Source organism: Drosophila takahashii, chromosome 2R, assembly GCF_030179915.1.
Source record: "Drosophila takahashii strain IR98-3 E-12201 chromosome 2R, DtakHiC1v2, whole genome shotgun sequence".
Lineage (NCBI taxonomy): Eukaryota > Metazoa > Arthropoda > Insecta > Diptera > Drosophilidae > Drosophila > Drosophila takahashii.
This window is the reverse complement of record NC_091679.1, coordinates 3,103,765-3,247,943: the sequence shown is the minus strand read 5'-3', so window position 1 is coordinate 3,247,943 and position 144,179 is coordinate 3,103,765. Positions and strand designations below refer to the sequence as shown.

Sequence of the window (144,179 nt, the reverse complement as noted above, 5' to 3'; positions counted from 1 at the left end):
ATCGTGTCCCATTGCATAACTTTGGGGGACTTAAATTTCGCAATAACATTACGGGTGCTCCAATCCTAAGAGACAGATTATGCTGAGGAATTCCTGGAGTATTCAAAGAATTTAAAAATTCAACAGGGTAATGAACAGCATTATCAGCATCAGGAACAGAGTCGACCGATTTATAGGAGACTTCTAAACCATCAAATGAGTTTAGCAATAAATTATTAATAGTGGTTGCTCTTTCATTTTTCGTTGTCAAAATGACGCGCTCAGATATCCAATCTAAGCTTTTACATGATATGTTGGAAATGTCAGGAAATATTTTGGATGTAAGGTCTTGAACGTTTTTGACTACATTTCCTAAGCGTGATGTTATAACTATTTTTCCATCAACTGTTGGATGGACGCCATTCCCAATTTTTAAAAGAGTTTCGGCAAAAATTCCTGCAGAACTGTCTCCTTTTAAGTGCACTCGCATATTTTTCGTGAGCGCTAGTTTTTTTATCTGTGGCCATAAGAATGAAGATTTTAAACAGGCCTTTATTTCGTCAGCTCTTGTACCTTTTGGCACAACAGAAAGGGTTTGGCGAAAGTCTCCAGCTAGTAGGACTGTAATACCACCCATCAACATAGTATTCTCATTAATATCTTGCAGGGTTCTATTTATGGCTTCAAGCCCACCTTTATGTGACATGGTGCACTCATCCCAAACAATTAACTTACAATCTTTAAACACCGCAGCCATATTACATTGCTTTGAAATAGAGCAATGAGGTGTTTCTAAATTAACTAAATTCAAAGGAAGTTTAAATTTAGAATGAACAGTTTGACCTTTATTGAGCAGGGTAGCAGCTATACCGGAAGATACTACAGCTAGGGCTAATTTTTTTTTACTTCGAACTTTGGCCAACAATAAGTTTGTCAAGAAGGTTTTACCAGTCCCTCCAGGTGCATCCAAAAAAAATATTTCACCCATCTCAGCCCCAACGCTTTGTAAAATTATATTGTATACGACTTTTTGCTCGTCTGTAAGCAAATTTTCGTTGTTGGTAAGGAGAGTGTTGTTACTTTCATAACTTATTTCTCTTAGATAATCGGTATTATTTTCTTCCAATTCAGCTTCAGGAATAATTGGTGGAGGAAGACCATATTCTTTAAGACATGTTCCACCAATAGACAATACAAAATGTTCAATGCTTATTAGACATTTGTTATAGACTCTTTCCATAATTTCGTCATTAATGTCAGAGTTTACGGGCATTTGTAATGAATAAAGTATATCTTCCGATAAGAAAGTCTTGTACTTATTCCAAAGAACTAAAGGATCCGAGAGTTGACAAAAAACTAACATAATTCCAAAGAGATCACAGAAGTTTTTTGGAACTTGACAAACGCTAGCTTCTGCCAAAGTTTTGTCCCAATGACTATCATCCTCAAGTAAGTCCAATGCTTTGCAAGCTAATTGAAACGTACTGTACATTACGCCATTTACAGTTTTTAAATACGAAAATGAAGTTGGACCTCGTACCTCATGGAGTAGAAGTCTAAGAAAATAACATTCACTGTTATGTGGGTGAACGGTATAAACTCTGCCCAAAGCAGAATCCTTTTTAACTCCAGAAAAATGAGGTACGTCACTGCCTCGTTTTTTTCTAAGAAACTTTGTATTGTTCCATGTGTAATAGGATGGAACTTCAACATATAAAAGAGTTTTGGCGAAATCATCAATTTTACAAAGTTCAAAGAAAGCGAGAAGTGTAGTATTCGAAGGTGTGTTTATCTTCTTCGCTAGTTGATTCGGATCATTGGGATTAAAGTACACACGCTGCCCATTTTCTAAATGTACAGACAATTGCATAACTGCTGGAAATCGTTCGTGTATAGGGAAAGCCAGGACTCTCCACACGGCTTCCGAGCTGCTTATATATCTTCCATTTTCATACGTTTTAACTTCATTTCGTCGGTCTTCAAGGGAAAATGAAGCCTGATCGCTGCCTGTATTTTATAGACTTAACTGAACTGCAGGCTTCAACATTTATGTGTGCTTCCATTGCACGTAATAGTACTGAAATATATGGCACAACCCAACGGTTGTCTAAAATATTACCATTCTTTTCTACAGTAAAGCCACCATCATCTGAAGCCCTTCTTCGATACAGAGGATAACTATCAATTCCTGTTACTGTGTCCTTTGAAAGCTGACGGGGAATTTTTTTTAACATTTGCCATCTTTCATGCACGGTGAACTACGGTTAAACATTCCGCAAGGTCCATGATTCATATTGGACTTTACGATATTATGTAGCACGGGATCTTTCTGTGGATCTGGAATTTCTGCACATATTGTATCGTCTATTTGATCAGCATAAATTCGATTTTTAAGCCAAAGTAGTATATGTACATGTGGGAGGCCACGTTTTTGCCATTCTACAGTGTACATAAAACATTGAACTTCTCCAAACAATTCGTTCTTAACTAAAAGAGCCTTTAGTGATTTAACTTTTAAATGAAATACTCGCGCTATTATATCATGGTGGTCATAGGCCATCTGACCGGGTAATAATGACTCTGTAATGTCTTTCCACTTAGGATTGCAAGTAAATGTTATAAATAAATCAGGACGGCCATAGTGCCGGACATATGTCATAGCATCCTGAGTTTTCTCATGCAAATAACGTGCAGAACTCGTGATTGAAGATGGTAAAATAACCATTTGGCCCAGCTGAGCTGGATTTACATCTTGTCTACATATAGCGTCTTTAAGGTGTATATAGCTTTCAGCCCTAAGTTTTTCTTGATTGTTTCGAATAAAATTAAGCCGTTCTGCTTCCATTTTGGCACACATATCGACTAAAAACTTAAAAGAGCTTTGAAATAAATTAAATGATTAATTTCACCCTCACGAATCATTATTCTGTAACTATAAACATTTAGTGCCGATACGGTTTTTTTTAAATGTTTTTTTGATAGAGGATCAACTTGCGGTATATTAATTGAATATCCATCCTCTCCATGTGGAAAGAGAAGGAGATACTGCAAAGCGTCATAGGAACGATGTAGTTATTTAATTTTTTGTAAATTTGAATTATGACTTTCAAGAATAATATCTCTCTGTTTGAACTGCTGACCAACAATAAGTAAAGCTACTTCACTTGCTCTTGGTGCATTATAGCAACCCCTGTGAGATCCAGATGGTGTGCGATCAGCATGAATTATCATTTTGTAGTCAGTAGTATTTGCAGGAACTTTGTCAATAGTTGATTTTAAATCTTTAACAAACGGATTAATTTTATGCAACATAGATTGTAAAGCTTTTACCAAATCACGATTCACATCAGACGCATTTTTACATCTCAGTTCTGTTTCCTTTTCATCCTCACCAACAAAATATATTTGAAGGAACTGTGCTTCTTTTTCCTTTGTAGGCCATAGACTGCCAATTAGGTGATATACCTTACCCTGAACCTTAAAAGTTGGCATGAAACCTTTTTCATAAACTTTATTACAGCCGAATGAAGTCATTTGAAAAAATGAATTGTATTTTCGTAAACGGTCTAAGAAGTGGTCATGCTTGGAATGACCGCCTAGGGTTAGGCTCTTAAGAGGCTCAGGTAATGTTTGAAGTTGGGGAAGTTTAACTTTTCCGGAACTACAGCAAATTCCGTCAGATTCGTTCTTCCATTTCAAAGCATTGCAATAGTTGCATTTCTTATTCATGGGCCCAATTTCAATAATTTTGTCAGCACTATATGCTATTTGGCAATCATATGTAAATCCAGACATTTTTTTTACTTTCCATAAAAGATGTCCTTCTGACGACTTATTAGCGTAATGTTCCTTTTTTTTTTATCTTTTATTTGTTCTGTATGATCAATCCTGAATTTTTTTTTAGCTTCCTTTATTTGGTTGGACTTAGTTCTATCAGAAAATCGAGCTCTCCTTTTGAAAGCTTTTTTTTGTGCTAGCCTCAACTAATCTTTGTGACGGTGAATCTGTTAACGGTGATGATTCATACAAAAGAAGTACATCGAAATGTCCATTTTCAAGATCACCAGAAAATTTCAATAATTTAACAGGGTTATCTTCTGAACCATAACCGCTATGAAAATTTCCATTTCGAAAAACATGTAAGCAAACTGAATATACATTAGCAGCTGCTTGAAGCTCACACTCTGTTCCGTAAGTACGGGACTTCATCATTTCCTCTTCATATTGTGCAGAATTTATGAAATTTAGTCCATTAGAGTTTAGTGCGTGCACTTGAAAAAAATCCCAATTGTTAACGAGATGAGCTACAATTTCCTGGCGAATCCCTCCAGAGAAATGCTGTGAGCCTTTTAAATGATATGAAATGGCTCTAAACAGGCAAGCACGATCGCCAATTATTTTAACCACCATATGGGGCACCAACTCACCATTAATACTTAGGTTCTCAATTGACATATTAAAGCTTTGACATTTGTATTAAAGGTAGGGATGTCGAAATATTTAAAAATATCGTATCAATGATATTCTTTATTTAAAAAAAAATCAAAATGATATTTGATATATCAGAAAAAAAATATCTTCATATCAGATATTTTTGATATTTTTGTTTTATTATTTTTTTTTTAATTTTAAGCTGCATAAGCAATAACCACTAAACATTAACCCACATACGATCTTAAATTATATTTCTATAATTTTTAGTTTATATTTATTAATAAATAAAAGAAAACAATATTTATTTTTGTTTCTTTCGTTTTTATTTATTATATTAAAATCAAGTATTTCCCGCGCATTTTTTTTACCGCGTTTTCTTGAATTCTGAATGCTATGCTATGCATTTTCACTTGCCGAAAAATAAATTTTAGCGGCGCTCATCTTTCACATATGTATTTTTTCTTGTCCCGATAAAAAGTAAGACCACATAAAATTATCAAAAAAATTTAAAAAAAAAAATCGATGATATATGATAATTATTCAAAAAAAATATCACGATAAAACTATTTATTTTTTCGTAAAAAATATCGATATATTGATATTTTGATTTATTTTCGACATCCCTAATTAAAGGTAAAAGATCAAATTAAACTTTTACCAAAGTTTTTATATCCAACTTCAATTAAAGAAGTTAAAAAAAATCGATTTAGTTATGTCAACTTAAAAAAGCCAACAGTAACTCGCTAATCAATGTTAAAAAGCAACGTAAAAAGCGTTCAAGCACAGCTTATATTTAAAGTCAAAATTGACTTCACTGATCAACGTTAAATATTAACGTGAAAAGTGTCCATACATTGTAAGGAAATGGATAACTAATTAATGAAAGTCAACTATGACTTCGCTTCTCAAGAATTTGATTAGCGTCTATACAAAACTTGTATAGTGGAAATAGAAACAAGAAAGGAAGCTAGCTTCAAGCAGCCGAAGCTTATATACCCTTGCAGATCATTCCTATTAATTAACAAATCGCAAAAATGTTCAATTTTATAATATTTCTCATTAATTTTCCGATCGTTCCTATGGCAGCTATATGATATAGTCGTCCGATTTTGATCAAATTAAAAGCTAGAATTTATTTCCTATTACTTTTCCATTAATTTTCCGATCGTTCCTATGGCAGCTATATGATATAGTCGTCCGATTTTGATTAAATTAAAATTGAAATTCGGAAATATTTAAAAAGAGTCATATCCTAGAGTAGAAGATAATACAATAAAAACCAAAGAAGCTAGAATTTATTTCCTATTACTTTTCCATTATTTTCTGATCGTTCCTATGGCAGCTATATGATATAGTAGTCCGATTTTTTAAATAATTAATCCGAAATTCAGAAATATTTAAAAAATAACATCCCCAAAAGTAGAAGGTAATATTTCAAAAAACACCGAAGCTAGAATTTTTTAAAGTTTTTTTTTTTCCGATTGTTCCTATGGGAGCTATAAGATATAGTTGTCCGATCCGGTCGGCTCCGACATATATACTACCTGCAATAGAAAGAAGACTTTTGCGAAAGTTTTGTCCCGATAGCTCAAAAACTGAGAGACTAGTTTACGTAGAAACAGACAGACGGACAGACGGACAGATGGACAGACGGACGGACAGACGGACAGACGGACATGGCTAGATCGACTCGTCTTGTGATGCTGATCAAGAATATATATACTTTATGGGGTCGGAAACGTCTCCTTCACTGCGTTGCAAACTTCTGACTGAAATCATAATACCCTCTGCAAGGGTATAAAAATAACTTATGTGTAAGAATTAAAATTAACTTAACGCACAGAAAAATTTTAAAATGTTTGCGCTTCACAATAGCTTTCACTTGCTGCTTAGGCATCCAAAATAAAACTAAACTTCTCCCGCCTGTTTAGCTGTTATTAGTTTCCTATTTGCGTAGCGGCGACGCAAGCACAAATACAAACATCGTAAGATGTGGATGTATTGGTTTGTAACCGTGCCTATTACATGAGTTGCTTTTAACTTTTTGTTTTCATATTCCAATTTCGTGTAAGAGATGGAACGCATCTAAGAAGACAGAAAATTAAAACCCCAGAAAAAGGAAATGCAAGATATGTTAACAATAAAGATCCACCCAAAAAAGGCATTTTTATGGATTTTTTTTTGGTTTGTTTTATTTAAAAAGAAATTGTAATGAAATTAAACATAAAACTAAGAAAGGGAAAAATTAAATTAAACTAAGGACTAAATAAGTAATTAAAACAAATAAAAGAAAATTAATTAATTGGAAATGTCTTGCTGCTGGAGCTGTTGCTGCAAGCGCTGAATTTGCTGCGCCATCATTGAGCCAGGTTGACTCGGCTGATCTCGCCGCTCTTCCTCGGGGGCTCGCGCCTGCGCCTGTTGCTTTTGGAGCTGCTGTTGCAATATGGCGATTTGCTGCATCAGCTCATCCGCAGAAGAGCCAGACTGCAAACTCTGCGACGCACAGTGGCGCCTTGGGCCAAAAAACGTGCAATAAATCACTTTTTCGACTTTGTCCTAGAAAGTTGTGACCCATACCAATCGACAGGTAATTGATCCACTATTACAAATATGTAACCCTTTTTCAAATCAAAAAATTTTTGTAAAAGATATGAATTTTCAAAGTTGAACAATTTTTCACTTAAAAAAAACACACCGTTTTTAGGTAATTTTTCGCACTTCCGGGGGGTTTTTCTTAAAAACTAGGTATCGAATCGCTTTGCTTCTTTTTTCCACGGATTGGTGTGTTAGTTAAGAGTAAAAAAAGTAAAACATATTGCAGTTTGCCATGCGCATCTCTTAGTTATGAGTTATTTGCGAAACGTCCATTTTTTCCATATTTTTCAACTTTGATGGAAAATAAAAAAAAACTATTTAATACTATTTTTTTTATACTTCCGTAAAACGTTATTTGGACTTTCTTCTTGATATTACGAAAGTTGTAGCTGCGTCCGCCTGCGTCCGCGGTTTTAAGAGCCAAAAAAGGGAAAAAAGTCATGGTCCAAGAAATTGCATATGGCGCATCCTTGTGAAAGATTTGTCCAAAACATGGTTTTAAAGTCATGAAAATTTAATATGATGTTCAACAGCTCGATATAAGAAACTTTAGTTCTACCACTTTTGGAAAAACCCGCTAGTTTAGCGGGAAAACAGCTATAAATAGCTAAAATACGGAAGGCCTTAACTTCTAAACTAGTGAAGCTACAGACTTGTGCTTTTTCTTGTTTAAAAGGTATTTTAAAATGCTTTAAGCGCCTCCTATATGTAATTTGTGTAACTGTAATATTTAAAAAGATATGCACAAAACACATTTTTTTAAAACTTTTTTTTAGTTTCTGTTATTTTTCTCACAAACGGCTCTAACGATTTCCTTTAAAACTTCAAACTGTATAGCCCTTGAGATTCCTTAAATTTTGGTATGTATCATGTTACTGTAAAAAAAACACGTTTAAAAGTTATTCAGAAACGAAAATAGCAACTTTTGCCAGCTCAAAACAACTTACGCTGCCTAAGCATTGAATTTAGTATGTGCGAATCCAAACTGTATTCCAGGGTCATGGAATCACAACCTTGTCACAGAGTTAGAATCTAGTAATTATAGTCCAGAAATGTTAAGTCTATTGGATTTACCAAGTTTACCAAATTGTGACCATTATTTCAAAAAACATGAAATATTATTATTATTATTATTATTATTATTAAGTGTTCGACTATAATGTAAAATTTACAGGCGAACTTAAGTTTAGCTATAGCTACGGGGCCTTAAGCTAAAAAAATTCAATTTTTTTCTTTTTCATTCTTTACAAATTTACGAGCTAAAATAAACTATTAATTAGGTAACAATCAATTTTTTTACTTCAATAAATTCTTTCTATTATTAATTACAGGCTTAATCTAAATTTCGTTAATTATGTTTTTAAGATATTGTATTATTTTTTTTATATTAGTTGCTTTTAGGTCAAATATTGTTTGAATGGGGTTTGAGGAGGAAAAAAGTGACGATCGTAGGGTGTATAGGAAAGAACATTCTATAAGAATGTGTAGAGGTGATGTGATTTGGCTAGAGCATAGTGGGCAAGAGGGTATTGTGGGGGGGCGGGTAAAAATATAGCTATGGGTCAAGTTGGTGTGTCCTAATCGGAGACGTATAATTTTTGTGAATGTGTATCGAGGTATGGGTATTTCGGTTTGAAGACGTCCGTAGTCGTATATATTGTTTTTGTTAAAGTTATTTGTTTTATAATAATTGTTTGTTTTATTAAATAGTTCTGTTAATTGGGTTTTAAAGTGTTTTTTGATGTGTTGTTGAATGTCAGATATATTATTGTTATTGTAGAATTGATGTGGCAGGGAGAAGGCGGTTTTTGCGGCTTTGTCGGCAACTTCGTTGCCCTGTATGCCGCAGTGACCAGGGATCCATGCGATTGTTATTTTGTTGGTTTTCAGAAGGATTTGTCTGATTGTGGTTGGGTAGAAGGAGTTATTGGAGGGATTGGCTATGGCGTTTAAAGCAGAAAGTGAGTCGGAACAGATGACTGATGGGTTAGGAGAGTGTTTGGCTATTAGGATTGCATTGTAGATGGCGATAATTTCGGCAGAGAATATGGAGCTGTAGTACGGTAATAAGTGTTGTTGGCTTGTGTTGTTGGTCACTACGCTAAACGATGTGGCGTCGTGGGTTTTTGAACCGTCTGTGTAAATAAATGTGCTGTATGGGTATTTGTTTTTTAATTCAAGGAATTTTTGCTGGTATACTAGTTGTGGGGTGGTGGATTTGCTTAGATTGTGTAGTGTTGTGTCTATTGAGTCTGATATGTCCCACCAAGGTGGGTTAGTCTGTTTTTTAAAAATTAGTGGTTTGGTTGGTAAGCCAAGCTCTATGGCAGATTTGAGTGATCTGTTTAGAACGGATGGAATCTTTGGGTTTCGTTTCTTTGATTTTAGTATACTGGTGACTATAGATTTAAGTGGAGAGTTATTGGATAAAAGGATGGGTTTTATGATTTTGGATATGGAATAATTGGTTCGGATATCAATCGGCATCATGTTGGATTCGTAAAGCAAGTTATGGATGGGGGTGGTTCGAAAAGCACCTAGTGCTGATCTAATGGCAGAGTGATATATAGTTTTAATCGGTTTTATTATGGATTCTGGGGAATTACCGTAAGCCAAAATCGATCTTGGACATTATTAGTGTTTTGATAGTGTTAATGACAGTGAGGACGTTACAATAGTATTTATTACTCGATAGGCACTTTATTATGTTAAGGCGGTTTGAGAGGGAAGAGACAAGGGTAGCAATGTGATCTTTCCAATTATATTTCTTGTTGAATGTCATTCCTAAAATTTTTAATGTGTCAGTATTGTCTATTGGTGTGAGGGTAGTGGTTATTCGGAGTTGGCAGGAGTGTTTTTTGCAAAAATGAAGGTGTTTACATTTGTTCAGTGAAAGGACAGCACCGGAGTATTCGCACCAAGACAGGATATCTGTGATTAGGGGGTCAATATCTATTCGTGAGTTTTTGTTTATTTTTTTAAATATGTGATAGTCGTCGGCATAGGCGCAAAAGTTAAACTGTTTGTGATTGAGAATAACTGAGTTTAGTTTATTAAATGCGATAAGGAACAAAATTACTGAGAGCGGCGAACCCTGGGGAATGCCGTTGTGTTGTGGGCGGGTGAAGGAGGAGTGGTTGTTGGCATAGACTTTAATTTTTCTATTGGTCATGAAGTTAATGCAGTAGTTTACGATTACTGGGCCTATTTTCCAAGACCGCAGTTCGTCGACAATCGTATGGATTCCAATTTTATCAAAAGCTTTTGTAAAATCGAGCGAGATTACTGATAAGTGATTCTTTGTGGATAAGGAAGAAGATATCAGGTGATCTAAAACCAGTAGATTGTCTGATATTGACTTCCCTTTTCGGAATCCAGTTTGACGACTATCGATCGAGTTGTTGTAGGAAACAAACCACCATAGTCGATTTGCTATGATCTTGTCCAGGGTTTTTGCGAAGCATGAATTGAGAGATATGGGACGATAGGAGTTCAGGGAAGTTTTGTCTGTATTAGGTTTGTTAATAGGTATGATTTTGCTAAGTTTGTAATGTTGGGGAATGTAATTGTTTAGTATATTGTTAAAGTGATCACGTAGTCGGATTTTTACCGTTGGGTGAAGGTTTTGTAGCATTTGGTAGGATACCCGATCAAGGCCCGGGGACTTTCCTTTTTGTTTTGAAAGAGCTATATTGAGTTCGAAGGTGGTGATTTCAGATTCTATTTTAAGTGCGCTAGTGGAAGGTTGGTAGTTATGGGCAATGGGTAATAGGTTATTTTTGTGATGGGTGAAAGTTGTTGAGAAATTTTCATCATTTGATTCGGTGGACCAGAAGGAGCAAAGTTCGTTGGCTATGGCTAGACTATCTGTTATTTTCGTGGGTGAGTTGGGTTTTGCGATGCAATGAATACCAACTCTTGGTCGAAGTCCACAGAATCTGCGTAGGTTGGACCAGATTTGGGAAGTCGAGGAGTTTGGATTTATTTCCGAGGTGAAGATTTCGAGTGAGTTTCGTTTAGCAATTTTTATTTCGCGTTTAAGGAGGGCGTTGGCTTTCCTGTAGTTTATTATATTCGCGTTGGAGATGTTTCGTCGAAGGATATTAAAGTGAAAGTTTTTAGATTTCTTAAGTGTTTGTAGGTGGGGGTTCCACCAAGGGACCGTACGTTTTGAAAAACGGTTAGGTGAGGTTTGTGGGATAGAACAGTTAGCGCTTTGATGGACTATTTTAGTTAGGTTGGCTGCTTCTTTGTTCAGGTTTTGGCTTATAGGGCGTTGGAGGCTAAAGTAGTTACTAGCTTCTTTATATTTTGGCCAGTTTGCTCTGTCTAGTTTAAATTTTGGTACGATGGTTGGTGTAGATGTAGTGTCAAATAGTGTTGTTATAATAGGAAAGTGGTCGCTTCCAAACGTATTTGTTTCGATAGACCAATTGGATTCAAGTGCTAGGGCCGCTGATGCGAGAGTCAGGTCGACGTGTGTGAGGGTGTTGTGGGTGCTAAAGTGTGTGGGAGAGCCATCGTTTAGTATGGCTAGAGGGGATTGGTGGATAAATTGGGCAAGGGTAATTCCTTTACTGTTGTTGCTGGGTGAGCCCCATAGCGTGTGCCAGCCATTAAAGTCACCAGTAATAAGGGTGGGGGTTGATAAGTTGCAGTAGACATTATCAAGGTTGTTGTAAGTAAAATGTAGTCTGGGGGGTATGTATGAGCAGATAATATTAAATGTATATTTGGAGTGAATTCTTAAGCAGAGGGACTCAAAGTCATGTGGAAGATCAATTTCGCTGTGTTGAATTGAGTTGTGTACTAAAATAGCAACGCCTCCTGAGGCATTGCCAGCAGAATTATGAGTATAAATGTTGTAATTAATTGGGGTTGGGAAATTTCTATAGGGTATTAGGTGAGTTTCTTGTAGACATATGATTTGTGATGTGTATTTTTTTATCAAGAGTTGGAGTTGGTTATAATTATTTAAGTAGCCGTTTATATTCCATTGCAGTATTTTAATAGTCATAATATTTTCTTTTTTAAAAATGTAATATGGTTTAGAATATATCTTAGAATTATTTAGTTTGTTGTTTTTGTATTTGTATTGTTTACTATGGCTTTGATTTTGGACCTAGTTAGCATATAATCTTGTTTCAATAATCTTTTTTCTCTTTTTGATAATTTGGTAGGATAGATTTTAGTAGTAGAGTTAGACTTATCGTTAGTAGGTGGTTGCGAGGTGTCCGAAGCTGAAGCCATCTCTTCCTCGCTTTCGTATTGAATTGGTGGTCGAACGTTACTTCCAGAGGGTTGGTCTGTTTTGTTTTTTCATTGTCCATTGTAGCTGGTTTGGTTGTTGTCGGTGGTAGCGTGAAGGTTGTTGTTGTGTTTTTTGGGACTTGTTGCGGTTTGCCATGGTTACGACTGGCCACTGTAGAGTAGAGGGATCCGTCGTGTTGGTGTCTGGTCTTATAAATAGACCAAGCTTCGCGGTTGCTTACTTTTTGGATAGCTTTGATTGCTTGGATTTCTTTATAGGTGATGAGAACGGGGCAGACTTTGTCCCTGGCGTGGTGGTTGTTGTCGGGGATGTTTCTTTCCTTGCAGTTGATGCAGCTTAGACTGTTGGTGCATGATTCTCCCAGTTCTTGATTAATGTGGGCTGGTTGGCTGCATGACAGGCAAAGTTCGGTGAATTTGCAGATTTTCGATGGATGACCAATTCTTAGGCAGTTAAAGCAGCGCATTACCGGTGGAATGTAAATGCGTACCTTAACTCGTTGGTAACCGATGTAAATGAATTCTGGGTTTTCTTGTTGTGAAAATGTAATAATTATTAGACCAGTATCAGTTGTTTTACGTTGTAAGTACTTTGTGATTTTCTTAATTTCAACAACTTTTTGGGATTTTAAGTTTTCTAGGATTTCCTCAGTGTCGATTCCGTTTAAGTCTGGACAATAGATGACTCCTTTGCAGGTGTTTAGTGATCGGTGTTCAGAGACTGTAACGGGGATGTCTCCGGGAATCATTTTTAAGTTCAAAAGTTTTTCAGTTTGAGACTTATTTTTGGTTTTAACAAGAATATTTCCGTCTTGAAGTTTTTTGCATTCTTCTACTACTCCTCCAACAGTTACATCAATAATTTTTTTCAATGTAAACGGCGATACCTTTGCTAAGGAACCATCGTTGTTGTTGTCAGCTCGAGAGATAACGAGAAACTTCCCGTCGGGTGCGGGGGGTCGGTGCCAGGGGGGGTCAAGCATTATGTTGTCTTCAGTTGGCTACGCGACGGTTTTTTGTCGGTGCAGACAATTGCTGGTGATTTCAATTGCTGATAAGAAGTCAATATGTAGGCGAGGGGTTGGGGGGTTATTCGCTTCGGAAGATTGAAGGTTTATTACTTGAGAGAACACAAGAATTGCACAACCGTTCGTATCGACTGCCGAAATTGAACTGAAAACATGAAATATAAAAATTTTTATTTTAAAAAAAAAACTTTAATTTTTTTTTTTTGTTTTTTTAGTTTTTAAAAATTAAAACATAAAAAAATAAACTAAACAAAACGTAATTTAAAAAAAAAAAAAATTTTTTTTTTAAAATTCCAATTTTTTATTTATTTTTTTTTAATAAGTTTTAAAAATTACAACATGAAAAAAGAAACTAAAAAAAACAAAAACTTTTTTAAAAAAGTTTTTTTTTGTCGGAAAAAAATGGATTTGTTTTTAAATTCTGACTTTGCCGATTTGTAAGTACGCCTCTGCCACGCCCACTCCCTGTCTCAAGCAATAATTTGAAAGGTGGATCAATTATCTATCATTTGCCGTTTACAAAATTCAATTATCTTCACTGGTTCAAAAGTTATGATTTATTACCAAAAAAAAGTCAAAAGGCGCCACTGTGCGACGGCACTGCCAGCAACGGCACTGTCTGCAGCGGTACTGCCTGCGGCGGCACTGCCTGCGGCGGCACTGCCTGCGGCGGCACTGCCTGCGGCGGACTCCATGTTTGGGGCAGGCGCAACACGGAGCTCACATAAGCCTGGAATCTTTCCAAGGCAGCCACCTTGTCCTGAAGACCCTTTATTTGGCGCTGCTGCTTTTGAATTTTGTTGTGGGCCTCTCGCAGCGTTTGGAATGGCGGCCGATCCTTTCCAGGGTGCGCAGATTGCGATTGTTGGTGCATTAAAATTTGCTGCTGCATTTGCTGAAGCTGTTGTTGCTGCTGCTGCAATTGTTGATGCTGCGTTGGCTGTTGGCTGTTCAATTGTAGCTGGAACAACTCAAGCTGCTGCTTGTGTTGCTCCAGTTGCAATTGCAAATTCTGCTGCTGATGTTGTTGGGGCTGCCATGCAGCCTGGAATGTACCGCTCCTGTTGAAATTCATATTGCTACTAAATAGTCGAAATGTGTAGCCATTAGTTGCCACATTCCTTTTGTCCTATTTACGCTTGCATATGTATTTGTGTGACGTTCACATGATCTGTGGCGACACAAAATGGAAAAACAAATAACCGTGTTTTGGCTTGTGCCTGTCTCATAGACGTACTAAAAATTTGTGGAGGGGGTCATTCAATATTAATATTTGATCAAAGAATTATTAAAATGAAGTCCAAAAAGAATCAAATGTGTACTAAAAAAGGTTTGTTTTCAACAAAAATTTAAACTAAAATTGTGAGTTTTAGCCGTACCCCCTTGCCACACCACTGTCAATCTTATGCTCAGTCTTGTTTCTCTCTCTTTGGGCAAGCTCTCTCAGAGAGTTCGTTGTGCGCATGATCATCCCCTTTTTTTGCGTCTACCTATACACTTGCTTCTAATCTCTCATTATCATTGCATCCTTCGCACTCCTAAAATTTGAATTGTAGCAAAGAAGAGCAAGTGTTTTGTAGCAAAGGAGAGCAAGTGTTTTTTTTTGTATAGCCCTCTTCTAATTGCCTCCTTCTCACTCCCAAAAATCGAATTGTGGCAAAGGAGAGCAAGTGTATTTTTTGCGTACGCCTCTTATAATACTTGCGATATTAATTTGCTAAATCGATGAAAATATATATAATCTTTTTAGATTCCTTAAAAACATATATTAAATTCAGATTGTTTAAACAAATATAATAAATAGCTACACCCGAAGCGACTTCGTTCGCTTAATATTAGTTTTGAGTTAGGAAATTGGGTTGTCAGGACTTTCTTATTTCTTATTTGCGCGTTTTTTGAAAACCTTTGTGTAAACAACCTTTGTAGAAGATCCTTCAAGATCTTCTGGCAGAGCCATATAATAAATGAAAGTCATCCAAGGAAAAGTTGTGAACTTGTACACTTTTTATCAGTTACAATGTTATCAATGCAATTTTAGTTTGCGCACAAATATGTATACTTCTTTGTAAATTGGAATTTGTTGTTTCCAAATTTCTTGTTTTGAATGAAACGAAAACCTTTGTACACACAGTAAAAGATTGGCATCCAATACAAAAACAGTAAAGTAACGTATTATTTTCAGATTCCACATTTGATCGATTATTATTAATTTTAGGCTCGAAAAATGTTGCATTGGCTGAAAGGAAATAAATCATTTTTTTTTGTATTTAAGCACATTATCTAATTTCGAATAGAAACATACACACACATTGTGTGTATGTACATGAATTGTACATACATATAAGCAAATCAAAACATATCCAAATATACATATGTACATACGTATTTGGTCAAAAGTTCGAATCTTGGCTTTGCTTACAGAATTTGTAGTAATTTTCTATTTTCTTCCATGGTGGAAATTAAATTAGGTGCTTACTTCTGCTACAAAATGAAAAATAAAACCTAAGCATTTGATCCACAGGACTGACTATTGATCGAAATTCATTTTGATCGGAGTTTAAGTTTTTTAAATCCAAAACAAATTTAACTTAAATTTCCTCTTTCCTCTCCCCTTTCCCTGCAGCACTACCCACCCCATTTCTTGGCTGTTGCTCTCTCGGCCGTCGCTCTCTTGCCATCCGCTCTCTGGGTTTCGCTCTCTCGTCGGGCTCCCACAAAATGCAACGCAATAACTTAGGAAATCAAAATAAATTCGTTAAAAATACTTTAAAAAAATGTTAAGAACTTAAAAAGCTAAACTTAAGCATTTGGGCCATGGAATAACCATTTACTAAAAAATCATCTCGATCGGAGCAGTGGTTTAGATTTTTAAAATCGAAAAGTTAATTTTAAATGTAGCCCCCAAATTATGGGGGATATCGAAATTTCTTTTAGATTTCTAATTAGGCGCTTTCAAGACTTAAAATTCTGCAAAATCAAAATTTCGAAATTCCAACCACTTTAGAATCTAAGCTTAAGTAAATCTAATGATTTTTTGCGCTAAATATGGATATTGGAGCTGTTTGGGGCCACTGGGGGGACATGTCGGACCTTAGTGGGCGCCTACGCCCCCAATGGAATACTGTGAAAAAATTTGGCTGCTCTAGCTCTTATGGTTTAGGCTGTGGTTGTATCCCCCGTATCGGTCTTTCATTTTATAATCTTTAGAGATTACTTGGTTATTAATTTATTATTGTTTTGGTCGTAGGCATTTTGGCGTGTTTAGTTTTTGTTTTTAGGTGTTAGCTTGTATTTTTGTAAAACATGCCAAAAGGTAGCAACGTAGGGAATAAGCACGCGTATGGGCTTCGGTCGGCGGATCCTTTAGCCGGGGATGACGAGGCACTATGGTCCTTGGAGGACGAGGGCGCCGCCGGGGCTGGACCACCGCGTATCTCCATGGGGTTGCCGAGGACTCCGCAAGGCCGTCTGCGAGAGATGCTGGGACTTGAACTTCGGACTTCGGAGGGATTGGCTCGGCTGCGGATGAACTGCTGCAGAGGGAGGAAGACCGCGAGGACAGGTTCCGCGCGCAAGTCGTGGATTCGGCTGCCCAGTCGCCCGCTAACGTCGCTTTGGCCCAGGCAGCGGAGACTCACCGCAAGTCCCAGGAATCCGGCATCAGCCAGGCATTGCGCGAAGAGATCCGGGGGGGTTTCCTGGAAATGATGAGGCTGATGAACGAGGTGTTACTTCCACAGGGAGACTCTCCGGATCAGGGACAGCAGCGGACGGAGACGCCAGCTTCAAGGTTTCCTGGACAGGATCCGCGAGGAGCGTTTCCCAAGGACCATCGGTCGGCAACTGCCGGCCATCAGAGGCCACCGCCGCTAGCCGTTCCACCAAAGCCGCCTAGAAGGACGTGGGATTCCCCTAGCATCGACAGCAGCAGTCCAGGATTCGTTCCGTGGCGAAACACCGCCGGTTTACAGAGTCGGCATATCGAGGATCGCCGAACGGTCGATTTCCGAGAGGAACCGCGTCTGTACGCCAACGTGGGACAGGAGCATGGCAACCAGAAGGTCCGGATAGATCAGTGGGGCGTATCCTTCGACGGAGAGGATGACCGCAACTCAGTGGAGGACTTCGTGTTCCGAGTGGAGTTTCTGCAGAGGCAGTACCAATGCTCGTGGGCGGAGGTGCTCAGGCACTTTCACGTGCTACTCAAGGGACGAGCCCGAGAGTGGTACTGGGTCCACGTGCGTCACAGCGGATCGGTGGTCGCAGTTGCGTACTTCGCTCATGGACCGGTTCCGAGGACGCCAAACAGAGCATGAGAGGATGCACGATCTCCTGCAGCGGGAGCAGCAGCCTGGAGAGGGTGCCGAGGATTACTTCCACGTGATGCAGCAGCTGGCCTCTCGCCTGAAAAACCCACTGTCCGAGCGACAGTTGGTAAAAATCGTGAAAAAGGGTTTGAGAGAAGGCATCGCCAGGTTCGTCTATGCCATGGACCTACTCACGGTGGACGAGCTGCGGGACGAGTGCATCGAGGTCGAACGAAACTTCGGACGACGTGTACGCGCCACGTACGGGCAACAATCGCGTTTTGGTCCCGGCGATAAACCCAGGGTGAGCGAGGCCGTGCTTTCGGAGACTGAGGAGGATCCGAATAGCATAGAGGTGGATGAGCTGCGGGCGAGGACCAAGAATCCGTTCCGGGCTGGATGCTGGAACTGCGGAGCCCTGGATAATGGGTACCGGCATTGTCCGTCGACGCAGCGCAGCCTTTTCTGCTTTTTATGCGGAAAGCCGGGAGTGATCACTCCGAAATGCCCGGATTGCGCGGAAAATGGTAGGCTGGGCGATCCGAAGGCGGGAAGGATGCGTCCAGAGAAGAGTCCCGTGAGGAAGTAAACGTCCTAAGTGTAGATAAATGTTTAAATAATAAGGATAGCTTTAAGTCAATGTTAAAGTACTTACCTTACGAAGAAAGGATGCGTAAATACATGGAGGTCAGGAATAGGATCTTCTCCGAGCACCAATTGAGCGGGATGAGATTGGTGTCTCGGAAAGTCCAGAAGGCCATGAGTCGATTCCGGAAGAGACGAGCGAAAAGGCGGGAAGTGGTTGCCGCCGTGACGCGCAGTGGAACGGGAGACCCTCGACCATTTGCTGAAGTCCGGATCCTGACCCAACAGCTGACAGGATTGTTGGACACGGGAGCGAGTGTCAGCCTATCGGGAAAAGGTGGAAGAGAGCTGTTGGAAGTGTTGGAAGTGCCAGTCCAGAGATATCTATCCGTGGTCCGAACGGCTTCTGGAGAGGATCGGTCAATTATAGGACGCGTCGAACTACCTGTGGAGTATAGAGGACAGACAAAGCGGATATTGTTCTATGTATGCCCTTACCTAGAGCAGGAGGCCTGGAAACGCACACGATCGAGCTGATTGAGGGGCCAAGGTCTTCAAGGATCGACCGTATCCTATGTCGCCCGCGAAGCAGAAGGTAGTCGAAGATGAGGTGGACAAGATGCTAGCGCTCGGAGTCATCGAGGAGAGCAAGAGCCCGTGGAGTAACCGGACGACGGTAGTGTCGAAACCTGGAAAGGATCGGTTCTGCTTGGACGCACGCAATGATCTGACCATCAAAGACGCTTACCCGCTGCCTAGTATCGACGGCATCCTGTCCAGAATCGATCAGACTTTTTACATTTCCAGTGTGGATTTGAAGTTCGCATTCTGGCAGATCGAGTTGGACCCGAAAAGCAAGGAACTGACGGCCTTTACGGTTCCTGGTCGACCTCTCTACCAGTTCCGGGTGATGCTCTTCGGACTCTGCAACGCGGCGCAGCGGTTGGTGAGACTCATGGACCGAGTGATCCCAGCGGAGATCCGTTCGAACGTCTTTGTTTACCTAGATGATCTGTTGATACTGGCTCCAGATATCCAGACCCATTTCAAATACCTTCGTCGAGTCGCAGAATGCCTGAAAGCAGCGGGCTTAACCATTGGTATGAGCAAGTCCAAGTTTTGCTTCAAGTCATTGACATACCTGGGTTTTATCGTTGGTGGAGGTCGTCTACGGATGGATCCAAGACGAGTAGCCGCAATCAGGAGGATGCCGGAGCCTAAATCAATGAAGGAGGTGAGAGCGTTTCTTGGGACTGCTGGACGGTACCGCCGCTTCATAAAGAACTTCGCGACGTTCGCCGCCCCGCTCACCGAATCGTTGAAGAAAACTGGAATTTCGAAGTTTTTACTGAGTCCAGAGGCCCAGCTAGCCGTAGAGTCCTTGAAGATGGCGTTAACGACTGCACCAGTCCTGGTGCATGCTGACTTCAAGAGGCGGTTCTTCATTCAGTGCCATGCGTCACACGTCGGAGTAGGGGCGGTGCTTTTCCAGCGAGACGACGACGGACAAGAGCAGCCGATTGCTTTTTTCTCGGCCAAGATAAATAAGCATCAGGTTAACTACACCGTAACCGAGAAAGAGTGTCTTGCAGCACTCATGGCTATTCGCAAGTTTAGGCCGTATGTCGAAGGGATTCCATTCCAGCCATTCACCTGCATCACAGATCATGCCAGCTTAAAGTGGCTCATGTCCAATAAGGATCTGTCGGGACGGTTGGCGAGGTGGTCACTGCAGGATTCCACTTCAACATCGAGCACAGGAAAGGAAGCGAGAACGTCGTGGCAGACACCCTTTCACGGTGTGTAGAGGAGCTAGTAGTGGATCCGACGGAGGTGTTGGGTTTCGAAAACACCGAGTTCGCTGGAGAAGATTATCTTGAAATAGTGAAGGATGTAGAGAGTAATTTGGAACACCTACCGGACCTTAAAGATCGAGGATGGTCTCATCTTCAAGAGAGTTTCACCAGCGAATCTGGACGATGAGGTGGAAGGTTGCGAGTGGAAACTGTGGATCCCACAGAGTCTGACCCACAGCGTAATCGAGCGTGCGCATACGGACCCAAAAGCAGCTCATGGCGGAATGGGAAAGACACTGGAAATCCTCCGACGACAGTTCTACTGGCCAGGCATGGTGCTCCAAGTCCGCGAGTTTGTACGTGGATGTGAGGTCTGCAAGGAAACGAAGGCGCCAAATTTCCAGATGCAGGTCGGTATTGGGGAAAGAGTCCAGACGGAACAGGCATTCCAGAAGCTGTATATCGACTTCTTGGGGAAATATCCGAGGTCCAAGAAGGGTCATGCCTGGATTTTCATCGTGGTTGACCATTTCTCCAAATTCATGTTCCTGAAGGCCATGAAGGAAGCTACCGCCTCGAATGTCGTCGAGTTTCTCATCCACGAGGTATTTTACAAATTTGGCGTCCCAGAGACAGTATACTCGGACAATGGTCGGCAGTTCACGTCGAAGATATTACAAGAGGCGATGGAGAGTTTCGGGATATCACACCTCAAGACTCCGGTATACTCACCACAGAGCAACGCAGCAGAACGAGTCAATCGAAGCGTGTTGGCAGCAATCCGGAGCTTTTTAGATGGTGATCATCGAGACTGGAACGTGTACCTTCCGGAGATTGAAATAGCGCTCCGCAACGCGATTCACTCGGCGACAGGAGAAGTGCCATTTTTCACCGTATTCGGACATCACATGTTTCTGAACGGAGCCAACTATAGGTTAGCAAGGAAACTAAAGTCCTTGTGTGACCACGAGTTGGCAGGAATGAAGACAGCGGATAAACTCCGAGTGATCCAGGAAAGGGTCCGAAAGAATCTGGAGACAGCGTACGACCGACGCCGCCAGCGGTATGATCAACGGGCTCGAAACTTCTTGGCCAAGCCAGGTCAGGAAGTGTATCGCCACAACTTCGTCCTCAGTGACTTTGGCAAGTCGTTTAACGCCAAGTTCGAAAGGAAAATCCTTAAGGCTCGAGTGGTGAAAGCCGTCGGCAACAATGCCTACGAACTGGAAGACCTGCAAGGACGCCATCTCGGAGTTTACCACGCCAAAGATATCCGGGTATGATCTGGAAGAAGAAACAAAGTAAACAAGAGCAAAGAATGTTGATGTCAGCATACTTCCCGGCATGCGTGGGCCCCGCGTTGGGCACCGTATGGAACTGCAAAAGGCGTAATCGTCCAGGTTCCGCCAGGAAAGGATCCAAATGCTCCCAATGATTTCGTCGAAATCCGGTGGCGTCTCTGAAAATCCTTGGGTGGTGTTGCATTTCAAGTTGGAACCGGCTAGAAGAAAATAGAAAGCGAGGCAAGGGAGTTATCGATTGCGTAGGCAGGGTAACCCCAGAACGTAGTGGCGCCCCCTTTTGTTGGTCATTGGGCAATCTAGCTTTTTAAATGAATCCCGGTTCGCTCTTAGAATTCTCTTAACTGGGTTTGGTTCGTCCAATGACCCATATTCGAGAGCACCAACTTAGAAAATGGCGAGGCAAGAAAGGTAGGCCAAACTGCAAGTCAGTAGCTGCCATATTGCGGATCCGAATGATCCATTTTAAGCCGCGCTCGCGAAATTAATTTAGAAAGGTAGTTAGTGTTTAATCACTAATAGAAATTTGTTTATTTTACGAGTGAATGTGTTCTTAGGATTTTCGGGGACCCATCAAAAGGGACCCGGCAACGATTTTGTGGAGGACAGGAATTTTGGCAGAGAAGAAACCTTTTCTTGGCGAGGGAGCCATCCGCCATAACCTAAGTGGGAAAGCCTGGACCCAGGAACCTACCTCCAGAGCGGCGTAACCAGCGACTAGCCGGTAATCCCGGCACATCACCCCGGTGAGTCCGTTCCGGATCCGTTGGGAGACCATCCCACGCAGGCGTTAAATTCAGCTTCGCGCTTCCAAGCCGCCTTCAGCAGATCCGTCATCTGCAAGTTTTTGATAGTCCTGGCCGCAGATTAAGGTCCAGCGACGACCACCTGGCAGCCTTTCCTCGCCAGCAAAAGTCGCCATAGTCCGCCATTAGGAAGCTTTCATTCTGCGCCGACAGCAATTCCGCAGTGAAGCTTTAAACCAACAAATAGTTATTTAAGAAATTAAAATATGTATATATAACTTACCCTTTCCATTGTCCATTGATGTGGATTTAAATAAGTCCATCCTTTTTCGCACGTAAAGTAGCCCGATTTGGTCGTGGGAATCCCTGGAAGTGAGGAAACCACATTAGTCGATAGGCACTTACCTCATTAGATTTGTAAGCACGTCCTTTCTCGTCCCTCGGAGCTCCTCAGGACTAGGCGACCCAAAAAGGTGCACTTGTCCAAATACCGCCTGCGCGAAGTATTGCTTTCGCGGCGTCTATAGTCTTCTAATCTTCACTGGTGCTACCGCTGTGACCTCTTTTAAATATTCAGCTAGGAAGCCTAGTTAAAGAAACATCAATTTAAGTAACTGCAATGAAAGATATTGTTAATTATTAAATGTAATCAGAGAATGGAAATGATTGTGTGAGTCGCTTACCTGTTGGGGGAGATGGACCGGTCGTAGACCGCCTGGAGGTGAATCCGGCCGTTGACGATGGGTGGTGCCTCCCTCGTATCCCTTGGGGCACCACAGGAAGGGTGGGTGCGCTGTGGCAGCCACATCTAATGCCACTTTTCCGTCAAATTGTCCAAAAATTGTAAGTCTTAGCCTTGTTTACGTTTTGTTAGAGATGTGCTATTATATGTACAGTGAGACGTCGATAGTTATCGATTTTTAGTGTTGCGGAACTGTGGGACATTGGGGGTACTCCGCCCTGAGAATTCCGGAGCTAGCCGGTGCTGTCCCGGGAGAACCAATCTTGGCAGTTCCATAACACCCTTGCAGGTTTACTTACTTTAAAATTTGTTTTTACAATGTCAAAAATCAAAACGCCTACTTTCTACAATGTTTTTTCTTTTATTTTTTTCATTATTCCTATGGCAGCCATAAGATATGGTGGTCCGACCCGGCTCGTTTCGACATATGTACTACCTGCAAAAGAAAGAAGACTTTTGGAAAAGTTTCATCGCAATAGCTTTAAAATTGAGAGACTAGTTCGCATAGAAACGGACAGACGGACATGCTGATCAAGAATATATATACTTTATGTGGTCGGAAACGTCTCCTTCACTGCGTTGCAAACTTTTGACTGAAATTATAATACCCTCTGCAATGGTATAAAAACCAAGAAAAAATTGATTTTTCCAGTTCAGGGATTATTCCTAGTAAATTAAACACAGACAGTAGTGACGAAGAACTTTTAGAATGTTATAGGAACCTCAAAATTGAGAAATCAAAAAATAACAAAACCGCAGGGTATATTAAGAACAGTATCAGTATGTCAAATAGCGATATTTCCGATTTTCTACACCCCGCAATTCAGGCAGCGTTGACTGCACAGGCCCAGGCTCTTGAATAAACCTTTTAACCTTTTAATGGCAGTTCCAGGAACAAGGTAAGGGGCAATGCAGATGCCGTACTAGCCTCCTTTAACACAGTTTTGAATTGCGATGCCATTGTAGCATTGTAAATAAATAGAAAAATTATATTCAGCCCCTAACAGAGTTTAAATATATAATGCCGGTTGAGAAGTCCTTTACGGTAAACTCCATTAATGTTGGAACATACGTAAAGCAAAAATGCTTCATTCATCTTTTTAATAAAAAAAACGACCTTTTTTATCTTAAATTGCCTAAAGGTATTTAATGGTATTGTGGGTCTGGACTACCTAAATGAGGTAAACGCCAAAATTAAATTTAGTAACAAATCTTATAGAATGAATTTAAAGATGTAAATTTTGTAAAAGTTGATGACAAAGACGTTCCAGTGGTCATTAAAAATTCTTTTCAAAAAAAGATCAAATTTAGATCAAAAGCATTCGCGGACCCCAATGAGTCCCTGCCCTATAATATAAACACGGTTGCTACAATCCCAACGGATGAAGAACCCATTTACTCAAAAATGTACCCCTACCCTCAAGATGTATCCGATTTCGTCAACACGTAAGTTAAACAACTTCTTGCTGATGACATTATTCGAGTTGACAAGGATGGCCACAAGAAAAAGAGGCTGGTTATTGATTTTAGGAAACTAAATAAAAAAACCGAAGATGGTAGGTACCCGATTCCTAACATATCGATAATACTGTACAACGTTGGATTTAAAATCGGGATTCCACCAGACAGAGCTGGCGGAAAAGATAGAAAGAAAATGGCTTTTTCAGTAAAAAATGGAAAGTATGAGTTCTGAAAGCTCCCATTTGGCCTAAAAATTGCCCCTAGTATCTTTTAGATGGCTATTGATGACGTTTTAAGGGACGCCATTGGGAAAATTTGTTACCTGGATGACGCGATCATTTTTTCCGAATCAAAGTAGGATTACATCAAATATGTTGATGAGACCTAAGTCGTTTATGCACCGCACATGTTTGCGCTTGTCCCAGGAAAAAATCAGTATAGAAAAATTGAAATAAATTTAAATCAAGCCCAAAAAAGCTTTTGAACGACTGAAAAATATTTTGGCACCGGAGGAAGTACATGAGGGTATCCCGATTTTAGTAAACCCTTTGACCTTACTACAGATGCCTCACAGCATGACATAGGAGCCGTATTATCCCAAGGTAAACGGCCTATTACAATGATTTCGCGCGCAATTCGCAATGACGAGGAGCACCTGGCGGCAAATTTAAAGGAACTCTTAGCCATAGAATGGGCACTAAAGAGATGGAGAAACTATTTATATGGGATGGAGTGCCGAGTTGCAGTCTCTTTTTGAATTGCACTTTTAGTTTATAAACAGAGATCAAGCTGCCCAAACTGGTTATCAATAAATAAATAAATGTGGGATTGGTTTTCCTTTTTAAATTAGAAGTCCCACTATTTGTGTTTTATTATAATAAGATGATAGTTTTATTGAAATGAAATTAGTTATAAGTAATTCTGATATTAGTTTTAGGTATTTAAATGAACTTAAATCGGTTTAAACTGCGTTTTTGATAATTAGATCGCGTCGTCGTTAACTTTTTATTTCGCACGTCGTTCTACTTCGTCTTTCTCGGATTAACTTCGATTTTTAATAATTTGTTCGCGTCGTTTATTCTTCGTTAATTCGCACGTCTTGCTCAATCGCTTCTCTCGTTCTTAATGATCGTTGAATACTTCTTTTTTCCTTCGCCAAAACTCTTTTTATGTCAGCTGGTTAGTGATGGGTTGGTCTCAACGGAGCTGCCAGACCTATTCCCACAACTCGGCCATCCTTCTAAACATTCGTCCCGAATGTAGCGTCGTCGTCGTCAGAGGATACTTGCATCCATGGCTTCATATATTCGGCGCAAGAGGTAGTGCATCTTGGCCCGTCAGAAGATAAAGATTCTTTTATCACATCGACACTTACGACTTGACTACTAGGCTAGGCTTGACTTTGGTTACGCGGTAGGGACCCAAGTACTTAGGCTTCAACTTAAGCCTACCACCAAGCTGAGTGCGTTTGTTGCTGGTCTACGTCTGAGATTATACGAGTGCTTGTTCTCGTTTTGCATAACAAGGATCTGCTGCTTGGCAGCTTTGCGGATCTCGTCTCGATTGTCCTGGAACATTTGGATTAGTTCTTGCTCGATCATTTCTTTCAGCTTGATGACAGTTTTAGTGCGCATCTTGATGCCTACAAGTAGCTCGAATGGAGTTGTATGAGTACTCCTGCAGTACGTCGAATTGATTGTTTGCTGAACCTCGTTCACAAACTTATACCATTTGCTGGGATCATCTATAGACAGTTTGGAGAGCACGGATACAATTGTGGCGTTGAGGCGTTCAACTTGACCGTTCGCTCTTGGAACTCCTGTGGTAACTGCATGAAGTTCAATACCCTCGTTCTCACAATACTTTTTGAAGTCGTCCGAAGTGAACGCTGTGCCACGATCGGATATTATTTGTACAGGATTGCCAAATATTGCGCTCTGAGCTTCCAGTCTGGTGATAACGTCCTTGGAAGATGTTGATTTTGTGGGATACAGCCAACAAAATTTAGTAAACCCGTCGATGACAGCAAGAATGTGCTTGTATGCCTTGTGAGTCGATTCGAGAGGTCCCAAAAAATCGATGTGAAATGTTTGAAGCGGCTCCGCTTCCTTCGGCAATGGGTGCAACTCTCCTTCCCTTTTCCCAAGTTTGCGGTTTAGCACAATACATGGAATGCAACATTTGATTTGTCGCTGAATCTTGTCTTCAAGTTTTGGAATGTAATATTCCTTTCCGATGATTTCCTTCGTCTTTTTTACCGAAAAATGTCCTTTTTCATGAGCCTGTCGAATGATTTCGCGTTGAAGGATTGGTGGTACAACTATCAGTTCATCGTCGTTCACCAATTTGTACAGCAGACCAGATCTCATGAAGAAATTGTTGTGGCTAGCTTTCTCAGCAAGGATGTCAATTATAGCTTTTAGTTCCTCGTCCTGCGATTGAACACTCTTCAATTTGCTGTGCAAGCTTTCGTCGGAGATCATCATTACAGGGTAACGGCTTAAAGCATCTGCATGACGAATGCGTGTACCTGATCTGTGTTCAACTTCAAAGTCAAACTCCTGAAGTGCAAGGATCCAACGTGCGACTCGAGTACTGATTTCTCTCTTTTCCATCGTCTTTGTAAAAGCATTACAATCGCTGACCAACTTAAAATGCATGCCTAAAAGGTAAACTCGGAATTTTCGAAATGCTTCTACCACTGCCAGGATCTCTAACTCGTAACTGGAAAACTTTCTTTCTGCGTCTGTCGTTTTCTTACTCATGTAGTAAACTGGGTGTATCTGGTTGTCATTCGGCGACTTTTGAAGCAGAACTGCTCCGAAACCATCAATCGATGCATCTGTATGAAGCTCTGTTTCGTGCTGCGGATGAAAAATCTTGAGAACTGGCTTCTGGGTAATCAGAGTCTTCAGTATGTTAAAAGCATCTATCTCCCTGTCAGAGAAAACAAACTTGGCGTCGTGCTTCATCAGGTCGGTCAAAAGTTTGGCTATGATTGAAAAGTTCAGGATGAATTTCCGGAAATATCCAACCAGACCCAGGAAGCTTTGTAGTTGCTTCTGGTTTGTCGGCAAGGGAAACTTCGTCACAGCCTTCGTCTTTTCATCTGAGATACAAATCTTTTGGTTTTCAATGCTATGACCTAGGAACTCGATTTTCTTTTTGAGGAAACAGCATTTCTTTAGGTTGATCACCAAACCGAAGTCTTCACAGCGCTTGATGACTGTCTTGAGATTCGCGACTGCTTCGCCTTCGTCTGTAGCTGGGACAATGATATCGTCGACATAGGGAATCGCGATACCAGATCGGGTCAAGTCTCGGAAAATGGCGTTGACGTGCCTTTGAAATACGCCTGGAGAATTCGTAAGGCCAAAAGGGACGCGAGTGTACGGGGGTATCGTCTTTTAACACAATACGCATCGCAACGTTTGTTGTTTTTGTACTCGTCGGCTTATAGTTCTTGATCAGTTCGTAAACTTCGCGTTTTGCTTCAGTGGTTGCACTCTCGTCAATGTTTAAAATTTTCGGCACTTTCGACGTTAATTTTCATTAGCGAACTTAATTCACTTTCGGAGTCATGGTTTTCTCGGCTTTGTATTTTAATTCCGTCACGATTTATTAGAATTTCAGCGTTGTTGCAAAATTCTGCGCTTAACACAACTTGTACGTCCAAAAAGTCAGAAGAAACAACTAGAAAATTCTCTTCAAACTTTTGATCGTCAACTTCGAATTCCTCTTTAAACAAACCGAATGGTTTCACCCTGTTGTTGTTTCCGAAACCGACAAGAAAAATGTTTACAGCACTCAATTTTGGCTTATTCAAGCTTACGTACGTGGTTTCACTCATTATGTTGTATTTGCTGCCTGAGTCAATAAGGGCTGTGTACTTGTTGTTCCTTATACGAATTTCTTTACACATCGATAGTTTATCATCCGATATTTTTCGGAGTTTCAACCGTTTCAATTTTGCCTGTGGGGCAGTCTTTAGAAATGTGTCCATAATTATTGCAATTAAAGCACTTCCGACCGTTGCTTCGATTAGGGCACTGATTTGATGTATGGCCACTTGCACCACAGTTGTAGCAATTCACCTTTCTTTGCACAGACACGTCTTTTTGGCCTGCACTGTCTTTGCCAATCGCGTATTTCGACTTGTCTCCTTGATATTTAGACTTTCCGGATTTTTCACGAATTTTCTCATAGCACTTTAACTTTTCCTTGAACTCCTTCAAGTCTTTAGCATTGTACAAGATCGATTTATTGACGCTCAAATCATTGATGCCATCAATCACGTATTGCATAAGTGCACTGTTGTCTACACTTCCACGAGAAGCCATTTCTTTCATTTTAAGAAGATATTCTTGAACACTTTCATTGTTTTTGATCTTCCTTTCGGATAGCAACTTATGTAAATGAGCACCATTCACTTCGGCCTTGAACTCTTTGATCAATGCGACTTTCAACATTTGCCAACTTCTGATACCGCGCTCACTCATAATGTACATTTTAGCGAGGCCTTTAAGAGAACGTTTCGCGAAAATGAATTTTTGCAGGTCATCCCAATACATAATGGAAGCCATGTCCTCGAAATCGGAAACCCAAACCTCAACTGCAAGAGTATCATCTCCACTGAATGGTCGAATAGAATCTTCTACATCGCGGAAGTTTACGGAAAATCGCGGCGAATTCACGCCGAAACTTTGTACCGAATCGGAATCGTTATTCTTGGACGCCACTGTGCCAGCCTTTTCGTTTTTGTTGCTTCTCTTTGCCTGCTTTTCTGCGTTGCTGCGTACAGAACGAAACTCGTCGTCTTCATCGTTTGAACTTTTCTCGTCGTTGTCTTCCCTATTCTCCTCTTGTTCGTCTATTTCATCGTCATCGGAATCCTCTTCATCAGCATCTTCTAGTAGTTTTCCCACACGCAAATTTCGGAAAATGTGCAGCATCAGATCATTTTTGTCGTGTTGCAAGCCCAAAATGTTGCAAATTATGGCGAGGTCGTTGTTTGACAAATTTTGCGCGACGTAAGACACTTTCTGGTTGAAGAGCTCATCACTTTCCACAAAATCAAAGCCTTCGAACCCACGTAGTCGTTTTCGATTATGCCGATCACTGTCGTATTCTTACACAAATTTGTGCAAAAGGTCCACATTCTTCTTTTTTTCTGATCTCAACGCCTGCAAAACCGAATCAAAATCAGCAAGGGTCGTCATGGTTGCAGAAACAATTTTTGCACACTTTTCGCAAGTTCGTCTTTACTGTTCTTCCTTCTACTCGTATTCGTCGTTCACACTCACGGTCTGTACTCGTCGTTTAAATACACTTATGCGTCGTTATAAGCATATGAATAGTGCAGATTATCGTGGTATTTGTGGCGTCGTTTTCACACACTCGTACGTCGTTTTTCCAAGCTTTTCTTTTCTGTTTCCACAGTCTTCGTCGTTGTAAATCTTTGTTTCTAGTACACTTTTCGTCGTTTTACTTAACACTTTTCACGTAGGTTGAGCCCCCATATTTGTGATTTGGTTTTCCTTTTTAAATTAGAAGTCCCACTATTTGTGTTTTATTATAATAAGATGATAGTTTTATTGAAATGAAATTAGTGATAAGTAATTCTGATATTAGTTTTAGGTATTTAAATGAACTTAAATCGGTTTAAACTGCGTTTTTGATAATTAGATCGCGTCGTCGTTAACTTTTTATTTCGCACGTCGTCCTACTTCGTCTTTCTCGGATTAACTTCGATTTTTAATAATTTGTTCGCGTCGTTTATTCTTCGTTAATTCGCACGTCTTGCTCAATCGCTTCTCTCGTTCTTAATGATCGTTGAATACTTCTTTTTTCCTTCGCCAAAACTCTTTTTATGTCAGCTGGTTAGTGATGGGTTGGTCTCAACGGAGCTGCCAGACCTATTCCCACATAAATAATAATAATAATAATAATAAAATAAATTTTGTTATAATTTATGTGGGGTGAGTCTGCTTTGGGAGGCAGTCATTCCACAATAAGTTTACCCTAGACAACAACCTTTTTGAGCTAACCGGGATCAACCACGAAATGCAAGAACAGACGATATAAAGAAGTAAAGAAGAAAGACGAAAGACGAGAAGTAAGAGAGATTAAAGACGAACGACGAGAAGACGACGAGAAACGGAGAAGGAGTTGAGTTCGAGCCTTTGACGAGTACGGTCCTAAGACATTGACCAGAAGACGAATAAGACGCGAGAAATTCAAATTTACAAGTGTTCATTTCATTATATTATACTTAACCAAATACAAACTACAAACAAACTTGAATACTTAAACAATAAACTTAAAAATCCCACATTTGGGGAAAACGCAGGGAAAAGAAAAACCAAAGACGCGTACGAAGAAAACTAGTAAAAATCGAAGACGTACCAAATTTGCGAAAAAACGATGTGAGTAACAATTAAAACGTAATTCGACGATTTTAAATTAAATTTTTTAACACCATGAGCTGTTTAAATGACAACATAAGTGAAAATTTGCGCAAAAGCAAGAAGAACATTTTAGCCTTCCACAAATATATTTTTGAGAACGAGGGTTATAGAGGCAACCGCCAACGACTTTGAAATTTTTCCGGTTTTGATTTTGACGAAAGCTCGGAAAATTACTTTGCGAAGGAAAGGTATGTGCAGGAAAATCTAAACGAACGTGATCTGGCACCAATTTGCACTGTGTTGAATATTACCTACAACGTAGACGACGTCGGACTCCACATATTTCGCAATTTGCTGAAAAACAAGCTTCTCGCACACAATGAAATTGATTCCTGTGACGATCCAGATCCATACGAAACGACGAGTTTGTTGCAGAACAAAACGGAATGCAAAACTCGCCGAGTTTTGCAAAAAGTGCAGACAAAGAGAAGTCGACCAAACTTTGGAATGGGGTGGCATCACCAAGATTTTCTTTTAGTTTTCGCGATATGAAAGACTCGATTCGCACCTTTGACGGTACTAACTCAAAATTAATCGAGTCCTGGTTAACTGAGTTTGAAAAACAAACTTTAATAATGTACTGGAACAACGTTTAGAAGTTGATATTCGCAAAAAAAATCGCTGAGAGGCACGTCCAAATTGTTCATCATGAGTGGTAGAAGTCTGGAATGCGCTTAAAATTGCTCTCTTAAACGCGTTGAAAACTAGTGTAAACAGCAAACAAATTCATGAGCAGTTGAGCAAATGCAAACGCGCAAAGGACGAGTGCAGTTTCGCTTACTTGTATCGAATGACTGATCTGGCAATTCGCGGTGATAATTGTGATTCGGTTTGATACAATACGTAATTGATGGCGTAGAAGATTTTTTAATTGACAAAACTCTCCTATACGGTGCCAGAAATATCAGTGAGTTCAAAGAGAAGCTGAAATATTACGTCACAAAGGACGAGCGAGAGAAAGTGTACGACCGCGAGAAACCAAAACGTTTCAAGGGTAACCAGTACGGACATATTTCGCGCAATTTTAACGAAAACGAAAAAGCCGAGAGCAACAAACTTAACACCCATCGAGTGCGGTCTAAAAGTAATTTTACAAGCAAAGAAGTTGTTCTCGTTAACGAAAAGTGCGTAGCTCTGTTTGACACCGGAAGTAAATTCAACCTGGTTCGCGAAGATCTGTACAACCCCTGTAGTTCTCAAGTTTTCTTTCGGGGTAGAAAAGGGATCGACCACCCAGTGGTCCCTTAAGGGTCAATAGGCGACTTGTGTATTTTTTACAAAAGCAAAAGAGTTATTGGAGAGTGAACACTTCTATGTGAGTTATAAAAATTGTAAAATGAAATTTTTGACAAGTATATAATGATTTTAATAACGAATACAACTTTAGAAAAAACAAATTTAAAAAAAGCTAAAATAATAAAATAAAAACTTAATAATGAGATAAAATAAAATAATAAATGATAAAATTTTATTTCTTTTTATATTATTTATATTTAATAATGAGCAATTTAGCTGCAGCAATATTTTTAACAATAGCGGTGGTTCAGTAGCAAAACGTTTTCTTTCTTTCCATAACAAGCGGATTTTATTGGTGCTTAGATATGTAAAATAAATATATAAGTACCTAATTTTATATAAATAGAACTAAACAAAAATAATATTAGCGAATGTTTTTATTGCGATATCGGTAGTCGCAATATTAATCGTAACGGATTGCCATAACTACCCAACCCCGCTACCATCACTAACCCAACGCTTGGGCCAAATTTTGTAAAAATTGTATTTAATTTGTCTTATTGTACATTTAAAGTGTTATATTTTGTTGTGATCTGAAGTGTCGTCAACAGGTGAGTAACACCATGAGTTGTGCAAGTGAAATACCTAATAATGTCTGATATTCAGCCATGAACAGCAACAGGCACATTCGTCGATTTGTTAAAGAGGAGAAGGAGAAATAGTGGTGCAAAGGACTCCTACGGAAGTCTTTTTTCTTTGATATAAATATTTTAGAGAAATTTTCTTCCTTTTTAGATTAAAGCCATGAGATCGTTGTTGCTGCCAGAAGGTGTTTTAAAAAACTTGCGGAGGGTTCTCACACATGAGTTTGTTGTGGGATTTAATGTTAAAGGCCTTTCTGGAAAAAAAGCCTTAAACTCCTTTAAACATTTCTATGGTGCACTTCAAGGTAGGTTATTTTTATAACTGTATTTTTTATAATACACTTGGTTTCTTGATTCAATTTCAATCTATTTACTTAGAATGTCATCTGTCTTTAATCCTATTTCTTTCTGTCTTTTTCTGCCTTTCACTTTTAAGACATGGTTTCATGTGAACAGGCTTGTATAACAAAAACTAAAAATATATATTTAAACCCATGCAGAGGGAATTATAATTTAGTCCAGAAGTTTGTTACGCAGTAAAGGAGACCTTTTCAAACCTATAAAGTAAATCCATTTAACCATGTCCGTCTGTCTGTCGGTTCAAGTTTCAAAAGCGTGAAACTTAGTTTACATTTATTTGTTGGTTAAAACACTAAAATCTTTTTTTTTTTAGATATTGTTTCAGAATCTGGTAATGCAGAAATATTTATTTCCAAGGCAATTCAATTGCAAAAGAAACGATTTTTTAAAAATAAATCCAAATTAAATAACAACAACAAACAACTTTTAAAAACATAGGGCGGCAACACTACTACTGTTTGTAGAATTACTTTTTATTGTTTTATAATTTTAGGTTGCCCCTAGAACATAATCTAGTGACAGTAACAACCAACACTTAAATTGTGTTAACTCGGAGATGTTGAATACACAAGTATTGCTTGAGTACTGATTTTATTTGGGAATATCTGGGGTTTATATACATGATTTCAGAGTCAAGGGGGCCACCATAGCGAAGGTATCGCATGGGGGTTTGTTAGTTATAAATACATTGCATCACTTAGGTTCTAAGATATACAGAAATACAAAGTCATATAATTTGTCTCCCATGCAAGGGATTAATAGGCTAGGGTTAGTAAAAATAGAATGCTGGAACGGCAGGTAGCGGGGTTTGAGCTGGCGCTGGCTGTGGCTGCTGTTGTCATCTTAGGGACTCAAGTGCAGGCGCTAACATACTCCCGGCCGTTGAACAGGTGTTCAACATCATCCAATGTTGATCTCAAAGGCGTCGGACGAAGGCATCAGATGGTGCATCCTTGATGAGCTGAGTAACCGAGGTTGTTCTGCTAGTTCGATGTCCTTTGAAGATGATGACGTTTGTGGAGGTGTCTTCTTTTGGAATCGTTTCCACAAGTAAACGACTATGACTCCGAGTGACAAAAACAAGGCAACTTAGGCACTTATGTGGTGGTGTGGTAGATCAATGATCTCTGTTGGCATTTTTATTTTGAGCCTGGGAAGTAATTCCTTACTAAGATCATTTAGCTCATTATAACTCAACTTCAATGAATTATTTAAAATTGAAATCTTAGTATCCGCTGCAGACGATTGATTTAAATTGCCAAATCGAGCATATGACAATTTCATCGCTCCTGTTGACGTCACTTGATGGCCAATTACAATTGGCATAGTGACGATGATTTGTTATTAAACAATTGAAATTCGCAGTGATTGTCAATTGAAAATATCATTTGCTTATCTGAGCAAATATATACGTCCTCGTTAATGGACTTGCATAGATCAAATTCTTTAGCTGTCATAGCAATGAATTGGTCTCTGTGTTGATTCACATCTATAATTGGATGTTCAATATCCAGTGATATCATTTTGTTGTTGACTGTCACAGGTATTGGTACCAAATTATAAAGCTCAAAAAGCTGCGTTGAGATCAAAGGCAGTGTAATTTTGAAGATGACATAATCCTTTACAACCTTTGCTTCTGCTTTCATCAACTTGTACAATTGTAACACATCGTCCTTAATCATGGGAAGCATTTTTCCTTGAGGCATATGAGTTTTTAGCAGGGACCGAAAATAATGATTATTTTTTTTGAGTAAAAAATAAAAATCTCCATTTAATGATTATTTTGTAAGCGAAAAAAATATCGCTCAGAAATAATGATTATTTTGTGAGCGATATATTTCGCTTAAAAATATCACTCAAAGTGGGATTGCATCCGTCCTACGCGAAATTTTACAAAGATTTAAACGTGCTCTTGTAAGTATAACCACGGAGCAAATATTCCGTTAAGAAAAAATAAATTTTCTATGTATAAACCGCTTAAAAAAAACAAAAAAAACTTTTTGTATAAAAACACTTTCTGAGGGATTCGAACTCGTGCTTACAGCTTGGTGGACCAACACACTAGCATCCAGCCCACATGTCGGGTAGGATCTTAGTGGAATAGTTGTCAAGACGTTTTACTAATAAATAAATGATTACTAATAAATTAATGATTATTTAAGCATACCTCTTGTCAACTAAAAACCGCGTTTTAAAAAGTTTATACAAAGAAATCACCATCTTTTATTAACTCGATGTGTGCTCCGTGGTTCTACCTACAAGCAGAAATTTAAAAGTTTGTAAAATTCCGTACAGAACGGCTGCAATCGCACTTTGAGTGATATTTTTAAGCGAAATAATATCGCTCACATAATAAACATTATTTCTGAGCGATATTTTTTTCGCTTACAAAATAATCATTAAATGAAGATTTTTATTTTTTCACTTATAATGATTACGGTCCCTGGTTTTTAGTTTATGTATATGCTCTTGAAGTTGCTTTGGCGATACAAGCAGCGGACTTATTTCATTGTGATGAACATTTGTCAACACATGCGAAATTTCTGACTGGACTCTTTGAATACTGGCCGCCAATACACTCAATTGATTGGTTAGTGCTATATACCATTGAATGGTTTTTAACGAATCAAGTCGCGCGTTGGTTAAATCCACTCTTTGCTGGTTCATGATTCTGATTCTTCTGTCAATGTCGGCCTCATCTCTTTTCCTTATATTTATGGTGGAATCAATTATTGATGTTTGATTCTTCACCAATTCCAAGAGATAATCTTCATTTGTTTTGACCTTTTCAATGGTAAACGACATCTCCTTGGCATACTCCGTGTCCAATACTCCAAAGAGCCTGCTGGCGATATTTCCAACAATGTTCAGCGGCGAGCGTCTATTCCTGGACATATGGAGTAACTCATTCTCAGTTCGGATTTCCTCGTCGACATGTTGAAAATGCATGTATAACGCAGCACATGCTTGTACTGGTTGTATGTGAGAACCAGTGTTGGGAAAGGTACTGTGTTTTTTTACCTAGGTAAGGTAAAAGGTATTGGGCAAAAATAAATACCTAGGTAAGGTAAAGGTACTTCAATTTCCCAGTACCTAGGCAAAGGTAAAAGGTAAATATATTGTTTTTTTATTTTTTATAAAAGCTGAGCTCAAGGAACCGAAAAAAACAACAAAGTTCCATATTTGTCTTAGCTTTCATGGCCTCGTAGTCCGTGTAACCGCTTGGATGAACCCTCAAAAGTTGTTGAAACTAAATCCAATTATTTATAAATATAAGCATAAATAATTGTGTGTATATATTTTTAAAACACGCGGCATGAATAATTGTATGCACGTATCACTTCATTAATATATTTATGAAACCCTCATGTACATATTTGGCGCGCAAAAATTCCGTATGTAGAAACATTGACTATACCCACCGGGAAAGTGAGAAGGTGGTTCTTTGTGTGCTGAAAATCCTGTTCCTTTTAGCAGAAAGTGTTGGAAATCCTGTTTCTTTCAGCAGGCGACGGTGTAGGGAAAATGTAAATTCCCTAGGAAAACCACATAGAAACCTCATTTCCCCCTTACTTTTTGTGTCACCCCCGTGTATTTTGAAACCAGAGACGGAAGAAATGTAAGGGGTGAATGAGGTTTTGTCCCTTCCGCTTGTATGGAGAAACCTCTTGAAAATATGTTATTTTCCAGAGGAATGTTCCCGCTGGGTATGTATATTGTGCATATGTATATGCCGTTTGCGCCAAATACACTTTGGTTGATGTAGTGATGGGAACATACATTCGTGCACAAAATTATATAAAATAAAACCGCGATTAGTTTTCATTCTCAAATATGTACATACATATGTAAGTAATGTGTATATGTACATATCTCACACATAAAAAAAGGCATAGGCTGTGTGTGCAGATTTCCTGTCGATTTATCATCGAATTTTATTGTTTTATTAACACACAACACGCACTTGCCGCCCGGGTTAAAAAATTTGCTATTTAATATTGTTGGCAAGACTTTCTCGTTTAAATTTTCTTTTTCGGCCATGTCTGTCGCGCAAAGTCAAATTGTTTTGTGCATTTGAGAAAATTGCAATGCAAAGGTAACTTTACAAAACAAACATGAGAACGGCTAATTTCCAATGACTTTTAATGCTGCGTTCCGACTATTACAATTTCGAAACGAAACGATACAATGACGTGTAGATGTGGTGGATTTAACTTATTTCAGTGTCGCAGTCAGATGTGGCTAGTTTAAATCAGAGCAATGTTTAATACCTATGTAAGTACCTTAATAATTCCAAAGGTATATACAAATTTGTAGCTAGGTAAGGTAAAAGGTACTCAATTATTTTTATACCTAGGTAAGGTAAAAGGTACCACTAAATTGTACCTAGGTACGTACCTAGGTAAAAGTATCTAGGTATGTCCCAACACTGGTGAGAACACATTTGGCCGACCTTTATCGTTCCGAGGTAAAATGTTTTTACGTCCTCCAAATAAGGTTTTAAATCGTAATATGCGATAATTGTCCAATCAGCAGTTGCCAGTTGCGTTGTCCCAAGATTTTTTTATAGTAAATTCCAGGTTTTGATCCCAACCTGGTTATATTTATTGGACTTGCCGCAGCTAGTGGTAGCAGCAGTAGAAGGATTAGCAAGGGCATTGACAGGAGGGGGAGGGTTGTGCCTTTGCGCCTTTTTAGTTCCTGATCCTCCCTCTCATTCTTTTCGTTCTTCTCATCTTCGTCATTTATATCCTTACGTTTTTCTCCTGGATCCTCTTGACGAAAAAGTAGAGCAAGATTATGAATCGCTCTTTTGAGTACACCTTTTGGAGTGTCAACCTCTACAACTCGTACATATCCACCTGGGCCTGGAAGGACCCTTAAAATCCGTCCAATGGGCCAATGGAGCATAGGCACATTGTCTTCTTTCAGAATTACCATCATGCCCTCTTTTACGTTTTGATGTGCTTTTTTCCATTTGGGATGTTGTTGACTTGTTAAGTATTCACTGGACCATTGCATCCAAAATGTGTGCTTTAGTAACTGCACCTGATCCCACTGTGCAGATAGGGATTTTATTTTTAATGGCTCGGGATCTGGTTGTGCTACAAGTGGCTCTCCAATCAGGAAATGACCAGGTGTAATGAACGTCAGATCCTTTGGATCATCAGAAATTGGAGTTAGTGGTCGGGAATTTAACACAGCTTCGACATTTGTTATAACTGTGCTTAACTGCTCAAACGTGAGCTCAGCAGTGGTCACCTTTTTCAACAATAATGTTTTTGCTGACTTTACTGCTGCTTCCCATAACCCACCAAAGTGAGGTGCTCTTGGCGGAATGAATTTAAATTGAATTTCTTTAGTGTTACATAACTGCACTATGGAGTCTTTAGCTTCCTGAGAGTGTATGGTTTCCTTCAATTCCATTAGCTGGTTGTTGGCTCCTACAAAGTTTGTATCATTGTCGCAGTATAAAGTTTTGCACCTTCCACGACGGCTTATGAACCTTTGTAGCGCTCAAAGAAATGCTGCAGTTGTTAAATCTCCAACTACTTCCAGATGTACTGCCTTCGTCGCAAAACATACAAATACGGCGATGTATGCTTTATCAGGTCGCTTGCCTCGGACCTTGTGATGAATCTTCAAGGGTCCACAAAAATCCACTCCAGAGCTTAGGAATGGTCTATTTTGAGAAACCCTATGCTCAGGTAGTTTTCCCATAACTTGCGACATCAATTTTGGACGATATCTTGTGCATGGAATGCATTTCATGATTTCATCATGGCTTTGACAATATGATATTGTTGTCGAGCAATACCCTTCAAGGTATTTTGGCCACAATGCATATTTTCGGTATGTAGTTTTACTAACAACATTTTCACAATTTCGTCGTTGTAAGGCAATTAATATGGATTCCTTGCATCACGAGAAATTGGTGCGTTTTCGATTCTTGTTCCTACTCTAATAATAGAGTTTTCGTCCAAAAACAAGTCAAGAGAGGACACCTTACTGCTGCTGGGTATCGGTCGTTCAGGATGTCGATGTAAATGTTTCAGCTCATCTGCGAAGTCAGCTTGTTGTACACATCGTACTATTATCCTCCTGGCTTGTTCCAATTCGTCCAACTCTAGCAGCACTGTATCCTTCCTGTTTTTACATATCGTGTAACATATAGGCAATCGTAACATATAGGCAATTATACGTTGTAGACGATTAAACGAGTTTCCGTGGTTAATACGGTATATTTCGTCTCCTTCCGAACTTGTTGCAAGAGTGACTATTTTTAGTTTTCTCTCCAATGAGATGCTGTTGTCTTTTGGGGCCTTAAAGAGGGATGGCCATTTCTCTTCAGGTCCGTGAAGAAATAGTGGTCCGTATAACCATAAAGTGTGTGCGCCTAATTGAGATGCGGGGATTCCTCTTGATAACACATCTGCGGCGTTGAGATTTGATGACACATGTCTCCATTGGTTTGGACTGGATGTGTCTTGTATTTTGGACAATCTATTTGCAACGAATGTATGGAAATTCGATGCCTTTGCATTGATCCAACAAAGTACTATTGTTGAATCTGTCCAGTAAAATATTTTAATGGATTCTGTGTTAAGTCTTAGATCCTTTTTGACTTTGTCGGCTAGTTCGGCTCCTAAAACAGCCGCGCACAACTCCAACCGTGGTAGGGTTTGTTTTTCTAGAGGCGTTACTCTTGACTTAGCGCACAACAAACGTACAGTTGTTTGTTTGTTTTTATAAATGGCTCTTACGTAAACAGCTGCACCAAATGCCCTCTCAGAAGCATCCACGAATATGTGTAGCTACTGTTTTTGTGGGACTTTCCCATCATAAATGTGACGTGGAATTTTCATTTTGTTTAAGTGTTGCAGATCCTGTCTGATGGCCTCCCACCTTTCCTTTAGGGAATCTGATATTTCCGTATCCCAATCCAGTTGTTGTCTTGCGATATCGCTACAAGGCGCTTCTATTCGTTGGAAAAAAGGACCTGTCCAGAAATTAAGAGGATGTACAACGAATTTATGGCAGAATATGAAAAACTTGGCCATATGAAGCAAGTGATGCCGGAACAAATACCGAAGGCTCACTACTTCATCCCTCATCATTCTGTTCTGAAACCAGAGAGCACTACTACGAAATTAAGAGTAGTCTTTGATGCCTCCTGTAAAACGTCGTCAGGAAAATTTTTTAATGCGGCTGCTCCTAGTGGCCATTTTTCATAAATTCGTTGTACATCCTCTTAATTTCTGGACAGGTCCTTTTTTCCAACGAATAGAAGCGCCTTGTAGCGATATCGCAAGACTTGCCCAGGGCTGAAGGATCTTCAGAAAACGGTAATTTGACTATTAATCTGCCATCTTGTGCGTGCTGAAGATTATTAATAAAGTGCTTTTCGCAGTGCCTTTCTTCTGGAGTCCTGTATTTTCTAATTGGCTCTAATTGGTCCAACTTCCAAAACCTTTCCAACGATGATTTCGCTTCCTCAGCTGAGGAAACTACCATGCAGTTCTGTGGAATTTTTGCACTCATGTTAACCTTTCCAGCAACGATCCAACCCAATTCAGTATTTTGTAGAATTGGAAAACCTGGATATGTTTTTATTTGCTCAGGTTTAATAATGGAAAGATGATGTTCTGCGCCTAGCAACAAATCAATTTTTCCTGGTCGATCAAAATTGGGATCCGCAAGATTAATGTTTTTCGATATTTTTAGATCGGTTATTTTTAATTGTTCAGTGGGTTGATCTGCCACCATGAGCGGGAGAACAAAGGCTTCAACTCTTGTTTCGAAGTCACTATGTTTTGATTTGATTAACACACTGACGCGTCCTTTGGTTATTCGCGGCTGGCCTCCAATTCCCTCAATCCGTAAATTTGTTGGGGAGAGTTTTAATGATAACCGCTTTACCAATCTTTCCGAGATTAAATTGATCTGTGAACCGGAATCAAGGAGCGCTCGAAAGTCTCCTTCTCGACGATTGGTTCCTTGTACTGTCACTCTAGCCGTTGCTAACAGTGTGTACCTTTTCTCAATACTGTTTGTCGCAGCAAAAGCAGCTGTTTTTTGTTCAGTATTAGATTTTCCGTTACTTAAATGTAACAACGTATTGTGTTTTTTGTTACATTTCATGCATGTATATTTAGACATGCATTGTTTGGACATGTGGTCTGCCTTCAAGCAATTGACACACAGTTTTTTTCGCTGGACCCAAGACAGCCTTTCAGCAGGAGAAGTTTCCTTAAATTTATCACATTTGTATATGCTATGCCCTTTTTGACAGGCAGGTGAATGAACTTGCTGTTGCAGAGGCACTTGTTCTATGTTTTGCCTTATGCGCCTTTCCACCGATGGCTTCAAGTGCCAGAAATCGCTGTTCTAGAAACGCAAGAAATTCTTTTATTGTTTGAATTTCTTTTGTGTCTAATATTGTTTGCTCATAAAGAGTATGAGTAATTCGGTCTAATTTTCTTGTCATATGAAAAATTAGAACCGGATCCCATGTGTCAGTCATAATTCAGTCATAATTTCTTAATGCTTGCAACGATTCATTAACATTGTCATGCTGATTTTTTATTGATTGAGAATCATTTGACACGTTAGGGAGGTCAAAGAGTTTTTCAAATATTGCGGTAGACAGCACACGCTTATTATTAAAACGCTCTTTCAGCATTGTCCAGGCAGTGTCGTAGGTAATTTCTGTTAACTCTAAATGCCTTACTAATCTTTCTGCTTCTCCAGACAGATTAGCCTTGAGATACCACATTTTTTGTATTTTTGGTATCGCTGATTCATGAACCATTTTATTAAAAATGTCATGGAATTGTTGCCATTTTAAATAGTTCCCATCAAATTTTGGAATGGAAACTTTTGGCAATTGAATTGATGAAATCGAAGGTACCGCATGATTAGTGGCTATTGAAACTGTATCAGTTGATGGTTGGCAAAATTGTAGCATTGCCTTTTCAGCGGAGATAAATCGTTCCATACTGTAACCTGCCTTTTCAGGTTCGATACATAATTTATGGATTTCAAAATGCAGACTTTCAATTTGTTTCCATAAATTGTCGATTACCGTTTTATAGGTAAATTTATTGTCTGGACATATTTGATTCATAGTTCGAGACATCGAATCCAGAACCGCTGCTTGGTGTCTAATCAATTTTTTGATTTGTTCCACCTCATCAGACGTGGCCTCTAATGTCGGAAATTGCAGAATTTTAGCATTGAATTCTTCCATAGCCTTATGAACAATTAATTTCATATGCTCAAAATAATTATTTTCGAAATATTCATGCGATACTGCAGAACCTTTAGATTCTTCAAGAATAGCTTTATTTCCTTTTTCGAATGATTTCCACAGATCTTCAATTTGTCGTTTCCTATCTTCGAAATACGTAACCTTTTCTTTTCTTGTGTGAGAATCCTTTTTGATGTTTCTAAGCACAACTTGGATCTCTTCACCAATTTGGCTTTGAATGGCAATCAGTTTTTCAACCTCCATTTTTTCCTTACTAACGTGTCTGACCCGTGGGAAGTTAATTTATTCGCTTTAATTAAGCTGGATACGCTTCTAATCGCAACCGATTTAGTGGTCAAAGACACGTAAGGTTTTTTGGATTCGAAAATATAGCCAATTATTTTATTTTTAAAATTTTCATTTCATTAAAACCATTTGTATATAAAATATTCTATTTTTCAAATGTTTGATGTATTTTAAAAGTCGCCTTGTTGACTACTTGAAATTTAGATTTTAAATCGATGATTATCCTGGGAATCGCCAAGTTGACTCCAGTAAATCAGATTTATTTTTGAAGATATGTATAAAGAGTCGCCAGTTGACTACTTTAAATTTGAGATTTAAATCGACGATTATCCTGGGAATCGCCAAGTTGACTCCAGTAAATCGGATTTATTTTTGTTGTTAATTAAGTAAGAAGAATCGCCAAGTTGACTACTTCTACTTATAAATTGTTTAAATATTGGAGTCGCCAAGTTGATAAGTTACTCCTTGAAACAATGTTCAAGTTGTTCGGGAAAACGGTCGGAGTTTTATTTGAGCCAGATTTCCCTAGTTATCTTTTCTGTTAATCAAATGATAAAAAACAGATTTAAGACAACATAAAAATCTAGATGATTCGATCGCCAAGTTGATCGAGAATCTGTCTAGTTCGTATGTGTAGAAATTAGTCGCCAAGTTGACTAGAATTTCATACACTGGTTGGGGTCACCAAAATGTTTGTAGAATTACTTTTTATTGTTTTATAATTTTAGGTTGCCCCTAGAATATAATCTAGTGACAGTAACAACCAACACTTAAATTGGGTTAACTCGGAGATGTTGAATACACAAGTATTGCTTGAGTACTGATTTTATTTGGGAATATCTGGGGTTTATATACATGATTTCAGCGAAGGTATCGCATGGGGGTTTGTTAGCTATAAATACATTGCATCACTTAGGTTCTAAGATATACAGAAATACAAAGTCATACAATTTGTCTCCCATGCAAGGGATTAATAAGCTAGGGTTAGTAAAAATAGAATGCTGGAACGGCAGGTAGCGGGGTTTGAGCTGGCGCTGGCTGTGGCTGCTGTTGACATCTTAGGGACTCAAGTGCAGGCGCTAACAACTACTATTTTGACCGCAGCTGTATGTTTTTAAGTTTTTTGACTATGTTTTCTGGAATTTATTTCTGCCTTAAAAAAAATCCTAAAATTATTTTAAGTATGGGGCTTGAAAGGTAAAGAGTGTATCTTTTAAAAAACTTTAACATCGAATCAAACCATGAATCCCTTTGCCTCTGAGAGGTCCGGAAAGTTGGCCAATTTCAGCTTTTTTCGAACTTTGAGGTCCTTTTGCTAAGAATCCTTGCGTCGGGGCACTTTTTGGAAAACGCAGTTTAACTTGGGAAGTCGTAACGAATCCAAAAATATAGCATTCATCGAGGTAAATTTAAAAAGCAGTAAAATTGCTGCACAGTGTTATTAGTTGGAAATAAATATCCGTATTGCCTTCGTGATTTGCACGAACACATACCCCTTTTCTTCACAAAAGGGACCGATAGGTGGTCCCATTTTATACCTCTTTTCGTCACAAAAGGGACCGATAGGTGGTCCGATAGATGGTCGGATAGGTGGCCCCTTTTGTGGCGAAAGGTAATCCAGAACTTCGCCATATGACCACCGCCTAGGACATGCCGTGGTAAAAGTGGATAGAAATTTACATTGCGGGTGGTATGAACGGGAGTTAGTCCCAAGCCCCCGGTGTATGGCGATTTCGCTAGTTCGGGACCAGTCCCGGCGAACTACACGGGTACGTTATACGACGTCCGAGACTGCAAAACTGTAGTTTTTGTCTCTAATTTCAATTGGAGCGCGAAGTGAACAAAATACATCCAATTGGACTTTTCAAAGAGACGATTCTCATTGACAATAACGAGTTCGAGTTGAACTTTTACATTGTTCCAATCGATTGCATGGATTTCAAACTGATTGCACTAGTTTACAACTTTAAATTTTCTTTCAAGGTAAGCCTTGAGACCAATTTTATTGATTAGTTTTGAGTTGCTTATCACGCTGAACAAATTAAAAAAAATCCCAAAGAACCGTTCCACTGTGGGGCGCCTAGAACAAAAAGCCTGCCAAAATGGTTTTTTTTTTAAGATTTTCCAAAATGTTGCAATGCAACTTTAAAAACAATTGAATTCTCTATACACATCAAAAGGAAAGAGTGATCTGTGTTGAATGGTTCTCCCACTACAGATTTATAAAGTGGATTTTTCGAAATATAATTTTTAGCCAATAAGAAAAAAAGGTATTTTTACACATCTTTGAAATTTTTCTGAAAGCGCCCAAGGGCCTAAGTTGTATATGTAACGATTGAAATTTTAAGAGCAACCAATTCTTAAAATATTAAAAAAAATAAAAATTTTAGATACATAATTACTATTTTTTTTAATTTTTTAAAAGTGGTCCAAAAAAAAAGGGATTTTTTGGATATCCTTGGACGTAAAGTAATGTTACACCCTAGATCCCCGTTTAATTCTTTTTTTTAAAAAAAGTTTAGATATTTAACTACATATTCTGAAAAAATTAGCCTGCCCTTTTGTGCCTCTTCTGAGAAAACCGCAGTTTAAGTTAGCAAGAAATGTTCATAATTTGAAATATCGTCAGCCCTGGTTCATTCGCGCGCCCTAACATCATGAAGATTTTTTACTTATGTGAAGGTATTGATGAAGATAATGATAAATTAACAAACAAATTTGGGTTTAAAATTTTAAATTATGTTATTTTACTAAAAATACATATATGAAGTAAATACCGGTTTCTACCAGTTTTTTTTTGAAAATATGCTATATTTCCTTGATTGATTCTATGACATCTATAAGATATCATTGACCAATTAAAAAAAAGGTAAGCATAGAGCTAAAATAATAAATAATGACTTAATCCCAATTTATATGAACCAATATTGAAATAGAACCGAGACATTCCCCTTTGTAATAAGCGCTTATATGGCAGCTATAAGGTATAGTTGACCGATTTGAACAATTTTTTTTTTCAAAATCAAGTTAAATTAAAAAAAATATTGGGAAACTTAGAACCCTATAAGTAATTTATTTATATTTTTTTTCTTAAAAAAACAATTTATTTTTTCTTAAAAATTTTCTACAACAAAAAAATTTCACTAAAAAAATTCACCTTATGATGTTAATATGTTTATATGTTTTTATGATGTTTTTTCACATATTTAATTGCCTTCAACAATGCCCCATTAAAAGATATTCGATATAGGGCTCCGCTGATTTAAGGAAGACTCTTGGCTTTTTCGCCCCACTGTGCGTTCTGAAGATATTCGCAAAAATCCAGATTTTCGGCACTTTTTTTATAAAAACTAATAGATCTCAAAAACCATTAGACCAATAAACTTTAACTTACACTATTTATCAAAGCTATTTTTTGTCCATCTTGAGACACGTTATCATATTTCTATTTTTATTGTTGAATGCGGTTAGCACCAAGCTTTAAAATGTGCCATTCCCCTATTTTTTAATTAACTTGGTGATTTATAAAAAATTAAAAAGTAAAACCAATATACTAAGGCAATCTCGCCACATAGGGGGGTAAAATCGCCACACCACTGGGGCAATTTCGTCACCTGAAAAATGTAGGGAACTTTACGCCTGTAAGTATGCTACACTGATCAAGCGTACCATTTTTGTTGACTTCCTATATTTGTTGCTGCTGCCGGTAGTCTGTTCGTTAGCCATTTCGTCAAATAAAAAAATATGTATAAATAAATAAAATATATGTATGTTAAAATCGGGGGTGTCACAGAAATCCATCCATTTCCCCCGAATAGCAAATCTCGGTGTCACAGACGTCATTTTTGACGGTTTCTAAATCCCCCTTATTTTGCCGGACGTTTTGATAAAATTACCCAACTTACAAATGTTTCCCAAAAATATAACTTTATTTAAGAAAACTCTAATGAATTTTATGAACTACCTGCATACTACGATTTTTATACCTATTTCGGGTTATATTTAAAAATATGCTTTTTATAAAACCTCTCGAAAAAATTAGCTAAAGAAAATCCGTCGGCAAACCGTCTACCTGGCAGTGTTACCAATTAGCTAGAACTTTAAAATACCAAATTTGTCCAAATTTCGGAGTTAGGTATCGAAATGTTTTGTAAACGAATTATTTATTCAAAGGTACATAGAATTGTTAAAAATGAAACTTATTTCTAAAAATTTCATGGTAAAAGAAGTTGTAGTTATTGAGAAATAAATAAAAACAGGCCGCCTTTGCAAAAATTTGGCATCACTGTCGTGAAAAAAAACGCTGGTAAAACGCTGGCTGTGAAGTAGAAGAAGACATGTAAGTAAAAAAGTACAACATTTACGTTACACGTAGAGTAAAAGGGTATATTGTATTCGTGCAAAAGTATGTAACAGCTAGAAGGAAGCGTTTCCGACCCCATAAAGTATATATATTCTTGATCAGGATCACTAGCCGAGTCGATCTAGCCATGTCCGTCTGTCCGTCTCTCCGTCTCTCCGTCTGTCTGTCTGTATGAACGCTGAGATCTCGGAAACTACAAAAGCTAGAACGTTGGGATTTCCTACACATATTCTTGGGCTTCCTACGCAGCGCAAGTTTATTTTATCAAGGTGCAACGCCCCTTCTAACGCCCACAAACCGTAAAAATCCGTGTGCGCCCACAGTTTTGTGTACAAACAGTACCAATTCCGTGCCATATATGGCGCCGTCGCCGCGTGTTCAACACTCCTGCTGGTGCTGGAAAAAAGCTGGTCACTCTAATTTAGAATCTGTGAATGCAAAATGTAAATTATCACTATGGACGGCAGTCCATGTAGTGACGAAGCGCACCAGGAGAGTGTGCGAAGGCGACTACTATTATATAGCCGCAAAATTGAAAATCTGCTGTGATAGTCCGATCGTAATGAGTAATACACCAATCGAAAGGTATTGCAAAAACTTAAAGGATTGCATACCAAGACTTTAAGAAAATCAATTGGCTTGGGAGAGAGAGCAGTGAAAGCGAAAAAGTGAAAATTTCGAAATTTGGAGCTGTTGGGGCCGGTGGGGATAAACGCGACTAAATAAGTACGCTACCTAAAATGTATTCATTCGGCACGCTACAACAGAAAACTTTCGTCAAGATATTAAATATTTGCTAAAGCGGGCCGAACGAGTACATTTTAGGTAGCGTACTTATTTAGTCGCATCTAAAATCATTTTTCGTCACAAAAGTTGATATCAGAACTTTTGTACGTTGAAGGTGCGATCGTCACTAGTTTTTTACCTCGTTAAGAGGTGTTTTTATTTGATTTAAAATGAGGCGCGCGAAAAACATACAAGAATGCATATTTATACTAAAGTTGTTAAGCTGAGTAACGGGTATTTAATCTCTTAATCTCTCTCTTAATCTCTCTTGTTGTTTATTATTAATTTCAACTCATAAGCTTTGCTTATTTTCAGGGGTAAACATAGGTTACCAGCGCAAGACACCATATTCTTCCGATTCATTCGCGATAATATCGACATTGCCAAAGGATTTACTCAGGGCGGCCGCATTCTTGTGACCAGTGCTTGAAAGGACCTGGGCAATGAGCTAAATCCCCATGGACTACCATGTAAAACCGTTTGTAAGGATCTCCTCTGCGTCCTAGCCTCTCGCGGTTTATGCCTTCGCAAGTACTCTAGAGCAGACGGCATTATGGTTCGCTTTTAAAATTCTTGCCAACTTAGAAATGAAAATAAACCAACGCAGCCGCGGCAAACCGCTGTTCAGGGCTGCAATATGTAGCCTGGCGGGTAATTCAAATTTTTAATTTTGTTCCTTTATAATGTAATGTAATAAACATATATTCTTTTTGTAATTTTGCAAGAAAAACATAAATTGGTTGGTTTCTAAACCAACCGTCCCCAAATCCGTCGACGGTTTCTGTTACACCCCTGAATAGGTTCGAATTTACCCCAAGCATAGGGTGGCGAAATTTCCCCAGACAGTACTTTTTTAGAAATAATTATTTTTCCTCCGAAATTAGGCGCGAAGTTAAAAATCACTAACGCAGAAATGCACATTATAGCACTGTGTATTATATAAAAAATCGTGTATCTTATTCCTTTTGAATTGTGGCATACTGAAAAAATTTCGTCGAGAGCTAAATGTAGCTTTTGAACTGTTAAAACACATTTAATATTATAGCTTAATTATCTTGGCCTTCTGTGCAAAAAAAAAATGCATTGCTTGTGTCATGCCGTCTTGAGGGACTAAAAAAAAAAATTATATATTTTTAAGACTTATGGATTCCGAGATATTGCAGGTGACGAAATTGCCCCTGTGACGAAATAACCCCACTCTCCCCTAAATAATAAATAATAATAAATTCTCCTATTTTGTTCATATGTCAAAAACCAAACTAACAAAAGCAGGCCACTTGCCTTTAAAAGCATTTTTTGGAAATGGGTTGTTTTACTTAAAAGTGCATATCTCCTAGAATTTGCACTCCATTTGCAAATATATGGCCTTAACTTGTTAACAACAAAAGGGCCTTTAGATCTGAAAGCTTAAAATATTTTATACATTTATATTCGTATTTTTTTTAAGTAAATGAAAACTAGCTATAACAAAAAAGCGCCAGAAATGAAACTTTTTTTGAACTTTCACAGGTTGTACCTCCATTACAACGATCACAACGAGTAATAGCTTTTCGGAAAGGTGCATCTATTGCCTTTTAAATAGTGTAAGTTACAAGTTTATTGGTCTAATGATTTTTGAGATCTGTTAGGTTTAAGAAGTTCCAAAAATCTGGATTTTTGCGAATATCTTCAGAACGGTTCTTTGGTATTTTTTTTTAATTTGTTCAGCGTGATTAGCAACTCAAAACTAATCAAAAAAAATTGGTCTCAAGGCTTACCTTTTTTTGCTGTAAACTAGTGTTGTCGGCGAAGAACTTTATTTACATGCTGGTCATTTTTTAAAAACACGTATACAATTCCTCGGCCATATTATTGAAAATCAGAAGATAAATGCTGTGGCCAAATTTAAATTACCACAAACGTTGAAGCAAATGAAAAGTTTCTTGGGTTTAACGGGTTATTTCAGGAAATTCATATAGAAATATGCCATTATTTTAAAGCCTCTCACTGATCTAACGAAGAACAACACAACATTTGTCATGGGTCCCAAAGAAGAAATGTCAGTAAGCCAATTGAAGAACATTTTGAACGCAAATCCAGTTCTGAGCATTTACAATCAGGAACTCGAGACAGAAGTGCACACAGACGCTTCCATTGACGGATTTGGTGCGATCCTTTTGCAGAAGGCCGTAGACGATCAGATTTATCCGGTATACTTTATGAGCAAAAAGACAAGCGACGCTCAACGAAAATACACAAGTTACGAGCTCGAGATTCTTGCAGTCATCGAAGCACTCACAAAGTTTAAAGTATATCTGCTAGGCATTCACATTAAAATCATAACCGACTGCAACGCCTTCACAAAATCATTAGAGAAGCAAAATCTTTGCAGACGAGTCGCTCGTTGGGTTCTATTTTTACAGGAGTACGATTATGAGGTAGAGCATTGATCCGGAACGCGTACGAAACATGTGGTCATGACGATAGCTGAACAAAGTATTTCGATTGGCATTCAAAAAGGGCAGGAGCAAGATGATCATCTCAGAGCGATTTGCGACATCCTGACGGAAAAGATTCCAACAACGACTACTTTCTCAAGGGCGGCGTACTACACAAGCTTGTTAACGACACTGAGTTAGTTGTGGTGCCCAAGGGTATACAAAGGCAAATCATCACGAAAGCTCCTGAGAAGGGTCATTTCGCATCGAAAAAGGTCCAGGATCTGATTTGCACAGAGTATCACATACCAAGTCTTGAGGAAAAGATTCAGATTCATAGATTACTGCATCCCGTGTATTCTTAGCAATCGTAAGAAAAGCAAACAGGAAGGACTACTGCATCCACTGGACAATGGAGACCCAGAGGGCCGTCTTACCTTTCATGTGGATTTTGTAGGTCCTTTAGATTCCACCAATAAAGACTAAAGATTCGTTTACCAAGTTCTGCTGGCTGTACCCGCCTAAATCGACTTCCTCAAGTGACGTAATTACAAAGCGTCGTAACCAAAGTGCGGTATTTGGCAACCCTGCCATCATTATTTTCGATAGAGGGTCTGCATTTACTTTACAGGACTTCTTGAAGTATTGCGACGAGGAAAACATCGAACCCATCAAGACGACCAAAGGACTTTCACGCGTGAACGGGAAAGTCGAGAGATTGAACGCCATTCTCTCAAGACTAAGCATTGACGACCCAACCAAGTGGTACAAGCACGTCGACAAAGTTCAGCAGTTTTGCTGCCACAACTCCGTTCGAGCTTTTGATATGTTTCAAAATGCGTACCAAAGAAGACGTCAAGCTACAAGACTTGATCAACAAGGAGGCGATAGCAAAGGAAGAGGACACAATTTAGCAGCGGCCTAAAATTAAAACCTAAATACTTGGGTCCATACAAGATTGTCAAATCCAAAGGCAATAACTCGTACGAAGTTAGGGAGATCGGCCATTTTGATGGTCCTAATAATTCCTCGACTTGTGCTGAGTATTTAAAGCGCTGGTCAACACCTGATGACGATAAAATGTCATAAAATTACATTTAGAATAGTTAAGAAATAAATTATTAAGTTTGCACCAAGTCTGTAAATTGTCAAGATCTAATTGAAGACGAGAAGAAGAATCAGGTAATGACATGGACAAACACAGTCTAACGTCGTCAGCAAACATTAAAACAGTTGCGGACTTAATAACTTGATTTAAGTCGTTAATCGACAAGCCAAATAATAAGTGTCTTCCTTGACTTCCTTGAGGTACACCAGTGGTAACATTTATAGTTTTGGAAGTAATATCATAATATTTCACCCTCTGAGAGCGGTCAGTGAGATATGAATGTAGCCACTTTAACAACTTTGGAGGGAATCCCATAAGGGTAAGTTTATGAATAAGTAGGCCATGGTTTACCGAGTCAAAAGCTTTGGAAAAATCTGTAAAAATAACATCAGTTTGCTGCTTATGAAGAAAGCCACGGTTTACCAATGAGGTAAATTCAAGCAAATTAGTGGTAGTAGATCGGCACCTGATGAAGCCGTGTTGACATGGCGAAATAAGCGACCAACATTGATGCTGCAATTGACAAGGTATTAATTTTTCAAATAATTTAGGAATAGCACTGAGCTTAGCAATCCCACGATAGTTAGCAATATCAGACCTATTACCTTTTTTAAACAGCGGAAAAAAAAAAGATTCCTTCCAAGCTGACGGAAAATTACATTGATTTAACGACATGTTGAACAGGATTGTTAGAGGGCTGGAAAGAAAATTTGCACGATTTTTTAGAATGCAACTAGGGACCATATTAGGTCCTGCTGAAAAAGTGAGTTTTGATGTGGATGTGGAACTGGATTAAAAATTGAGTCCAGATGAGGCAAAGGATGAGGATAGTTAAAATCATTGCCACTATCAGTTTAAGTATACGTTTTTTTTTTTTTTAAAGATATAGTTCGAGGAAAAAAAAGTAGGATCTAATTCTGTGCTAGGAAATTTAATATTAATCGTTTTTGGAGAGGCAGAGAGTTAGAATTTGATATAATAGGATAAAGTCTATTATAGTCAGAACATAGTACTCTGAAAGGTTCATGCATGTCATAGTTAGATCTACAGTGGTTTAAAATTAAGGGAATGTAATTTCTAGTTAATCTACTTGGAACAAAAAAGTTAAGTCGTCCAACCAAGTCAATCAATTTCACCTCGAATAAGGTTATAAATGAAGACAGTTCCAAGCATCGTTCTACGGTTGGTTAGGGAGGGTAAGTTAATTAGGAGTAATCTACTAGAATAAGAAGGTAAAATGCGGTTTGCATCCCAGTTTAGGCGCCTTAAGGCAAAAAGTAAAAAGTTCTTTTGTACGGATATGATACGGTCAATATGAATTCCGTATTGGGGACTCCAGACGGGTGATCCATACTCAAGTATCGGCCGGACGAGCGAGATGAATAAAGTCTTAGTAATATAAGGATCATCAAATTCCTTAGACCACCTTTTAATAAAGCCAAGCGCACCCCTAGCTTTATTTACCATGGATGAAATGTGATCAGTGAACTTTAGTCTTGGGTCCAAAAGAACACCAAGATCATTGACTAGGTCTAATCTGTCCAGAAAGCTCTCACTCAGCGTGTAAATCGCATTGAAAAAAATCAGGAAATCCGTTTTCATCGGAAGCGACCACAGAATTAAAAAACATGGAGGGAGGAAAGCATTGAGATTCTCGTTTGGTAAAGTCACTTTTACAGCGTGCAAGGAAGTTATTATAACATTTAGAATTTACTGAGTTGAAAACCCCAGATAAAGACAGCTGGAGGGTTGGGTGATGATTATCTTCAGGGAGAGATAGAAGAGGGACACGAGACACAGCAGCGTCGCAATTATCCGATACAAAAATCAAGTCAAGAAATCGCTCATTGTGATTGAAAATCCAATTTATTTGCAGCAAAGACAGTTCAATAAAGCCTTCAATAAAATCATTTTGAGTTCTGGGAGTCATTGATATCGAGTCATTGCACTGAAACCAGGAGAAATTTGGGAGATTAAAGTCACTGAGAACAACGAGGTGATCATTATCCTCAGCCAACGAAGATACATGACGTATTGCAGACAGGTGGAGTAGATACATATTTATTTCAGAACCTGGGGGTATATAGGAGCAGGTAATCAACATATTGGACGTTGGAAGTGAGAGTTTGACAGAAATAAATTCAATACTTGAAGAGTCAGGAGTGGTTATAAGCTCTGAAGTCAGGTTAGATTTAACCGCAATGAGGACTCCCACACCACGACGACACGGACGATCATTTCTATAAATAAAGTAGTTTTTATATAAGATTTCACTATCATTTACAGTCAAGTTAAGCCAGGTTTCAGAGAAAGCAATAACATTGGCATCAAAAGTAGCACTATGTTGAAATAGTTTAGGGAGCTTACTTAGCAAACCTCGAACATTTTGGTAGTGAATCAAAAAATCTAGTTTTTTGGAGCCGTAGAAGCATTGCGCGAGCCACCAAAAGCTCTAACTATCGTATTGTCTTTTTTCAAATACTCATGGACAATAGTATTTTCTGGCCAAAAGCTCGAACAAATAATTTCACTTAACAGCCCATCCGGAACATGAATTTTGAAGGAAGAGTAATCCCTTCTGAGTTTAAAAATAAATTTGGTGATGCCGACAGCACTGGGATCGGTAAGGGGAAGTCTTGTGACAATATGATGTCTCACATCATTCTCAGTTGCAGAATCTAACAGTCTCGACACAAGGCCTCCAGAGTAACAGGTGCAGAAGATGGATGGACGTCGGGGAATAGCCAGCAGAGCCGTCACAGGGGCAACGGCTTGTGCAGCCAATGAAGTTCCAGCAGCCATATGGTCGATATCAGCGGTTATCAAATCAGTTCTAGTTGGATACTACCACTACGGAGATACTACCAGGCCCTAAAATTGACGATACGGATGCCCCTTCCCTCACGCCAGCATCAGCATGATCACAAACGCCAGAGTCCAAATCGCCCCGAACTTCCGTAAGGGAAGTAGGGGGAGGAATTGCGTCGGAGTCAAGCGATACATCTTCAGAGTCGAGGGGTGGAGCTGATTGATTGAAGTCCATCAATTTCCTTGAAATAGGGCCCAATTGCATAAGGGCGGCAGACTCTGGAATAATTTAATTGTTATTAGATATGGAGCAAGTACCCGTGTTTGAATATTGGGGAACACTTAGCAGTTTTAGATTTTTAAAGTGGGATTCCGCGGCCTTGAATTTCTCATGAAGCTCACGAAATTCAGTTGACAGGGCTTGGAACTCCAGATGGGTTTGCCGCATAAACGATTTCATATCAACTTTAATGTGTCTACAGCTCGGACACGTCCAGTTTAGGCCAACCGGTAGCTTTAACTTGTAGACGATTTGGCCACTTGAGCGCCCCAGCTCAACACAAATAGAATGCGCCAAGTTGTCACAGATCCAGCAACAGCCCAGCGGTTGACGAGTGGTAATTTTGTTGTTGAACGCACACGAAGCAGCACAACACAACGTCATCTTGGTAGAATAAGCGTAAATAGCAGCAGCAGGTCAAATGCAAGCGATCGAAGAGCAGCGCAGCAGCAGCAGGGCTTAGCAAAGAGCGGTCGAATACAGCGATCGAAGAGCAGCACGGGAGCCGGGCAGAGAGCGGTCCGATACAAGTGCTGAGGAACCGCAAAGAGCGAAACGCACCGATTGCAAGTTCGTGTAAATCATGGTGGAACTATACAAGTTGATCTCGTCGCGAGAGCTGCCCTCTTTTGAGGACGTTATTTGTGTCAGTCTCTATCTAGCTATCTCATTCTATCGCTTAAGAGAGACAGAGAGGTAAACATATTTAACGTCCTCAGCAGAGCTGACGAGACCACCTTGTATAGTTCCACCATGGTGTGAATGTTCGCGGTAACCACAGACAGAGTGGTTACAAACCAACAACACGAAACTATAAGATTAGCGGTACCGCTGGCAACAATAGAGCAGGTTCTCGTGGGTGCTCGCGGTAAACACAGAGAGAGTAGTTTAAGCAAAGACCAATATAATCTCTAAGATGAGTAACGGCCATACATTCGTTTTGCAATATGCAGCTCATTTTTTGGTGGCGACGAAAATCTCGCTCTCTCCGCTCGCACAAAGTTGAGAGAGTGCACATACTTGTGTGAGAAAACACAACTCGTAAGCAAGTGCTTATGCGTGCGTATTTAATTGACGAGACGATTTTCGGCCAGAAATCATTTCTGGGCTAAGAAACTAATTGTGCGTCGAAAAGAACTTCTATGATTGAACAGGATGTTTATTTAAATTGCATTTATGCACATATATATGGCAACGAATCTTGATGTAAAACTTTTTTATGCACCTTAAAAGCGAATGTCTGTATATTTAATTTATAGTATCGTTTTACATATTTAAATTAAAGCTAAAAACATAACTTTTAATACAAAACATTTAAAACTGCTTGATAAAATTTAAAAACATTTTAATCAAGTTTAATATATTTAAATATATTATGATTGTTAAACAAAAACAAAGCGAAGGATATTTAAATTGAATATATTTAAATGATATTTAAATTAAATATATTTCGCTTTATTTTTTATACATGGCTGTTTTTATTAACTTTAAAATTAAAAAATTAAATTTAATTTTAAACTTAATATTTTAAACTTTGATTAAATGACTTAAAATATTTAAAATAAATACGAATGATATCATTTGAATATTTTCATATTTAATCAAGTTATGTTTTTTATATTTAATTTAAGTATATAAAACGAAACATTTAATTTGCAGATATTAATTTTTATTTATCCATCGTTTTCTTGTATACCCTTTAATTATTTAAAGCTAATATTATTATTTAATAACTATTTATACTATTTATAACAACACGAATTGAATGCTTAATTATAAAACTAATCTACAGAATATCCCATTTATATTTAATATTATGTAGGTACATATATATGTACATATTTATAACTTTTTTCAAAGTTGTCGAAAGCGTTTTAATATATTTTTTACATTGTTTTTTCGCTGCCACTTTTTTTTTAAATTTTTTAGTAAAGTGCAAAGCATGCCAATAACTGTTGACCGTTTTTTTCCTTACGCTCTACTCCCGAGAACAACCAATCAGGCCCCCTCGTTCTCTCTTTGCGCAGCACACTTCGTTTCCTTTAGTTTTGGTTTTCGGGTGAGCCTTTTACGTTGAGCTGTTCGTGAGACGCTCTGTTACGAACCTCGTTCAATGAGAGATACGAATGTCCCTCGCACAGGGAGACTTTTTAAACGACCGATTGACTGAAAAAGTCATCGCAAAAAGTCTATTTTCCCGAATACAACTATACGAGGTAGTCCCGTCGGCTGCCTGATGCTTCGGCTTTTATTCTGTTGACGTGCTTGGGCGATATCTTCCTTTCACTCGCACGTACTATCAGTGTAGGTAACGGTTTACTACCGACGGGACTACCCCAGCGGGAAAGTGAGAAGTTGGTTTTTGTGTTCTTGAAATCCTGTTCCTTTTTGCTGGCGGCGGTGTGGGGATAGATAATTTCAGAGCGTTAAATGGGGGGTGGTATCTGAGTAGCATCACTATCAGGCCACTTATGCGCTGTGTGATTTCTATGGCACTACGATTATAATTTAAAAAAAAAAAAATCACCAACTTATAATTTTAAACAAGAAAGGAAGCTACCTTCGGCTAGCCGAAGCTTATTTACCCTTGCAGATAAAGTAATACTCACTCGGTGCAGTTCCAGGGATTCCAGATTCAGCGTTTCTATTTTTGAATTTTGTTTTCAAGTAGTCATGAATTAAAACGCCTTCTTTCTACAAAGTAACAATGAATTTTCTTATATATGTTTTCATATTCCTATGGGAGCCTTAAGATATAGTGGTCCGATCCGGCTGGCTCCGACATATGTACTACCTGCAATAGAAAGAAGACTTTCGGGAAAGTTTCATCGCGATAGCTTTAAAACTGAGAGACTAGTTCGCATAGAAACGGACAGACGGACATGGCTAGATAGACTCGGCTATTGGTGCTGATCAAGAATATATTTACTTTATGTGGTCGGAAACGTCTCCTTCACTGCGTTGCAAACATCTGACTGAAATTATAATACCTCTATAAGGGTATAAAAATCCTATGATTTACACCAAAACCAAAAATCTTGTTCTCACCTTTATCTTAAATTTTTAGTAATTTTAAAATTCGAAGAAAAAATATTATTAATTTTTAATCAAATAAATGAAACTAAAAAATTATAATTATAATGTCTATATTCATAATATTTATTGATGATTTTAATTTATTTTACTCAAAATATTTACAAATAATAATAAGATTGAATGTGGGATTTAAAAAAAAATTATAAAGAAAAGCCACGGTCAGACGATTAAAATATTTGATCACATTTATCAAGGAATTACATTCAATTACAAAGAAAACTATTATTGTTTTTTACATTTTTAAACATTTTCCGGTAAATAAAATAATTTGATCGTCAGATCCTGGTCTAAGCCATTTTTAAGTGTTGTTAAAATATAAAAATTCGTCTTGTGGTATTGATAACACGAAAAATGCCTAATATACCTATAATATACGTAAACTTTAATGATTACGGATCCTGAAAAATATTGTTTAAACTAAATATTTATTCGCGTGCTAAGTGTGACCTTAACTTACAACGAAATTATGACCAAAAGTTAAGTGCATTTGCCATGTTGGTATTATCAAGTATATGATGCAGGCTCACATCATTTTTAATCTAATAAACAATAAAAAGAGGACTGATAAAATATATGTGTTCTTTTAATAATCTTTATTTCAGCGTTACAACGGTTAGTATCACAGATATTTTCGCCATTAATAAATATACGCCTCCGGATGCTATCTTCAACACAAATTCTGCATTTCAGTGACACTTGAAATGTTTTTAATCTTTACCAGTGGTAAATGGTGTGAGGTGTTCATTAAATGGTTGTATAAATAGTACTTCAGTACTAACTTAGTTGTTTAACTTAATCAAAATATTACATTTATTTCAGCCAGGCCGACTGAGACTTCTTGGGACCAGAAGTGTTGCGCCTGCGTTTGTCATATTTTATTTTTTCTTCTCATAGTTTTTGATATAGATACCCGACATAAAACAACTGAACAGAGGGTAAATGATCGGCCATGGCAAACCAGGCATAATTTCTGGAGAGATCCTTTAATTTTGTGCGGAGACCTAATAATGGTAATTACTCTTATTATTATTCCTGGTCTTACATTCATATCTAAATTATATTTGATATTTTCAGAAGACAGACAAGAAATGGATATCTAAGAACTGCATTCGGCCAAGCAAAACCCGGGAATGCTTCAGGCATTAACAATTTTTAGTTCCAATGCTTCGATTGTAAATATTATTAATAAATACACAAACAAATATTACAAAAAACATGATTTTTATTGTGGAAAATCAGATACTGCAAAGCAGTGCAAAACCAAAACTGCGAGGGTCTGGAAAAACCAAAACTGGGAGGGTGTAGAAAAGCAGATATTGCAAGTGGAGGAAAACCATAACTGGGTACGTGTGGAAAATCTATAATGCGGGAAGTCGAAAAACCAGTGGATTTTGTCCTGCATTCTTCTGCCAGAGATCCAGATAGAAACCTCATTTCCCCCTTACTTTTTGTGTCACCCCCGTGTATTTTGAAACCAGAGATGGAAGAAATGTAAGGGGTGAATGAGGTTTAGTCCCTTCCGCTTGTATGGAGAAACCTCTTGAAAATATGTTATTTTCCAGAGGAATTTTCCCGGTGGGTAGACGCACAAAAGTAACGAGACAATCGTGCTTCTTCTTCTTATCTTTTCGTCGTTCTTTTGCTCTCTCGATATTCTCCTTCACTTCTATTCCAACATCGAGAGCGTGCGGTTCATACAGTTTAAATCTGCGTTATTATTTATTCACTGGAAGGTGGTCTGCTTAATACTTAATTGTATTATATCCATTTATTGACAAAACCATACAAACCATAATGAGTAATCACTACTTTCATTTGTGCACTTAATGCATTGCTCCACAATAAATTGTTTTATACCCAGTTGTTTTTTATTATTTTTAAATACATTTTCAAAGACTTTTATATGTATTTTGCAAACATTAAAGAAAAGATCTGACGGAGCTTTTAATTTTCCAAAGTCACAGTCGCTCGAGTAGTTTTTCTCATTTATAAAAAGCTCTGATGGTGCTGTTAAATCCTCTGTCTCTTTTAGAAGAAACTTTATACATTTATCGCAACTTGATCCTTTTGCAATGTATCCAACAAAATATCTACTAGATGTTAATTCAATAGGTACATCTTTGGCCAAAAAGTATCAATATTTTTGTCAAAGTACCTTTCATTTCCTTGTACAATTTCTGAAAACGACACAGAATATTCTTGTTGCTGTATTTCTTTGTTTTCAATGCAAGGCTGATATATAATAGAATCAAACTCTACTGGTAACATAACATCATCATCTGCTTCGCAATTTAAAAATGTGCAAAGTTTGGCACTGATTATATTAAATTCATTAACTGAAGGGTTTCTACAGTTACCACCTTATGCACGAACACACGCAAATATATTTTCAAGAGGATCCTGGTTTACTCGACTAGTTAAAAAGAAAAAGTGGTTCTTGTGGTCTTTAAATATATCTTCGACGAGTTGTTGTTTGTTGAATCCTAAAGTAGGGGAGAGTGGGGGAATTTCGTCACAGGGGCAATTTCGTCACCTGCAATATCTCGGAATCCATAAGTCGTAAAAATATATAACTTTTTTGTTTTAGTCCTTCAAGACGGCCAGACACAACCAATGCATTTGTTTTGCACAGAAGGCCAAGATAATTAAGCTCTAATATTAAATGTGTTTTAACAGTTCAAAAGCTATATTTAGTTCTCGACGAAATTTTTTCTGTATGCCACAATTCAAAAGGAATAAGATACACGATTTTTTATATAATACACAGTGCTATAATGTGCATTTCTGCGTTAGTGATTTTTAACTTCGCGCCTAATTTCGGAAGAAAAATAATTATTTCTAAAAAAGTACTGTCTGGGGAAATTTCGCCACCCTATGCTTAGGGTAAATTCGGACCTATTTTAAATACATATTTTTTTATTTGACGAGCTGGCTAACGAACAGACTACCGGCAGCAGCAACAAATATAGGACGTCAACAAAAATGGTACGCTTGATCAGTGTAGCATACTTACAGGCGTAAAGTTCCCTACATTTTTCAGGTGACGAAATTTCCCCAGTTGTGTGGCGATTTTACCCCCCTATGTGGCGAGATTGCCCCAGTATATTGGTTTTACTTTTTAATTTTTTATAAATCACCAAGGTAATTAAAAAAATAGGGGAATGACACATTTTAAAGCTTGATGCTAACCGCATTCAACAATAAAAATAGAAATATGATAACGTGTCTCAAGATGGACAAAAAATAGCTTTGAAAAAATGCTGACGAAATTCCCCCACTCCACTATGGGCAAAAAATTCGAAAGTGAGGCATTTTTAATTTTTTTTGTTCTTCAGTATTACATAAATGACCTTCTGTGGTTATTTACAATACTTAAAGGAACCTAAAATCCATTTTCAAAGAATTTTATTTGGCGTTTTTCGCTATTTTTTCCCTTAAGAAATTCGAAAGTTTGAAATAGGGTCACACGTTTACAAAAAGGGACGAAAAACTTTGTAGTTTTCACACCTCGATTTCTTTGGTTATTGTAAGCCAACCAAAAAAGTTTAAATATGGATACAAAGAGTGAAGGATTGTTAAATAAATTATAAACACTGAATGTTTATTATATGTGCTTTTTGTCCATTTGTTTGATGAGTTGTCGCTTAGTTTTTAGATGACAAATAAGAAATGTATTTTTGCTTTCTGTGGAGTGTAAGATGTGAGTATAGGAGAGTATAGGCAAGGTAAAAATAGGAAGTTATAAACAAAACAATTGCTAATCGAACCCTATCAATACTTTTTGCACGTTTTTGCACGTTATACGTAAAACCTCCATGTTGTAGTTGCATTCGAGTTCTGTCACTACACATTGCTTAATGTTTGTATCGGCAACAACCGGCAACAAACCGCTGTGATGGAATTTGTTTTGCAAACTATGAACGGAATCGAATTAAGCGATAGTCAGCACACAATAGTCAAAAAAAAATTAAGCAGATTGTTGCCTTTTTTAGTCGTAATTTGCCAAAATGTCATAGAATAATAGACCGATTCAAGGAAGAACATTTCCTGCGGCTTTCGTCGAACATGAAAATTTCATTTTTGGAAAAGGGCTTGCCAAGCGACAAACCTGGTCGCAAATGCCTAACTTCTAATGAGGCAGGACCACGATTAAAGCGTAAGGTGGCATCTCAATTGGCGAAAGAAAAAGAAAATTCGATGCCATTAATTTGGCATGGTGCTTCTTTTTGGCAAAAAATATCAAACAAGAAGATACTTCAGTTTTGTTGCGAAAGGCGTTAAATATGAAATATTTATTAACAAATTCATTTTTTTTATATCCTTGCCTTTAAAAGTAAATATGCGGCGTTGGCGGTTGATGGAGACTTGGTCCAATTCAAAATTTAACAAAAACAGAAATTGTATTACAGTTACCAACACAAACAACATTTTCTTTAAATCCTTGCCTTCAAATGTATATCTGCGGCGTGGGCGTAGGATAAATATGTGGTCCGATTCAAAAAGCAACAAAAACCGAAATTACATCTTAGCCTTAAAAGTATATAACAAAAATTTTAGATTTGTATCTTTAAAACTGGAGTTTATGCCTCAAGGACTGAATATTTGCCCATAGTGCACTCTCCCCTACATATTTCCCCTATAGAAAATTTTCACAAATTTTCATTGAGAAGCGAATAATAGTTCGATAGGAAAACAGCGTTTTGTCTGCTCGACTTCAATAGTTGCATGTACTCAACGTAAAACTTTGAATGCGATTATCTCAAAGTCGTGCTTTTCCAAAAGTGCCTTCGCTGTGACCACGATTGCACAAGAACTATTTGATCGATCTTATTCAATTTTTTTTTAAATTATTCGTAATGATTGTGCCGAGTTCGTGAAGGATTCAGTTTTTATGCGCCAATTTTGACTTCGCAGATCAGAGTTTTTTAACAAAATTTTTAGAACTTGAAAAATCAACTTTTTGGAAAAATTGTTACTCTATGCAGAAAAAACCAAATATTCTTGAAAATAACACTAGTTTACAGCCAAACTGCTCCAAGGCAATTGATGGCAAATTCTGTTAGTGTTCGACCCCCAAATCACGAAAATACCACTAATCGATCATCGATTTAGCGTCGCTTGTGAACGGTTGTGTTTACCATTGTGCTCTGAGTTTTTGTTTTATATTGTGTTATTTCCGCAAGTATTTTGTGTTTATTTACTAACAAAGTTTAGCCTAACAATCGTGTTAGTGATTTTCATAGATCTCCCAGATTACGGGTACGTGGTTATAGTTATTTTAACATTTCCATTTGATTTATTTAATTTCTTGGCTTTGTTAGTGTAATTTGCACACTATAAATTGGCTCTTATATTCTCTCTCTTACTCTTACTCTCTCTCTCTCTGCCGCTCTATTATAACTGTAATTTCACTCTCTCTGAACCTGCCGAATTTCTTGTAGACCTATTCTCATAGTCTCTCTCTCTCTTGCTTGCTTGACATTTAACTGTTCGTGCGTTGAGTTGTTTTTGGTGCCCCACAAGCCACGCTCAGTCGATAGAAGACTTTTCTCTCGCGCTCTCTTTCGATTTAATTCGCGATCTCGCGCTCTTATACTGTTTGTGTTTTTGTGATTTTGTGGTTTTGGAATTTGATCCCAGTGCCAAATTTACTTGAGGTATTTTTTTATACTTTTATATACTTTTTATTTTATTCTCTAACATATTTTTCTTATAATGACTCCTATCTGTACTAAGAAAAATTGTAGGACTTCATCTAATGACCCTTTTGTTTACTGTTGGCTCTGCGAAGCAATGATGCATTCTAAATGTGCAGGATTTACTGGCAGAGTTAAAGACTTTATTGAAATGCGGATTGGTCTCATGTGGGTATGTGAGCACTGCAGGGATTTGGCAGTTGAGATGAGCAGCTTTATGAGGCAGACTCGAGACGGCCTATGTAATCTTTCACGAGTTTTTAAACAGCTCAATGATGGATTTAATTCCGTATGTGAACAATTTAATAATAAAAAATTATTAACCGAGTCGCCCAAACGCAAAAAAGCTAGCTCAACGACAGTAAAGGCGAGTGTTGAATCCACTTTAAATCCAAACTTGGTAGCTGCTGCAGTTTCTGGTGACACAGGGGTAAGTGAACCACCTGTGCCAATGGATACTGCTAGTTCAGGTGTAGTCCCTGTCCCTGTAGCCCCTGTATCTGAATGTCAGGCTCCAGATCCGGCGGAATCAACCAATCTGGTGCCGACCATACCCATAGGTACAGTGGGCGCCGTTTCTGTCGCTCAGCCGAATGAGGTTCAGGCTGCTGCTGGGGGGCGTAAAAATCTCTCAGTTGTACCCAGACGTACAGCAGGTGCCGCTTCTGGCTCTCAGCTGAGTGAGGTTCAGACTGCTGCTGGGGGGCGTAAGAAACTCTCAGTTGTTCCACATAGGAAGCAACTATTTGTTTCAAGATTTACGCCTGATACCACATCTGAGGATGTTTTGGAATTCATTCGTGAAAAATTCCCATCTGAGGATATTGCGGTTGAACAATTTCGATTTTCATACGCCCGTAGGATATCGTCTTTCAAAATTTTTGCTCCGCCTGATGTGTTTAAAGAACTGCTTTCTGAAAGCTTCTGGCTTAATGATGATCTGGTTATAAAAGAATTTGTTCCTAATAAACCAAGAACAAATAATAGGCCTTCCACGGTGCCAAAAAACTGAAAAGTTTATTATTGGCTTACCAAAATGTTAGAGGACTTAACATGAAGCTACCCAAGCTTTATGCTGACTCCTCGGCATTTACGGACGATATCTTAGCTTTTACAGAAACTTGGCTGAAACCAGAGATAACAGACTCTGAAGTTCTTGCAAATAATTTTAATACCTACAGAACTGATCGCCTTTCCCGTAGGGGGGGCGGCGTTCTAATTGCTGTTACTTCTATCCTAAATTCTGAGAGAATTCACTCTCATGTCCCTAGTGACATTGAATTTGTTGGTGTGAAAGTTACCCTCCAATCCTTGTCTATCTTTATTACATGTTCCTATATTCCACCTGGCTCTGACCTTATAATTTATGAGCAACATCTAGCAGCTATTAAATCTATTCTATCCTTTCTTTCCAATAGAGACCTTTTGATTGTTTTGGGTGATTTTAATCTCCCGGATATTTCTTGGTCCCCTCCTTCTGACTCACTTGTCGCTCTACCCTTATCCGCCCATGACTTTGTGGATGGCCTTTTAGAATTATCGTTACAGCAAGTTAGCTTTATACGTAATTCATTAAATAGACAATTAGATCTTGTGTTTGTTTCAGATCCGTCTGAAGTCACAGTATCTAGAATTGACGCTCTTGTGGTACCAGAAGACCGATACCATCCAACTATGGAATTGACAATTTGCCTCCCCTACCTTGATACCCTCTCTCCTTTAGTCTCTCCAACTAAAATGAGAAGCTTTCGTAAATGTGACTTTAGTAAACTTAACTTAATGATTTCTCAATATAATTGGACAGAATTTTATAACTGTATGGACATCGAAAGTGCCACTGAACTGTTTTATAGCGTTCTAAACACTTTTTTTAATGAATGCGTTCCTGATAGGCTTCCTCCAAAGCCAAACAGGCCCCCTTGGTTTACAAATGCGCTTCAACGACTTAAAAATCTTAAATCAAACACTTATAAAAAGTATAAAAAATCGGGTAGGCCATCCGATTTTTCGAAATATGTGGTGGCTCGATCTGATTTTAACGTTCTTAACAGTCATTGCTATTCTATGTATTTAGATCGCTGTAAATTTGAATTTTCAAATGACCCGAAGCAGTTTTATAACTTTGTTAACGCAAAGCGAAAGTCATCAGCTTTGCCTTCATCGGTTCGATTTAACTCAATGGAGGCATCGACTGACTCTGAAATTGCTGATTTATTCTCTGACTTTTTCCAAACTACTTATAGCTCTTCTTCATGGACAGAATCAAATTACCGTAATCCCTTAAATAGGGCAAATTGTATTTTTTCCCCTATAATTACCGAAAGTTCTCTCTTAAGAAATTTAACATCAACAACGCCAACTTATTCTCCCGGTCCTGATGGACTTCCTGGGTGTGTGCTTAAGTTTTGTGCATCAACCATCTGCAAACCTATTCATAAACTTTTTCAATTGTCTATTTCATCATCAGTTTTTCCAACTATCTGGAAGGATTCTTTTATTATTCCACTTCACAAAAAGGGTGCGAAGGCGGATGCCCAGAATTATAGAGGTATTTCTAAATTGTCGGCTATTCCAAAAGCCTTTGAACGAATTATCACTTCTCATTTGCAACATTTATGTTCCTCGCTAATATCACCGTGTCAGCACGGTTTTGTTAAGCGAAGATCGACTACCACCAACCTACTTGAATTGTCATCAATTGTAATAAATGGATTTAACAATAAAATGCAGACTGACGTTGTATATACAGATTTCAGTAAAGCCTTTGACTCTGTTAACCACTCTCTTCTTTTATTCAAATTAGATTTGCTTGGCTTTCCATGTAATCTATTAACTTGGATTTCAAGCTATTTGAATGGGAGGACTCAGAGGGTTATATTTAAGAACGCTGTTTCAAAAACGATCCATGTGACATCAGGAGTACCTCAGGGTAGTCATTTGGGCCCTTTGCTGTTTCCTTTGTTTATTAACGATCTTCCCTCTATTGTAACACATTCTCGTGTACTAATGTATGCTGATGATGTTAAGCTTTGTTTGACTTATAATAATATAGAGTCTGGTTTTGGCTTACAATCAGACATTGATCATTTTCAAGTATGGTGTGAGTATAACCTCTTAAATTTGAACTGCCTAAAATGCAACGTAATGACCTTTTATAGGGTTACCCCAACCTTTATAAGTTATTCGCTTCAGAATTTGCCACTTGACCGTATATATTCAGTAAATGACTTAGGCGTTCTTCTGGACCCGAAGCTTAAATTTGACTGCCACATAATGTCGACAGTCAATAAAGCTATGAGTGTTCTTGGGTTTATAAAGCGTTGGTCAAAAGAATTTGATGACCCTTATATAACCAAATTATTATTTACCTCCCTTGTCCGTCCTATATTGGAATATTGTTCTTCGGTTTGGAGCCCACAATACCAAGTCCACATTGACCGTATAGAGTCGGTACAAAAAAAATTTCTCCTTTTTGCCCTTCGTAGTTTGAACTGGGATCAAAACGTAAGGCTACCTTCCTACCAGAGTAGATTATTATTGCTTAATCTGCCCACACTTGCAAATCGTAGAAAAATGCTGGGTACCATTTTTATGCATAATCTTATAAGAGGTGATATTGATTCTGTAGAACTTGTTAGCCGCCTAACTTTTAATGTTCCCGTTAGACTAACACGTAATTATCAACCTCTTAATTTACCTCGATGTACATCAAATTTTGGTCTGCACGAGCCCTTTCGCATTCTATGTAATAACTATAACGTTCTTTATCATTTAATTTGCACATCAACTTCTATCCCGGTATTAAAAACTAACATTTTAACTCATTTGCTTCACTCCTAACTGCATGTTTTTTTTTTTTTTTTTTTTTATTATTTGTCCCGTCTTTATTGGTTTTATGTATTCTTCCTCGCGAACTCGCATTTTTGCCCAAATTTACAAAAGGGCCCCGCGCGTAACAAGCACGTGCTTGGTGTCGTTGGGCCACTTGTTTGTACTTCTCGTAGTGCATCAACGTCCATCATATAAAATTTTTTTTTCGATGGCACAGTTTTTTTTTAAAGATTTTTTAAAGTTCAAAATGTTAAATATCGGACTTTTTTCGAATTTCTTCCTATATCTCGGCAAATATCCACCCAATTGGGCCAGTTTTTGTTTCATTATAAAGTCAATAGATCGGAGCTTAACTTTGCCATACAGATGAATATGATTGGATTGGATTGGAGCAGCGCAGCAGCTCGACAAAGATGAAAAATGTGTTTTTTGGTCCTCTGTAGGTCGGCTGTATGTATCGTAAAAACTCGAAATAAATCCGTTGAAAAATTATAATGGGTACAAACTTAAAGTTTACATCCCACCGGACAAAACAAGCCGAGTATGGCCCAAATTCATAAAAAATTGGATTTATGGTGGATTTTTAAAGTTCGGATTTTTCAACCTTTTTCGGTTGACAAAGTTCAAATTTTAGTTTTATTCTAGGCGGCGACATGTAAACAAAAATGAGTGGTGATGGCAGCCGGGTCAAAAAATAGCTAAATCAGATATTTAAAAGCTAGAAAATTAAAAAAATGAATTTAATTTTTAAAAATTCCTTAAAAAATATAAAATTGCCTGCGTTATGACTGTGAGTATTTTTAATAAGTAATATCCATTTGAATAAATCATTCTTATGAAATAACCATTCTTTCAAAAAAAGCATGCTTTTTATACCCTTGCAGAGGGTATTATAATTTTGGTCAGAAGTTTGTAACGCAGTGAAGGAGACGTTTCCGACCCCATAAAGTATATATATTCTTGATCAGGATCAATAGGGGAGTCGATATAGCCATGTCCGTCTGTCCGTCTGTCCGTCTGTATGTCTGTTTCAATACCGTTTGCGAGCTCAGTTTAAAAGCTAGCGCCTTTAAACTTTCACAGTCGTCCTAAAACATGTGTACGCAGATCAAGTTTGAAAGCCGACCCGATCGGACGTCTATATCCTATAGCTCCCATAGGAACAATCGGATATAGCTTTCACAAAAATGAAGATATTTCGCTCAGTGTAAGAGCTATTGGCATGAATCTTTCCAAATCGTATTTTTTTGTGCGTACCTTGATCAGGGTAAAAGCGCGTGCCGATCGGACGTCTATATCTTATAGCTCCCATAGGAACAATAGGGTAAAATCGGTCAAAATTTGACGTTTTTCAGGATATTTCGCGCAAAATATTAGCTATTCCCATGAAACTTTCCAAATCGTATTTTTTTGTGCGTACCTTCATTAGGGTAAACGCGCGTTCCGATCGGGCGTCTATATCCTATAGCTCCCATAGGAACAATAGGGTGAAAAATTTTAAAATTTTATTTTTTCAATTATAAATATTTTGTTGTTTATTAATGCATGTTGCTAGTCTAGTCAAGTTTTAATTCGTAAAATCTAAAAATTATTTCTAAAAATTACTGTGTGGGGAAATTTCGCCACTCTATTCTTAGGGTAAATTCGCACCTATTTTAAATACATATTTTTTTATTTGACTAGCTGGCTAACGAACAGACTACCGGCAGCAGCAACAAATATAGGACGTCAACAAAAATGGTACGCTTGATCAGTGTAGCATATTTACAGGCGTAAAGTTCCCTACATTTTACAGGTGACGAAATTGCACCTGTGGCGATTTTCCCCCCCTATGTGGCGAGATTGCCCCAGTATATTGGTTTTACTTTTTAATTTTTTATAAATCACCAAGGTAATTAAAAAAATAGGGGAATGTCACATTTTAAAGCTTGGTGCTAGCCGCATTCAATAATAAAAATAGAAATATGATAACGTGTCTCAAGATGGACAAAAAATAGCTTTAAAAAATGCTGACGAAATTACCCCACTCTCCCCTACTTGTAGGCTTTAAGCGAACGCAAGAAGAGAAACCCAAAGGGGAAACAGAAAAGTTGGCGCGCTTTTCTTTCCGCCAAAGAGCGCGCAGTTCTCGAATCAAATTTAAATGGCACAAAATCATTTAACCAAATTTTATTTTCAACGAAATACTAACAATAAGTAATAACATATTTACATTTTATGGAAATTACCCATTTTTAGTTTTTCGTTAAAAATAAAACTTCGATAAATGATTTTGTCCCATTATAATTTGGTTTATATTTAGGTAGTATATCTTAATTATGTAATATATTTAATAGCATATTTATTATTTTAACAATTCCAATTATTTAATGTATTTAATGGTAGTTATATTTCTAAAAAGTATTCACCAGTATATGTAATTAATTATTTTTTTAATTATATTATATTAATATATTAACTATTTAAATTATCTAGTAAAGTTAATTTACAATTTTACAATTTACATTTTTAGCATTTTAAATTAAAACAATATTTCGTTAAATGATTTTGTGTCATTCAATTTTGTTTCCCCATTGTGATTCCTCTTTTCATAAATAATTGAAATAGTTGTAAGGTAGTTTTCTTCGGCTGGGATGCGGCTCAGTCTGGCCAGGATCCCCTTTACAGAAAATTTATAAAGGATGGGACATGGATGGGAGATGACTGGTAGGCGGGCGCTAGGTGGAGTTGTCCGCCCCCGTTAATCGATCAGTAAGACTGAGAAAAATGTTTATTTGGTATACAAGCGGGTAATACAGACCCCGCGGATCACTCTTCGGATACGCCTATGGGGGAAAAAGAAGAAGGAGGGCAACATATCTCTTTATCTCCGACCCCGGGTAATAAAATAGACATGAAATAATTTAGACTCTGTTTTCCAGCCAACAACTCAGGGTTTTTCTTTTATTTAAGAATGTTTTTTTTTTCCTTCATGTTCTTAGTTTAAAGCTATCCGCTTATAATATTTGCCAGTTTCCTTTACACATTTACAGAGTATTTACAGAGTCTTTATATCTAGCCCTTGAGGCCCGAATACTAGGGGAAGGGGCGTCTCTAACCTACCCCAAAACCGTACAACACCGCATCGAGATCGGGAGAAACCTTTACAAACACGTGGCTGATGGCCAGTTTGGGGTTTTCGTGGCCACTCGGTGCGGGTCTTGCGTCTCACTCACCCATGCTTCTTCACACGCGCGTCGGGTGTGTGTGTATCTCTCCTGCGCCGGTCTCCTCGCCGCTGGTCCTGGGCCGGGAGATCTACGCCGCGTCCTCGTCCTGCTGCTTCTGCCTCCTGCTGTCCAGCGTCAAAACGACCGCTGGGGTTCTCTGGTGGTGGTGGGCTGGGCTCCTCGATGTGTCCTTTTGCTCCTGCGTATCACTTCTCCAGCCAGCGTCAAACGACCGCTGGGGTTTTCTTCACTATCATCCGTGTCACTCGACCGCTCGGAAACCACTAACTCCTCTATTCCCTTCAGTTTCTTGGTTTGGCGTCGTTTTCTTGAAAACTTCCAAGATTCTATCTACCTCTCGTTCGCACTTAAGCGGGCCCTTGGCGCGTGCCAGATTTTCGCTAGTGTGCGAATGCCAGTCTGTATTGCGATCCTATTCTCCTCTCACTCACTCCTAGGGATAAAGTTGGCGCGTGGCCGTTTTCGTGGTGAGTTCTCGCGCTTTGCGTGTGTGTGTGAGGTGAGCTTTGGTTCGCTAGCGGTGAGCGTTCCGCTTGACTATCGTGTGTGGGGGTTCGTGCCTACTCTTAGCCTACGATTAATACTAGACTTATCGATTAATACTTATCTAACTACTTAATTACTTATTTTAAATTATTAAATTTGTGAGGAGCCGTATGGTTCCTTACATAGTTAATATAGAAATAAATACATAAATGTTATTATTATAATTCTATAATTTTAATTATTTTAAAATCGAAATATGAAATAAAATAAATACAAAAATAATCAACTTCCTCAATAAGCGAAATATTCACAATAACAATGCGCGAGAACCCACCGGGAAAATTCCTCTGGAAAATGACATATTTTCAAGAGGTTTCTCCATACAAGCGGAAGGGACAAAACCTCATTCACACCTTACATTTCTTCCATCTCTGGTTTCAAAATACACGGGGTGACACAAAAAGTAAGGGGGAAATGAGGTTTCTATCTGGATCTCTGGCAGAAGAATGCAGGACAAAATCCACTGGTTTTTCGACTTCCCGCATTATAGATTTTCCACACGTACCCAGTTATGGTTTTCCTCCACTTGCAATATCTGCTTTTCTACACCCTCCCAGTTTTGGTTTTTCCAGACCCTCGCAGTTTTGGTTTTGCACTGCTTTGCAGTATCTGATTTTCCACAATAAAAATCTTTTTTTTTTGTAATATTTGTTTGTGTATTTATTAATAATATTTACAATCGAAGCATTGGAACTAAAAATTTTTAATGCCTGAAGCATTCCCGGGTTTTGCTTGGCCGAATGCAGTTCTTAGATATCCATTTCTTGTCTGTCTTCTGAAAAATTCAAAAATAATTTAGATATGAATGTAAGACCAGGAATGTTAATAAGAGTAATTACCATTATTAGGTCTCCGCACAAAATTAAAGGATCTCTCCAGAAATTATGCCTGGTTTGCCATGACCGATCATTTACCCTCTGTTCAGTTGTTTTATGTCGGGTATCTATATCAAAAACTATGAGAAGAAAAAATAAAATATGACAAACGCAGGCGCAACACTTCTGGTCCCAAGAAGTCTCAGTCGGCCTGGCTGAAATAAATGTAATATTTTGATTAAGTTAAACAACTAAGTTAGTACTGAAGTACTATTTTTACAACCATTTAATGATCACCTCACACCATTTACCACTGGTAAAGATTAAAAACATTTCCAATGTCACTGAAATGCAGAACTTGTGTTGAAGATAGCATCCGGAGGCTTATATTTATTAATGGCAAAAATATCTGTGGTACTAACCGTTGTAACGCTGAAATAATGATTATTAAAAGACAACATTTATTCTATCAGTCCCCATTTTATTGTTTTTTAAATTAAAATTAACTATTTTCTCTTTTTTTTTACTTTTTCCAACAAATTTATAAATTATGTGACCCTGCATCATATACTTGATAATACCAACATGGCAAATGCAGTTAACTTTTGGTCATAATTTTGTTGTAAGTTAAGGTCACACTTAGCTTGCGAATAAATATTTACTTTAAACAATATTTGTCAGGAACCGTAATAACTAAAGGCTACGTATATTATAGGTATATTAGGCATTTTTCGTGTTATCAATACCACCAACACGAATTTTTATATTTTAACAACACTTAAAAATGGCGTAGTTAATAGTTTTCTTTTGTAATTTAATGTAATTCCTTGATAAATGTGATCAAATATTTTAATCGTCTGACCGTGGCTTTTCCTTATAATTTTTTTTTTAATCCCGCATTCATTCTTCATTCATAAAATAAATTAAAATCATCAATAAATATTATTATTATAGACATTATGATTATAACACTGTGCAACATTTTTAGGTTTATAAAATGTAACCGCAATTCTGATTTCATGGGCGGAAAGAACTCATCGAAATAAGCTAAAACCCATTTGGGTTTCTCTGGCTTAGTTCGCGTTTACCTATTATAGCGAGTTAAAGTTTTACATACAAAATTTATTTGTAACGGCCATATCTTGTGAACCGATTAAAATTTCACTATCAAGTCTTCAGTGATTATGTAGCTATGAACTCAAGGAACTAAATTGACAAATGACTATTGCGAAGACGTACACTTAGCGGGTTAAAAATCGAAAAATTAGGCAAATTTGTTTTTGCACTAGGTGCTAAGTGCGCAAGTGCGAGAGGGGCACACAGATAAAGCTCTCTTCTCTCGGGATCGCGGAACGGGCAAGACGTGTGCTCCGGACTTTTCCTTTCGCAGGCAGAGGATCGCGGGATAGGCCAAGGTAGCGAGGCTCTACTCAGTATTTCGCGGGTGATCGCAAGGAGGATTGTATAAGAGAAGGACCAGTCGAGGTTAGTACGACTAGGATCACATGTGGTCAAAGCGGTGTGGCGGACTCAAGTGAGGGTAATTTGAATAAACGGTAAAGAATAAAAAACATAAAGAACATAACATCAAGAATAATAAAACATTATCATAGCACCACTGGACCTGAATGTGGACCCCTCCTATTCGGTTCAGTAGTTTTCCTCACCTTTCCCGTAGTTTTGGGATCTGCGCGTGGACTTCCGTCCCGCCTTATCCGTTATCCTAGTTTTCCCGCTTTTTCCGTAGTTTGGGATTCGCGCGTGGACCCCCCTCCCGCCTTATCCGTTATCCTAGTTTTCCCGCCTTTTCCGTAGTTTTGGGATTTGCGCGTGGACTCCCGTCCCGCCTTATCCACAACCCTAGTTTCCCTACCCCCGCCGTAGGGTTGCGAGGCTCGCACGCGGACACCCGTCCCGGCCGGTCGATTGAGCCTAACCTTCTCGTCCTCTTACTACCCAACGCCCACAAAGTATCCCTCCCGGCTCGGCCTCGCCCGAAGGTCCAGCCCGGCGGATTTCTTGCCCCGCCACAAGACGCCGCACTCCGCGACCCGCGAAATATCTCTCCCGGCTCGGCCTCGCCCGAAGGTCCAGCCCGGTGGATTTTTCGCCGCCGACGCCCACAAGATACGCTCCCGGCTCGGCATCGCTCGAAGGTCCCTCAGGGAATAGGGCTCTACGCAACCAACGTCGTCTGCGTTTTCCTCGACGCGCATAAAGATCTTCGGCGAAGACTCCTTCAAAACTACCCGTTCACCTGTGGAACGGAACCCCCTAGTCCGGTGTTTCGGTGATTTACAAATTTCTTGTAAAGGACTCTTGGATACGACTGAGATTTGTACCCCGGCCGAGAAAACATCCTTACAGTAGCTCGGTAAAAATTTTTACACATCTTGCTTTGTTGCTCTCGTATAGCTGGATAAAAATTTGAAGGCTTAATGATTCTCAGGGGTCATCTTTCTTTTTTACCATTCTGGATGATCAAGAGAAAACATCCTTACAGTAGCTCTGTAAAAATTTTTACACATCTTGCTTTGTTGCTCTCGTATAGCTGGATAAAAATTTGAAGGCTTAATGATTCTCAGGGGTCATCTTTCTTTTTTACCATTCTGGATGATCAAACATTTTCACGGAAATTGAAAATTGTATTTTGTTTCATGGTCGCCTACCATTAATGACCAACTAAATTAATTTTTATACCCTTGTAGAGGGTTTTATAATTTTAGTCAGATGTTTGCAACGCAGTGAAGGAGACGTTTCCGACCACATAAAGTATATATATTCTTGATCAGCACCAACAGCCGAGTCTATCTAGCCATGTCCGTCTGTCCGTCTGTCCATCTGTCCGTCTGTCCGTCTGTCCGTTTCTATGCGAACTAGTCTCTCAGTTTTAAAGCTACCGCGATGAAACTTTCCCGAAGGTCTTCTTTCTATTGCAGGTAGTACATATGTCGGAGCGAGCCGGATCGGACCACTATATCTTAAGGCTCCCATAGGAATATTCAAACAAATGTAAGAAAATTCATTGTAATATTGTAGGAAGTAGGCGTTTTGATTCTTGACTACTTAAAAACAAAATTTAAATAAATAGAAACGCTGAATCTGGAATCCGTGGAACTGCACCGAGTGAGCATTCTTTTATCTGCAAGGGTATATAAGCTTCGGCTGGCCGAAGGTAGCTTCCTTTCTTGTTACGGCTAAAAATTATGTCACCTTTTTTGAAGATAGTTCGAAAGTCGTGCTAGTCCTACCTGCATATCAAATAGCAGTGGAGAGGTACTTTTCGGCGCTTAATTTCATCCTGAACAAGAGACATAAAATCTTTAACAATTTCAAACCTTAATTTGTAATATGAAATACATAAACATGAATAAATGATAGTAATATTTGTGTTATTTTATTATATAAAAATTATCTACATTTTGTAATATTTTAATATAAAAATTGTTTTGGCCTTTATATACATAAAATAAATGCACCTCTTAAAAAATTATTACACTCGTCATTAAATACACCTTCTAAAATTTTCTCATTCGGCGCGCCGTAGCAAACTATTCCAGCCTTTTTTTCACTCTTCATAGGCACTTTCAATTGCAGCGTGCCGAAGACGAAAATTTTATAAAGTGTATTTAATGACAGGTGTAATAATTTTTCGTCACAAATGTTTAAGGTGCGATCGTCACTAGTTTTTTACCTCGTTAAGAGGTGTTTTTATTTGATATCAAAAGTTTTCGTTTTTTATTTTTGCTCTCATAGGAGCTAATATATACATTTAAATGATTTTTAAACTATTGCATTATAACAAAGTAAGTTATGTAAGGAATCGTAAAACTCCCCACAAATCTCGAGGCAGGAGAGCCCCTAGCAACACGAACACAAAAACCACGAAACCACGAAGGCAGCGAGAATGCGGCAGAATCCAAGGGCATCCAGGTCCACCGGTAAATACTGGACCTTGGACCCAGCCAAAGCGGAGAGACCGCGGAATAACGGTGCCGCTCTGGACCTTGGACCCACGCCGCCAAAGGGCAATAAGGTCGAACGGTAAAGCCGTGCACTTTGAACCGGCGCAAAGAGGATGCACCGTGAATTAACGGAACATCTTGGACCTTGTACCCGATGCGTCCCGTGTGCAAAGGGAACTAACGGGACACACTTGGACATTGGACCGTAGCGAGCCGTGTGCAGAAAAGGAAATAACGGGACCCCGCCGCAGCCTATAAAAGGACGGCGCAGGCGCAGCTCAGGGCAGTCAGTTGGAGTTCGCGCGACAGTCAGTGCAGTAAGCGCCGCAGCTCATGCAGCCAGGAGGCACGGGACGTGTCGGTCGGAAGACGCGACGCTGGCAGCCGGAGTACAGGACAGACAACCAAGATACGCGAGCGAAAGTGCAAGTGCAACCAGTGAACCAGAGATCAAGATCAAGATAAAAGTGCGAGGATTCTATCGAGTGCGTGGCCGTGAGAGTACCGTAGAAACCGAGTGCTCAACGCCCAGATCAAAATACCAGAGTCAAGACGCTAGGCCAAGGCTGAGACTGCAACGGTGAGATCTGCAGGGCACAGAGATTGGAGTGGAGACGAGTGCAGGACAGGAGCAGTGTCGAGAGAAGGACGAGCTACCGGCAGGGTAAGCGCGGATCAAGAGTTTGTGCCAGGCGTCGGGGTTACGGTGGACTGACGATAAGGCTGAATCCTCGGATTTGACCTGTCGGGACATTTGTTTCTTAGGCTAGAGCCAGACCTACCCCAGGGAACACGACGAAACAGGTGATCCCAGGAACATTCTGGTCGGACCCGAAAGGAAGGTTGTGCAGACTTCTTGAGTCCTACAAGCCGGGCGGAACTGGAGAGATGCCGTTGGAGAACGACGCCGCAGGAGTCCACAAGCACCACGAAGGGAGACGAGAGCAGCGACGCCGTCGAGGAGCGCCGCCGAGAAACGCACGAAGTGAATCTTGAGCTGAGAAAGGCACGTCGCCGACCCGGCAAGCCGCAACAGCCAGCTGACGAAGAAACCAATTCCAGCGAAAAGAAAAACTTAATAAAGTTTTCCGATTTGTCCCAATCGGATATCTCTGCATTTTCTTGGGTCACGGGCAGTCACGCAATACAAATTTGGTGGGACGAACACACAATATCTCTGAGCTAGTCGCGGCGTTTACGTAGCGATCAAACAGTTGAAAACAGTTCGTTACAGTTGAAAGGCGTTTAAGTATTTCAAAATGCCTTTAAAACGATGTTTAGCACATGACTGTAGCTTTAGTAGTTCAGAAATTACGAACTTACGAAATTTAGCTATTTGTAGTTTTTTTTCTAAAGTAGCGGGTTTTTCGAAAAGTCGTAAGACAAAAGTTTTGTATATAGAACTGTTTAAAGCAATCTAATTAATTCCATGACCCTAAAATACAGTTTGGATACGCTCCCACAAAATTCAATACTAAGACAGCGATAGTTCTGAGCTGGCAAAAGTGGCTACTTAGTTTTTGAATAACGTGATATATACCAAAATTTTTGGAATTTCTAGGGCTATATAGTTAAAAGTTTTAAAGAAAATCGTTAGAGCCGTTTTTGAAAATAATAAAAAAAAAGCTAAAAATAAAGTTAAAAAAATTGTTTTGTGCATGATCTTTTAAATATGGCATATACAGTGCTTGAAATGCGTTTATTGTACTTCAAAATACCTTTAATATGAGGAAAAGTACAAGTCTGTAGCTTAAGTATTTCGCAAGTTATGGGCTTACAAAATTTAGCCATCGAAAGCTGTTTTCCCGCTAAACTAGCGAGTTTTTCCAAGAGTGGTAAAACTAATGTTTTTTATATCGAGCTGTTTAACACCATATAAAAGTTCCAGGATTTTAAACCAACGTTTTGGGACAAACTGACAAACTCAGTTTCACCTTCCCTCCTGGCTGTTGCGATCGTACCTGATGTCTGGTTCTCGGTGCGGACCCTGGATGCTTGTCCTCGTCGATGTCCTGGGCGACTCGTGGTTGCGTTGTCCTGCGTTGCTGCCTTGAAGCCCGCTGCTCGTGCCCAACACTCTGCTGGTGGGGATGCCCGTGCCAAGTCTGCCTATGTCCTGCTCAACTGATCGGTATTACGGCCGACGCAGCTGGACTAATCGGTATTACAACCAATGTAGCCGGACCAGTCGGTATTACAGCCAACTTAGTCGCACACAGTTATACTAATCGGTATTACAGCCAATGTAGCCGGGCTAGTCGGTATTACAGCCGGCACAGCTAGCCTGATCGGTTTTTACAGCCAATGCAGCTAAACTGACCGGTATTACAGCCAACGTAGCCGGACTAATCGGTATTACAGCCAATATAGTCGGTATAGTCGGTATTACGGCATACCTCATTGTTCTGCAGACTTAGCCGTGCGTTGCCTTGAAGGACCTCAGCTACCTGTGTCGCAATTCGAAGACTTGCTTGGTCCCGAACGACTTGACGTAGCGATCTTGCTCCTTGCTGGTTTTTCACGGCTGTTTCTCCTTGACTTTGACTTTACTAGACGTTGTTCACTCGCGATTTGATGCTCGATGACTGGTCCCGACTCCAGCGCTGGGCCCGCTTATTAGGCCTCCGGGTCCCGTTAATCCTCGGCCTCTCCTTTTCTTCTCTCCAATTCAGGGTCCAAAGTGCACGGTTTTACCGTTCGACCTTTCGCCCTCTGCGCACGGCACCACACTAGGGTGTGTTGTACCGGCGCTGTATCGTATGTATCCTTGTTCACGGCACGCTTGCGCTCTCTCGTCTCTCCCTCAGTGCCGTCTCGCCCTGACGCCCCTCTTGTCTCTCCCTCTCTCTGGGTGGGTACTCTCCCAACTCATCACTTCAGGGTCCATTCCATTCGACCTTTCGCCCTCTGCGCACAGCCCTTATTTCCCTGGCGCCCCCTTCCCTAAGCACATGATGACGAGGAGAAATTTTTCTTGCTGGTACCTTATCTCTTTAATTTCCCAATTCCCCTTTCTCTTCTCCTGTTTTCTCTTTCAGCCCCCCTTGCACTTGACTTTCCCTTGGACCGCGGTCACCGCCGGTGAGCGGAGATACACAAAGAGAGATGACCTGGGATTGAGATTTGACTGTCATTCTTTAATGTATATGTGAGTTTGTTCCCTTTTTGTTGTTCAACTGATTGACTTTTGTTTCGCTTTTCCAGATGAATTATTTTTCCAACTACACCACCCCAGCTTTAATGGCGTTCTTATTTTAAGTGTTTGTGCCAGTTCTGTCCGCGTTTTAAGTCCCAGTGTCCGTATTTACGTGTGTGCTAATTTTCAGGTTTTTCATTTTATTCTTCCACACGGTTAAAAATTGAATCTGCGAACTTTAACTTGACCGGAGGCTGCCACACGGATTCTATATTCTCTAGCCCACCGCTGCCATGACGCAGCGTCTGCCTCCTCGTCGAATGGCATCCTTAACGACCGGCTGCTCCAGTAGGCCAGCTGGCCAGCTGGCTACCGCTGGAGCTTGGGCCTCTGGTTGCGCACTGGTGTCGGCCATATCCATGGCCCCTTTTCCAGGACGTCTCCTTCTCCGCTTCAGTCTCTGGCGTCGGCGGCACCCACTTGGCGTCTCCTCGACGCACCCTTGGATCCCGCGGATGGGATTTCGGCGGGTCCTGTTGCGGGGTCTCTGCTTTCTCTGTGTCCTTCGTCTCGTTGCCGATGGGCCAGGTCCATGTCACCGTGTGCTGCCGCCACTGGACTCTACCGGCCACGAACGCATCCAGGGCATGCGGAACGTGGGCTTGCGGGATCTCTGTACGGCAGTACTGCCACTGCTCCTCTCTCCCTCCTGGTCGTGGATCCTCATCTTCGGTGGGATCCTCCGGCTCCTCCTCCTGTACCTCCTGGCCATGCCGAGGCGGTCGGGCCGGAATCCACTGCGGTGTGCGTGGGGATTCCGCCTCCGGGTGACGCACAGTGGGGTTGGGCTCGGGATCCAGGTTGACCTGCTCCGGCCATTCCTGCGGGCGGGGTGTTGGTGGCGGCTCCGGCCAATCTCGGGGATGGGGGGTTGGGCATTGATCGGCTGATTCGGGGCATCGGGTCCCTGGCTGGTTTCCTTAACGTCGCCGTACCTGGGAGTCGATGGAATTCCCTACATTCCTTCCAGGGTTAGGGGCACGGCTTCCACCAGGACTCACTTGTCCACAACTGGCGTTCCTCCTCCTCCCACCTTTGTAGCCGTTGTTGCCACTCGTCATCTTGCAGCTGCTCCGCTTGTTGCTCCGCCTGTTGCCTCGCTTGTTGCTTCGCCTGTTGCTTCGCCTCTAGCTCCGCCATTGCTTCGCCTCTAGCTCCGCCTGTTGCCTCGCTTGTTGCTCCACCTGTTGCTTCTCCTCCTCCCTCTTCTTTTCTTGCTGGAGACGGTATGCCTTTTGCACGGCGACGTCTTCGGCGGCCCGCTTTATCCGCTTCCACTCCTTGTTAGCCTCCTCGAAATCCGTTTCGTGTGATCTGCGGTCCTCTCACGGGGCCCTCATTGTCCGCATCCGCTCGACTTCGTCCCTCAGCATCTTGACCCTTGCTTCGGCCATCTTCAACAAGGTCCTCCCGCTTGCCCTTGGCCTCTTCGGGTGTATCCCGGCGGGATTGCATCGACCGTCGGATCCCTGGCCCTTTCTAGGCGCCACTCTCGCCTCTCCTTGACCGGGTCTTCGGCCCACTCCACGTCACTCTCCTCCGTGGTGACTACTGGCTCGGGCTCCGAGCGAGCTCCAGTGTCCTCGGCAACACGGTCTACCCTCCAACCGCCCTTGCTCCGCGACGGGTCCTTCAGGACCTCGCTGGAGCGCGGCCTGCTTCCTTGCTGCTGCTCTTGTTACTCGGGTGCTCATGACGACTTCTTGATTTGGTTTGCCCGTTCCCTCGCAGTTTCCTTCACCACGAAGCCTCGGCTTTGGGGATTCGCTTTTGGGCCATAACGTTACGTCCCTAGTGGTTCTCTTTGCGGCTCATGTCTTCTCTTCGGGGTTCCGCTTTCTCTTAACTTTGCGTGTCTAACAACGCCATTCTCCGATTCCTAGACCTTTCCTTTCGGCTTGGTCTCTTCAGTTGACTTGTGGCGGCGTGTTCTTACTAGTTTTACGGTACCCCGTACCGTCTCTCCCCTTTCCTGGGTGACATGCATTCCGTTGTTGTTATACATCCGTTTCCATTGTAATTGTTTCGTAGGCCTGGTAAATGTTTTCTTTGATAGAGTCCCTTTCTATTGGTTGTATGCTCCGTTGACTCCGGCCTTTGGCCTGACGCAGAAACGGTTGCCTCTGCCCCATCCAGCTTGGGATCTGTCAAGTTTTCATTTGCAAGACCGTTCTTCTTGTCTGTCCACCTCCCCTTTCCGTTGACTCCGGCTTGTTTTGACGATTAAACGGCTTCCTGTAATCTTGATCCTTTGTTCGTCGTTGACTTTGCTGGCATGATCAGAGTCCTTACTCATGTGTGCCGTGCTCCGTTGACTCCGTCTTTTGCCTGACAATTAAACGGTTGCTACTGGACTTGGATTCTGGTGGTTCTGCATTTGCTTGACGATTAAACGATATGTTTCCTGTTTGTCCACCTTCACCTTCCGTTTCTTCTCCTGCTTGAGACCCGCTCGTATCTCCGTCCTCGTTCACTTCTCCTGCATTTTCTTGATGCTTTAGGTCGCTGATATGTACAGTGCGTTCCTTCTTGTTTCTCTGGTGGCGAATTTTGCAGATTACTGGTGATACACAGTCGACTACCTGATATGGCCCGTCGTATCTCGCCGTCAATTTGCCGCGAAGCCTTCTGCCGCTTTTGAGAAATGGTGCTCCTTGGCCCAAACGACATCACCGATCCTTGGATTCCACTGTATCCGTTGAAGTTATAATGTAAGGCTTGGTCCTGCGAAGCTTTCTCCAATTTCGTCGTACTATTTCCAATATCTTTTTCAGTTTTTCGGCTTTTTCTTCTGGAGTTTCCGGCTGCCTTCCTGAACCCAAAGTTTCCCGGCCGTATAAGGCGTTCGGCAGTCGCTGCTCTCTGCCCTGTATCAGGAACGAAGGAGAGTATCCTGTGGATTCGGATACGCTAGAGTTCCCTGCCAACATTATTTCTGGCCACTTCTCGTCCCAATTTCTTTGATTTGGCCCGGCAAATTGGGCTATCATCGTTTTCGGTTCGCACGCTCGGTGGGAGTTTTTTTAGGGGTGTATGGTGCCGTGAATTGATGCTTTATCCCGGTGTCAAAAACCTTTTAAATGCTCGACCCGCGAACTGCACCCCATAATCTGTGATTATAACCTTTGGGACTGCGAACCTAGTGATTATCCGCTCTCTAAACGCTTTTTGAAGGGTTTCCGCTGTCGCCGTTCGCAGTGACACCAACTCTGTTCATTTTGAGAAACGATCGATAAGCACTAAAAGCATCTGGTTTCCGTGCTTTGATCTCGGCAGTGGTCCGACAAAATCTGCGCATACCGTTGCCCATGGTTCTTGCGGGATTTGAGTCAGCATTTTTCCCGCCATTTGTCTCTGGTTAGGTTTGTATTTAAGGCACTCTTCGCATTTCCGAACGTATGCTCTCGATGTTCTCCCGCGATGCTCCCTCGTCGACGCCACACTTCCTGGTTTCCGTTAAAATTTAAACATCCCGCTCCAGTATATTTCGCGGTCTTCTGTTTGTTGCATTTCAAGTTGGAACCGGCTAGAAGGAAATAGAAATCGAGGCAAGGGAGTTATCGATAGCGTAGGCAGGGTAACCCCAGAACGTAGTGGCGCCCCCTTTTGTTGGTCATTGGGCAATCTAGCTTTTTAAATGAATCTCGGTTCGCTCTGAGGATTCTCTTAACTGGGTTTGGATTGTCCAATGATCCACATTTGAGAGCACCAACTTAGAAAATGGCGAGGCAAGAAAGGTAGGCCAAACTGCAAGTCAGTAGCTGCCATATTGCGGATCCGAATGATCCATTTGAAACCACGCTCGCGAAATAAATTTAGAAAGGTAGTTAGTGTTTAATCACTAATAAAAATTGGTTTATTTTACGAGTGTGTGTGTTCTTAGGATATCCGGGGACCCATCAAAAGGACCCCGGCAACGATTTTTGTGGAGGACAGGAATTTGGCAGAGGAGAAACCTTTTCTTGGCGAGGGAGCCATCCGCCATAACCTAAGTGGGAAAACCTGGCCCCAGGAACCTACCTTCAGAGCGGCGTAACCAGCGACTGGCCGGTAATCCCGGCACGTCACACCGGTGAGTCCGTTCCGGATCCGTTTGGGAGACCGTCCCACGCAGGCGTTAAACTCAGCTTGCGCTTCCAAGCCGCCAGATCCGTCCTCTGCAAGTTTGTGTTAGTCCTGGCCGCTGATTAAGGTCCAGCTACGACCACCTGGCAGCCTTTCCTCGCCGGCAAAAGTCCAGCGGCGAACCGCGGTTCGCACTTTGCCCGGGCTTCTTCGCCATAGTCCGCCATTAGGCAGCTTTCAGTCTGCGCCGACAGCAATTCCGCAGTGAAGCTGTAAACCAACAAATAGTTATTTAAGAAATTAAACTATGTATATATATAACTTACCCATTCCATTGTCCATTGATGTGGATTTAAATAAGTCCATCCTTTCTCGCACGTAAAATAGCCCAATTTGGTCGTGGGAATCCCTGGAAGTGAGGAAACCACAGTAGTCGATAGGCACTTACCTCATTAGAATTGTAAGCACGTCCTTTCTCGTCCCTCGGAGCTCCTCAGGACTAGGCGACCCAAAAAGGTGCACTTGTCCAAATACCGCCTGCGCGAAGTATTGTTTTCGCGGCGTCTATAGTCTTCCAATCTTCACTGGCGCTACCGCTGTGACCCCTTTTAAATATTCAGCAAGGAAGCCTACATAAAGAAACATCAATTTAAGTACCTGCAATGAAGGATATTGTTAAATATAAATTGTAATCAGAGAAGAAAAATGATTGTGTGAGTTGCTTACCTGTTGGGGGAGATGGACCGGTCGTAGACCGCCTGGAGGTGCATCCGGCCGTTGACGATGGGTGGTGCCTCCCTAGCATCCCTTGGGGCACCACAGGAAGGGTGGGTGCGCTGTGGCAGCCACATCTAATGCCACTTTTCCGTCAATTTGTCCAAAATTTGTAAGTCTTAGCCTTGTTTACGTTTTGTTGTTAGAGATGTGCTATTATATGTACAGTGAGACGTCGATAGTTATCGATTTTTAGTGTTGCGGGACATTGGGGGTACTCCGCCCTGAGAATTCCGGAGCTAGCCGGTGCTGTCCCGGGAGAACCAATCTCGGCAGTTCCATAACATTATGGCGCCCAAACAAAAAACAAATTAAAATTGTCGGGACGACGGCGTCTCACAATTTTCACCTTTTCCTTTCCAGTCAGCCTCCACGACCGAAAACTGCGATTAAATCTGTGATAAAATCTGTGATTAAAAACTGTGATAAATTAGGTAGGGTTTAGTTTGTTATTTATTAAATTATTGTGTAGAGATTTTTGTTGCTATAGTAGAAGTTGATCCTTTGTTTTGGTTTCGTGGGTGTGTTTGATTTTTTATCTCGGTTTTAAACTTAAATGTGTGATCGTGACCCGTCATGGACACGCGCTGCACGATCACCTCGACCTGAGAATCAAAACATACGCGCGAAAACAATGCATACAGGACTCAACGAGCAGCCGATGTCCTTAACTGGCGACTATCAACGTACATGGTTGATAGCCAGTCCAGTTGACGAGCGGCGTGTCAGGACATATGACGGAAAATTATGCGCAGGAAAGTTTTCGGCACGGAGTCCACCGGCTGGTGACCGGTTCCATCCCCCCTGATTCAAATCTGAAAAGAAAGAAAGAAGAGAAAGAATTAGTAGGGACAGAATATAGGAGAAAGAGGTGATATATTTATTTATTTATTGAGATATTTATTAATTAATTATTATATGTATTGCTGATTATATATTCACTTATTTATTTATATTATTATATATTTCAATTTATTTATTTATATTATTATTTATTTCATATTTATTTATTTATATTATTATTTATTTCAATACATATTTATTTATATTATTATTCGTTACTTCTCGTGCTAGTTATATAAATTATTACTTGGTTATTTATTTATTATTGTTTTGGTCGTAGGCATTTTGGCGTGTTTAGTTTTGGTTTTTAGGTGTTAGGTTGTGTTTTTGTAAAACATGCCAAAAGGTAGCACATAGGGAATAAGCACGCGTATGGGCTTCGGTCGGCGGATCCTTTAGCCGGGGATGACGAGGCACTATGGTCCTTGGAGGACGAGGGCGCCGCCGGGGCTGGACCACCGCGTATCTCCATGGGGTTGCCGAGGACTCCGCAAGGCCGTCTGCGAGAGACGCTGGGACAGGAGTTCCGAATGGGCCAGGAACCTCCCCCGAAGATGGACTTCGGATGGATTGGCTCGGCGGCGGATGAACTGCTGCAGAGGGAGGAAGACCGCGAGGACAGGTTCCGCGCGCAAGTCGTGGATTCGGCTGCCCAGTCGGCCGCTAACGTCGCTTTGGCCCAGGCAGCGGAGACTCACCGCAGGTCCCAGGAAGCCGGCATCAGCCAGGCATTGCGCGAAGAGATCCGGGAGGGTTTCCTGGAAATGATGAAGCTGATGAACGAGGTGTTACGGCCCGTTGGTCATCGGCCCCAGCTTCCACAGGGAGACTCTCCGGATCAGGGACAGCAGCGGACGGAGACGCCAGCTTCAAGGTTTCCTGGACAGGATCCGCGAGGAGCGTCTCCCAAGGACCATCGGTCGGCAACTGCCGGCCATCAGAGGCCACCGCCGCTAGCCGTTCCACCAAAGCCGCCTAGAAGGACGTGGGATTCCCCTAGCATCGACAGCAGCAGTCCAGGATTCGTTCCGTGGCGAAACACCGCCGGTTTACAGAGTCGGCATATCGAGGATCGCCGAACGGTCGATTTCCGAGAGGAACCTCGTCTGTACGCCAACGTGGGACAGGAGCAGGGCAGCCAGAAGGTCCGGATAGATCGGTGGGGTGTATCCTTCGACGGCGAGGACGACCGCAACTCAGTGGAGGACTTCGTGTTCCGAGTGGAGTTCCTGCAGAGGCAGTACCAATGCTCGTGGGCGGAGGTGCTCAGGCACTTTCACGTGCTACTCAAGGGACGAGCCCGAGAGTGGTACTGGGTCTACGTGCGTCACAGCCGGGTGGATCGGTGGTCGCAGTTGCGTACTTCGCTCACGGACCGGTTCCGAGGACGCCAAACCGAGCATGAGAGGATGCACGATCTCCTGCAGCGGGAGCAGCAGCCCGGAGAGTGTGCCGAGGATTACGTCCACGTGATGCAGCAGCTGGCCTCTCGCCTAAAAAAACCACTGTCCGAGCGACAGTTGGTGAAAATCGTGAAAAAGGGTTTGAGAGAAGGCATCGCCAGGTTCGTCTATGCCATGGATCTACTCACGGTGGATGAGCTGCGGGACGAGTGCATCGAGGTCGAACGAAACTTCGGACGACGTGGACGCGCCACGTATGGGCAACAATCGCGTTTTGGTCCCGGCGATAAACCCAGGGTGAGCGAGGCCGTGCTTTCGGAGACTGAGGAGGATCCGAATGGCATAGAGGTGGATGAGCTGCGGGCGAGGACCAAGAATCCGTTCCGGGCTGGATGCTGGAACTGCGGAGCCCTGGATCATGGGTACCGGCATTGTCCGTCGACGCAGCGCAGCCTCTTCTGCTTTTTATGCGGAAAGCCGGGAGTGATCACTCCCAAATGTCAGGACTGCGCGGAAAACGGTCAGCTGGGCGATCCGAAGGCGGGAAGGATGCGTCCAGAGAAGAGTCCCGTGAGGAAGTAAACGTCCTAAGTGTAGATAAATGTTTAAATAATAAGGATAGCTTTAAGTCAATGTTAAAGTACTTACCTTACGAAGAAAGGATGCGTAAATACATGGAGGTCAGGAATAGGATCTTCTCCGAGCACCAATTGAGCGGGATGAGATTGGTGTCTCGGAAAGTCCAGAAGGCCAGGAGTCGATTCCAGAAGAGACGAACAAAAAGGCGCGAAGTGGTTGCCGCTGTGACACGCAGTGGAACGGGAGACCCTCGACCATTTGCTGAAGTCCGGATCCTGACCCAACAGCTGACAGGATTGTTGGACACGGGAGCGAGTGTCAGTCTGTTGGGAAAAGGTGGATGAGAGCTATTGGAGGTGTTGGAAGTGCCAGTCCAGAAATACCTATCCGTGGTCCGAACGGCTTCTGGAGAGGATCGGTCAATTATAGGACGCGTCGAACTACCTGTGGAGTATAGAGGACAGACAAAGCGGATATTGTTCTATGTATGCCCTTACCTAGAGCAGGAGGCCTACTTTGGAGTGGACTTCTGGCAGGCGTTTGGGTTGGCTCCGGCGGTGATAGGCCACGGCGACCCGAAAAGCGTGAAGAGGGCAGACGAAATCCACGCTAGGGACATGGAGCACTACGCCGAACAGGAGGATGACGACGAGAAAAAGCCGGATCCCGAATCCTGGACCCTATCCGAGGTCGACGCCCTACAGCTCGCGGAGATTCAAGAGGTGTTTCTCACGTTCGAGAAGGATGGTCTGGGAACAACCAATCTGGAAACGCACACGATCGAGCTGATTGAGGGGCCAAGGTCTTCAAGGATCGACCGTATCCTATGTCGCCCGCGAAGCAGAAGGTAGTCGAAGATGAGGTGGACAAGATGCTAGCGCTCGGAGTCATCGAGGAGAGCAAGAGCCCGTGGAGTAACCGGACGACGGTAGTGTCGAAACCTGGAAAGGTTCTGCTTGGACGCACGCAAGTTGAATGATCTGACCATCAAAGACGCTTACCCGCTGCCTAGTATCGACGGCATCCTGTCCAGAATCGATCAGACTTTTTACATTTCCAGTGTGGATTTGAAGTTCGCATTCTGGCAGATCGAGTTGGACCCGAAAAGCAAGGAACTGACGGCCTTTACGGTTCCTGGTCGACCTCTCTACCAGTTCCGGGTGATGCCCTTCGGACTCTGCAACGCGGCGCAGCGGTTGGTGAGACTCATGGACCGAGTGATCCCAGCGGAGATCCGTTCGAACGTCTTTGTTTACCTAGATGATCTGTTGATACTGGCTCCAGATAACCATACCCATTTCAAATACCTTCGTCGAGTCGCAGAATGCCTGAAAGCAGCGGGTTTAACCATTGGTATGAGCAAGTCCAAGTTTTGCTTCAAGTCATTGACATACCTGGGTTTTATCGTTGGTGGAGGTCGTCTACGGATGGATCCAAGACGAGTAGCCGCAATCAGGAGGATGCCGGAGCCTAAATCAATGAAGGAGGTGAGAGCGTTTCTTGGGACTGCTGGACGGTACCGCCGCTTCATAAAGAACTTCGCGACGTTCGCCGCCCCGCTCACCGAATCGTTGAAGAAAACTGGAAATTCGAAGTTTTCACTGAGTCCAGAGGCCCAGCTAGCCGTAGAGTCCTTGAAGATGGCGTTAACGACTGCACCAGTCCTGGTGCATGCTGACTTCAAGAGGCGGTTCTTCATTCAGTGCCATGCGTCACACGTCGGAGTAGGGGCGGTGCTTTTCCAGCGAGACGACGACGGACAAGAGCAGCCGATTGCTTTTTTCTCGGCCAAGATAAATAAGCATCAGGTTAACTACACCGTAACCGAGAAAGAGTGTCTTGCAGCACTCATGGCTATTCGCAAGTTTAGGCCGTATGTCGAAGGGATGCCATTCACCTGCATCACCGATCATGCCAGCTTGAAGTGGCTCATGTCCATGAAGGATCTGTCGGGACGGTTGGCGAGGTGGTCACTGCAGCTTCAAGGATTCCACTTCAACATCGAACACCGGAAAGGAAGCGAGAACGTCGTGGCAGACACCCTTTCACGGTGTGTAGAGGAGCTAGTGGTGGATCCGACGGACGTGTTGGGTTTCGAAACCACCGAGATTACCTTGAATTACTGAAGGATGTGGAGAGTAATTTGGAACACCTACCGGACCTGAAGATCGAGTCCAGACGGAACAGCCATTCCAGAAACTGTATATTGACTTCTTGGGGAAATATCCGAGGTCCAAGAAGGGTCATGCCTGGATTTTCATCGTGGTTGACCATTTCTCCAAATTCGTGTTCCTGAAGGCCATGAAGGAAGCTACCGCCTCGAATGTCGTCGAGTTCCTCATCCACGAGGTATTTTACAAATTTGGCGTCCCAGAGACAGTACACTCGGACAATGGTCGGCAGTTCACGTCGAAGATCTTCCAAGAGGCGATGGAGAGTTTCGGGATATCACACCTCAAGACTCCGGTATACTCACCACAGAGCAACGCAGCAGAACGAGTCAATCGAAGCGTGTTGGCAGCAATCCGGAGCTTTTTAGATGGTGATCATCGAGACTAGGACGTGTACCTTCCGGAGATTGAGGTAGCGCTCCGCAACGCAATTCACTCGGCGACAGGAGAAGCGCCGTTCTTCACCGTATTCGGACATCACATGTTCCTGAATGGAGCCAACTATAGGTTAGCGAGGAAGCTAAAGTCCTTGTGTGACCACGAGATGGCAGGAATGGAGACAGCGGATAAACTCCGAGTGATCCAGGATAAGGTCCGAAAGAATCTGGAGACAGCGTACGACCGAAGCCGCCAGCGGTATGACCAACGGGCTCGAAACTTCTTGGCCAAGCCAGGTCAGGAGGTGTATCGCCGCAACTTCGTCCTCAGGGACTTTGGCAAGTCGTTTAACGCCAAGTTCGCAAGGAAATTCCTTAAGGCTCGAGTGGTGAAAGCCGTCGGCAACAATGCCTACGAACTGAAAGACCTGCAAGGACGCCATCTCGGAGTTTACCACGCCAAAGATATCCGGTTATGATCTGGGAACAAAAAAACAAAGTAAACAAGAGCAGATAATGTTGATGTCAGCATACTTCCCGGCATGCGTGGGCCCCGCGTTGGGCACCGTATGGAACTGCAAACGGCGTAATCGTCCAGGTTTCACCAGGAGAGGATCCAAATGCTCCCAATGATTTCGTCGAGTGGCTTCAAATCCGGTGGCGTCCCTCAAATTCCTTGGGTGGTGTTGCATTTCAAGTTGGAACCGGCTAGAAGGAAATAGAAATCGAGGCAAGGGAGTTATCGAAGCAGTTAGTGTTTAATCACTAATAAAAATTGGTTTATTTTACGAGTGTGTGTGTTCTTAGGATATCCGGGGACCCATCAAAACCGCCCCGGCAACGATTTTTGTGGAGGACAGGAATTTGGCAGAGGAGAAACCTTTTCTTGGCGAGGGAGCCATCCGCCATAACCTAAGTGGGAAAACCTGGCCCCAGGAACCTACCTTCAGAGCGGCGTAACCAGCGACTGGCCGGTAATCCCGGCACATCACACCGGTGAGTCCGTTCCGGATCCGTTTGGGAGACCGTCCCACGCAGGCGTTAAACTCAGCTTGCGCTTCCAAGCCGCCAGATCCGTCCTCTGCAAGTTTGTGTTAGTCCTGGCCGCTGATTAAGGTCCAGCGACGACCACCTGGCAGCCTTTCCTCGCCGGCAAAAGTCCAGCGGCGAACCGCGGTTCGCACTTTGCCCGGGCTTCTTCGCCATAGTCCGCCATTAGGCAGCTTTCAGTCTGCGCCGACAGCAATTCCGCAGTGAAGCTGTAAACCAACAAATAGTTATTTAAGAAATTAAACTATGTATATATATAACTTACCCATTCCATTGTCCATTGATGTGGATTTAAATAAGTCCATCCTTTCTCGCACGTAAAATAGCCCAATTTGGTCGTGGGAATCCCTGGAAGTGAGGAAACCACAGTAGTCGATAGGCACTTACCTCATTAGAATTGTAAGCACGTCCTTTCTCGTCCCTCGGAGCTCCTCAGGACTAGGCGACCCAAAAAGGTGCACTTGTCCAAATACCGCCTGCGCGAAGTATTGTTTTCGCGGCGTCTATAGTCTTCCAATCTTCACTGGCGCTACCGCTGTGACCCCTTTTAAATATTCAGCAAGGAAGCCTAGATAAAGAAACATCAATTTAAGTACCTGCAATGAAGGATATTGTTAAATATAAATTGTAATCAGAGAAGAAAAATGATTGTGTGAGTTGCTTACCTGTTGGAGGAGATGGACCGGTCGTAGACCGCCTGGAGGTGAATCCGGCCGTTGACGATGGGTGGTGCCTCCCTAGCATCCCTTGGGGCACCACAGGAAGGGTGGGTGCGCTGTGGCAGCCACATCTAATGCCACTTTTCCGTCAAATTGTCCAAAATTTGTAAGTCTTAGCCTTGTTTACGTTTTGTTGTTAGAGATGTGCTATTATATGTACAGTGAGACGTCGATAGTTATCGATTTTTAGTGTTGCGGGACTGTGGGACATTGGGGGTACTCCGCCCTGAGAATTCCGGAGCTAGCCGGTGCTGTCCCGGGAGAACCAATCTCGGCAGTTCCATAACATGTTGTTCGTTTTGGTCACCTTAATCTCTTGCGATCGATAACGTGACTCGCCTATCAATATCGCCTTGTGGCGCCCTTTCTGTAAGCAACCTCAAAGTCGTATTGTTGCAGCTCCAGGGCCCACCTGGCGATTCTACCGGACGGGCTTTCGATGCTGTTCAGCCATTTTAGTGCCATGTGATCCGTTACCACCTTGAAGTGGTAACCTTCCTGGTAGGGCCTTAGTTTTCGAATAGCCCAGACAATTGCCAAGCACTCTTTTTCCGTTGTCGAATAGTTTTTCTCGGCTCCGTTTAATGATCGACTAGAGTATGAGATAACTTTCTCGCCGTCTTCCGTGTTTTGTGTCAGAATAGCACCTATGCCGTAGTCGCTGGCGTCTGTTTGCAGGATGAATGTTCTTTCAAAATCTGGACACGCTAACACTGGGTCCTCGCCGAGCCTTAACCTCCTCAAATGCCTGTTGATGTTCTTGTGTCCATATCCATTTCACGCCCTTGCGGAGTAGATTATTAAGTGGTCTAACTATGCGTGCGAAGTCCGGTACAAATCGTCGGTACCATGACGCCACTCCTAGGTATTGTCTCAGGTCGCGGACGGTTGCAGGTGGCTCTAATTGGGCTATGGCTGCGACCTTGCCTGGGTCTGTACCAATCCCTCCTGTTTGAAAAATTGACACTTCCCGGGGTTTATTCTCAAGTTCGCCACCTTCAGACGCCGAAACACTTCTCTGAGATTGTCCCTGTGTTCTCGTTGAGTGTGTCCGATAACGATTATGTCGTCCTGATATGCAAACGCATGCGAAGACATCTCTGGTCCAATCACTTGGTCCAAGGCCCTTTGAAATGTTGCGGATGCCGAGTGTATTCGAATGGCATCACTCTCCATTGAAAGAGCCCCTTTCCTGGCACTGTGAACGCCGTGAACTTTCTGCTTGCCTCCTCCAGCGGAATCTGCCAGTATCCATCCTTTAAGTCCAGGCTGATGATATAGCGTGCTTCGCGTAGTTGGTCCAGGATGTAGTTGATACGTGGCATTGGGTACGCGTCTTTCACCGATTTCGCGTTTATCTGTCGGAAGTCGACGCGCAATCTCCACTTGCCGGTTTTTTTCTTCACCATTACTATTTGAGAGCTATACGGGCTTTTTTTATTCTTGGACGTTGATGCACTATGGTCAGTACAATCAAGTGGCCCTTAAGACACCAAGCAATGCTTGTTACGCGCGGGGCCCTACACCGTTTTGGGCGAGTAAACGAAATCGCGGACAAAGAAGACAATTTCACAATAGACAATTAAAAATACATGGAGGTCAAAATACGAATAGTCAAGATAGTTAAATAAAATTAATTAGTTGCTAAGTAGGATAGTATTATTGATTTAAAGATAGGCAGTGAGTCGGTAGTAGATATTAGGTGATATAGTCTATTATAGTCATTGCAGAGTACTCTAAAAGGTTCATGCATTGCATAATTAGATTTACAATGATTTAGAACTAGAGGAATATAGTTTCTTGTGAATCTATTAGGCACATTAAAATGCAGGCGGCCCAGTAACTCGGGGCTCTCCACATCACCATGAATAAGATTCCTGATAAACGTAATACCAAGCATAGTTCTTCGGTTAACTAATGATGGTAAGTTAATTAGAAGTAGTCCTACTCTAGTAGGATGGCAGTATTAGGCCCCGTAAGGCAAATATTAAAAAGTTGTTGGGCACAGACTCAATCCGGTCTATATGCACCCCATATTAGGCACTCCAAACTGGAGCGAAGTACTCAACAATTGGTCGGACTAATGAAATAAACAAGGTCTTAGTGACATAGGGATTATCGAATTCCTTCGACCACCTTTTGATAAATGCAAGCACGCCCCTGGCTTTATTTACCATGGTAGTAATGTGATCAGAAAATTTAAGATTAGGATCCATATAGACTCCAAGGTCGTCAGCATGCGTTATTCTATCTAACCCACATCCGCTTAAAGTATAAGTGGAATAGTGAGGGCTGACACGGAAAAAGGTCATTAGTTTACACTTAGAACCATTTAAATTTAAATCATTATTCATGCACCATGTTTGAAATGCATTGAGATCAGATTGTAAAGCTAAACTTTGTGCGGGATCATTAAATTGCAGGCACAACTTAACGTCATCTGCGTACATAAGTACACGTGAGTTCGTTAGGACTAGAGGAAGGTCATTTATAAATAATGTAAACAGGAGCGGACCAAGATGACTTCCTTGTGGTACTGTAACGATTAACGGGGATTCCGTTGAGAGCAGATGTTCGGGGACTGGGACAGAGTACGCGCTTGCTTCTCCGGCTCTATTGATGGGATGGGTTCGATTACTGTCTCGCCCTTGGCTCCAGCGTTAAAAATAATTATTTAAATTTCTTCGCGTACGTTATGATTTTGGGGATACAATAAACGAATAATTCGGTGGCTCACGTTAGGAACTATTTCAGCTAACCAGGTAATCAGGGTATCGCATCAGCAAAGGTTACCTTTCTTACATAACCGCATCGCTGCAAGTACGCCCACCCAACCTTGATCTCCGAAAATCCTAGAAAAACTAATAAAACAGAGATCCCTTAGAAAGGCTCAGATTTAACATTTAAATTCAATTATTTTCTTAAATTACGATCATGCTAACGAGTGCGTAATGCGTGAGAAATACCAATGAGGGTTGTTAATACGAAAGATAAACGTTTCCTTATTTTTACTTATACTGTGTAAATATACGTTCGTTTTAAGTTTCATATGATTTTATAACCGCAACCTTAATTTGTCTTGTGCCGTGGATCAGCCGTAATATTTTGATTGCAAATCAGTACAATGGAATTAAAACTCTCCGCACTCTTCTCTATTACCTAGTTTGTATGTACCTTCCAGAGCTTTTCAGATTACAATGACTATTTGGGTATATCACTTACATGTTACTTACATGTTACTTACAGCTGTGATGATTTTGCTGGATTTAGGGTTGTTAAGAAATTAAATTGGGAGACGGGGCCGAAAGCTTTTGTTCTTTTTAGCGGTTTTGTTTTGAATCTGTTATCGCGCTATGCATATATAACTGCATTGTTATTCCGGGCTACACGCACTCGTTTAATTAGTAAATCAAAAATAGTTACCTAAATTTCAATAACAGGAAATGTTTTCAATTATTTTTAACTTATTTTATCTATTCAATCTACTTTCTTCTTTTCCTTGGTTATGTTAAGTTTAATTATCGTTTAAGACTCAGGTAAAACCTATAGCTATACGGGTTGTAACCTCCTGTTGGTTTTTTTCCGTTCTATTCCATTTCACAATTTCAATTCGTTTATTTTCTGTTGTTAGTTTAAGTATAGGTTAAAGGGAGCTGAATTGGACTCAGCATAAAAACTAAGGTTTCGCCTCGGTCATGTGCTAGTTACGTAACGATTTGGTCTCACATTCCCAATTTAATTTTTGGGCATTGATCTAATTTGGATTCTCCTTCACTAAATTTATCATTTCGGCCTGCGTGTAACTTAAGAGAGACGTTGCCGGTTATTTTCCCGTTTGCACTGGTTAGGATAGACCGCACGCGGGTAAAGTTAGGTTTAGTGTTTCTCCTGGCGTTCAAAAATTTGGAGATTTGGGTACGATGTTCCTTATGCGGCGGACTTGAACTCCTTGATCTTCCAGCTAACGGACGCTATCCACGTGTAGGTAGAATTGGTGGCCGTAATAAAGTTTTCCCTTCTGACGGACTCGAGTGCAATACTAGATGCCAATTATCTGATAAAACAGAAATATTTCAGCCTAAACTCAAACAGATTAGCTTTTAAGGGTTTCGTTACCTGTGATTGGCACACAAAAAAACTTGACAATATTTTGATCTCGTACAGCAAATTCTAGAACTAATAGTCCGGAGTGTAACACGAGAAAAGAGGTCGAATGGTGTAGGTGCGGCCTTTATATACCCCAACCTGATTCTTCTATGTTCTTCCGGTCTCTTTTAGTAACCACGATGCACTTTTTTTGACAGTTGTCAGCTGCTATGTTTTTCAATTAGCTTAACGATAGCTATCGGACCTAACATCTTGGTCTAAAATAAGTGGGCAGTTACGAGTTTGGACAAAGATACAGGACCGCAAGCCTGCTTTTGGGCTGCGGAAATATTTAAGGATTTTGCGACAAGCACCTCTTTACACTCCCCCCCCACTAAGATCACACTTCGGCGTAGCAAACACCAAGAGTGATCACCGCTTGGAGTGATAAGGAAGTTATTTATAGGACCAATCTTATTGTTTTAGGTCTTTTGCATGATATTTGCCTATAAAGTGGCCCTGCATATCTTCGAGGTCATAATAATTGTTTCCTATTTTCTTTCTAATTCTAGCTTTTTTAAAGGTAGGAGCGAGTTTATCATTGAATCCCTTTGCGAAGTTGCTCAGCTGATGATTTCGTCTGAATACTTCTTGACCCTCTTGAAAGGAGTCTTGCCGACTACGTAGGTTATAGGTATTTTCGTTTCCTTGGTGTTGCTTTTTAATCGATTTTTGGGCCGCTTTTCTGATCAGATTAAGGGAGTCGTCGTGATTAAATACAACATCGCGATCCTCAAACAATTCCAGATTTCGAATTAGTGGATACACTGAACCACTAGTAATCATTTGCTGACCAAATGCAACGCGATATGAGCTGCTATTAATAGCTGAGTAACGAGCAAGCAATACAACTGAGTTGGTCATCCCAGTTAATTTGATCAGGGCTAATATACGATTTTATTGCTGCCAACACAGATCTGTTTACTCTTTCCGCAGCATTACTCTGGGGAGCATATACGGCGGTATATGAATGTCGTATTTGGTATTTTTGCAGCAATGCGTTAAAATTTCCGAAGCAATGGAACAATTGTTCTTCCATGAATGGAATTATCGCATCCGCTGTAAATTTTTGTATGGCCTTCAAAAAAGGGAATTTTGAATAGTGGTCTATTACAACAAAAATACCGATATTGCCAGATTTACTACGCGGATAGGGCCCAAGAAAGTCAATATATAATTGCTGGAACAATTTATCCGTTCCCGGGGTCTTGCCCATCAAAGGACGTAGCGTGTAGTTTGGATGCTTGCTACACTTGGAGATCGTGCAGCTATTGATAAACTCTCGTACGTCGGATACAAGATTTGGCCAGTAATAATAGCGTCGAATTCGCTCTAATGTTTTAGTTATACCGCTGTGGGCTGACATGGGATGTTCGTGACAAAGTCTAAGAACTTCAGGAACAAGGCCTTCCAGGATCCACAATTTTTAACATAAATCGTCGGCTATTTTGTCACCTGTGGCGTGTTTCATTCGGCGGTAAATGAACTGATCTATTACTTTTACTTTTGGTACAAGGTTTTGGGAACTTTAAGAGATCTTAAATCTTAAATGTGTACCTTCCGAGTTTTCCTGCCCATCGCCCCAATCTCGACCCAAGGTCTGGTTGCGACATTAACCATTCCAGTGACGCATGGTCAGTGATAATGGAAAATTCTTGATCTTCAACGTAAGGTCTGAATTTTCGTACACTCATGACGGCGGCCAAACACTCTTTTTCGGTGACTGAGTAATTGCGTTGGCATTGATTTAACTTACGAGACATATAAGCGATCGGAATATCATTTCCCTCGTCATCTGTTTGCATCAACACCCCTCCCAGCCCTGTATGGCTCGCATCACAGTGAATCGCAAAAGGTTTGCTTAAGTTTGGACTGTGTAAAACAGGTGCTTCACACATTTTTTGTTTTAACAGCTCAAATGGGCTCTGAGCAGTTGTAGTCCATTCAAACTTCTTTTTCTGTCTAAGTGTATCAGTTATAGGAGCATAATCATGTATGAATTTGTGGTACCATCCTGTTAGGCCGAGAAATCGCCGCACCTGTTTGATCGAACGAGAGATTGGAAATTCCTTAATAGCTTCCACTTTCCCTGGATCAGTTTGGATAGTTCCGTTCCCGATGACATGTCCAAGGTACTTAACTTCTGTTCTACAAAAATGGGATTTTCCTACGTTAATTGTTAAGCCAGCTTTTCCTAATCTATTAGCCAGTTCTTTAAGAACTGAAAGATGGTTTTCAAAGGAAGATGAGAGATGAGATGAGATGAGATCGTCCAAATAGACAAAGATTTCATTTCTTAGTTATGGCGGAATGACTTTATCCATGAGCTTACACATGGTTCGTGGAGCATTGGCTAGTCCAAAAGGCATGACCGTGAATCGATAAAGTGGTCTGCCAGGAACTGAAAAAGCCGTTTTGTCTCGTGCGCTTTCCTCTAACGGAATCTGCCAATAGGCATCTTTGAGGTCTATACTAGATATAAATTCGGCCCTAGGAAGACGACTAAGAATCCCCTTGATGAGAGGCATTGGGTATGCGTTTTTAATGGTTACTTCATTGAGTTTCCGGCAGTCTATACATAACCTCACCTTCCCGGGTTTACGAACTAAGACAACGGGTGATGACCATGGACTGTCGGATTCTTCTATAACCCCTAGAGAAAGCATTCTCTCCAATTCTGTATACATCAGCTGTTCTATTGCCGGTGATACTGCGTAGTGTCTCTGTTTAATCGCCTTAGCGCTGCCTACATCTATCTCGTGCTCTAACAGTGTAGTTTTCCCTAATCCCTTTTCGTTGAAGGACGGAAATAACTTAATTACAGTTGCCAGCTGATCTTTTTGTTGCGGCGTTAGTGGCACTTGGTTTGGATCAGTCACCTCGAGATTAGCAATGTTTGAGACAGTACTTCGATTTGCCAAAAATTCAGGCAACAAGTTATAACTATTCCCCAGTATAGGTCTTGAGAAAGAGATGGCACTATTCATAATCGAAATGATTTGCACTCGCCTCTAAAAGTTATAGAAGTACTTATGCGACCAACAATAGCTTGCTGACTTCCATCCACTGTACTAACGCTGGCGTGGATGTGCTTATATTTTGATGTGTCCTTAACTATATTCGCGGCTAGAGACCCCCCAATGCAACTGATAGTCGCCCCAGTATCCATTAGGCCTCGCACTTGCTTCCCTAACAGATCCACTTCGGCATACGGTCTCCAGTCTTTCGTGCTATTTACAACGGACTCCAGAATGGCTTGCTTTTTTTGCTTACATTGGATTCGAAAATCGGAAAGACGTTTTGGTGAACGATTTTGAACTGGCGGTTGGAACTTTTTTGACCGCTCTTGTACTCGCTGGTGGATTGATATTTCTGGTAAGGTGGATAACATCGGGTAGGCATCGCTTTTTAATTGCTTCTCTCTTCGGAAGTCTTGTCTGGGGTGGCTGTCAGTTTGCGTGCACCGCTCGGTGGTGCACGGGCTCGCCAGTTTTTTGGACCATTACACCGAGTACAAGATGGTTTATAAGTTTCCGGTTTCCCGCACCTATAACAAAAAACCTTCTTTTCACCCAGACACTCCTGATATCGATGGTCGGATGCACCACAATTCCAGCAGGTCAAGGATATTGCCTCCACTTCCGGACCGAGGTGTTCCTCTTCTTCCGTGGCGCTGGCTAATTCGCGCACTTGGGGATGTTGACCCTGCCGGAAACTTTGTTTAGTGGAATTTCCATTCATGGCCTGTATAAATCTTTCCCTTGTACGGACTATGTGACGCAGCTGAGCAATACTATATATTGAAACATGTAAAATTTCATGCTGTGTTTCCGTCAACAAATTGGCTCGCAATACTTCCAATAAAGCTGGTTCTGACATAGGATCTGATAGTTTCCCCGCAAAAGCAAGAATTTCCTCAAAAAATTTATCAAAAGTTTCCGATACCTTTTGTTTCCTTTGAAATAAGGCTGAGCGGATTTCTAAATCGCTTCTGCCATCTTTGAATTGAGCTTTAAGCGCTGCACTTAATTGCTCCCAGGTAACTAGTGGTACGCTTTTATGATAACGCCAGTACCACTCGGAGGCGCTTCCTTCAAATAAGTTATTAGCATATTGTGCTAGTACCTGTAGCTTGCCATCCAACGTTTGGTTAGTCAGGGCTTCCACCCTATACACAAAATCGTCCACCGACATACCGGACGACCCTGAAAATCGTAACTTCCAACTAGGTATAATTTGACTTATTCGATCGGGACGAAGATTTTGGTCTTGTTGCGATCCAAACGGAGAATTAATATTTGTGGCGGTGCTAGTATTTCGCCCTTCACTACCCTGATGACCTCCCATTGATACACGAGGAGGTATTTGAAAAAGCTGTTCAAAAGTTTAGTGACCTGTGGTAAGAGTTGGCGGCGCTGTGTTTTGCGACGTCAGCCTACTAAAGCCTCCTTCTATGACTTCTGCATCTTGGCATGTTTGCGCCGACTCTTTGCGCTGCAGCTAACTCTTTGGCTAGTGAAGGTGCTGGAGTTTGCAGATATACCCTGCAAACTGGGCAAACTGTCTTAACTCCGCGACGAGTTCTAAAACAATTTTCGTGAAAACTGTGATTACACCGAGTTCAAAATTCTTCCGATTGATGCCTAATATCTTTCCACAAATCCCACAGATCCGATCGCTAACTGCACTGTTAGGTTCTTGTCCGCCCAATTGGGAAGTGGACATACTAATAATGCTCTAATTACTACTTGTGTATGTAACCGAGAGTATGTAGAGAACACCGATAATTAAGATATATATTTATTGATATTTTCACTAATCTGTAGTTAAATAATCCTAGATTTTTGTTTTTCATAAAGCAAAGAATTAAATATATGTGGTTGGAATCCTTACCGTATCAGTCTGTTGATACCTCTTACTTCCCCGACTTTCCCCCGTTGCCTTGACTATTTTTTTTATACCCTTGTAGAGGGTATTATAATTTCAGTCAGATGTTTGCAACGCAGTGAAGGAGACGTTTCCGACCACATAAAGTATATATATTCTTGATCAGCACCAATAGCCGAGTCTATCTAGCCATGTCCGTCTGTCCGTTTCTATGCGAACTAGTCTCTCAGTTTTAAAGCTATCGCGATGATAGTGGATCGCAACAAGACCAAAATCTTCGTCCCGATCGAATAAGTCAAATTATACCTAGTTGGAAGTTACGATTTTCAGGGTCGTCCGGTATGTCGGTGGACGATTTTGTGTATAGGGTGGAAGCCCTGACTAACCAAACGTTGGATGGCAAGCTACAGGTACTAGCACAATATGCTAATAACTTATTTGAAGGATTCATAAAAGCGTACCACTAGTTACCTGGGAGCAATTAAGTGCAGCGCTTAAAGCTCAATTCAAAGATGGCAGAAGCGATTTAGAAATCCGCTCAGCCTTATTTCAAAGGAAACAAAAGGTATCGGAAACTTTTGATAAATTTTTTGAAGAAATTCTTGCTATTGCGGGGAAACTATCAGATCCTATGTCAGAACCAGCTTTATTGGAAGTATTGCGAGCCAATTTGTTGACGGAAACACAGCATGAAATTTTACATGTTTCAATATATAGTATTGCTCAGCTGCGTCACATAGTCCGTACAAGGGAAAGATTTATACAGGCCATGAATGGAAATTCCACTAAACAAAGTTTCCGGCAGGGTCAACATCCCCAAGTGCGCGAATTAGCCAGCGCCACGGAAGAAGAGGAACACCTCGGTCCGGAAGTGGAGGCAATATCCTTGACCTGCTGGAATTGTGGTGCATCCGACCATCGATATCAGGAGTGTCTGGGTGAAAAGAAGGTTTTTTGTTATGGGTGCGGGAAACCGGAAACTTATAAACCATCTTGTACTCGGTGTAATGGTCCAAAAAACTGGCGAGCCCGTGCACCACCGAGCGGTGCACGCAAACTGACAGCCACCCCAGACAAGATTTCCGAAGAGAGAAGCAATTAAAAAGCGATGCCTACCCGATGTTATCCACCTTACCAGAAATATCAATCCACCAGCGAGTACAAGAGCGGTCAAAAAAGTTCCAACCGCCAGTTCAAAATCGTTCACCAAAACGTCTTTCCGATTTTCGAATCCAATGTAAGCAAAAAAAGCAAGCCATTCTGGAGTCCGTTGTAAATAGCACGAAAGACTGGAGACCGTATGCCGAAGTGGATCTGTTAGGGAAGCAAGTGCGAGGCCTAATGGATACTGGGGCGACTATCAGTTGCATTGGGGGGTCTCTAGCCGCGAATATAGTTAAGGACACATCAAAATATAAACACATCCACGCCAGCGTTAGTACAGTGGATGGAAGTCAGCAAGCTATTGTTGGTCGCATAAGTACTTCTATAACTTTTAGAGGCGAGTGCAAATCATTTCGATTATGGATAGTGCCATCTCTTTCTCAAGGCCTATACTGGGGAATAGTTATAACTTGTTGCCTGAATTTTTGGCAAATCGAAGTACTGTCTCAAACATTGCTAATCTCGAGGTGACTGATCCAAACCAAGTGCCACTAACGCCGCAACAAAAAGATCAGCTGGCAACTGTAATTAAGTTATTTCCGTCCTTCAACGAAAAGGGATTAGGGAAAACTACACTGTTAGAGCACGAGATAGATGTAGGCAGCGCTAAGGCGATAAAACAGAGACACTACGCAGTATCACCGGCAATAGAACAGCTGATGTATACAGAATTGGAGAGAATGCTTTCTCTAGGGGTTATAGAAGAATCCGACAGTCCATGGTCATCACCCGTTGTCTTAGTTCGTAAACCCGGGAAGGTGAGGTTATGTATAGACTGCCGGAAACTCAATGAAGTAACCATTAAAAACGCATACCCAATGCCTCTCATCAAGGGGATTCTTAGTCGTCTTCCTAGGGCCGAATTTATATCTAGTATAGACCTCAAAGATGCCTATTGGCAGATTCCGTTAGAGGAAAGCGCACGAGACAAAACGGCTTTTTCAGTTCCTGGCAGACCACTTTATCGATTCACGGTCATGCCTTTTGGACTAGCCAATGCTCCACGAACCATGTGTAAGCTCATGGATAAAGTCATTCCGCCATAACTAAGAAATGAAATCTTTGTCTATTTGGACGATCTTTTAGTGGTCTCATCTTCCTTTGAAAACCATCTTTCAGTTCTTAAAGAACTGGCTAATAGATTAGGAAAAGCTGGCTTAACAATTAACGTAGGAAAATCCCATTTTTGTAGAACAGAAGTTAAGTACCTTGGACATGTCATCGGGAACGGAACTATCCAAACTGATCCAGGGAAAGTGGAAGCTATTAAGGAATTTCCAATCTCTCGTTCGATCAAACAGGTGCGGCGATTTCTCGGCCTAACAGGATGGTACCACAAATTCATACATGATTATGCTCCTATAACTGATACACTTAGACAGAAAAAGAAGTTTGAATGGACTACAACTGCTCAGAGCCCATTTGAGCTGTTAAAACAAAAAATGTGTGAAGCACCTGTTTTACACAGTCCAAACTTAAGCAAACCTTTTGCGATTCACTGTGATGCGAGCCATACAGGTCTGGGAGGGGTGTTGATGCAAACAGATGACGAGGGAAATGAGATTCCGATCGCTTATATGTCCCGTAAATTAAATCAATGCCAACGCAATTACTCAGTCACCGAAAAAGAGTGTTTGGCCGCCGTCATGAGTGTACGAAAATTCAGACCTTACGTTGAAGGTCAAGAATTTTCCATTATCACTGACCATGCGTCACTGGAATGGTTAATGTCGCAACCAGACCTTGGGTCGAGATTGGGGCGATGGGCAGGGAAACTCGGAAGGTACACATTTAAGATTTAAGATCTCTTAAAGTTCCCAAAACCTTGTACCAGACGCCCTATCGAGAATTTTTACCGAAGATTTATCAGTTATTCAAATGGATGAATTTGTAAACTTGGAATCTGAGCATTTCAAGTCCGAAAAGTATAAGGAAATTATGGAGAAAATTAAAAAAAAATCCTCCCAATTACCGGATGTAAAAGTAATAGATCAGTTCATTTACCGCCGAATGAAACACGCCACAGGTGACAAAATAGCCGACGATTTATGTTAAAAATTGTGGATCCTGGAAGGCCTTGTTCCTGAAGTTCTTAGACTTTGTCACGAACATCCCATGTCAGCCCACAGCGGTATAACTAAAACATTAGAGCGAATTCGACGCTATTATTACTGGCCAAATCTTGTATCCGACGTACGAGAGTTTATCAATAGCTGCACGATCTCCAAGTGTAGCAAGCATCCAAACTACACGCTACGTCCTTTGATGGGCAAGACCCCGGGAACGGATAAATTGTTCCAGCAATTATATATTGACTTTCTTGGGCCCTATCCGCGTAGTAAATCTGGCAATATCGGTATTTTTGTTGTAATAGACCACTATTCAAAATTCCCTTTTTTGAAGGCCATACAAAAATTTACAGCGGATGCGATAATTCCATTCATGGAAGAACAATTGTTCCATTGCTTCGGAAATTTTAACGCATTGCTGCAAAAATACGAAATACGACATTCATATACCGCCGTATATGCTCCCCAGAGTAATGCTGCGGAAAGAGTAAACAGATCTGTGTTGGCAGCAATAAAATCGTATATTAGCCCTGATCAAACTAACTCAGTTGTATTGCTTGCTCGTTACTCAGCTATTAATAGCAGCTCATATCGCGTTGCATTTGGTCAGCAAATGATTACTAGTGGTTCAGTGTATCCACTAATTCGAAATCTGGAATTGTTTGAGGATCGCGATGTTGTATTTAATCACGACGACTCCCTTAATCTGATCAGAAAAGCGGCCCAAAAATCGATTAAAAAGCAACACCAAGGAAACGAAAATACCTATAACCTACGTAGTCGGCAAGACTCCTTTCAAGAGGGTCAAGAAGTATTTGGCATCTAGTATTGCATTCGAGTCCGTCAGAAGGGAAAACTTTATTACGGCCACCAATTCTACCTACACGTGGATAGCGTCAGTTAGCTGGAAGATCAAGGAGTTCAAGTCCGCCGCATAAGGAACATCGTACCCAAATCTCCAAATTTTTGGACGCCAGGAGAAACACTAAACCTAACTTTACCCGCGTGCGGTCTAACCTAACCAGTGCAAACGGGAAAATAACCGGCAACGTCTCTCTTAAGTTACACGCAGGCCGAAATGATAAATTTAGGGAAGGAGAATCCAAATTAGATCAATGCCCAAAAATTAAATTGGGAATGTGAGACCAAATCGTTACGTAACTAGCACATGACCGAGGCGAAACCTTAGTTTTTATGCTGAGTCCAATTCAGCTCCCTTTAACCTATACTTAAACTAACAACAGAAAATAAACGAATTGAAATTGTGAAATGGAATAGAACGGAAAAAAACCAACAGGAGGTTACAACCCGTATAGCTATAGGTTTTACCTGAGTCTTAAACGATAATTAAACTTAACATAACCAAGGAAAAGAAGAAAGTAGATTGAATAGATAAAATAAGTTAAAAATAATTGAAAACATTTCCTGTTATTGAAATTTAGGTAACTATTTTTGATTTACTAATTAAACGAGTGCGTGTAGCCCGGAATAACAATGCAGTTATATATGCATAGCGCGATAACAGATTCAAAACAAAACCGCTAAAAAGAACAAAAGCTTTCGGCCCCGTCTCCCAATTTAATTTCTTAACAACCCTAAATCCAGCAAAATCATCACAGCTGTAAGTAACATGTAAGTAACATGTAAGTGATATACCCAAATAGTCATTGTAATCTGAAAAGCTCTGGAAGGTACATACAAACTAGGTAATAGAGAAGAGTGCGGAGAGTTTTAATTCCATTGTACTGATTTGCAATCAAAATATTACGGCTGATCCACGGCACAAGACAAATTAAGGTTGCGGTTATAAAATCATATGAAACTTAAAACGAACGTATATTTACCAGGGACCGTAAATAATCATTATTTGAGATTTTTATTTTAAAAAGACTACTGTGATATTATGTTTTAAACGTCAAAAATAACGTTCTTTTTACTCTCGTCCACAAAGTATATGCATGTCAACAAATTTGGAAAGCAAATGAACTGTTATTTGTTCATGTCTATAAAGTGCATAAAAACCAATTAAATTGTTGATTAAAACTTGTTCAAATCTCAGTAGGCCTTCTAAAATAAAAATCTCAAATAATGATTATTTACGGTCCCTGATATTTACACAGTATAAGTAAAAATAAGGAAACGTTTATCTTTCGTATTAACAACCCTCATTGGTATTTCTCACGCATTACGCACTCGTTAGCATGATCGTAATTTAAGAAAATAATTGAATTTAAATGTTAAATTTATAAGCTTGTACAAATGAATGAAAATAGAAATTATTGAATTTGAGATCGTATGTGACCAGGCTGGCACATTTGGAAGGCTTTCTTAGAATAAACAACGCTGTGTTTAAAATGAACTAATTTCTTATCATGTTGGAACCTCTGAGCCTTTCTAAGGGATCTCTGTTTTATTAGTTTTTCTAGGATTTTCGGAGATCAAGGTTGGGTGGGCGTACTTGCAGCGATGCGGTTATGTAAGAAAAGTAACCTTTGCTGATGCGATACCCTGATTACCTGGTTAGCTGAAATAGTTCCTAACGTGAGCCACCGAATTATTCGTTTATTGTATCCCCAAAATCATAACGTACGCGAAGAAATTTAAATAATTATTTTTAACGCTGGAGCCAAGGGCGAGACAGTAATCGAACCCATCCCATCAATAGAGCCGGAGAAGCAAGCGCGTACTCTGTCCCAGTCCCCGAACATCTGCTCTCAACGGAATCCCCGTTAATAGTTACAGTACCACAAGAAAGTCATCTTGGTCCGCTCCTGTTTACATTATTTATAAATGACCTTCCTCTAGTCCTAACGAACTCACGTGTACTTATGTACGCAGATGACGTTAAGTTGTGCCTGCAATTTAATGATCCCGCACAAAGTTTAGCTTTACAATCTGATCTCAATGCATTTTAAACATGGTGCATGAATAATGATTTAAATTTAAATGGTTCTAAGTGTAAACTAATGACCTTTTTCCGTGTCAGCCCTCACTATTCCACTTATACTTTAAGCGGATGTGGGTTAGATAGAATAACGCATGCTGACGACCTTGGAGTCTATATGGATCCTAAACTTAAATTTTCTGATCACATTACTACCATGGTAAATAAAGCCAGGGGCGTGCTTGCATTTATCAAAAGGTGGTCGAAGGAATTCGATGATTCCTATGTCACTAAGACCTTGTTTATTTCATTAGTCCGACCAATTGTTGAGTACTTCGCTCCAGTTTGGAGTCCCTAATATGGGGTGCATATAGACCGGATTGAGTCTGTGCCCAACAACATTTTAATATTTGCCTTACGGGGCCTAATACTGCCATCCTACTAGAGTAGGACTACTTCTAATTAACTTACCATCATTAGTTAACCGAAGAACTATGCTTGGTATTACGTTTATCAGGAATCTTATTCATGGTGATGTGGAGAGCCCCGAGTTACTGGGCCGCCTGCATTTTAATGTGCCTAATAGATTCACAAGAAACTATATTCCTCTAGTTCTAAATCATTGTATCTCTAATTATGCAATGCATGAACCTTTTAGAGTACTCTGCGATGACTATAATAGACTATATCACCTAATATCTACTACCGACTCACTGCCTATCTTTAAATCAATAATACTATCCTACTTAGCAAATAATTAATTTTATTTAACTATCTTGACTATTCGTATTTTGACCTCCATGTACTTTTAATTGTCTATTGTGAAATTGTCTTCTTTGTCCGCGATTTCGTTTACTCGCCCAAAACGGTGTAGGGCCCCGCGCGTAACAAGCATTGCTTGGTGTCTTAAGGGCCACTTGATTGTACTGACCATAGTGCATCAACGTCCAAGAATAAAAAAAGCCCGTATAGCTCTCAAATAGTAATGGTGAAGAAAAAACCGGCAAGTGGAGATTGTGCGTCGACTTCCGACAGATAAACGCGAAATCGGTGAAAGACGCGTACCCAATGCCACGTATCAACTACATCCTGGACCAACTACGCGAAGCACGCTATATCATCAGCCTGGACATAAAGGATGGATACTGGCAGATTCCGCTGGAGGAGGCAAGCAGAAAGTTCACGGCGTTCACAGTGCCAGGAAAGGGGCTCTTTCAATGGAGAGTGATGCCATTCGAATACACTCGGCATCCGCAACATTTCAAAGGGCCTTGGACCAAGTGATTGGACCAGAGATGTCTTCGCATGCGTTTGCATATCAGGACGACATAATCGTTATCGGACACACTCAACGAGAACACAGGGACAATCTCAGAGAAGTGTTTCGGCGTCTGAAGGAGGCGAACTTGAGAATAAACCCCGGGAAGTGTCAATTTTTCAATCAGGAGGGATTGGTACAGACCCAGGCAAGGTCGCAGCCATAGCCCAATTAGAGCCACCTGCAACCGTCCGCGACCTGAGACAATACCTAGGAGTGCACTATGGGTAATTTGACCACTTTTTGTGGCATTAATTAATAACTCGAAAACGAAGCAACATTTTTCGGCTCTGTTTTTAGAATTAAGTTAATAATAATGAAATCTATTCATTTTATCTAAAATGGGCGTGGCCGGCCTTTTTCTTAATTTTTTTTTATTTTTTATTTTTTAATATTAAATTAAAAAATTTTTTTTTTGTTTAGTAAGAATAACTGTAATATAATATTATTTTATAAAAAATAAAAGTGGTCCTACCTTTTTTTTTTACACGAAATCTAATTTTGTTTTTTTTCCCACACATTTTTTCAAAGAAATACAGAATAATAGGGTTCAGGAAAGTAGGAAAACCTGCAATAGAAAATTCTAGAATTTGGTTTTAAATAATGTGTTTATTTTGCCCACCTATTGTTCATTGTCTTCGTTTTCCATCTGAATATCCCATTAACCTTCAAAAAGATTATCATCCACTTCATAATCCTCCAACTCGCCTGTACTTTTAAGTTCGCAAGATAGTAAACTTAAAACCTCACTTGGAAGGTTCAACTTTTTTTGTAATCGCCTGTTAAGGTTGACGCTTGAAATTACCGGATCTGACGTATCCATTGCCCTTTGAAAGACGTCTGTAAGATTTGATTTCCGGCTACATTTTCTGGCATGATGCAATCGATCGGATTTGTATATCTTATTTCGGGACTCGGCACCTTCTTCTCCAAAGTAGCCCACTGGAAGGACTGTGTTCTCAATAATATCGGCCGAGTGTACAAGGATTTTGTGTACAGTTGCTGTCATTGGTAACCAAGGATATTCGTCTATTATAATTTCCGCAGTTTGGTAGCAGAAACTTTGAAATTTTGTAACCTCTATTGGCAATAGACTTGACAGACAAATCAAAATAGTCCCCAGGTTTTTAATGAGCCTGAGATCTGTTCCAGCTATTTTCGAAAATGTTTCAGGTTCACTAAAGGCTCGGCGGGCGGTGTTTCCATCATTGGTGCTGCCAAAGCCCCCAACTTTAGGTTGATCTACTCTCAGTGACAACTGCTTCCAAAACGCATCTTGAATAACCGATTTTCTTAAAGCAACTTCTCTTTTGTCATCATCGTTGGTAACCCTCCATTTTCGTATTTGGCACTTGTAACCGGCATGTAACACAAACTCGAAAAGACGAATCCAGCAGTGCAATGGACTTAAGCCGTAATTGAGGTTCTTCATTACTGGAAGGAACTTTTGGCATTTAAAATGTTTATTGTTTAGGAAATCCTTTGGTGTTGCCCCACAAATCGGACACGCTTGAGAAGAATTAGTTCCCGTCAAAGCGTTCAGAACTTTTCCGTCGATAACCGTTAAATATAGACGGAACCGTACGTAAATAATTTTTCCGTCACTTAAAGTTATTTTACATGACTTTAAATTATCTATCTGCCCCTTTAAATATTCATTTTCATTAAGGATTAACTCTTTACTTTCTTTCATAAAAGCTAATTTCAATGGGCGGCAAAAACGAATGGATTGCGGTGTCTTGTTGTTCCACAATATGTTGCTAGAGGCATCTATAAGTCTCAAGGGTGTTACTGTAGTAGCAAAAATACTCGAGTCGCCATTGAAGGGTTGCTCTGATGAGTATCCTTGTTTGTAGTTTGACTGCCCAGAGCTACCATCAAACCCGTAGCTTAGAATCAGATCTGCCGATAGGAAATCTGTGCCCTGATTTCGCATCACGGTCAGAAGTACTTCTTCTTGCAAGCATGCAATTCGAGCTGCCGTGTGATCAACAAGGTTTTGTAGAGGTACCTCTGCCTTTGTATCTGAAATTCGTAAATCAGTGGGCCGGCAATTCTTTTTCTGATCGGCCACGTCGTTGTATAATGGATATATGTTATTTTTGGATTGCTCCCTGATAGCGCAATATTGCTGCTTAGTTAAGCCCTGGTCTAAAATAAGAGCTAAAGCCTCGTTAGTGGACACTTTTGTTGGCTTGGCAATAGGCTGACTTAAAGCTTTTCTTATGAATTTGGCTTTTTCCGGACACAAAGCCAGCAACTTTAAAACATAAGCCAAGTCAGGTTGTGCGCGCTTCCGAGCTGCTGCGCTTGCAGCTTGAATTAATAAACTAACATTGCCTGCCTTAAATGATGCTAGATCGGAAGCTTCTTTTCTCTGGGTTCTTTCCTTTTTTGATAGGTAAGACAGAGCTGGCCGTCCAACAGGTCCTATTCGTTTTTGAATGGGTACAACTGTATGGGAGCTTAGCCAAGAAGAATGACATCGCTTGAATTGCTTTAAGTTTCTTTTAGCCTTTTGCCAGTAATCGCATATTTTATAATAAATGATTTTACTTCTGGCTTCTAAAAGATTCTCATCGTGACTAGTACAAGGTCCACATATAGCCGATCTCATATAATTGAATATTGCAATTTCCTTGAAACTCTTCCTTGCCTCTGACATCCAGCTTTCAAACAGCGCGCTGTTTGCGAAAGTTAGGTTGGTACCTAAAAAGTTAAATATCAGAGAAAGTGCGCAAAAGTGCACTTTTATACTAACGGACTATAATAAGAATTGACTACTCTACGACATAAAACAAGTTTTAGAGCTGGAAAGAGCTGGACTCACTTTGTAGCTCTATTTAAATATTATAATTTACTACATTTTTTAAGTTTTTTTAAGGTTAGAACTTACACCTTATTATAGGGACACCACAATCAAAATCTACAATTCACGATCACAAACACATATTACAAACCACTCTGAATGGACTGCATTTCAAAAACAGCACTTAAATTGATCAATTTCACACTTTTTTTAACTTTTAAGTTTTAAGGAAAATGTGCGTTTTACCAGCGCTGCCACCTCGTTCGAACAACGGCTGGCTTTCACAGCTGATTACTTAACAGTGGTGCGCTCTGTTAAATTTTTCTGTTAGTAACATTTGAGATTGATGTTATACTAATACATTGTGATTAAAAAAACAATTTCTAACGACTTTTGAAAAATGGGTTTTGGCCAAAAAAAAGTGGTCAAATTACCCATAGTGGAGTGGCGTCATGGTACCGACGATTTGTACCGGACTTCGCACGCATATTTAGACCACTTAATAATCTACTCCGCAAGGGCGTGAAATGGATATGGACACAAGAACATCAACAGGCATTTGAGGAGGTTAAGGCTAGGCGAGGACCCAGTGTTAGCGTGTCCAGATTTTGAAAGAACATTCATCCTGCAAACAGACGCCAGCGACTACGGCATAGGTGCTATTCTGACACAAAACACGGAAGACGGCGAGAAAGTTATCTCATACTCTAGTCGTGGAGGACAGGAATTTGGCAGAGGAGAAACCTTTTCTTGGCGAGGGAGCCATCCGCCATAACCTAAGTGGGAAAACCTGGCCCCAGGAACCTACCTTCAGAGCGGCGTAACCAGCGACTGGCCGGTAATCCCGGCACATCACACCGGTGAGTCCGTTCCGGATCCGTTTGGGAGACCGTCCCACGCAGGCGTTAAACTCAGCTTGCGCTTCCAAGCCGCCAGATCCGTCCTCTGCAAGTTTGTGTTAGTCCTGGCCGCTGATTAAGGTCCAGCGACGACCACCTGGCAGCCTTTCCTCGCCGGCAAAAGTCCAGCGGCGAACCGCGGTTCGCACTTTGCCCGGGCTTCTTCGCCATAGTCCGCCATTAGGCAGCTTTCAGTCTGCGCCGACAGCAATTCCGCAGTGAAGCTGTAAACCAACAAATAGTTATTTAAGAAATTAAACTATGTATATATATAACTTACCCATTCCATTGTCCATTGATGTGGATTTAAATAAGTCCATCCTTTCTCGCACGTAAAATAGCCCAATTTGGTCGTGGGAATCCCTGGAAGTGAGGAAACCACAGTAGTCGATAGGCACTTACCTCATTAGAATTGTAAGCACGTCCTTTCTCGTCCCTCGGAGCTCCTCAGGACTAGGTGACCCAAAAAGGTGCACTTGTCCAAATACCGCCTGCGCGAAGTATTGTTTTCGCGGCGTCTATAGTCTTCCAATCTTCACTGGCGCTACCGCTGTGACCCCTTTTAAATATTCTAGATAAAGAAACATCAATTTAAGTACCTGCAATGAAGGATATTGTTAAATATAAATTGTAATCAGAGAAGAAAAATGATTGTGTGAGTTGCTTACCTGTTGGAGGAGATGGACCGGTCGTAGACCGCCTGGAGGTGAATCCGGCCGTTGACGATGGGTGGTGCCTCCCTAGCATCCCTTGGGGCACCACAGGAAGGGTGGGTGCGCTGTGGCAGCCACATCTAATGCCACTTTTCCGTCAAATTGTCCAAAATTTGTAAGTCTTAGCCTTGTTTACGTTTTGTTGTTAGAGATGTGCTATTATATGTACAGTGAGACGTCGATAGTTATCGATTTTTAGTGTTGCGGGACTGTGGGACATTGGGGGTACTCCGCCCTGAGAATTCCGGAGCTAGCCGGTGCTGTCCCGGGAGAACCAATCTCGGCAGTTCCATAACATGTTGTTCGTTTTGGTCACCTTAATCTCTTGCGATCGATAACGTGACTCGCCTATCGATATCGCCTTGGGGCGCCCTTTCTGTAAGCAACCTCAAAGTTCTATTGTTGCAGCTCCAGGGCCCACCTGGCGATTCTACCGGACGGGCTTTCGATGCTGTTCAGCCATTTTAGTGCCATGTGATCCGTTACCACCTTGAAGTGGTAACCTTCCTGGTAGGGCCTTAGTTTTCGAATAGCCCAGACAATTGCCAAGCACTCTTTTTCCGTTGTCGAATAGTTTTTCTCGGCTCCGTTTAATGATCGACTAGAGTATGAGATAACTTTCTCGCCGTCTTCCGTGTTTTGTGTCAGAATAGCACCTATGCCGTAGTCGCTGGCGTCTGTTTGCAGGATGAATGTTCTTTCAAAATCTGGACACGCTAACACTGGGTCCTCGCCTAACCTTAACCTCCTCAAATGCCTGTTGATGTTCTTGTGTCCATATCCATTTCACGCCCTTGCGGAGTAGATTATTAAGTGGTCTAAATATGCGTGCGAAGTCCGGTACAAATCGTCGGTACCATGACGCCACTCCTAGGTATTGTCCTCAGGTCGCGGACGGTTGCAGGTGGCTCTAATTGGGCTATGGCTGCGACCTTGCCTGGGTCTGTACCAATCCCTCCTGATTGAAAAATTGACACTTCCCGGGGTTTATTCTCAAGTTCGCCTCCTTCAGACGCCGAAACACTTCTCTGAGATTGTCCCTGTGTTCTCGTTGAGTGTGTCCGATAACGATTATGTCGTCCTGATATGCAAACGCATGCGAAGACATCTCTGGTCCAATCACTTGGTCCAAGGCCCTTTGAAATGTTGCGGATGCCGAGTGTATTCGAATGGCATCACTCTCCATTGAAAGAGCCCCTTTCCTGGCACTGTGAACGCCGTGAACTTTCTGCTTGCCTCCTCCAGCGGAATCTGCCAGTATCCATCCTTTAAGTCCAGGCTGATGATATAGCGTGCTTCGCGTAGTTGGTCCAGGATGTAGTTGATACGTGGCATTGGGTACGCGTCTTTCACCGATTTCGCGTTTATCTGTCGGAAGTCGACGCACAATCTCCACTTGCCGGTTTTTTCTTCACCATTACTATTTGAGAGCTATACGGGCTTTTTTTATTCTTGGACGTTGATGCACTATGGTCAGTACAATCAAGTGGCCCTTAAGACACCAAGCAATGCTTGTTACGCGCGGGGCCCTACACCGTTTTGGGCGAGTAAACGAAATCGCGGACAAAGAAGACAATTTCACAATAGACAATTAAAAATACATGGAGGTCAAAATACGAATAGTCAAGATAGTTAAATAAAATTAATTAGTTGCTAAGTAGGATAGTATTATTGATTTAAAGATAGGCAGTGAGTCGGTAGTAGATATTAGGTGATATAGTCTATTATAGTCATTGCAGAGTACTCTAAAAGGTTCATGCATTGCATAATTAGAGATACAATGATTTAGAACTAGAGGAATATAGTTTCTTGTGAATCTATTAGGCACATTAAAATGCAGGCGGCCCAGTAACTCGGGGCTCTCCACATCACCATGAATAAGATTCCTGATAAACGTAATACCAAGCATAGTTCTTCGGTTAACTAATGATGGTAAGTTAATTAGAAGTAGTCCTACTCTAGTAGGATGGCAGTATTAGGCCCCGTAAGGCAAATATTAAAAAGTTGTTGGGCACAGACTCAATCCGGTCTATATGCACCCCATATTAGGGACTCCAAACTGGAGCGAAGTACTCAACAATTGGTCGGACTAATGAAATAAACAAGGTCTTAGTGACATAGGGATCATCGAATTCCTTCGACCACCTTTTGATAAATGCAAGCACGCCCCTGGCTTTATTTACCATGGTAGTAATGTGATCCGAAAATTTAAGTTTAGGATCCATATAGACTCCAAGGTCGTCAGCATGCGTTATTCTATCGAACCCACATCCGCTTAAAGTATAAGTGGAATAGTGAGGGCTGACACGGAAAAAGGTCATTAGTTTACACTTAGAACCATTTAAATTTAAATCATTATTCATGCACCATGTTTGAAATGCATTGAGATCAGATTGTAAAGCTAAACTTTGTGCGGGATCATTAAATTGCAGGCACAACTTAACGTCATCTGCGTACATAAGTACACGTGAGTTCGTTAGGACTAGAGGAAGGTCATTTATAAATAATGTAAACAGGAGCGGACCAAGATGACTTCCTTGTGGTACTGTAACGATTAACGGGGATTCCGTTGAGAGCAGATGTTCGGGGACTGGGACAGAGTACGCGCTTGCTTCTCCGGCTCTATTGATGGGATGGGTTCGATTACTGTCTCGCCCTTGGATCCAGCGTTAAAAATAATTATTTAAATTTCTTCGCGTACGTTATGATTTTGGGGATACAATAAACGAATAATTCGGTGGCTCACGTTAGGAACTATTTCAGCTAACCAGGTAATCAGGGTATCGCATCAGCAAAGGTTACCTTTCTTACATAACCGCATCGCTGCAAGTACGCCCACCCAACCTTGATCTCCGAAAATCCTAGAAAAACTAATAAAACAGAGATCCCTTAGAAAGGCTCAGAGGTTCCAACATGATAAGAAATTAGTTCATTTTAAACACAGCGTTGTTTATTTTAAGAAAGCCTTCCAAATGTGCCAGCCTGGTCACATACGATCTCAAATTCAATAATTTCTATTTTCATTCATTTGTACAAGCTTATAAATTTAACATTTAAATTCAATTATTTTCTTAAATTACGATCATGCTAACGAGTGCGTAATGCGTGAGAAATACCAATGAGGGTTGTTAATACGAAAGATAAACGTTTCCTTATTTTTACTTATACTGTGTAAATATACGTTCGTTTTAAGTTTCATATGATTTTATAACCGCAACCTTAATTTGTCTTGTGCCGTGGATCAGCCGTAATATTTTGATTGCAAATCAGTACAATGGAATTAAAACTCTCCGCACTCTTCTCTATTACCTAGTTTGTATGTACCTTCCAGAGCTTTTCAGATTACAATGACTATTTGGGTATATCACTTACATGTTCGCCATTCCCGCGCCGAAAGATCTTTCGCTGAGGGCAGCTGTGATGATTTTGCTGGATTTAGGGTTGTTAAGAAATTAAATTGGGAGACGGGGCCGAAAGCTTTTGTTCTTTTTAGCGGTTTTGTTTTGAATCTGTTATCGCGCTATGCATATATAACTGCATTGTTATTCCGGGCTACACGCACTCGTTTAATTAGTAAATCAAAAATAGTTACCTAAATTTCAATAACAGGAAATGTTTTCAATTATTTTTAACTTATTTTATCTATTCAATCTACTTTCTTCTTTTCCTTGGTTATGTTAAGTTTAATTATCGTTTAAGACTCAGGTAAAACCTATAGCTATACGGGTTGTAACCTCCTGTTGGTTTTTTTCCGTTCTATTCCATTTCACAATTTCAATTCGTTTATTTTCTGTTGTTAGTTTAAGTATAGGTTAAAGGGAGCTGAATTGGACTCAGCATAAAAACTAAGGTTTCGCCTCGGTCATGTGCTAGTTACGTAACGATTTGGTCTCACATTCCCAATTTAATTTTTGGGCATTGATCTAATTTGGATTCTCCTTCCCTAAATTTATCATTTCGGCCTGCGTGTAACTTAAGAGAGACGTTGCCGGTTATTTTCCCGTTTGCACTGGTTAGGTTAGACCGCACGCGGGTAAAGTTAGGTTTAGTGTTTCTCCTGGCGTCCAAAAATTTGGAGATTTGGGTACGATGTTCCTTATGCGGCGGACTTGAACTCCTTGATCTTCCAGCTAACTGACGCTATCCACGTGTAGGTAGAATTGGTGGCCGTAATAAAGTTTTCCCTTCTGACGGACTCGAATGCAATACTAGATGCCAAATACTTCTTGACCCTCTTGAAAGGAGTCTTGCCGACTACGTAGGTTATAGGTATTTTCGTTTCCTTGGTGTTGCTTTTTAATCGATTTTTGGGCCGCTTTTCTGATCAGATTAAGGGAGTCGTCGTGATTAAATACAACATCGCGATCCTCAAACAATTCCAGATTTCGAATTAGTGGATACACTGAACCACTAGTAATCATTTGCTGACCAAATGCAACGCGATATGAGCTGCTATTAATAGCTGAGTAACGAGCAAGCAATACAACTGAGTTAGTTTGATCAGGGCTAATATACGATTTTATTGCTGCCAACACAGATCTGTTTACTCTTTCCGCAGCATTACTCTGGGGAGCATATACGGCGGTATATGAATGTCGTATTTCGTATTTTTGCAGCAATGCGTTAAAATTTCCGAAGCAATGGAACAATTGTTCTTCCATGAATGGAATTATCGCATCCGCTGTAAATTTTTGTATGGCCTTCAAAAAAGGGAATTTTGAATAGTGGTCTATTACAACAAAAATACCGATATTGCCAGATTTACTACGCGGATAGGGCCCAAGAAAGTCAATATATAATTGCTGGAACAATTTATCCGTTCCCGGGGTCTTGCCCATCAAAGGACGTAGCGTGTAGTTTGGATGCTTGCTACACTTGGAGATCGTGCAGCTATTGATAAACTCTCGTACGTCGGATACAAGATTTGGCCAGTAATAATAGTCGAATTTGCTCTAATGTTTTAGTTATACCGCTGTGGGCTGACATGGGATGTTCGTGACAAAGTCTAAGAACTTCAGGAACAAGGCCTTCCAGGATCCACAATTTTTAACATAAATCGTCGGCTATTTTGTCACCTGTGGCGTGTTTCATTCGGCGGTAAATGAACTGATCTATTACTTTTACTTTTGGTACAAGGTTTTGGGAACTTTAAGAGATCTTAAATCTTAAATGTGTACCTTCCGAGTTTCCCTGCCCATCGCCCCAATCTCGACCCAAGGTCTGGTTGCGACATTAACCATTCCAGTGACGCATGGTCAGTGATAATGGATGGCTCGCATCACAGTGAATCGCAAAAGGTTTGCTTAAGTTTGGACTGTGTAAAACAGGTGCTTCACACATTTTTTGTTTTAACAGCTCAAATGGGCTCTTAGCAGTTGTAGTCCATTCAAACTTCTTTTTCTGTCTAAGTGTATCAGTTATAGGAGCATAATCATGTATGAATTTGTGGTACCATCCTGTTAGGCCGAGAAATCGCCGCACCTGTTTGATCGAACGAGAGATTGGGAATTCCTTAATAGCTTCCACTTTCCCTGGATCAGTTTGGATAGTTCCGTTCCCGATGACATGTCCAAGGTACTTAACTTCTGTTCTACAAAAATGGGATTTTCCTACGTTAATTGTTAAGCCAGCTTTTCCTAATCTATTAGCCAGTTCTTTAAGAACTGAAAGATGGTTTTCAAAGGAAGATGAGACCACTAAAAGATCGTCCAAATAGACAAAGATTTCATTTCTTAGTGATGGCGGAATGACTTTATCCATGAGCTTACACATGGTTCGTGGAGCATTGGCTAGTCCAAAAGGCATGACCGTGAATCGATAAAGTGGTCTGCCAGGAACTGAAAAAGCCGTTTTGTCTCGTGCGCTTTCCTCTAACGGAATCTGCCAATAGGCATCTTTGAGGTCTATACTAGATATAAATTCGGCCCTAGGAAGACGACTAAGAATCCCCTTGATGAGAGGCATTGGGTATGCGTTTTTAATGGTTACTTCATTGAGTTTCTGGCAGTCTATACATAACCTCACCTTCCCGGGCTTACGAACTAAGACAACGGGTGATGACCATGGACTGTCGGATTCTTCTATAACCCCTAGAGAAAGCATTCTCTCCAATTCTGTATACATCAGCTGTTCTATTGCCGCGTAGTGTCTGCGTAGTGTCTCTGTTTTATCGCCTTAGCGCTGCCTACATCTATCTCGTGCTCTAACAGTGTAGTTTTCCCTAATCCCTTTTCGTTGAAGGACGGAAATAACTTAATTACAGTTGCCAGCTGATCTTTTTGTTGCGGCGTTAGTGGCACTTGGTTTGGATCAGTCACCTCGAGATTAGCAATGTTTGAGACAGTACTTCGATTTGCCAAAAATTCAGGCAACAAGTTATAACTATTCCCCAGTATAGGTCTTGAGAAAGAGATGGCACTATCCATAATCGAAATGATTTGCACTCGCCTCTAAAAGTTATAGAAGTACTTATGCGACCAACAATAGCTTGCTGATTCCATCCACTGTACTAACGCTGGCGTGGATGTGTTTATATTTTGATGTGTCCTTAACTATATTCGCGGCTAGAGACCCCCCAATGCAACTGATAGTCGCCCCAGTATCCATTAGGCCTCGCACTTGCTTCCCTAACAGATCCACTTCGGCATACGGTCTCCAGTCTTTCGTGCTATTTACAACGGACTCCAGAATGCCTTGCTTTTTTTGCTTACATTGGATTCGAAAATCGGAAAGACGTTTTGGTGAACGATTTTGAACTGGCGGTTGGAACTTTTTTGACCGCTCTTGTACTCGCTGGTGGATTGATATTTCTGGTAAGGTGGATAACATCGGGTAGGCATCGCTTTTTAATTGCTTCTCTCTTCGGAAATCTTGTCTGGGGTGGCTGTCAGTTTGCGTGCACCGCTCGGTGGTGCACGGGCTCGCCAGTTTTTTGGACCATTACACCGAGTACAAGATGGTTTATAAGTTTCCGGTTTCCCGCACCCATAACAAAAAACCTTCTTTTCACCCAGACACTCCTGATATCGATGGTCGGATGCACCACAATTCCAGCAGGTCAAGGATATTGCCTCCACTTCCGGACCGAGGTGTTCCTCTTCTTCCGTGGCGCTGGCTAATTCGCGCACTTGGGGATGTTGACCCTGCCGGAAACTTTGTTTAGTGGAATTTCCATTCATGGCCTGTATAAATCTTTCCCTTGTACGGACTATGTGACGCAGCTGAGCAATACTATATATTGAAACATGTAAAATTTCATGCTGTGTTTCCGTCAACAAATTGGCTCGCAATACTTCCAATAAAGCTGGTTCTGACATAGGATCTGATAGTTTCCCCGCAATAGCAAGAATTTCCTCAAAAAATTTATCAAAAGTTTCCGATACCTTTTGTTTCCTTTGAAATAAGGCTGAGCGGATTTCTAAATCGCTTCTGCCATCTTTGAATTGAGCTTTAAGCGCTGCACTTAATTGCTCCCAGGTAACTAGTGGTACGCTTTTATGATAACGCCAGTACCACTCGGAGGCGCTTCCTTCAAATAAGTTATTAGCATATTGTGCTAGTACCTGTAGCTTGCCATCCAACGTTTGGTTAGTCAGGGCTTCCACCCTATACACAAAATCGTCCACCGACATACCGGACGACCCTGAAAATCGTAACTTCCAACTAGGTATAATTTGACTTATTCGATCGGGACGAAGATTTTGGTCTTGTTGCGATCCAAACGGAGAATTAATATTTGTGGCGGTGCTAGTATTTCGCCCTTCACTAGCCTGATGACCTCCCATTGATACACGAGGAGGTATTTGAAAAAGTTGTTCAAAAGTTTAGTGACCTGTGGTAAGAGTTGGCGGCGCTGTGTTTTGCGACGTCAGCCTACTAAAGCCTCCTTCTATGACTTCTGCCATTCGTCCAATCTGCGTCATAGCTTGCGTTATGGATATATTTATCTGGGCTATTCCCTCTTGCATACGCACCACAGCGTTTGTCTCTCTACCTGTATTCAGCAGACCTGCCATTGGTGATACGTTTTCTGGCTCATTCGACATATTTAGCTGCGATCCATCTACAGTGTCACTCTCTACTCCTAAACCCTGTGATCGCAATCTTGGCATGTTTGCGCCGACTCTTTGCGCTGCAGCTAACTCTTTGGCTAGTGAAGGTGCTGGAGTTTGCAGATATACCCTGCAAACTGGGCAAACTGTCTTAACTCCGCGACGAGTTCTAAAACAATTTTCGTGGAAACTGTGATTACACCGAGTTCAAAATTCTTCCGATTGATGCCTAATATCTTTCCACAAATCCCACAGATCCGATCGCTAACTGCACTGTTAGGTTCTTGTCCGCCCAATTGGGAAGTGGACATACTAATAATGCTCTAATTACTACTTGTGTATGTAACCGAGAGTATTTAGAGAACTCCGATAATTAAGATATATATTTATTGATATTTTCACTAATCTGTAGTTAAATAATCCTAGATTTTTTTTTTTTATAAAGCAAAGAATTAAATATATGTGGTTGGAATCCTTACCGTATCAGTCTGTTGATACCTCTTACTTCCACGACTTTCCCCCGTTGCCTTGACTATTTTTTTTTATACCCTTGTAGAGGGTATTATAATTTCAGTCAGATGTTTGCAACGCAGTGAAGGAGACGTTTCCGACCACATAAAGTATATATATTCTTGATCAGCACCAATAGCCGAGTCTATCTAGCCATGTCCGTCTGTCCGTCTGTCCGTTTCTATGCGAACTAGTCTCTCAGTTTTAAAGCTATCGCGATGAAACTTTCCCGAAAGTCTTCTTTCTATTGCAGGTAGTACATATGTCGGAGCCAGCCGGATCGGACCACTATATCTTAAGGCTCCCATAGGAATATTCAAACATATCTAAGAAAATTCATTGTTACTTTGTAGGAACTAGGCGTTTTAATTCTTGACTACTTAAAAACAAAATTCAAAAATAGAAACGCTGAATCTGGAATCCCTGGAACTGCAACGAGTGAGTATTACTTTATCTGCAAGGGTATATAAGCTTCGGCTGGCCGAAGGTAGCTTCCTTTCTTGTTTTAAATGTTTTTTTTTTTTTTTGTTAAATATTGTTAATAATCATCGTTGGATACAAGGGATGCGCAATAGTGAGGAACCATTGCGGATATCCAAGTCCGTGTTGATTTACTTTGAGCTTTATTATAGAAATTAATATTTGATGATTGCCTGAATTTGATATTTGCTATCCCAGCGGGAAAGTGAGAAGTTGGTTTTTGTGTTCTTGAAATCCTGTTCCTTTTTGCAGGCGGCGGTGTGGGGATAGATAATTTCTGAGCGTTTAATGGCGGTTGGTTTCTGAGTAGCATCAATATCAGGCCACTTAAGCGCTGTGTGATTTCTGTGGCAATACGATTATAATATTTTTTAACAAAAAAATCATCAACTTATAATATTCAAAAATCCTATGATTTACACCAAAACCAAAAGACTTGTTCTCACATTTAGTTTTAATTTTTAGTAATTTTAAAATTCGTAGAAAAAATATTAATAATTGTTAATCAAAAAAATTAAACTATATAACTATTATCATAATGTCTATAATGATAATATTAATTTATTTTACTCAACATTTTTCAAATAATAATAAGAATGAATGTGGGGTTCAACACAATTATGGAGAAAAGCCACGGTAAGACGATTAAAATATTTGATCACATTTATCAAAGAATTACATTCAGTTACAAAGGAAACCATTATTGTTTTTTACATTTTTAAACATTTTCTGTGAAATAAAATAATTTGATCGTCAGATCGTGACCTAAGCCATTTTTAATGGTTGTTAAAATATAAAAATTCGTGTTGGTGGTATTAATAACACGAAAAATGCCTAATATACCTATAATATACCTAACCTTTAATGATTACGGTCCCTGAAAAGTATTGTTTAAACGAAATATTTATTCGGCGTTAAACCCTACTTTACAACGAAATTTACACCAAATTTTATCTGCATTTTGGTATTATCAAGAATGTAATGCAGGGTCACATCATTTTTAAATTTGTTGAAAAAAGTGAAAAAAAGTGAAAATAGTTAATTTTAATCTAAAAAAACAATAAAATGGTGAGTGATAAAATAAATTTTGTCTTTTTATAATCTTTATTTCCGCGTTACAAAGGCTAGTATCACAGATATTTTCGCCATTAATAAATATATGCCTCCGGATGCTATCTTCAACACAAATGCTGCATTTTCGTGACACTTGAAATGTTTATAATCTTTACCAGTGGTAAATGGTGTGAGGTGTTCATTAAATGGTTGTATAAATAGTACTTTAGTACTAACTTAGTTATTTAACTTAATCAAAATATTACATTTATTTCAGCCAGGCCGACTGAGACTTCTTGGGACCAGAAGTGCTGCGCCTGCGTTTGTCATATTTTATTTTTTCTTTTCATAGTTTTTGATATAGATACCCGACATAAAACAACTGAACAGAGGGTAAATGATCGGCCATGGCAAACCAGGCATAATTTCTGGAGAGATCCTTTAATTTTGTGCGGAGAATAATGGTAATTACTCTTATTATTATTCCTGGTCGTACATTCATATATTAATTATTTTTGATATTTTCAGAAGATAGAAAAGAAATGGATATCTAAGAACTGCATTCGGCCAAGCAAAATCCGGGAATGCTTCAGGCATTAAAAATTTTTAGTTCCAATGCTTCGATTGTAAATATTATTAATAAATACACAAACAAATATTACAAAAAAAAAGATTTTTATTGTGGAAAATCAGATACTGCAAAGCAGTGCAAACCCAAAACTGCGAGGGTCTGGAAAAACCAAAACGGGGAGGGTGTAGAAAAGCAGATATTGCAAGTGGAGGAAAACCATAACTGGGTACGTGTGGAAAATCTATAATGCGGGAAGTCGAAAAACCAGTGGATTTTGTCCTGCATTCTTCTGCCAGAGATCCAGATAGAAACCTCATTTCCCCCCTACTATTTGTGTCACCCCCCTGTATTTTGAAACCAGAAATGCAAGAAATTAAGGGGTGAATGAGGTTTTGTCCTCTCCGCTTGTATGGAGAAACCTCTTGAAAATATGTTATTTTCCAGAGGAATTTTCCCAATGGGATGTTCTCGAGTAGATAAATTTATTTTAATCGACATGGCCATACCGTAAAACTATTCGTTAAAAATGTTTTATTCTTTCTTTTGGCAAGTTCCTGACCCTAAGTCACGATACTTTTTCAATCTACCGCAGGAGCCTCACTTGTGTATACGGAGTTCACCTTCGGTCTAATAGAATTGCAATTATGGTTGACTGTGGATATAGACACGTTATAGTCCACCTCATGCACATCTATTACACAAAAACGAATCAAAGAATTAAAATACAAGGGCTATTAACTTGCAAAAGGTAGCTATTTAGATTTTCTCCAAATAGGGTATCATTCATTACAAGTTTAAGTTTCTATAACCCTACCTGGTAAGTGTTACCACAGATTTATAAAGTCTACAGCCGAGGATATTATTGCCTCGCGTTCAGATGGTTTGACTTTTTTGATTTATCTCACTATGTATGATTGATTTTACGTAAATCGGGCTTACACGATAAGCGCCGTTAAATAATATTATTAACTGTAACGATTAACGGGGATTCCGTTGAAAGCAGATGTTCGGGGACTGGGACAGAGTACGCGCTTGCTTCTCCGGCTCTATCGACCTAGATCAACCTTGATCTCAGAAAATCCTAGAATAACGAATAAAACAGAGATCCCATTAGAAAGGCTCAGAGGTTACCCTTCAACATTCCAATACGGCTAGGTTCCAACATGATAAGAAATTAGTTCATTTTAAACAAAGCGTTGTTTATTCTAAGAAAGCCTTCCAAATGTGCCAGCCTGGTCACATACGATCTCAAATTCAATAATTTCTATTTTCATTCATTTGTACAAGCTTATAAATTTAACATTTAAATTCAATTATTTTCTTAAATTACGATCATGCTAACGAGTGCGTAATGCGTGAGAAATACCAATGAGGGTTGTTAATACGAGAGATAAACGTTTCCTTATTTTTACTTTTACTGTGTAAATATACGTTCGTTTTAAGTTTCATATGATTTTATAACCGCAACCTTAATTTGTCTTGTGCCGTGGATCAGCCGTAATATTTTGATTGCAAATCAGTACAATGGAATTAAAACTTTCCGCACTCTTCTCTATTACCTAGTTTGTATGTACCTTCCAGAGCTTTTCAGATTACAATGACTATTTGGGTATATCACTTACATGTTCGCCATTCCCGCGCCGAAAGATCTTTCGCTGAGGGCAGCTCTGATGATTTTGCTGGATTTAGGGTTGTTAAAAATTAATAAATAAATTAGATTGGGAGACGGGGCCGAGAGCTTTTGTTCTTTTTAGCGGTTTTGTTTTGATTCTGTTATCGCGCTATGCATATATAACTGCATTGTTATTTCGGGCTACACGCACTCGTTTAATTAGTAAATCAAAAATAGTTACCTAAATTTCAATAACAGGAAATGTTTTCAATTATTTTTAACTTATTTTATCTATTCAATCTACTTTCTTCTTTTCCTTGGTTATGTTAAGTTTTATTATCGTTTAAGACTCAGGTAAAACCTATAGCTATACGGGTTGTATCCTCCTGTTGGTTTTTTCCGTTCTAATCCCTTTCACAATTTCAATTCGTTTATTTTCTGTTGTTAGTTTAAGTGTAGGTTAAAGGGAGCTGAATTGAACTCAACATAAAAACTAAGCTTTCGCCTCGGTCATGTGCTAGTTACGTAACGATTTGGTCTCAAATTCCCAATGTAATTTTTTATGGGCATTGATCTAATTTGGATTCTCCTTCCCTAAATTTATCATTTCGGCCTGCGTGTAACTTAAGAGAGACGTTGCCGGTTATTTTCCCGTTTGCACTGGTTAGGTTAGACCGCACGCGGGTAAAGTTAGGTTTAGTGTTTCTCCTGGCGTCCAAAAATTTGGAGATTTGGGTACGATGTTCATTATGCGGCGGACTTGAACTCCTTGATCTTCCAGCTAACTGACGCTATCCACGTGTAGGTAGAATTGGTGGCCGTAATAAAGTTTTCCCTTCTGACGGACTCGAATGCAAGAAATTAGCAATTAGCTTAACGATAGCTATCGAACCTAACATCTTGGTCTAAAATAAGTGGGCAGTTACAAGTCTGGACAAAGATACAGGACCGCAAGCCTGCTTTTAGGCTGCGGAAATATTTAAGGATTTTGCGACAAGCGCCCCTTTACAGTACACCGGAAGTAACTCGGATTAGGGATGATAAAAAGTGATAAAAAAAATGACCCTTTGAGTCCTGCTATTCAAATAACTTAAGATCCACCTAAGAAGATCATCAGGAAATCCCAAAAGGTCCCATTTCCGAACTAAAATCGGATGGTTTACAAAATCAAACGCCGTACTGAAATCAGTGTAAGCCACATCAGTCTGACGATTTTTTCTAAAACCATTTAACACAAATGAAGTAAACTCCAAAAGGTTGTCCGTGCTGACAAGAAGAAATAAGAGACCTACAACTGTGTTGCAAATGGGGAGGAATAATGTTCTCGAAGAGCTTCGGAATAGCTGATAGCTTTGAAATACCTGTGTAATTACATGCGTTCAATTTGCTCCCCTTTTTATGAAGCGGGAAATCTGACGTTTCTAAAGACAAAGTAAAAATTTTGTGCAATGGTCTACACAAAGTCTCAGCGCGATACTTAATCACACATCCAGGGACTCCGTCAGGACCCGGAGAGTAGACTGGTTTGACCCTTTGCAAATCTAAAAGAAGTGAGCTTTCACTTATAACTGAACAAAAAATAATGTTTGATTTAGGCATGTCATATGGCTAAGACTGATCTGACGGACTTGTTGTTGAATAGGTGGTTTGGAAAAACTGTGCAAAAAGATCGGCTATGGCCTGATCTGTGTTTGCGGCAGAATTTACAAATTTAAGGATTGATGGGTAACTTGAAGATTTACGCTTTGTGTTAACAAAATTATAAAACTGTTTTGTATCCAGTGTAAACTGCGTCTTACAACGAGCTAAATAGTTTTTGTAACACTGAGCGTTAAGCACGGTAAAATCCCACCGAGCACTTAAGTATCGGGAAAAGGCAGCTTGTGATCCGGAAGCTCTAAACTTTTTGTACAGTCTAGACTTCACATTTTTAAGTCGTGACAACTCTTTACTAAACCACGGAGTGTTTGGTCTCAATGTTGCTCAACATGACCAACGACCAACAAATCAAGCAGTACTACAGTTTGGTAACAGTACCAGGCGTCCAGTTGCACCCACGGCAGATAATAAGTGTTGATCAGCATATTCTACATAACATAACATAACATAGTCAATGTCTCACTGACCCGCCAAGCGGTCAGCACATTCTGCAGTGTCAGCCGATCCAACTACGCTAACCGCTGCCATAGTCAAAACATACTGAACTACTCCAGAATACAACCCATTCCACAATTCTTTACACATAGCTTCCTCATTTCCAAGTAGTATATAACCATGTACCAAGCTCACAATAAATCAGTTATCAACACATCTTATAACTCCGCGGTCTTCCTTTCTGCCCTCCGGGAAGAGGACTCGTATACAAACTTATATTGATCCACAAGCCACGCTTGGGATCAAACACGGAGGTTGGCTAGAAATTTTAGCATAATACGTAGGAACGCATGTATCTAAAACTGCGTTTAATTTAATTTAATTTATTTCTTACTTATTTCCTAGTGCTACAAGGATTTCCTTATAATTTAGTGCACAAGTCACATAGACAATATTAATAATTATGCAAATACATATGTAGGTCTCTACTTATATTAGAGTTTTGCACTGATATCTAACATTTAATACAATTAACAATAAGAATTGACGGTTTAAATAATTGTTGCAAATTTAAATTTAATTAGTTAGTTTTGTTATTTTATTATAGATTTAATTTTAATACATTATAAAATATATTAACAGCTTCAGTCATATTAGTACATAAGTACAGATTAGACCAATCTAAACAAGCGATAAGGCTATTGATAAGTGCAAAGTTTTCTCTACGAAAGCAGGGGATGCGTTTAGCTGACTTTTCAGATATTTCAATTAATTTTGTACCCGTGTCATCAGTCAGCTCCAGCGTTGGGTGATATGGGTCTTCTGGTAAAGTAATTGCAGAGGTTTTAACTATGCAGACACGATCTGGACTTCAAAAAAAGCATAGATCCAGTAATCGTCCTATCGAATTTTGAACATGGTGTAAGGATGCTTTCTCGGCCGGGGTACAAATCTCAGTCGTATCCAAGAGTCCTTTACAAGAAATTTGTAAATCACCGAAACACCGGACTAGGGGGTTCCGTTCCACAGGTGAACGGGTAGTTTTAAATGAGTCTTCGCCGAAGGCCTCTATCCACGTCGAAGAAAACGCAGACGCCGCACAGTGGCGCCTTTTGACTTTTTTTTGGTAATAAATCATAACTTTTGAACCAGTGCTCTCAACGGAATCCCCGTTAATAGTTACAGTACCACAAGAAAGTCATCTTGGTCCGCTCCTGTTTACATTATTTATAAATGACCTTCCTCTAGTCCTAACGAACTCACGTGTACTTATGTACGCAGATGACGTTAAGTTGTGCCTGCAATTTAATGATCCCGCACAAAGTTTAGCTTTACAATCTGATCTCAATGCATTTTAAACATGGTGCATGAATAATGATTTAAATTTAAATGGTTCTAAGTGTAAACTAATGACCTTTTTCCGTGTCAGCCCTCACTATTCCACTTATACTTTAAGCGGATGTGGGTTAGATAGAATAACGCATGCTGACGACCTTGGAGTCTATATGGATCCTAAACTTAAATTTTCTGATCACATTACTACCATGGTAAATAAAGCCAGGGGCGTGCTTGCATTTATCAAAAGGTGGTCGAAGGAATTCGATGATTCCTATGTCACTAAGACCTTGTTTATTTCATTAGTCCGACCAATTGTTGAGTACTTCGCTCCAGTTTGGAGTCCCTAATATGGGGTGCATATAGACCGGATTGAGTCTGTGCCCAACAACATTTTAATATTTGCCTTACGGGGCCTAATACTGCCATCCTACTAGAGTAGGACTACTTCTAATTAACTTACCATCATTAGTTAACCGAAGAACTATGCTTGGTATTACGTTTATCAGGAATCTTATTCATGGTGATGTGGAGAGCCCCGAGTTACTGGGCCGCCTGCATTTTAATGTGCCTAATAGATTCACAAGAAACTATATTCCTCTAGTTCTAAATCATTGTATCTCTAATTATGCAATGCATGAACCTTTTAGAGTACTCTGCGATGACTATAATAGACTATATCACCTAATATCTACTACCGACTCACTGCCTATCTTTAAATCAATAATACTATCCTACTTAGCAAATAATTAATTTTATTTAACTATCTTGACTATTCGTATTTTGACCTCCATGTACTTTTAATTGTCTATTGTGAAATTGTCTTCTTTGTCCGCGATTTCGTTTACTCGCCCAAAACGGTGTAGGGCCCCGCGCGTAACAAGCATTGCTTGGTGTCTTAAGGGCCACTTGATTGTACTGACCATAGTGCATCAACGTCCAAGAATAAAAAAAGCCCGTATAGCTCTCAAATAGTAATGGTGAAGAAAAAACCGGCAAGTGGAGATTGTGCGTCGACTTCCGACAGATAAACGCGAAATCGGTGAAAGACGCGTACCCAATGCCACGTATCAACTACATCCTGGACCAACTACGCGAAGCACGCTATATCATCAGCCTGGACATAAAGGATGGATACTGGCAGATTCCGCTGGAGGAGGCAAGCAGAAAGTTCACGGCGTTCACAGTGCCAGGAAAGGGGCTCTTTCAATGGAGAGTGATGCCATTCGAATACACTCGGCATCCGCAACATTTCAAAGGGCCTTGGACCAAGTGATTGGACCAGAGATGTCTTCGCATGCGTTTGCATATCAGGACGACATAATCGTTATCGGACACACTCAACGAGAACACAGGGACAATCTCAGAGAAGTGTTTCGGCGTCTGAAGGAGGCGAACTTGAGAATAAACCCCGGGAAGTGTCAATTTTTCAATCAGGAGGGATTGGTACAGACCCAGGCAAGGTCGCAGCCATAGCCCAATTAGAGCCACCTGCAACCGTCCGCGACCTGAGACAATACCTAGGAGTGCACTATGGGTAATTTGACCACTTTTTGTGGCATTAATTAATAACTCGAAAACGAAGCAACATTTTTCGGCTCTGTTTTTAGAATTAAGTTAATAATAATGAAATCTATTCATTTTATCTAAAATGGGCGTGGCCGGCCTTTTTCTTAATTTTTTTTTATTTTTTATTTTTTAATATTAAATTAAAAAATTTTTTTTTTGTTTAGTAAGAATAACTGTAATATAATATTATTTTATAAAAAATAAAAGTGGTCCTACCTTTTTTTTTTACACGAAATCTAATTTTGTTTTTTTTCCCACACATTTTTTCAAAGAAATACAGAATAATAGGGTTCAGGAAAGTAGGAAAACCTGCAATAGAAAATTCTAGAATTTGGTTTTAAATAATGTGTTTATTTTGCCCACCTATTGTTCATTGTCTTCGTTTTCCATCTGAATATCCCATTAACCTTCAAAAAGATTATCATCCACTTCATAATCCTCCAACTCGCCTGTACTTTTAAGTTCGCAAGATAGTAAACTTAAAACCTCACTTGGAAGGTTCAACTTTTTTTGTAATCGCCTGTTAAGGTTGACGCTTGAAATTACCGGATCTGACGTATCCATTGCCCTTTGAAAGACGTCTGTAAGATTTGATTTCCGGCTACATTTTCTGGCATGATGCAATCGATCGGATTTGTATATCTTATTTCGGGACTCGGCACCTTCTTCTCCAAAGTAGCCCACTGGAAGGACTGTGTTCTCAATAATATCGGCCGAGTGTACAAGGATTTTGTGTACAGTTGCTGTCATTGGTAACCAAGGATATTCGTCTATTATAATTTCCGCAGTTTGGTAGCAGAAACTTTGAAATTTTGTAACCTCTATTGGCAATAGACTTGACAGACAAATCAAAATAGTCCCCAGGTTTTTAATGAGCCTGAGATCTGTTCCAGCTATTTTCGAAAATGTTTCAGGTTCACTAAAGGCTCGGCGGGCGGTGTTTCCATCATTGGTGCTGCCAAAGCCCCCAACTTTAGGTTGATCTACTCTCAGTGACAACTGCTTCCAAAACGCATCTTGAATAACCGATTTTCTTAAAGCAACTTCTCTTTTGTCATCATCGTTGGTAACCCTCCATTTTCGTATTTGGCACTTGTAACCGGCATGTAACACAAACTCGAAAAGACGAATCCAGCAGTGCAATGGACTTAAGCCGTAATTGAGGTTCTTCATTACTGGAAGGAACTTTTGGCATTTAAAATGTTTATTGTTTAGGAAATCCTTTGGTGTTGCCCCACAAATCGGACACGCTTGAGAAGAATTAGTTCCCGTCAAAGCGTTCAGAACTTTTCCGTCGATAACCGTTAAATATAGACGGAACCGTACGTAAATAATTTTTCCGTCACTTAAAGTTATTTTACATGACTTTAAATTATCTATCTGCCCCTTTAAATATTCATTTTCATTAAGGATTAACTCTTTACTTTCTTTCATAAAAGCTAATTTCAATGGGCGGCAAAAACGAATGGATTGCGGTGTCTTGTTGTTCCACAATATGTTGCTAGAGGCATCTATAAGTCTCAAGGGTGTTACTGTAGTAGCAAAAATACTCGAGTCGCCATTGAAGGGTTGCTCTGATGAGTATCCTTGTTTGTAGTTTGACTGCCCAGAGCTACCATCAAACCCGTAGCTTAGAATCAGATCTGCCGATAGGAAATCTGTGCCCTGATTTCGCATCACGGTCAGAAGTACTTCTTCTTGCAAGCATGCAATTCGAGCTGCCGTGTGATCAACAAGGTTTTGTAGAGGTACCTCTGCCTTTGTATCTGAAATTCGTAAATCAGTGGGCCGGCAATTCTTTTTCTGATCGGCCACGTCGTTGTATAATGGATATATGTTATTTTTGGATTGCTCCCTGATAGCGCAATATTGCTGCTTAGTTAAGCCCTGGTCTAAAATAAGAGCTAAAGCCTCGTTAGTGGACACTTTTGTTGGCTTGGCAATAGGCTGACTTAAAGCTTTTCTTATGAATTTGGCTTTTTCCGGACACAAAGCCAGCAACTTTAAAACATAAGCCAAGTCAGGTTGTGCGCGCTTCCGAGCTGCTGCGCTTGCAGCTTGAATTAATAAACTAACATTGCCTGCCTTAAATGATGCTAGATCGGAAGCTTCTTTTCTCTGGGTTCTTTCCTTTTTTGATAGGTAAGACAGAGCTGGCCGTCCAACAGGTCCTATTCGTTTTTGAATGGGTACAACTGTATGGGAGCTTAGCCAAGAAGAATGACATCGCTTGAATTGCTTTAAGTTTCTTTTAGCCTTTTGCCAGTAATCGCATATTTTATAATAAATGATTTTACTTCTGGCTTCTAAAAGATTCTCATCGTGACTAGTACAAGGTCCACATATAGCCGATCTCATATAATTGAATATTGCAATTTCCTTGAAACTCTTCCTTGCCTCTGACATCCAGCTTTCAAACAGCGCGCTGTTTGCGAAAGTTAGGTTGGTACCTAAAAAGTTAAATATCAGAGAAAGTGCGCAAAAGTGCACTTTTATACTAACGGACTATAATAAGAATTGACTACTCTACGACATAAAACAAGTTTTAGAGCTGGAAAGAGCTGGACTCACTTTGTAGCTCTATTTAAATATTATAATTTACTACATTTTTTAAGTTTTTTTAAGGTTAGAACTTACACCTTATTATAGGGACACCACAATCAAAATCTACAATTCACGATCACAAACACATATTACAAACCACTCTGAATGGACTGCATTTCAAAAACAGCACTTAAATTGATCAATTTCACACTTTTTTTAACTTTTAAGTTTTAAGGAAAATGTGCGTTTTACCAGCGCTGCCACCTCGTTCGAACAACGGCTGGCTTTCACAGCTGATTACTTAACAGTGGTGCGCTCTGTTAAATTTTTCTGTTAGTAACATTTGAGATTGATGTTATACTAATACATTGTGATTAAAAAAAACAATTTCTAACGACTTTTGAAAAATGGGTTTTGGCCAAAAAAAAGTGGTCAAATTACCCATAGTGGAGTGGCGTCATGGTACCGACGATTTGTACCGGACTTCGCACGCATATTTAGACCACTTAATAATCTACTCCGCAAGGGCGTGAAATGGATATGGACACAAGAACATCAACAGGCATTTGAGGAGGTTAAGGCTAGGCGAGGACCCAGTGTTAGCGTGTCCAGATTTTGAAAGAACATTCATCCTGCAAACAGACGCCAGCGACTACGGCATAGGTGCTATTCTGACACAAAACACGGAAGACGGCGAGAAAGTTATCTCATACTCTAGTCGTGGAGGACAGGAATTTGGCAGAGGAGAAACCTTTTCTTGGCGAGGGAGCCATCCGCCATAACCTAAGTGGGAAAACCTGGCCCCAGGAACCTACCTTCAGAGCGGCGTAACCAGCGACTGGCCGGTAATCCCGGCACATCACACCGGTGAGTCCGTTCCGGATCCGTTTGGGAGACCGTCCCACGCAGGCGTTAAACTCAGCTTGCGCTTCCAAGCCGCCAGATCCGTCCTCTGCAAGTTTGTGTTAGTCCTGGCCGCTGATTAAGGTCCAGCGACGACCACCTGGCAGCCTTTCCTCGCCGGCAAAAGTCCAGCGGCGAACCGCGGTTCGCACTTTGCCCGGGCTTCTTCGCCATAGTCCGCCATTAGGCAGCTTTCAGTCTGCGCCGACAGCAATTCCGCAGTGAAGCTGTAAACCAACAAATAGTTATTTAAGAAATTAAACTATGTATATATATAACTTACCCATTCCATTGTCCATTGATGTGGATTTAAATAAGTCCATCCTTTCTCGCACGTAAAATAGCCCAATTTGGTCGTGGGAATCCCTGGAAGTGAGGAAACCACAGTAGTCGATAGGCACTTACCTCATTAGAATTGTAAGCACGTCCTTTCTCGTCCCTCGGAGCTCCTCAGGACTAGGTGACCCAAAAAGGTGCACTTGTCCAAATACCGCCTGCGCGAAGTATTGTTTTCGCGGCGTCTATAGTCTTCCAATCTTCACTGGCGCTACCGCTGTGACCCCTTTTAAATATTCTAGATAAAGAAACATCAATTTAAGTACCTGCAATGAAGGATATTGTTAAATATAAATTGTAATCAGAGAAGAAAAATGATTGTGTGAGTTGCTTACCTGTTGGAGGAGATGGACCGGTCGTAGACCGCCTGGAGGTGAATCCGGCCGTTGACGATGGGTGGTGCCTCCCTAGCATCCCTTGGGGCACCACAGGAAGGGTGGGTGCGCTGTGGCAGCCACATCTAATGCCACTTTTCCGTCAAATTGTCCAAAATTTGTAAGTCTTAGCCTTGTTTACGTTTTGTTGTTAGAGATGTGCTATTATATGTACAGTGAGACGTCGATAGTTATCGATTTTTAGTGTTGCGGGACTGTGGGACATTGGGGGTACTCCGCCCTGAGAATTCCGGAGCTAGCCGGTGCTGTCCCGGGAGAACCAATCTCGGCAGTTCCATAACATGTTGTTCGTTTTGGTCACCTTAATCTCTTGCGATCGATAACGTGACTCGCCTATCGATATCGCCTTGGGGCGCCCTTTCTGTAAGCAACCTCAAAGTTCTATTGTTGCAGCTCCAGGGCCCACCTGGCGATTCTACCGGACGGGCTTTCGATGCTGTTCAGCCATTTTAGTGCCATGTGATCCGTTACCACCTTGAAGTGGTAACCTTCCTGGTAGGGCCTTAGTTTTCGAATAGCCCAGACAATTGCCAAGCACTCTTTTTCCGTTGTCGAATAGTTTTTCTCGGCTCCGTTTAATGATCGACTAGAGTATGAGATAACTTTCTCGCCGTCTTCCGTGTTTTGTGTCAGAATAGCACCTATGCCGTAGTCGCTGGCGTCTGTTTGCAGGATGAATGTTCTTTCAAAATCTGGACACGCTAACACTGGGTCCTCGCCTAACCTTAACCTCCTCAAATGCCTGTTGATGTTCTTGTGTCCATATCCATTTCACGCCCTTGCGGAGTAGATTATTAAGTGGTCTAAATATGCGTGCGAAGTCCGGTACAAATCGTCGGTACCATGACGCCACTCCTAGGTATTGTCTCAGGTCGCGGACGGTTGCAGGTGGCTCTAATTGGGCTATGGCTGCGACCTTGCCTGGGTCTGTACCAATCCCTCCTGATTGAAAAATTGACACTTCCCGGGGTTTATTCTCAAGTTCGCCTCCTTCAGACGCCGAAACACTTCTCTGAGATTGTCCCTGTGTTCTCGTTGAGTGTGTCCGATAACGATTATGTCGTCCTGATATGCAAACGCATGCGAAGACATCTCTGGTCCAATCACTTGGTCCAAGGCCCTTTGAAATGTTGCGGATGCCGAGTGTATTCGAATGGCATCACTCTCCATTGAAAGAGCCCCTTTCCTGGCACTGTGAACGCCGTGAACTTTCTGCTTGCCTCCTCCAGCGGAATCTGCCAGTATCCATCCTTTAAGTCCAGGCTGATGATATAGCGTGCTTCGCGTAGTTGGTCCAGGATGTAGTTGATACGTGGCATTGGGTACGCGTCTTTCACCGATTTCGCGTTTATCTGTCGGAAGTCGACGCACAATCTCCACTTGCCGGTTTTTTCTTCACCATTACTATTTGAGAGCTATACGGGCTTTTTTTATTCTTGGACGTTGATGCACTATGGTCAGTACAATCAAGTGGCCCTTAAGACACCAAGCAATGCTTGTTACGCGCGGGGCCCTACACCGTTTTGGGCGAGTAAACGAAATCGCGGACAAAGAAGACAATTTCACAATAGACAATTAAAAATACATGGAGGTCAAAATACGAATAGTCAAGATAGTTAAATAAAATTAATTAGTTGCTAAGTAGGATAGTATTATTGATTTAAAGATAGGCAGTGAGTCGGTAGTAGATATTAGGTGATATAGTCTATTATAGTCATTGCAGAGTACTCTAAAAGGTTCATGCATTGCATAATTAGAGATACAATGATTTAGAACTAGAGGAATATAGTTTCTTGTGAATCTATTAGGCACATTAAAATGCAGGCGGCCCAGTAACTCGGGGCTCTCCACATCACCATGAATAAGATTCCTGATAAACGTAATACCAAGCATAGTTCTTCGGTTAACTAATGATGGTAAGTTAATTAGAAGTAGTCCTACTCTAGTAGGATGGCAGTATTAGGCCCCGTAAGGCAAATATTAAAAAGTTGTTGGGCACAGACTCAATCCGGTCTATATGCACCCCATATTAGGGACTCCAAACTGGAGCGAAGTACTCAACAATTGGTCGGACTAATGAAATAAACAAGGTCTTAGTGACATAGGGATCATCGAATTCCTTCGACCACCTTTTGATAAATGCAAGCACGCCCCTGGCTTTATTTACCATGGTAGTAATGTGATCCGAAAATTTAAGTTTAGGATCCATATAGACTCCAAGGTCGTCAGCATGCGTTATTCTATCGAACCCACATCCGCTTAAAGTATAAGTGGAATAGTGAGGGCTGACACGGAAAAAGGTCATTAGTTTACACTTAGAACCATTTAAATTTAAATCATTATTCATGCACCATGTTTGAAATGCATTGAGATCAGATTGTAAAGCTAAACTTTGTGCGGGATCATTAAATTGCAGGCACAACTTAACGTCATCTGCGTACATAAGTACACGTGAGTTCGTTAGGACTAGAGGAAGGTCATTTATAAATAATGTAAACAGGAGCGGACCAAGATGACTTCCTTGTGGTACTGTAACGATTAACGGGGATTCCGTTGAGAGCAGATGTTCGGGGACTGGGACAGAGTACGCGCTTGCTTCTCCGGCTCTATTGATGGGATGGGTTCGATTACTGTCTCGCCCTTGGATCCAGCGTTAAAAATAATTATTTAAATTTCTTCGCGTACGTTATGATTTTGGGGATACAATAAACGAATAATTCGGTGGCTCACGTTAGGAACTATTTCAGCTAACCAGGTAATCAGGGTATCGCATCAGCAAAGGTTACCTTTCTTACATAACCGCATCGCTGCAAGTACGCCCACCCAACCTTGATCTCCGAAAATCCTAGAAAAACTAATAAAACAGAGATCCCTTAGAAAGGCTCAGAGGTTCCAACATGATAAGAAATTAGTTCATTTTAAACACAGCGTTGTTTATTTTAAGAAAGCCTTCCAAATGTGCCAGCCTGGTCACATACGATCTCAAATTCAATAATTTCTATTTTCATTCATTTGTACAAGCTTATAAATTTAACATTTAAATTCAATTATTTTCTTAAATTACGATCATGCTAACGAGTGCGTAATGCGTGAGAAATACCAATGAGGGTTGTTAATACGAAAGATAAACGTTTCCTTATTTTTACTTATACTGTGTAAATATACGTTCGTTTTAAGTTTCATATGATTTTATAACCGCAACCTTAATTTGTCTTGTGCCGTGGATCAGCCGTAATATTTTGATTGCAAATCAGTACAATGGAATTAAAACTCTCCGCACTCTTCTCTATTACCTAGTTTGTATGTACCTTCCAGAGCTTTTCAGATTACAATGACTATTTGGGTATATCACTTACATGTTCGCCATTCCCGCGCCGAAAGATCTTTCGCTGAGGGCAGCTGTGATGATTTTGCTGGATTTAGGGTTGTTAAGAAATTAAATTGGGAGACGGGGCCGAAAGCTTTTGTTCTTTTTAGCGGTTTTGTTTTGAATCTGTTATCGCGCTATGCATATATAACTGCATTGTTATTCCGGGCTACACGCACTCGTTTAATTAGTAAATCAAAAATAGTTACCTAAATTTCAATAACAGGAAATGTTTTCAATTATTTTTAACTTATTTTATCTATTCAATCTACTTTCTTCTTTTCCTTGGTTATGTTAAGTTTAATTATCGTTTAAGACTCAGGTAAAACCTATAGCTATACGGGTTGTAACCTCCTGTTGGTTTTTTTCCGTTCTATTCCATTTCACAATTTCAATTCGTTTATTTTCTGTTGTTAGTTTAAGTATAGGTTAAAGGGAGCTGAATTGGACTCAGCATAAAAACTAAGGTTTCGCCTCGGTCATGTGCTAGTTACGTAACGATTTGGTCTCACATTCCCAATTTAATTTTTGGGCATTGATCTAATTTGGATTCTCCTTCCCTAAATTTATCATTTCGGCCTGCGTGTAACTTAAGAGAGACGTTGCCGGTTATTTTCCCGTTTGCACTGGTTAGGTTAGACCGCACGCGGGTAAAGTTAGGTTTAGTGTTTCTCCTGGCGTCCAAAAATTTGGAGATTTGGGTACGATGTTCCTTATGCGGCGGACTTGAACTCCTTGATCTTCCAGCTAACTGACGCTATCCACGTGTAGGTAGAATTGGTGGCCGTAATAAAGTTTTCCCTTCTGACGGACTCGAATGCAATACTAGATGCCAAATACTTCTTGACCCTCTTGAAAGGAGTCTTGCCGACTACGTAGGTTATAGGTATTTTCGTTTCCTTGGTGTTGCTTTTTAATCGATTTTTGGGCCGCTTTTCTGATCAGATTAAGGGAGTCGTCGTGATTAAATACAACATCGCGATCCTCAAACAATTCCAGATTTCGAATTAGTGGATACACTGAACCACTAGTAATCATTTGCTGACCAAATGCAACGCGATATGAGCTGCTATTAATAGCTGAGTAACGAGCAAGCAATACAACTGAGTTAGTTTGATCAGGGCTAATATACGATTTTATTGCTGCCAACACAGATCTGTTTACTCTTTCCGCAGCATTACTCTGGGGAGCATATACGGCGGTATATGAATGTCGTATTTCGTATTTTTGCAGCAATGCGTTAAAATTTCCGAAGCAATGGAACAATTGTTCTTCCATGAATGGAATTATCGCATCCGCTGTAAATTTTTGTATGGCCTTCAAAAAAGGGAATTTTGAATAGTGGTCTATTACAACAAAAATACCGATATTGCCAGATTTACTACGCGGATAGGGCCCAAGAAAGTCAATATATAATTGCTGGAACAATTTATCCGTTCCCGGGGTCTTGCCCATCAAAGGACGTAGCGTGTAGTTTGGATGCTTGCTACACTTGGAGATCGTGCAGCTATTGATAAACTCTCGTACGTCGGATACAAGATTTGGCCAGTAATAATAGTCGAATTTGCTCTAATGTTTTAGTTATACCGCTGTGGGCTGACATGGGATGTTCGTGACAAAGTCTAAGAACTTCAGGAACAAGGCCTTCCAGGATCCACAATTTTTAACATAAATCGTCGGCTATTTTGTCACCTGTGGCGTGTTTCATTCGGCGGTAAATGAACTGATCTATTACTTTTACTTTTGGTACAAGGTTTTGGGAACTTTAAGAGATCTTAAATCTTAAATGTGTACCTTCCGAGTTTCCCTGCCCATCGCCCCAATCTCGACCCAAGGTCTGGTTGCGACATTAACCATTCCAGTGACGCATGGTCAGTGATAATGGATGGCTCGCATCACAGTGAATCGCAAAAGGTTTGCTTAAGTTTGGACTGTGTAAAACAGGTGCTTCACACATTTTTTGTTTTAACAGCTCAAATGGGCTCTTAGCAGTTGTAGTCCATTCAAACTTCTTTTTCTGTCTAAGTGTATCAGTTATAGGAGCATAATCATGTATGAATTTGTGGTACCATCCTGTTAGGCCGAGAAATCGCCGCACCTGTTTGATCGAACGAGAGATTGGGAATTCCTTAATAGCTTCCACTTTCCCTGGATCAGTTTGGATAGTTCCGTTCCCGATGACATGTCCAAGGTACTTAACTTCTGTTCTACAAAAATGGGATTTTCCTACGTTAATTGTTAAGCCAGCTTTTCCTAATCTATTAGCCAGTTCTTTAAGAACTGAAAGATGGTTTTCAAAGGAAGATGAGACCACTAAAAGATCGTCCAAATAGACAAAGATTTCATTTCTTAGTGATGGCGGAATGACTTTATCCATGAGCTTACACATGGTTCGTGGAGCATTGGCTAGTCCAAAAGGCATGACCGTGAATCGATAAAGTGGTCTGCCAGGAACTGAAAAAGCCGTTTTGTCTCGTGCGCTTTCCTCTAACGGAATCTGCCAATAGGCATCTTTGAGGTCTATACTAGATATAAATTCGGCCCTAGGAAGACGACTAAGAATCCCCTTGATGAGAGGCATTGGGTATGCGTTTTTAATGGTTACTTCATTGAGTTTCTGGCAGTCTATACATAACCTCACCTTCCCGGGCTTACGAACTAAGACAACGGGTGATGACCATGGACTGTCGGATTCTTCTATAACCCCTAGAGAAAGCATTCTCTCCAATTCTGTATACATCAGCTGTTCTATTGCCGCGTAGTGTCTGCGTAGTGTCTCTGTTTTATCGCCTTAGCGCTGCCTACATCTATCTCGTGCTCTAACAGTGTAGTTTTCCCTAATCCCTTTTCGTTGAAGGACGGAAATAACTTAATTACAGTTGCCAGCTGATCTTTTTGTTGCGGCGTTAGTGGCACTTGGTTTGGATCAGTCACCTCGAGATTAGCAATGTTTGAGACAGTACTTCGATTTGCCAAAAATTCAGGCAACAAGTTATAACTATTCCCCAGTATAGGTCTTGAGAAAGAGATGGCACTATCCATAATCGAAATGATTTGCACTCGCCTCTAAAAGTTATAGAAGTACTTATGCGACCAACAATAGCTTGCTGATTCCATCCACTGTACTAACGCTGGCGTGGATGTGTTTATATTTTGATGTGTCCTTAACTATATTCGCGGCTAGAGACCCCCCAATGCAACTGATAGTCGCCCCAGTATCCATTAGGCCTCGCACTTGCTTCCCTAACAGATCCACTTCGGCATACGGTCTCCAGTCTTTCGTGCTATTTACAACGGACTCCAGAATGCCTTGCTTTTTTTGCTTACATTGGATTCGAAAATCGGAAAGACGTTTTGGTGAACGATTTTGAACTGGCGGTTGGAACTTTTTTGACCGCTCTTGTACTCGCTGGTGGATTGATATTTCTGGTAAGGTGGATAACATCGGGTAGGCATCGCTTTTTAATTGCTTCTCTCTTCGGAAATCTTGTCTGGGGTGGCTGTCAGTTTGCGTGCACCGCTCGGTGGTGCACGGGCTCGCCAGTTTTTTGGACCATTACACCGAGTACAAGATGGTTTATAAGTTTCCGGTTTCCCGCACCCATAACAAAAAACCTTCTTTTCACCCAGACACTCCTGATATCGATGGTCGGATGCACCACAATTCCAGCAGGTCAAGGATATTGCCTCCACTTCCGGACCGAGGTGTTCCTCTTCTTCCGTGGCGCTGGCTAATTCGCGCACTTGGGGATGTTGACCCTGCCGGAAACTTTGTTTAGTGGAATTTCCATTCATGGCCTGTATAAATCTTTCCCTTGTACGGACTATGTGACGCAGCTGAGCAATACTATATATTGAAACATGTAAAATTTCATGCTGTGTTTCCGTCAACAAATTGGCTCGCAATACTTCCAATAAAGCTGGTTCTGACATAGGATCTGATAGTTTCCCCGCAATAGCAAGAATTTCCTCAAAAAATTTATCAAAAGTTTCCGATACCTTTTGTTTCCTTTGAAATAAGGCTGAGCGGATTTCTAAATCGCTTCTGCCATCTTTGAATTGAGCTTTAAGCGCTGCACTTAATTGCTCCCAGGTAACTAGTGGTACGCTTTTATGATAACGCCAGTACCACTCGGAGGCGCTTCCTTCAAATAAGTTATTAGCATATTGTGCTAGTACCTGTAGCTTGCCATCCAACGTTTGGTTAGTCAGGGCTTCCACCCTATACACAAAATCGTCCACCGACATACCGGACGACCCTGAAAATCGTAACTTCCAACTAGGTATAATTTGACTTATTCGATCGGGACGAAGATTTTGGTCTTGTTGCGATCCAAACGGAGAATTAATATTTGTGGCGGTGCTAGTATTTCGCCCTTCACTAGCCTGATGACCTCCCATTGATACACGAGGAGGTATTTGAAAAAGTTGTTCAAAAGTTTAGTGACCTGTGGTAAGAGTTGGCGGCGCTGTGTTTTGCGACGTCAGCCTACTAAAGCCTCCTTCTATGACTTCTGCCATTCGTCCAATCTGCGTCATAGCTTGCGTTATGGATATATTTATCTGGGCTATTCCCTCTTACATACGCACCACAGCGTTTGTCTCTCTACCTGTATTCAGCAGACCTGCCATTGGTGATACGTTTTCTGGCTCATTCGACATATTTAGCTGCGATCCATCTACAGTGTCACTCTCTACTCCTAAACCCTGTGATCGCAATCTTGGCATGTTTGCGCCGACTCTTTGCGCTGCAGCTAACTCTTTGGCTAGTGAAGGTGCTGGAGTTTGCAGATATACCCTGCAAACTGGGCAAACTGTCTTAACTCCGCGACGAGTTCTAAAACAATTTTCGTGGAAACTGTGATTACACCGAGTTCAAAATTCTTCCGATTGATGCCTAATATCTTTCCACAAATCCCACAGATCCGATCGCTAACTGCACTGTTAGGTTCTTGTCCGCCCAATTGGGAAGTGGACATACTAATAATGCTCTAATTACTACTTGTGTATGTAACCGAGAGTATTTAGAGAACTCCGATAATTAAGATATATATTTATTGATATTTTCACTAATCTGTAGTTAAATAATCCTAGATTTTTTTTTTTTATAAAGCAAAGAATTAAATATATGTGGTTGGAATCCTTACCGTATCAGTCTGTTGATACCTCTTACTTCCACGACTTTCCCCCGTTGCCTTGACTATTTTTTTTTATACCCTTGTAGAGGGTATTATAATTTCAGTCAGATGTTTGCAACGCAGTGAAGGAGACGTTTCCGACCACATAAAGTATATATATTCTTGATCAGCACCAATAGCCGAGTCTATCTAGCCATGTCCGTCTGTCCGTCTGTCCGTTTCTATGCGAACTAGTCTCTCAGTTTTAAAGCTATCGCGATGAAACTTTCCCGAAAGTCTTCTTTCTATTGCAGGTAGTACATATGTCGGAGCCAGCCGGATCGGACCACTATATCTTAAGGCTCCCATAGGAATATTCAAACATATCTAAGAAAATTCATTGTTACTTTGTAGGAACTAGGCGTTTTAATTCTTGACTACTTAAAAACAAAATTCAAAAATAGAAACGCTGAATCTGGAATCCCTGGAACTGCAACGAGTGAGTATTACTTTATCTGCAAGGGTATATAAGCTTCGGCTGGCCGAAGGTAGCTTCCTTTCTTGTTTTAAATGTTTTTTTTTTTTTTTGTTAAATATTGTTAATAATCATCGTTGGATACAAGGGATGCGCAATAGTGAGGAACCATTGCGGATATCCAAGTCCGTGTTGATTTACTTTGAGCTTTATTATAGAAATTAATATTTGATGATTGCCTGAATTTGATATTTGCTATCCCAGCGGGAAAGTGAGAAGTTGGTTTTTGTGTTCTTGAAATCCTGTTCCTTTTTGCAGGCGGCGGTGTGGGGATAGATAATTTCTGAGCGTTTAATGGCGGTTGGTTTCTGAGTAGCATCAATATCAGGCCACTTAAGCGCTGTGTGATTTCTGTGGCAATACGATTATAATATTTTTTAACAAAAAAATCATCAACTTATAATATTCAAAAATCCTATGATTTACACCAAAACCAAAAGACTTGTTCTCACATTTAGTTTTAATTTTTAGTAATTTTAAAATTCGTAGAAAAAATATTAATAATTTGTAAACATCTAGTTAATATTAGCTTTAAGTGTGAATTGTGTATATATTTATAATCGATAAATGATGTGATAAATGGTCACACATAAATGTCACTTTTTAGGATTTAAAAGGAAATAAGAGAACGGTCACTTTTTGACCGGTTTCTAAAAAGAGAACACGCTTTGTAGAGCGAAAAACTAATTAAATAAAACGAAGCCCATCCTAGTGGCTTTTTAAAATCGAATAAATAAAGGTGATTACAAATCAGGTGTGGGGTTTGCCCCAGATCTTATCGAGATGAAATATTCTGATATATTGATCCTGACAAAGGATGAACTAATGAGCGTGCTAATTGCAAAAAATGTACCAGTGACCGGCACAGAGGCCATACAGCAGCTGCGGGCGATGGTAAAAGCCTTACAGCCATCATCTACCATGGAGTTGGACAATGTTACTGAGAAATCGGATGAGGATGCCGATAATGCAGCTGAGAGTGTGCCAGGAGGGGACGACCGCAATCCCGACGAAATGGAAGAAATGGCCGAAATTCTGAACCAGATGACCCTGTACAAAGCCCGGAAAGAACTTGCCGAGTTGAAAGTGCAAGTGGCCGCTTTGGAGAGCGGCACCGTGGACCGAAAACTCACCATTGACATAAAGGACATAGAATCAACCTTGCAAAATTTCTCTGGAGATGATCACGTTGGCGTTCATGCATGGATCCGTGAGATGGACTTGGCTGCTGCCACACACGGTTTGAGCGACTCCCAGCGTTGGCTACTGGGTAATCGCAAGCTGCAGGGGTCGGCCCGTTCATACACGATGTACGAAAAAACCACCACCTGGAAGGAACTGAGCGAGTGCCTACTAAAAGTTTTTGGGTTCCAAATGACGAACCATGAGGTTGCAAAGCAGTTGCAGAGTCGCTCAATCCTTAAAGGCGAATCGCTGCTACAATATTTTATTGCTATGCGTAATATTGCTGGACAAGGGACGTTCGAGGACATGGACGTTATAAAATACATTGTGGATGGCTTGCAGGATCACACCGGCTGCGCAGCACCGTTGTATTACTGTGTTTCTCTCGATGAGCTGCGTGAGAAAATGATGCGTTATCAGATCGTACAGGCCGAGTTTAAACGAAAACCACAAGTCTCACGCACGTTGCGGCAGTCATCTTCCGCAAACATTTCCGATGCTCGAAATGCAGACGCCAACATAAGGTGCTTTAATTGCCGCTCAATGGGACATTTCAGCAATCAATGCAAGAAACCAAGGCGGCCAGAGGGAGGATGCTTCCATTGCTTTGAGACTGGGCACCAGTTCCGGGAGTGCCCGAAGCGTATACGAACAGCTGCGTTGTGTACCAGTGACGAGAAGGAAGAGGAAGACGATTCTGTCGGCGGAACTTCGTTTATTCAACTAGTAAGCATTAAATTACCTAGTAAACAGGGATGCATTGATATTGATAAAATTTTTGCATTACTAGATACCGGAAGCCCCGTGAGTTTTATAAGTAAAGAAGTTATCCCGCAAGCTACTGATTATGAAAACCTAGAGGATAGTCGTTTCCGTGGCCTTAGCGGACAAAACATTATGATAATTGGAAAAGTTAAATTGATACTTATGTTTAAAGAAAAATACTACAGAATTGAAGCTTTTGTTATTCCTAGTCTTATATTACCGACGCCGTTGTTATTAGG

At 40.6% G+C, this 144,179-nt stretch overlaps 6 long non-coding RNA genes across 7 annotated transcripts; 3 read left to right on the top strand and 3 right to left on the bottom strand.

Moving 5' to 3' along the window:
• Window positions 1–71,303: 71,303 nt before the first annotated feature.
• LOC138912257 (uncharacterized) lies at window positions 71,304–71,757 on the bottom strand. Its single transcript, XR_011417766.1, has 2 exons — window positions 71,512–71,757; window positions 71,304–71,447 (listed from the first exon to the last, which is right to left on the bottom strand). It is a non-coding gene; the product is annotated as an uncharacterized lncRNA (long non-coding RNA).
• Window positions 71,758–83,959: 12,202 nt separating this feature from the next.
• LOC138912761 (uncharacterized) lies at window positions 83,960–90,765 on the bottom strand. Of its 2 annotated transcripts, none has more exons than XR_011418319.1 (3): window positions 90,576–90,765; window positions 89,805–90,506; window positions 83,960–84,302 (listed from the first exon to the last, which is right to left on the bottom strand). It is a non-coding gene; the product is annotated as an uncharacterized lncRNA (long non-coding RNA). The 2 variants fall into 2 exon arrangements; XR_011418318.1 differs by lacking the exon at window positions 83,960–84,302 and adding an exon at window positions 89,544–89,568.
• Window positions 90,766–98,049: 7,284 nt separating this feature from the next.
• LOC138912271 (uncharacterized) lies at window positions 98,050–98,639 on the top strand. Its single transcript, XR_011417789.1, has 3 exons — window positions 98,050–98,150; window positions 98,229–98,286; window positions 98,352–98,639. It is a non-coding gene; the product is annotated as an uncharacterized lncRNA (long non-coding RNA).
• Window positions 98,640–100,308: 1,669 nt separating this feature from the next.
• Window positions 100,309–100,898, bottom strand: LOC138912816 (uncharacterized). Its single transcript, XR_011418374.1, has 3 exons — window positions 100,798–100,898; window positions 100,662–100,719; window positions 100,309–100,596 (listed from the first exon to the last, which is right to left on the bottom strand). It is a non-coding gene; the product is annotated as an uncharacterized lncRNA (long non-coding RNA).
• Window positions 100,899–118,172: 17,274 nt separating this feature from the next.
• Window positions 118,173–118,819, top strand: LOC138912793 (uncharacterized). The gene is made up of 3 exons (XR_011418347.1): window positions 118,173–118,330; window positions 118,409–118,466; window positions 118,532–118,819. It is a non-coding gene; the product is annotated as an uncharacterized lncRNA (long non-coding RNA).
• Window positions 118,820–139,609: 20,790 nt separating this feature from the next.
• Window positions 139,610–140,256, top strand: LOC138912785 (uncharacterized). The gene is made up of 3 exons (XR_011418341.1): window positions 139,610–139,767; window positions 139,846–139,903; window positions 139,969–140,256. It is a non-coding gene; the product is annotated as an uncharacterized lncRNA (long non-coding RNA).
• Window positions 140,257–144,179: the final 3,923 nt, after the last annotated feature.